Raw genomic sequence first — 144179 nt, 5'->3', positions numbered from 1 at the left:
GCTTTATTCATGTGTTGTCTAGTAGATGGTATACACCGGGGTGGGCAGTGTCGGTCCTGGAGAGCCGCAGTGGCTACAGGCTTTCATTCCAACCCAATTGCTTAATTAGAAACCAGTCCTTGCCAATCTCAGACCTGATTTAATTTCATGGCTTTTTAGTCTGCAATGTAAGGTTCTTATATCATAGATTTTTTCCCTTTCCAAGGATATCATCCGAATGATTTGAAGCCTAAAACAAATCATTTTCAGTCTGTCACATTTTTCTCTTAAGTGTTTTATTTAATCAAACAGTGCATGATGAACACATACAAATGGAAATAGAAACAAGTTAGATGGAGAACAGCTGTCTGGTTTGTCATTTCCAACTTATTGCTAATAAAGGGCCATGCAATGAATGCAGCTGTTTAAGACTGAAATAAGCAATTAAGGGTAGGGAACCTTAACAAGCGAGACCACTAAAATGAAGCCTCAAAATGTCTCCTGAGCAATTAGTGCTTCATTAGTAATAATTGACTTCTCAGTAAGAAATTGAGCTGGAACAAAAACCTGCAACCACTGCGGCTTTCCAGGACCGATATTCGTTCACCTTGATCAGGTTCTCTGTATCACATTTAGTCCCCAAGTAGCATTCAAAAGTTACAGTTTGTCCTGAAGTTATGTGATCGATCTATTACATGGGTCACCAACTCCAGTTTTGGAGGGGCCCAGTGGCTACTGGTTTTCACTCCAACCCTTCTTAATTGGTGTACAGCTTTTGCTGCTAATTAATTCCTTTTCCTTTCATTTTAATTTACCTGTTTTTTAGGATTTGTTACCCTGAATTTCTTCATTGTTCCTCTGAATTGCTTCATTTCTTTCCTTAAATGCCACCCAAACAGAAATGAAATGTGAAGTGAGTGAACCAGCTAAGTCAGGGCCTGAAATTAGGCCCTGCTTAATTAGGTGCAGAGTCTTGTCGTTAATTAAACTCGTGCTTTAATTCCTTGGCTTGATGCTGCTTTCATTGTGCAATAGCATACATTTCCAAAACTGATGATTTTCTCTGGGCGGCACGGTGGCACGGTGGGTAGCGCTGCTGCCTCGCAGTTGGGAGATCTGGGGACCTGGGTTCGATTCCCGGGTCCTCCCTGCGTGGAGTTTGCATGTTCTCCCCGTGTCCGCGTGGGTTTCCTCCGGGCGCTCCGGTTTCCTCCCACAGTCCAAAGACATGCAGGTTAGGTGGATTGGCGATTCTAAATTGGCCCTAGTGTGTGCTTGGTGTGTGGGTGTGTTTGTGTGTGTCCTGCGGTGGGTTGGCACCCTGCCCAGGATTGTTTCCTGCCTTGTGCCCTGTGTTGGCTGGGATTGGCTCCAGCAGACCCCCGTGACCCTGTGTTCGGATTCAGCGGGTTGGAAAATGGATGGATGGATGGATGCATGGATGATTTTCTCTTTTCTAAGAGCACCGTTATAATGCTTTGGGGACCTGAGAAGTTCAGCATTCCTGAGACCTTCGCCTTTCTTTATTTTCACATATTGTAGGATGGGCACAGTTTGCTGGTCATGTATTGGTTCATTTTGTGTCTCATTACTGTTTGGCTACTAATTAAGGAAAAATAAACATTTAAGGAGTCTGGGTCTTCGACAGCAAGTCAAATAAATGAATTCAAAAGGAGTTAACTAGGAGTAAAAACAGGTCACTAATTAAGACAAGGGTTAGAATGAAAACTTGCAGCAACTGGGGCCCTCCAGGACCTGACTTGGGGACCCCTGATCTACTATATACCTCAAGAAACAAACACTGAAGAGCAGGAAAGCTTCTTTTCCATTTGATCCTAAAAAATGTTTAACCTTTTATCTACAATGAAATCCAATTGTAAATGCAAAATGATTGGACTAGCATGGAAGACCCTGATTTTTGTAACTGTAAAAACCTGCTGTGTGTGTAGATATTTGTAAGTATGTAGTTAAACCTCTAACTGTGAGCATACGTATATTGAGATACTGTGCTATCAAGGACTAGCAATTGGACTCAAAACAAGTTGTCTCAGGTGATTTAAAGAGTGAGACATACTGGTTAGCATGTCTGCTTTGCACGTCCAAAGGCCTGTGCTTACTACCCACCTGATCTCTGTGCATGCATACTTTGTGCTTTCATCATGTTTATCTGCATTTTTGATGGTTTTCTCCCTTACTTAACAGTCCCCCAATACTTAAAGGTGTGTGCATGAGGGGGCCTTAAAATGAATTGGTGTCCTGCACAGAGCCGGCTCCTGCCTTGTGCCTAGTGCTTCTTGAATAGGGCTGGCTAAATGTCTCACAGTAATGAACAAGTGGGTCCAGATAGACTGGGGAATTGTCTATGCTGATAAACCAGACTGGAAAAAATACCTTTCTTTAGTCATTTATGCAGTTTGTTAAATAAACAAATAATTAAGTGTGTTGTTTCTATTCATTCTGGTTATCCTGTAGTGAATGAACTATTCAGCTGTAAATAGTAAAAGCAGAGTTAATAACAGCGCCACATGTTTTGGGTATGTAAATGAGGTAAACAATATCTGTAAATAACAAAGACAGCTGCTCTTTCTGAAAGCTTATCTGTAATGAGAAGTCAAGCAAAATGACACCTTTTATTGGCTAACTAAAAAGATTCGAATATGCAAGCCTTCATGGCAACTCAGGCCCCTTCTTCAGGAAAGCTTGCATATTCAAATCTTTTTAATCTGTCCATAATGGCTAACACGGTACAACACCTTAGTACTGTAAGCATGTCTGACATTTTCAACAGTATGCCTGTTGGAGATGCATTACATGTTGTTAGTATTCAGGTTATCTTCAAAAGCTTCTCCATTTTTGTAACTTGCTCTACATTCAACCTCTTCTCAAAAACAAAAAGAGAAAATATGTTAATAGTAATCCATATGATCATCACTTTATTTTTAGTAGAGTATTTTCCTCTTTTTCTCTATCCATACTTAGAACATTTCCTGACTTGCGTTCAGTGCTGCCTGGTACTCCAAGACTCTGCACTGGAATAATTGAGTTTCTAAAATTAATAAATGAATAAATGGGCAAGCTGTGTTTAATCAAATTTTAGGATTACATGCTGTAAGCTATTTAAAACAGTAGTTACAGCCATCACAACACTGTCCTCTGCCACATTAGAACGTGCTATGTATCATTTTTAGAAAGTCATGAGAAAGTCATTTTTCATAACCCATATTGCTTGAGGCACCTAAAATGACTTTATTCTTTCAGTAATCAAAAGAGAAAGAAAGACTGCCACTGTATATTGTAATTAACCTAACCCTACAGCCGGGGTTAGAACTTGATTTTCTTATGATTTAGATACTAAAAGGATTACAGATTTAAAGGAGGACATGGATTGACTGGCATCCCAGCTGAGGTGCATAAAGCTTCTCAAACCAGTCTGGAGGCACTAATAATGGATGGACAATACAAATAGGTGGGCATCTTGGGATGGTTACTGTTCCCATTCCCGGTTGGGATTCCAGCATAAAGGAAGGACACAGGGACAATGCCTCCTGGGTCCATGGCATGACTCCCACAGGACTACAGGGGAGTTATGGTTTTGGAGGGCAGTACTGTAGGGGTCCACAGAGTCTGAAAGGGGTTCTACTGGAAAAGGGTGTTCCTGTCAGCTGAAGGTACCATCGGACCTAAAAGTGCTCCTGGGTCTGGCTTGAAAAGGAGTCCGACTCACAGAGGTGAGTCAGAGTCAGAGGTGAAGAAAGACAAAGTTGGGTAGGAGTAGAGATATAAGCAGTGTATAAGTATTGATGTATATACAGTATGTACAGTATATATGGTAAACATTTGTACTACAGCTCTCTACTTAATTTTCTAACACATACAGTCAGGTCTATAGATATTTGGACAGTGACACAATTTTCATTATTTTGACTCTGTATACCATCACAGTGGGTTTGAAATATAGCAATCAAGATGTGATTGAAGTACAGACTTTAATTCTAGGGGTTTAAAAAATATTGTACATGGCCCATCTTTTTCAGGGGCTCAAAAGTATTTGGACAAACAAAATACAATAATCGTTTTCAATATTTGGTTGAAAATCATTTACAATCAATGACTGCCTGAAGTCTGGAAGCCATGGCCTTCTCCAAGTGCTGGGTTTCCCCCCTAATGATACTGCCAGGCCTTTACTGAAGCTGTCTTCATCTGCTGCTTATTCGTTGGACTTTCTACCATCAGATCTGACTTCAGTAAGTGAAATGCATGTCCAACTGGGTTGAGGTCAGTTGATTGACTTGGCCTTTGAAGAATAGTCCATCTATCCATCCATTATTCAACCTTCTATATCCTAACTATAGGATCCAATCCCAGCCAACACAGGGCGCAAGGCAGGAAACAAACCCCGGGTAGGGCACACCCACACAGCACACACTAGGGCCAATTTAGGATCACCAATGCACCTAACCTGCATGTCTTTTGACTGTTGGAGGAAACCGGTGCACCCGGAGGAAACCCACGCAGACACGGGGAGAACATGCAAACTCCATGCAGGGAGGACCCGGGAAGCGAACCCAGGTCTCCTAACTGCAAGGCAGCTGCGCTACCCACTGCGCCACTGTGCCGCCCAAAGAATAGTCCACTACTTTAAATTAAAAAGCATTTGGTTTGCTTTCGCAGAATGTTTTGGCTCATTGTCTTCTGCGCTGTGAAGCGTCATCCTATCAGTTTTGCAGCATTTGGTTGAATCTTAGCTGATAGGATAGCCCTATACACTTCAGAATTCATCCTACTACTTCTGTCAACAGTCATACCACTAATAACCACTAGTGACTGACTTCCATTATAGCCATGCATGATCATGCCATAAAACTGCCTCCACCATGTTTCACAGATGATGTAGTATTCATTGGATCATGAGCCATTTCTTCTCTTCTCCATACTCTTCTGTTTCCATCATTCTGGTACATACAGTATTGATCTTAGTTTCCTTTGTCCAAACAAAATTGTTCCAGTCCTGGACAGGCTTTTAAAAAATGTTTTGTGACAAAGTCAAATCTGTCCATCCAGTGTTTGAAGTTTACCAGTGGTTGCAGTTTGCTCCTTGTAGTCTTCTCTTGATTGTGGACTTGGGCAATGATGGGTCCAACTCCTGGAGAGCATTATTGGTTTGGCTAAATTGTGAAGGGGTTCATCTTCACCTATAGGACATAATTCTTCAATCATCCAGAACAGTTGTCTTCTGAGGTTTTCCAGACCTTCTGGTGTTGCTGAGTTCACCACTCCTGGTGTTTCTGCTATCTCTCTGAAGTGTTTATTTTGTTTTCTCAGCCCAATGATGGGCTGTTTTTACTTACATGGACAGCTCTTTGGACCTCTTATTGAGAATTCACAGTGACAGCTTCCAAATGCAAATTCCACACTTGAAATCAATTCCAGACCTTTTACCTGCTTAATAGTTAATGAAATAATGAGGGAACTGCTCCCATCTGGCTATGGAACAGCTTGTCAGTCATATGTCCAAATACTTTTGAGGCCCTGGAAAAATGCTATGCAGAAAAATGTCATTCCTAAACAGGTCATACAAAATTTTTGGTAAACCCTTTAAATAAAAGCTTCAAGACGTCAATCACATAATAATTGCTTAATTTCAAATCCATTATAGTGGTGTACAAAGCCAAAACTATGAAAATTTTTTCACTGTCCAAATACTTATGAACCTTACTTTAGTGCCTTCTATCTATCTATCTATCTATCTATCTATCTATCTATCTATCTATCTATCTATCTATCTATCTATCGTAGTGCCTTTCATCAGATTATCTGTCAATCACCTGAAATCCTAAATATGATTAAGAAGGTCAGAAAATGAACTTATACATGGCTATTTGTTTCTTCAACTGTCTCAGCATAAGAATGTGTGGGTGTGTTTGTATGTGGGGATCCTGCAATGGACTCACACTGGCACTCCATCCAGGGCTGATGCCTACCTTGTACCCAGTGCCTTCAGAGTTAACATTTGCTGCCTACAATTTTGAATTGCAATAAACAGGTATGGAAAATGGAGGGGTAGATGAATGAATGTTTGAGTCTCTCTTCACTGCAATCTCTTTCAATAATATTGAGTGTTTCCTGTTATGTTTATGGGTACAGTGCACATTACAAGGACAAGGTTTATAAAAACAAAATAATGAAATTTTCCAATTCACAGGTGAGTGCTTGGTTTGTTAAAGAGCTAGTGTAATATACTGTATCATTACTAATGCAGTGAAAGAGATGAATTTGTCTATTCATAATAATCAGCAGGTCTCAAAAAAGAAACAATAGTCCAATCCCAACTCTTCTAAATTACATTCTGAAACTGAGTTTCTCACAACTGTAGCAGTTAAATTGCTAATAATATATTTTATTATTGATTTACAGTTCTGAACCACCTCTTTTCTGTACACTTTATAAATTTCTTGATATAACACATCTTTTAATGGTATTTATTCTTTGAGCAGGTTCTCTGTGAAAACTTCTCCATACCCACATGGCATTTCTTGAGTCAGAAAGTATTGAATGGTTTGTTTTCTGTTCATTCTTTATGAATTTTATGTTTCTTTAAGAATTATATATCATGTCAAGTTAGGTTTTGCAGTATAACGAAATTCATGGCAAACAAATACTTCCTCAGTACTGTACTTTCAAAAATCCTGAATATTGCCATGTCTAAATGGTTAAACTAAGAGACTCATAGTTTGGCTAATTACTTGCTGTGTAATCTTAATACTCTAGCAGTCTGTAAAAAAGTGCAGGTTTAATCAAGGTCCAATCATTGGACCATCATGACATCCTCATCAGATTACATATATCCCATTACACTGTATCCATTCATTCCTAAATATTCTCCCTGAAGCCATGTTCCTTCTTCATCTCTCTGTCCATATTTTTTTTGCATGATGTCAAAAGATAAGTCATTTTCTTTTCATATCATTAAACATTTATCCTTATTAATATTAATATTTATCCTTTTTAAAAGTGATTTCATAAAGTATCTGTCAGGTAATTTGAAATATCATCATCAAGCACATCACAAAATTAATGTTGGTGAGAGACTATTCACATTGCAGAAAGTTATTCCGTTTATTTGCTTTCAATGCTCTTCTGGAATTTGTCTGCATTATCCAAAGACTTTGCTTACGCCACTAGCCAATACTTTTGGATTCCTGCAGCACTCAGAAATATAACAGAAATAAGATATTGTGTCAACTAAACAGCAAAAAGAAGGAAAATGAGTGGTGCGTTGAACAGGAAGCAGCCATTTTACAAAAAGCGCAAGGAGTAACCTTCTGTTTCGCTTCCTCTAACTTCCATAGAAATGTGACTTAATGACATTCAGCTGTGAAAGTGACAGAAAGGCCTATTTACACAGCGACCTAAAGATGACGGCTGGGTGAGAGTTAATTAGAATAAGTGGTCATGTAAACATTTCATAGAATGAAAACAGTGGTTCAATTTGTAAACAAATGAACTGCCAATGATGTGAAAGACACCTTTAAAAACAATTAAGTGAGCTTCCTGCAGTAATGATCCTTGGGCCTGAGCTGACTACTCAAACGTCAGTATGTATTAAAAATTAATTTTCAGAGTTAATAAAATGTTGTAAATAAAAATTAGTTAAATGCAGTGTTGCCAGGGATGTCTCAGTGGAATTTTTCTTGTAGCCTTATAAGCTCCATGAAAACTTGAACGGTGACTGGGTGAATTCGGTTTATTAAATTAGTTATATGAATGCAGCATCACCAAGAAGGAAAGTAGGCAGTTGCTTTACCATGGTCACTCTGAGACATGGCATTTGCATCCTGTTTATGTAAATACTGTATAATCAAACTTTCCTTTAAATGTATTTTTATTATTTAATCTATATACAGTATATATAAAAGCCAAATACCACTGACTCATTCATCACGAAATCTCCCGAACCATGAGGACTTGGGACTTGAAATTTGGAATGTAGGTTACCCTTGGTCCATGGGTGCTCGCTAAGAAACGATTTTAAAAATTTCATGGTCCAAGCGTGTTCTGTCTGTATGTCTGTCTGCTTTACATGAGAGAATTACTTAATGCTTTTAGATCTGGTTGTTTTCTATAATTTGCTTCAAATTTCTGGTTGATTTTGCGACTTCTCTCATTGCTCTAAGTACCATAGTTTGCTTGCAGTACCGATGTATTTATGCAAATCCAAGAGAGTGACTGTGGGCAGAGAGCAGGGGGGTGGGGCCTTCCTCATTCACTCACCAGCCTCCGTTCGAATTGGTCTGCGTCTCACCATGTGTTGGAGTGCACCTTGCCTCCGATTAGCTAGCAATACCTGTTTGTTCAACAGACATTATCATCTACAGATTGTTAAGGATGTTTTTGAGAGAGAGATCAGAGCTCCATGTGTTTTAGAGGGTAGCTGCTGATTTCCAGAGATATAGCGGCCACGTGCTTTTCTCCCCACGCGGGGAACACTCTCCTGTCAGAGCTGAACATGATCAGATATAGTGCCAACGTCTATTGATTTTTAAAGTTTGTCCTGTTTCATTACTATGTGGGCGCAGCCACAGTGTACAGCTAGTATTTTATAAAACTTAATTACAGTTTAATAGAAGTTAAATTTATCTACTCTTTGCTTTTTTCTGGACTTCTCCTTATTTTCTCTAGAATTGTACAATTTCAAGTACCCAAAATTAATTTCATAGTATATTTTACCGCTTTTTTCAGTTATCTTTGATGATTTGATATCTGATATCTGCCTTATGGTAGCTCCACACATTTGCACTGTGTTTCTCCACCTCTGACAAAGCAAAATGTAATTGAGTTCTCTTTGTCACCAGGACTTGAACTTTATATTGTGTCTGTAATTTTGTATAAAATATGAAGAACAGAAGGCCATGTGCCAAAAACAGATTATCTTTTTCAGAAAAGGAAACCACATATTAGGCAAGATTTTCAGCCTCAGACAGTAAGCAATGAGGTATTTCATCATATAATTATACTTTAAAATAACAGACTACAACTTCATTAACATGGCTGTTTATGCTCTGAAATCCTAACTTAAATAGCTTGGGAAACTGTTCTGAATTAAAATAAATTACAGGTGCAGAGTGTGAAGTTTGTGATGTTATTTCAACAGGACAATAATAAAAGCTGTGTTTGTCATTTTTGGGTTGGTTAACAAATTATAATACAGGCTGTGCAAGCAAAAATGTAACCAATTCCCACATAAATTATACTATAAATGCAAACTGAGATGTCAATATAAAAATGTTAAGGTTGCTTGAGGAGTATATGAACTGCTTTCAGTCGCACGTTATGTGCTGTTGAATTGAAGGAAACCATTCCGTTCAGAAATCAGGAAGCAGCTGGTGGCAAGTAATGGAACTTTAGCCTGGAAATAACAGCCTTACTGCTAACTTCTGTGAAAAGATACAAAATCAATGAAAAAAAACAGCTTTATTTTATTTAACATATTTCACGATAGACATCAAAGCACCTGGGGCCTCATGTATAAACGGTGCGTACGCACAGAAATGTTGTGTACTCCCGTTTCCACGCTCAAATCGCGATGTACAAAACATAAACTTGGCAAAAAGCCATGCACATTTCCACGGTACCTCATACCCTGGCGTACGCAATTTCTCTGCTCGGTTTTGCAGACTGGCGGCACCCAGCGTCAAAGCAGTGCTACTGTTCCTGTGTGGTCACCCTTTCTTTCTTAGATCCACATTCCTGACGTGGCTTTATAAATACACTGAAACTAACTGCATATTGTTTATTAGTGTAATGCATCTGATTGTAATTAACCTGCAGCAATATAATGGTCCAGGGAATAGCCATAGTATTCCAAATACCATAACTGCTTTAGTGTTGTTACTCTCACTGCATCTTCTTCTTCTTTTAGCTGCTCCCGTTAAGGGTTGCCACAGCAGATCATCTTTTTATATCACTGTATCTGAGTGGGGAATCACAGCAGCAGCTGGTTGTAAAGAGAATTATCAGTACACAGCATGAAGCAGACGCTGCCTGAACCACGGCAAAACGTTTCAGAGACTTTCCTGTACAGACTTCGCGGTTTAGAAAAAGTTTCATCCCAAGAACTATAAACACACTCAATCAGTCCATCAAGTGCTCCTTGTAGAACTGTTTGTACTTATAAGTACAATCACCTCACTGTAAACTTGCACTACAGTTATAATATTGCAGAACCTGTGCCACTTTATAAAGCACGTATTTACATATGATGATGATATCATTTTTAAGATGAAATGCAGCAAAATATGTTGATTATATTATACAGATAAAACTTTAACTTCATTTAAATAATCTGTATTGTTAATAATTAAACATGTGAGGACACGGTGCCGCAGCGCTAGCTAGTTCAGGGATTGTTCCTGGCTTGCGTTGAATTCTTGCTGGTGCTGACGCGACACTAGAAGAATAGACGGATAGAATAATTAAACATGTACTATGAAGATATTTCAATGTTCCTTAAAAGTTTTGAAGAATCTGCGTTCTAAGCTTACAGATGGCTTAACGTCTATTACAGAGCTGATTGTGTGGCGATTGGGTATTTGGAGAAAGAAAAGTAAGGACAGGAATTGGAGGTTAGTACGTTTGAAAGAGACAGTACTTCTGTAATAAATTATTTCATCGAAGGTCGCACATGGCGCAGCAAGCCTCTTGCGTGAGATATGAACAATCACTGCACCACCGTGTTCCCATGTTTAATAACATGCTTTCATTCCTATCATCATGAAAAAGATATCACGTATACATCTCAGTATTTTAATTATTCAGAGAGCTGTAATATCACAAATGTAATGGATTATGCGTCCTGTCGGAGAAAGAGAAAGCCCGTTTAAGAAGCAGGTAGTGATTCACACACAGAGCACATAGAAGATCAAATACAGAGCAAAGCATTTAACATGCTACTTTAGTTACAATGGGATTTGAGAAACTAGTAAATTAAACGATTTTAAGATGAAGTTTATGATGTTCTACTTTAATGGCAAAATAAACTACATGATTAAAGTGGAAATTTCGAGATTAAAGTTGACATTTCGTGCTTTTTTCCCACTGTGTGCCTATTTTTTTTTTGCCTGTATCCTAATAAGCTTTCATATGACACTCAGACGGTGGGCTACGACTTGCCTTTTCACGGCGACTTTGATATGTGATTTCTTTTTTATTTCGGGCACTGTGTGACTTTGTGAACTTGAGCTTTCGAGTTTCTCCAACACTCTGTCACTCGATCAACTTCCTTTTGTTGATTATACCACTGTTTAAACCAACAAATAGTACGTTTTTCCTTTGCCTCCACTTGGTATTCACTGAAATTCTTATATTTTCTCCTGTGCTTTTCCCATTGTCTTTTCACAGAAGGCTATTTATATTGATTTGCATATTCAAAGAGGCGTAATTCTAGGAGGAGTTGGGGCGGGACAGAAGGCGCATGCACGTGTGTTACTTTTCACGCTGATCGGGATTTATGTAGCGGAAGAATGTGGAAGTTTGCGTAGGTACAGATTCCTGCATCTGGATTTTTCTGTGTGTACGCACATTCCCGCTTTTGTGCTTACGCCATGTTATAGTGTGAGTTCTATACACGGTGTTATACATGAGGCCCCAGGAGGTGTCCTTAAATATATATGACAGCGTATGCATTTGAAAATATTGCTTGGCCTTCAGTTTGTCACTTTAGTATGACTTATATGCATTTGCCTGAGCAATCAAACAAACAAATTAAAGACCTGGCAAATGTTACAGATACAAATTTATTGTTTCTGAAAGAATACAGTGTCTGCATGATGAATCTACAATTCCAATACATTTTTAAACATCCTATGTGTTACGGGCCCCACTAGTGGGCCACAGCAACAGAAATGACGAAAGTAGCAAATCCCGAAGTGTACGCGAACTTCGCCTCCACCAGAGGATGAGCTACGTCAACCAGGTCTGGAACTGAACTCCAGACTGAACTAGCCCTCAATGGTGATGTAATCCAGGTCTTTGGCCCTGTCAAATAGGTAAAGTAGAGCAGCAATGAGAGCACACCGCTTTCAGTTTTTTGTCCAAGTTGCATCTGAGGGGCAGGCCAAAGTTCGTCCCTTTACTGCAACCCTGACGGAACCACTTCAGTGTGAAACACGTTCCTACCAATTACTTCTCATGCCACAGTCCGTTTTCATGGTTCAATCGACAACAGAGACCCTTTGTTTACCAAATAGTATTCACTTTTGGCGATTTGTTACATTAATAAGAAAAACTATTGTGGCCACTGTTTTTTTGTTTTTTTTTGAGTGTGCCACATGGAATGGAAAACTCAAATGAAGTCACCAAAATAACTTCTAGAGACTTCAATATCTGTGCCCCTAATAAAATGGAGTTCACTTTTTTCAGCAGCCTTAGGATGGAATTTAAAAGTAGAAAGGGTACATCAAAGAAAACAGCTTTATAACAAGTTTAGGCTATTAAGATGATGCAACTGAATTGTGTAAATATTACAAAGCCAAGCAAATTCTTCTTATTAAAGTTCTGTTTTGAATATTATCACTTGAGTTTTATTGTACCCTCTTTCCAGTGAACACACAGCAAGTTAGCACATATGTATCTGAACTTCTAGTACAACTTGGCCTTTCAAAAAATACAAATCAAATATAAGGATTCTTCTATGCTTATACCTGTATTTAAATCTTAAATTAAAATCTAACTATGTTACCTTATTTATAATTTTTTTTCTATTCCTTTCACATTTTTTGCTGGTTAATTTTAACTGGTAAAGTTCTAACAGTTCTATTATTTCAGCTCTAATTATTTCCTAAACTGCTCAACAACTGTACTTATCAATATCTATTACCTCCAAGGTAAGGACTAATTTGGAGAAATCAGTCAAATAACATTAATCTTTTGTTTCCCATCGCAAAGCTTTGACAAATTCATACATATCTGACAACTTATTAATGTTTTCCCATGGTCCAAAATTACCAAAACATAACTGTTTTTAAGCACTGAATGATGGAATGACTTAGTAAGGTGGAGAAAGAACTCTCACATGATGATGTAAACACTCAAATTACCGGTGCAGTCACTTTCATTTTGTGTAATGCTGGAAATGCCACTTTATACTTCTCTGGATGTTGACATGCCTTGGAGAGGTCAGTATTACTCTTGGTTTAGCAAGAAGGACCAGCAATTGCACATGGAAAAGGGTGTCATACAGAAATACATCACATCACTGCAAGAGGCAAGATGTTCTCTATTTTTTTTCCTGGAAAACGTATTTTCCATTTAGGCAATGGCTGTTTTCAGAATGTTCAGCATTGACCTCTTTAGTCATTTCTTTAGTCTTTAGACTAGAAGAAATGGTGGAATTATCAGAATCTATATGTCTTGCAGCGGACAGCAACATTATTACCCAAATGACTGTTTACCATCTTCTTTCTTTTGCTGGGAGTTAACCCCTTAATGAGTCTGGAGTAAATCTGCCCAGAAATCCATCCATCCATCCATCCATCCTCTTCTGCTTATCCGAGGTCGGGTCGCGGGGGCAGCAGCTTGAGCAGAGATGCCCAGACTTCCCTCTCCCCGGCCACTTCTTCTAGCTCTTCCGGGAGAATCCCAAGGCGTTCCCAGGCCAGCCGGGAGACATAGTCCCTCCAGCGTGTCCTGGGTCTTCCCCGGGGCCTCCTCCCGGTTGGACATGCCCGGAACACCTCACCAGGGAGGCGTCCAGGAGGCATCCTGATCAGATGCCCGAGCCACCTCATCTGACTCCTCTCGATGCGGAGGAGCAGCGGCTCATCCCGGATGACTGAGCTTCTCACCCTATGTCTAAGGGAAAGCCCAGACACCCTGCGGAGGAAACTCATTTCAGCCGCTTGTATTCGCGATCTCGTTCTTTCAGTCACTACCCATAGCTCATGACCATAGGTGAGGGTAGGAACGTAGATCGACTAGTAAATTGAGACATTACTGCGGATGCCGCACCGATCCGCCTGTCGATCTCACGCTCCATTCTTCCCTCACTCGTGAACAAGACCCCGAGATACTTGAACTCCTCCACTTGGGGCAGGATCTCGATACCAACCCTGAGAGGGCACTCCACCCTTTTCCGGCTGAGGACCATGGTCTCGGATTTGGAGGTGCTGATTCCCATCCCAGCCGCTTCACACTCGGCTGCGAACCGATCCAGAGAGAGCTGAATTTCACAGTCTGATGAAGCAAACAGGACAACATCATCTGCAAAAAGCAGTGACCCAATCCTGAGTCCACCAAACCGGACCCCCTCAATGCCCTGGCTGCGCCTAGAAATTCTGTCCATAAAAAGTATGAACAGAATCGGTGACAAAGGGCAGCCCTGGCGGAGTCCAACTCTCACTGGGAACGGGTTCGACTTACTGCCGGCAATGCGGACCAAGCTCTGGCACCGATCGTACAGGGACCGAACAGCCCTTATCAGGGGGTCCGGTACCCCATACTCTCGGAGTAACCCCCACAGGATTCCCCAAGGGACACGGTCGAATGCCTTTTCCAAGTCCACAAAACAGATGTAGACTGGTTGGGAAAACTCCCATGCTCCCTCCAGGACCCTGCTAAGGGTGTAGAGCTGGTCAACTGTTCCGCGACCAGGACGAAAACCACACTGTTCCTCCTGAATCCGAGGCTCGACTATCTGATGAACCCTCCTCTCCAGGACCCCCGGATAGACTTTTCCAGGGAGGCTGAGGAGTGTGATCCCTTTATAGTTGGAACACACCCTCCGGTCCCCTTTCTTAAAAAGGGGGACGACCACCCTGGTCTGCCAATCCAGAGGCACTGTCCCTGATGTCCATGCGATGTTGCAGAGGCGTGTCAACCACGACAGTCCTACAACATCCAGAGCCTTGAGGAACTCCGGGCGTATCTCATCCACCCCCGGGGCCCTGCCACCAAGGAGTTTTTTGACCACCTCGGTGACCTCAGTCCCAGAGATGGGGGAGCCCACCTCTGAGTCCCCAGACTCTGCTTCCTCATTGGAAGGCATGTTAGTGGGATTGAGGAGGTCTTCGAAGTACTCCCCCCACCGACCCACAATGTCCCGAGTTGAGGTCAGCAGCGTACCATCACCACCATATACAGTGTTGACAATGCACTGCTTCCCATTCCTGAGATGCCGGATGGTGGACCAGAATCTCCTCGAAGCCGTCCGAAAGTCGTTCTCCATGGCCTCCCCAAACTCCTCCCACGCCCGAGTTTTTGCCTCAGCAACCACCAAAGCCGCATTCCACTTGGCCTGCCAGTACCTATCAGCTGCCTCCAGAGTCCCACAGGACAAAAGGGTCCTGTAGGACTCCTTCTTCAGCTTGACGGCATCCCTCACCGCCGGTGTCCACCAACGGGTTCGGGGATTGCTGCCACGACAGGCACCGACCACCTTATGGCCACAGCTCCGGTCAGCTGCCTCAACAATAGAGGCACGGAACATGGCCCATTCGGACTCAATGTCCCCCACCTCCCACGGGATGTGGTCAAAGTTCTGCCGGAGGTGGGAGTTGAAGCTACTTCTGACAGGGGGCTCTGCCAGACGTTTCCAGCAGACCCTCACAACACATTTAGGCCTACCAGGCCTGACCGGCATCCTCCCCCACCATCGAAGCCAACTCACCACCAGGTGGTGATCAGTTGACAGCTCCGCCCCTCTCTTCTCCCGAGTGTCCAAGACATGTGGCCGCAAGTCCGATGACACGACCACAAAGTCGATCATCAAACTGAGGCCTAGGGTGTCCTGGTGCCAAGTGCACATATGAACACCCCTATGCTTGAACATGGTGTTCGTTATGGACAATCCGTGACGAGCACAGAAGTCCAATAACAAGACACCGCACGGGTTCAGATCGGGGGGGGCCATTCCTCCCAATCACGCCCTTCCAGGTCTCACTGTCATTGCCCACGTGAGCATTGAAGTCTCCCAGCAGAACGAGGGAGTCCCCAGAAGGTATGCCCTCTAACACCCCCTCCAGGGACTCCAAAAAGGGTGGGTACTCCGAACTGCTGTTCGGTGCATACGCACAAACAACAGTTAGGACCCGTCTCCCCACCCGGAGGTGGAGGGAGGCTACCCTCTCGTCCACCGGGGTAAACCCCAATGTACAGGCTCCAAGTCGGGGGGAAACAAATATACCCAAACCCGCTCGGCGCCTCTCACCGGGGGCAACTCCAGAGTGGTACAGAGTCCAGCCCCTCTCAAGGAGATTGGTTCCAGAGTCCAAGCTGTGCGTCGAGGTGAGGCCGACTATATCTAGCCGGAACCTCTCAACCTCACGCACTAGCTCAGGCTCCTTCCCCTTCAGAGAAGTAACATTCTACGTCCCAAGAGCCAGCTTTTGTAGCCGAGGATTGGATCGCCAAGGTCCCCACCTTCGGCCACCACCCAACTCACACTGCACCCGACCTCCTTGGCCCCTCCCATAGGTGGTGAGCCCACGGGAAGGGGGACCCACGTTGCCTCTTTGGGCTGTGCCCGGCCGAGCCCCATGAATACAGGCCCGGCCACCAGGAGCTCGCCATCGAGCTCACCTCCAGGCCTGGCTCCAGAGGGGGGCCCCGGTGACCCATGTACGGGCAAGGGAAAATGCCGTCCAAAGTTTTCATTCATCATAGGAGGTTTGTTTAACCGCTCTTTGTCTCATCCCTCACCTAGGACCAGTTTGCCTTGGGTGGCCCTACCAGGGGCATAAAGCCCTGGACAACAGAGCTCCTAGGATCATTGGGACACGCAAACCCCTCCACCACGATAAGGTGGCGGTTAAAAGAGGGGCCAGAAATCCTCTTTTTGGATTTATTTTAACACCCGTGGTGAGGCTCTGATAACCTCATAAACCGGACACAAGTTCACAGTCTGAGACTGGCCTCAAGGAGCCAAGAACACATGCAAGGAATTACTCCATCTTAAAGAATCCATGATTGTTTATTTGGGCTAAAAGCCCAGAGCCCTTTGTACAGATATTCATTGGTGCATTCTCATTTACCACAATTTCTAAGAGAATTTTTAAAATCATCTTTACTGTTAACAATACATCATATCACAAAGAAATGACTAGTCCAGTGAGTCTCCAACAGTTTTTTCAGTATGAAAGTGTCATGCTCTCATGTAACGTAGTGCTTATGGAAGAAAGCACTCAATGAACTAGACAGCGCAAGCATCTAAACTTGCACATGTTTCATTCTGGATATCATTTATTAGATACACTATTGTCAAGTGTATCTAATGGCTATAGCAGTGCATAAATGAAGTCTCCATACAAGGTCCTTTTACAACAGGGCCTACACTCCACCAGACCATCATCACACTGGCTGATAATATTTCAGTACTGTGCCTACAGTGACTTAGAGGTTTCAAGGAGTTGTGATACTAGGAATTCTGGTATTCCAACGATGCAAGACTAGCAAACCAATCAAATACTCTTCATGTATTGAAGTGCTAACAATTATAATGTTAATAAACAGATTTTAGACTTTGCAAACATCGCTTGTTCCATCACACCTAGTGCAGAAAACCAATTCACATTTTCATACCTGACGTTGATTTCTTTTAGTATGAGTTTGTGTTTCAATAATTTTATTCTGTATGTCTTTAGAAGTATATGTTGAATTTTGTTGAATGCTTTTAACGACGTCTGTATGGTGATCTACTTGGACAGTAAGGTGATTCACTGACAAAAACTGTCAAACTGGCTTTCACATAGTATTGATTTATTTCCTCCTGATTTTCCCAAGTAAACATGCAGTTTTCTCACCTGTTTCTTTTTGTTGCCTAAATTCGGCCTAGGAGATGGAGGCATGCAGATGATGCTGACTGCTAGCACATATCTGAAACCCTTTCACTACAGCCACATTTTCCAGTGACTAAAAACCACAATTTGTGAATGCATCATTAATACCAAGAAAACCAGAAACAGGCATCTTACTTTATTGAACACTCCTGCTCATCAAGGTACTTGTACCAATTTGCTCTAAAAGTCCTACCAGTTTTATTAAATATTTAGTTTAAGCACTGGTTGGCACTTTGCATTGTTGCTATAGCGCTTTGAGTACTGAGAAAAGCGCTATATAAATGTAATGAATTATTATTATTATTAAAACTATAGTGTGTCCCAAAAAATGTATACACACTTTGAATAATTATAAATACAATATTGCAACTGGTGTTGTTTATTTGATTTGATTCAGGTATCAGTCATGCCATGCACTCGAGAGGAGTTTGGTGATGAGGACCATTTTTATTTCCAGCAAGATGGAGCACCGCCCCACTACCATCATGACATGAGGGCATACCCTGACAAAAATCTGCCAAACAAATGGACTGGGAGAAGAGGTAGCCCTTTCTTTTTCAAAGGGATCATGTCATAGATAAGGTTTATCTCACAAAACCACAACAATCGATACATTGAAAACAGTCGATGAAAGAGAATGTGCCCAAATACAAAATTAAAAGATTTGTGATGTTTGTTATTCCATTGCTCCATGTTATCAGCAGTGCCTGGTCCAGAGCAGCCAGTAGTTTGAACACTTGTGATAACTGATTCTACATTTGTAGAATGTACATCCTCGGGGAATTGTGCCACAGGGCCATAGTGTCGTAACTGATGCCTCCTCACAATGCAGGTAATGTTATTCATTCGGGACTCCATGAGCAATCGCTCATTCAACTCAAAGTCAAACCAACGGTAGCCAAGGATTCTCCAAAGAGACACAGTACCAAAGAAGTCCAGTCTTCATCTCAGGTCACTGGATAGTGTTCATGACTCACAACCATATAGCAAGACAGGAAGCACCAGGACTCTAAAGACTCGGACCTTCGTCCTTTTGCATAGATATTGGGAGCGCCACACACCCCTTTCCAGTGACCTCATGATCCCCATGCTCTCCCAATCCATCCACTAACTTCATAGGAAGAGTCATCAGAGACATGAATGTCACTGCCGAGGTAAGTAAACCTCTTGACATGATCGACACTCTCTCTGCAAACAGACACACTGCTGATGGCTATGCCCAAGAGGTCATTAAAGGCCTGGATCTTGGTTTTAATCCAGGACTCTCGCAAGCCCAGACACTCAGACTCCTCGCTCAGTCTCTCGAGAGCCCCGACCAGAGCCTCCATTGTTCACCATGTCTGCAATGAAATAAAAGTCAAAGTAAATTTAAGAATCACTATGTTTTTTTCTTTTTTTAGTTTGAATTTTCCATACCATCCCATTTTTTTCTAATTTGGGGTTGTACCTTTTCCAAAAAACCAATCCTGTCCATTGATGGTTGATATTACCTTCCAATACAATACTGAGCTGAATTTAAAGACACTATCATCTTTGATTTAAATACTGAATGGAAGAGAATACTAAAATGATTTTACCCATAGTGCAATACAGTTTTGCATAGATGCACATGTATTTAGAGTTTGATCATAGATAGGTAAAGTACAAACAAGATCTGGATTTGTAAATTCCATGCAACCTTTTACAGAAAAGACAAGCTTAAAAAGCCTTACTGCCTCCCAGAACAAATTTATTTGGTTCAGTATGTAAATAGTTTTTCCCCATTCCGCATCCCCTATCCTTTAGTTAAAACAGGCCTGTCAGAGTGTCATAAACAATTCTTAAACAGCAATAACTAAAAAAAAAAAACAAACGTATAATTTCTTAAAATAAACACCTTTCTTAAATGTAGTCTTCTGTCAAACCGTTTTCAAATTCAAATGTATTGCTAGTAGTTGTCACACACGCGCGCTTAGGGGACAACTAAAGGGCTTGAATAAAAGTAATTCCACACCTGACCAGGGGGCGGTGAAGTGCACTGATTCTCTCTCTCAATTCCTTGCAGACCATTCTCGGGAAGTCCCGCCCGGTTCCAGGACAACCAATGACATCACTGCTGGTTCTGGCCCTGATGACATCACTTCCTCTACTTGCATTTTAAGGAAGCAAGTCAGTTCTCTTTTGGACACAGTCGTGTGAACATGCCTGTTCTTTTTGATCGATTTTGCAGCCGGGAAATATTATACGGGTGGCTGCCCCAAATCTTTCCAATGTCTCTTTGTCGTTCTTGTGACATAGTACATTTTCATGACAAAACTCAAGACATATCATTTTAGAAATTTTTTAGTTATTTTTTTTTTACTGTACATAACTGAAATTTCACAAATTTTGAAATTTAGTGTCATACTAATATCACAATTAAAGCCTATGAGTATAAGAGAAAACAATATTTTCGTAATCAGATCATTTTAATTATTAAGATTTACGTGCATGATACAGTGTCATATTGGTAGCCTTGCATTTTCACACACTCCTGAATTTGGCTCCACTGCCTGGTTGTGGTCTACGTTTAGATTAAATTTCTTCAAGCATCTGTGAGTTTTTTTTTTTTTTTTCTCAGACACTAAAATGTGTTGATTAGGTTAATGCTGGGGTGGGCAGTGTTTGTCCTGGTGGGTCGCAGTGACTGCAGGTTTTCATTCCAACCCAATTGCTTAATTAGAAACCAATCCTTGCCAATGTCAGACATTATTTAATTTTATGGCTTGTTAGTCTGCAATGTTAGGATCTTATATCATAGATTTTTTTCCCTTTCCAAGGATATTAGCCAAATGATTTGAAGCCTAAAGTGTATAATTTTCAATCTGTCACATTTTTCTATTAAGTTTTTTATTAAATCAAACAGTGCATGTAAATGGAAACAAGTCAGATGGAGAACTGCTGGCTGCTTTGTTATTTACATCTTATTGCTAATAAGGAGTTATTAAAACACTGAATGCAGCTGTTTAAGATTGAAATGAGCAATTAAGGGTGGGGAACCTTAACAAGCAAGACCACTAAAATGAAGCAGAAAAATGTCACTTCAGCAAAAAGTGCTTCATCAGCAATAATTGACTTCTCATTAAGAAACTGGGAGGGAACAAAAACCTGCAGCCACTGTGGCTCTCCAGGAATGACTTTGCCCACCCCTGGGTTAATGGATGATTTTAAATGGACTCACTGCCTGAGTGTCAATGTAGGTGTGTGCGTGAAAGACCCCTGTGATGGATTATTGCCCTGCCCAAAGCTGTTTTCTGGCATGTGCCCAATACACCAGAAATAGGCTTTGGCCATTTACAACCATGAACTGGATTAATTAGGTTTAAAAATGTTGTGATATATTTTAACAATGGGCAACTTATTTTTGACTGGCTATTGAGCTTGTATTAGATAATCCATATTTATCTGTCACATGAAATGTCATATTTGTACAGTATAAGGAGATAAAATGTAGGAGACATAACAAAAAATAATAACACTTAGGGGCTGCTGATTGTGTGGTAGTGTCTTGACAAGAAGTAAATGAGTGCATCTTTTCAGAATGAAGACATTGTTATATTAAGAAATGGAAATTGTTCCAGCACATTGCATTGAAATATACATCTGCCTTAAGTTTGCAAACCAATATTAGTGTAAAATATACATTAATTGTTCTTCCTGTAGTTTTTGTTTAACCCAGACTTTATCAATTTAAGGTAATTTTAGAGTGCAATCACTAATTGCGATAAAATACTTCCTGTACAAAGAGAAGAACCAAATTTGTTCACTGCTTTTTTCAGTGTCTTACAAGCTATTATGATTTCTTTGTAGAGAGTTCAACTCTGAACCCCTGTCTGATAAGCTGAAACACACATGCTCCCAAGAGCTCAGGCTGCCACTATGCAGACTGCAGGGAAAGCACTTAACGTGACAAACAGCAGGAAAATGACAAGGTAGACATGTCGCTTCCAATCAAGAGTGAGCCTGCCAAGCACTGAACTGCTGTAACCTGACCACCTAACCACAAAGCAAACACAGAAATCTTAAATCCCTACTGGCTGCAATGTGCTTCTGCAATTAGAGGAACAGTATTCAATTATTTCTTAATTTGCAGGACATGATTTGGAATAGAAAAATAAGGAATTCTGCAGGTTGCCCCAAAGCACTCCTCCTTTTACCTCATTGTGATTTTAGAATTATGGTTGCAATATGCAGGTGGTAGTGTTTCAATGAAAGAAAAAAGCATAGTGGAGCACTACACTAGTTACAGATAGCAAATAAGTTGCTCTTCATGATTACCAAAAACAATGTATGAAAGGTGTGTGTGATTCTGCACATATTTTCAAAGTTTGCATATTTCAGTTTAGCAAATAGTTTATGTAGCCAAGCACCTGGCCTTGCAATTCCGTTCTGTACATTATATTAAATATTTTGCAATGCAAACTCTTATTCAAGGCTTAAAATAGTTTTTGGCATACAACAAAATATACAGTATATTCCAAATGAGCTCTTAATGAGGTTATGCAAATCAAATAATGATGTGGTGGTATTTCTGCATTAAAGGCCAGTGTGGCACAGCCCCACCAGATATTGTGCACAGCATTTCCTGCAACTTACGTACTAGACTACATTACCTGTCAGCTCACTGGAAATTTGTGAAAGAAGACCCTCAGGCCATATGGAGGAGAATAAAATACAGTGGATCACAGATAAAGGGAAAAGAATATCTTTAGTCTTGAGCAGAGATGGCTTCATAGGGCCAAGTACAAGTGTTTAAAGCCCTCAAAAGTGGAGATAAAAATTCAAATTTGTTGGGTTATAAATTGATCTGTTTGTATGGAATGATTACAATGAAAATTAATAAAATAAAAAAATTAAATAAATTGTAGAAAAAAAAAAAAGTGGAGATAAAATGATTTATCAGATTTATAATTCAATAAGGATTCTGTCACTTGATGAAGTGGAAATTAATTGAAAATATATTCAAACAGAACAGGAGGCAAACATGGGTGCTGAAGGTGCTGTGCTATACTCTATAATAGCAGAATGCTATCACATGGGCAGGTGAAGGATGAGGAAGGCACAGAAGAATGAACCACAGTTATCACTCCTCAATCTTTTTTATTTGAATTTTATTTCAGTAAGGCTTGCTGAAAGTCTTGACAGAAAACTGAAGGAGCCTTTACACCTTCTCATAAAAGAAGTGCTGTTGTGAATTTTGAAGTGCAGCTCTTAGAGCTGTTGTTCCTAACTCTGGTCCTGGAGGGCTGCAGTGGCTGCAGGTTTTCATTCTAACCCTTTTCTTAATTGGTGACCAGTTTTTGCTGCTAATTAACTCCTTTTCCTTTCATTTTAATTGACTTGTTTTTTTAAGATTTGTTCCCTTGAATTTCTTCATCGTTCCTCTGAATTGCTTCATTTCTTTCCTTAAATGGCACCCAAACAAAAATGAAATGTGAAGTGAGTGAGCTAACAGCAGACCAACTAAGTCAGGGCCTCAAACTCCAAACAATTTCACTCCAACCAGTTAATTAATTAGGCACCAATTCTTGTTGTTAATTAAAGCCATTCTTTAATTCTATGGCTTGTTGCTACTCTCATTATGCAATCGCATGCATTTCCAAAATTGTTGATCTTCTCTTTCTAAGGGCCCCGTTAAAATGTTTGGAGGACCTGAGCAGATCAGCATTCCTGATACCTTCATCTTTCTTTATTTTCAGATATTGTATGAAGGACACTGTCTGCTGGTCATGTTTTAGCTCATTTTGTATCTCATTATTGGCTACCAATTAAGGAAAAAGAAACAATTAAGAGGTTTGAGTCTTGAGGAGCAAGTTAATTAAAATTATTTCAAAAGAAGTTAATCAGCAGCAAAAACAGGTGACTAATTAAGAAAAGGGTTAGCATGAAAACCTGCAGTCACTGTAACTTGGGACCCCTGACACACAGAACAGCGATACCACCAGAGGTACAGGAAGTGGGATGTACCCTTAAATTGAATGAACAGGCTCCTTTAGCATATGCCATCAAGACGTGCTTTAAAACTACACTCTTGCTTTGCAATAAAACTTGTAAACCTGGACCAGAACACCTCTACTCCACTCTCTGGTGGTCTATCTGCAGAAAGAAATGACATTCCCACTTTCCCCTCATCAAAAGACATCCAGACGTCTCCCACCTTTACAGCAGCCTCTGCTGAAATCAGTTTCTCAGAGTACTGTATAAAAAATGTAAAAAACATGGTGATGAACTATTGAGGCAACCCAGCTTTCAGGAAATTGCTTGAGCTTCACAGGTCAAATAATCTAGCCTTAATTGTAAAACATGTACATTTTTAATATTTTCTCAATTACATTTTTATGATTAAATCTTGTGAGGAATTATTTCCTGCTTTACTAGTAATACTAGTATCTGAAAAAACAACATGCATGGCTTAACTGTCACGTAAGAACTAAATTAACAGAAGAATTCTACGTAATAACTTTCATATTATATAAAATACAGACCATGAAAGTCTATATACAATCACCAAGATTTTACTATTATATAAAATTTGAAAACAAATTGAAAAATAAGATTAAACATAGGTTAAAGTAATAATTACCTTACAAGAATAATAAAGGCTACTGAAAAATATTCCAGTTTCAATTGTACAACCTTTTTTCTAAGATTCCATCCATCCATCCATTTTCCATCCCGCTGAATCCGAACACAGGGTCACGGGGGTCTGCTGGAGCCAATCCCAGCCAACACAGGGCACAAGGCAGGAAACAATCCTGGGCAGGGTGCCAACCTACCGCAGGACACACACAAACACACCCACACACCAAGCACACACTAGGGCCAATTTAGAATCGCCAATCCACCTAACCTGCATGTCTTTGGATTGTGGGAGGAAACCGGAGCGCCCGGAGGAAACCCACGCAGACACGGGGAGAACATGCAAACTCCACGCAGGGAGGACCCGGGAAGCGAACCCAGGTCCCCAGATCTCCCAACTGCGAGGCAGCAGCGCTACCCACTGCGCCACCGTGCCGCCCACTTTCTAAGATTCGTCAATGCACAATGTAATTTAAACAAATAATGCAAGTTGCTCCCTCAGCTTCCACTCCATATTTTGCCTGTTTGAATGAATATAAAACGTTTCATGCTACACAATGATAAAGTGCATCAATGCCCCAATTTCTAGCACACAACTTCTCACTTTAAAGCAAGCAACAACAAGCACAAAGTATACAATATTAATAAATGCCTTCATTATTTGTCCTTGCTACTTTATAGAATTCTGTGAGATTAACAGTAATAAATGAATTACAGTGCATTTGTTCTAAATTCATAACCAAAATAATGGCTTATGTATGATTTGGTCAATACTTGCTCTGCTTAACAACTGTAACACATAAAAGGAGACATTTTCTAAGCGGAAGTACTGTGCAAACCACATAAAAAGAATCCTGTAAAGACACTCGGCTGTGGTTTACCTTTATGTGGTAGAGAGTAACTTATACTGAGAAAAAAATGAAATTGCTCTGAAGCTTAGAAGATTTTGATTTTTAAAAACTTGGAAAGGTGACAGCAAAGAACAAAAAGATCAATCAGCAAATAAAAAAGATGTTGAACAACCTAATAGTTCTTTGTTTTATGTTATTAGGGGAAGAAAATTTAATTTAATGAAAAGCATGAGCTGTTGTGAAAGAGAACGTATATCCATGGATTTAAGTAAATGGAGCGTCAAAATAAAATGAAAGAAGACTGAACTGCATATACAGTATGAGAAGAAAAAAAAAAAACCATGACCACAAAAGAAAAAAGAAACTCTTGGACAGAGTGAAAGACTAGAACAGCCTTTAAGAAATGACTTATGAACATAGACAATGAATGCTTCTCCATCTGTGTCAAGTCATGATCACACCTGATACTGATTCCATTGAAGGATTCATGGGAATATTTCCTCAACTATTATTATACTCAAATGACATCATACATATTGATTTCAGGAACCCGCCATTTAACAGAACACTGAGTTGGGGGATAAAGTATTTCTTGCAGCAAAATACAAAGTAACTGTAACTCATATTTACAGATCACTTCATAATGGAAAGATGCAGAATACTCACTTCCTTTGCCTTAAGTGATATAAGCCCACCAACACTATCCTAAGAATATTTTGGGGAGATACAGTTGGAGTTCATTTATAGCAAAGCACTAGAAATAAATGACAAAAAGGATTTAATAAAAGGGTATGATGTTCCTCAAGGGTACTTGACTGCACAAATATAAAGTATTTGTGCAAGCATGTGAATATGATTTGTTTTTGACATTTGACAAAGAGGAAAGACCCTTAACTAACAAGGGTTGTTCTCTGAACTATGGGCTTAAAATCATAGTATTTCACATTTTAATGATTCTCCTGACTTGCTATGTCAATAAAAGAAAGTTAATATAGTATATCTACTTGTGGTTAAAATATAACTTAATGTGAAATGCACTGAAAAGTTGTTCTCCATGAAAATCTCTATATATAAGCAAAAAAGTCAGCAACATACAAAAGCAAATACGACACTCAGTCAACAAAACTTTCTTTGGATTGTGGGGCTGATAACAATGACCACTGATAAACACACCGTACTCACAAATAAAACAAATCCATCCATTTCTTTTTCTCAAAGCCACATTTTCCTGGTCAAAGTTACAAGGACCTATAGTTACTATATACTATTATAAATAAAGTAAAACCATATCTTTCTGTAAACTACTATTGAATGCTACAAAATCAAATATCTATTAGCTAATGATGCAAAGGATTTTCAGTTTGTTGCAAATGATTTGTTCTTACGAATATCAATCAAAACTCCCTTAGATTTTCATGGCTAACAAATTGATAAATATTCTTTTAGCATAATCAGGAGCCTGATGAGTCATCATTAGTTAAATGGAAATTGAAAAAGAAAATTATTTTATTTCATTTTTACAATTTTCCTTCTCAATGCTCTTTATTTCATTGTTTTTCAAAAAAAAGCAAATGTGTGCTTCATTCACTAAATTAATTTTAATAACTGGAGTTGACTTTTGGGGTGCTTGGCTTTGCAGTTATTAGCACTGCTGTTCCACAGTTCTAGTAGACAGTATTAAAACTTACTGACCACTGGTCACACGTTATCTGTGTTTTTTTTTTCTCTTGGTACTGCTATTTTCCTTGCTCATTCCAAAATGTTCCATGTTAGATCAAATGGTCACTTTAAACTGTTAATGCATTAGTAATCGTACATGTCTGTGCATGAGCATGATCTAATAAACTTGAACCTGGATGATTGCCTTGGACTTGATGTAACTACAATATGATCTATCTGCTAATGATTTCAAAATTGATTCTTGAGATGTAAAATGAATGATGGATGCAAGGACTGATAGAAGGGTGGATTTACATTCTTCAGAAAAGTCTGACTTCTGGAACCTTACTTTTGGAATAGGGAACATTTCAGATTGGTTGCATAATACCTACAAGCCTGAATTTGCATCCAAGAAGGGAAAAAACAACAAAATGGAGCAAACCTTTTCAGCTGGTGTAATGTATTTATTCAAACTTTTTCTTGTAATAATGTATCATCACAATGAAAACAAAACCCATACTTGTTGGCTCTATTCATGAAAACATCCCAAAGCACTACAAACACCAGTAAATGGTAAAAAATAAAGTATTATTTTATTATGAACATTATATAAAGTACTCTTTGTAAATGAATGCAAAAACAAACCATCATACAGAAAGGTGAAATATTATTGTCACCTACTACTCAGTCAGAGGAAGAAAATGACCTTGCAGCTTTTTGGTCAAGCTTCTAATCCATCCATCCATTTTCAAACTTAATTAACTAATATTTCCAAAAGGGAAAGATACAAACAAACAAAAATTAAACCCAAGCTCTGTTAAGTGATATAATTCAGGTTCACACAACCAACCCATGAATTATGAAACCACACAAACTTGTAGCTTTAATACCAACAGCAGTTTCATTAAGAAAGCTAACCTTATAAGAAGGGTATTGAACTAAAGTGATAGTAAACTAAGTAACATTTTATAAAGACTGGCCACAGAATGAAGTACTGCAGATATCTACTTGTGCACAATGGTCTGACTGGGACACTAAAGACACTCAGAAATGAAAATGATGGGATCAGAATTTTGATGTTAGATCGGGGATGTCAATCCCATTTAATGGAGAGCTGCAGTGGGAGCAGGGTTTTTCTTCTAGAACATTTCTTAAAAAGAAGGCAGCTATTTTATTAGTAGAACTTAATTGCTTATTAAGATTCAGAACCGGTACTGGCAAATTTTAAAAAGGTGTTTACAGTTTTCTATTTTTTTCCTATTATTATCCCACTGCTAACAAACAATAAGATGTAATTATCACTGAACTGACAGCTACACCTAAATTGTTTCAATTTGCATTGTCACAGGAGGGTGGGGGCCAGACCCAGCCTGGGATGCCTGGAAGGACGGGGAGGCAGTCAGTACGTCCCCCAGGCCGTGAGGGGGCAACCGCCCTGGATAAGCAGGGGACCACGGGGATGGATCAAGGAGGCACAAACCCGTGGCTGCCCCCAGGGGGTGCCCCAAGTCTCCCAAAGCCCGGGAGCTCTGCACTTCCACCACACCAGGAAGTGCTGCCGGAAGAGCCTCATCAGGCACCTGGAGCACATCCAGGTGGAAATAAAAGGGGCCGCCTCACTCCAATTAGAGAGCTAGAGTCAGGAGCTGGAGCAGGACGAAGCTCCAGTGACAGGAGAGTGAAAGGTGGCCCGAAGAGGACCCTGAGAGGGGCCCGTGTTAAGGGTGATTGGTGCTGGGAGCACTGTGTGCTGTGTAGGACTGTGCCTATAAATAAACATGTGTTTTGTGTAGTGCTGGTGTTAGTCTGATGGTGTTCGGACCCATGCTCACAGCATATTAAAAATCTATATAAATTACACACTGGGATAGAAACAAAAGAATAAAAACTGAAGGGCTAACAAGTACAAATCTCAGAGATTTGGTTGATGTCCTTATAAAATGAAAATCTATTTGATTATAAAAAGATGCCTAAAATGCCACAGAATTAAATTCCAAGGTTGATAAGCAGCAAGAATATATTTTTACCCAGGTAGACTGTGTGTTGCAGTGGATAAGGCATTAAAGTGTAAAGCCAAAGGCTGAAGTCATGTATTTGCAAGATTTATAGATACACTGTATAAGAAGTATATAAAAAAATCAAAGCACTTCAACTTTATAATGTGTTCCAATGTGAAATGTTCCACTTAAAAATTAAATGTGATATTCTAAACACGAACATACCTGGAATTTATAACTAAAACACATTGTACTCATTATGTTTCACCTCAATCCTGGAATGGGCAACTTAATAACACGAAGTTAGATAATAAAGAGTGATAATTTTTTTTTATATTGTTCATTTTTTGCCATGTTACTGATTCTGAACCCTTCACATTAGAAAAACTATTAAAAGTTATTTCAAGCAGAAAAGGGAAACCAGATTCAAGCTGTCCAAAAATGGATATAAAAATTGTGTTATTAAATGTCCTTGTTTAATACCTTGAATTAATGTTTCTGTGATTTACTTACATTTACCTTATTAAAATTTCTGTATTCTACTAAACCTTTTTCAACATAAACGCCATGTAACACCAACACATTGCAGATTTCTGAATGTGCATTTATGAAGCAAAAGTGGTTTATAGTTTTGACTTAATGATAAATATAGTGTACTAGAGATTAAACTACTCCCCTGTACTCCCCTATACCTGTTCAGTTCTGTAAAAGTCATCCATTTTCAAATCCTGATTTAGTATTTGGTTATAAGCAGCTGGTGTCACATACAGTACCACAAACTGATATCATGAACCTGCACCAAAGTTTCACTTACCTGAATGTGCAGTTCTTTTTGTTTGGTTAAACCGTGATAATCAAGAGTATGTTAGCAAAGTTATTAGATAGATAGATAGATAGATAGATAGATAGATAGATAGATAGATAGATAGATAGATAGATAGATAGATAGATAGATAGATAGATAGAAGGCACTAAAGTCAGGTTCATAAGTATTTGGACAGTGAAAAAATAGATAGATACTTTATTAATCCCAAGGGGAAATTCACATTTCACATTAGTAGCCTTAATTTTAAGAGACATAGATGGTTACAGTTAGCTGGCCGGAAGACACATAAACATGGTAGGATGGAAAGGGGTTAGTGTGTCACTTGGTCAAAAAACATGAACCGAACAAAATGTGTATTAAGAAAGCTAAGCAAAAACAAAACTGAGAGAAAAGATCCTAAACATCATAAACAGATCACGAAGTAAGTAAAACCAACAAAAGTTAAGAGTCAGGCTAAGAATTTGACTAACGATGTGATACTGAGCCAGGACCAAAAGCCTTTATAAATCATGAAGCCAAAGTCCTAGTCATGCCACATTCCTTTTCCAGGGATTTTAGGTCATAAACTTCATTTACAAAATCTTAGTGAGTTGAGGACGATTAACCTCCTAATTTACTCCAGGAAAAATGAGCCAAAAATGTTATTACATGTAACAGAAACATGTAAATACCAAAACATCAACATAAATACAGTAGAAAAGATATTTATAGTGTCCACTGCTGTACTAATGGAAATTTAGTACATGTTCTTCATATGACATGTTTAGAAAGAGTTTAGAAAGAGTCACAAATGCACAGCCCGATGTTGAAATCTGTAAAATAGAAGTGTGTTTCTTTGCACAATTAAGTTTTTTCTGTTTTTCTGCTTGCACATGAAAGTGTAGAATGTCAGCACCCGACCTGCACAATCAATGCACCTTGTATTATTGCAGGCTACCAATACACATTATCATCACAATTGCTTGATTTGAGCAGTGGTTCAGTATCAGTTTGTTATAAAACTGCTTTTTTGGTTTTTTGTTTACAATTCTATTTTTTTGTAGGAGGCTACGCACCATTCACGAATAGTGATGAGTTACTATGGAGTTACCATAAAGTGCCAGAAAGAATAGAAATATTAATGATTTTATGCAGCATGATGTTATTTCATTCACTAGATGACAGCAGGGCGGCATGGTGGTGCAGTGGTAGCGCTGCTGCCTCGCAGTAAGGAGACCTGGGTTTGCTTACCAGGTCCCCTCTGCGGGGAGTTTGCATGTTCTCCCCGTGTCTGCGTGGGTTTCCTCTGGGTTCCTCCCACAGTCCAAAGACATGCATTTTAGGTGAACTGAGGATTCGAAATTATCCCTAGAGTGTACTTGGTGCGTGTGTGTATGTGCCCTGCGGTAGGCTGGCGCCCTGCCAGGGGTTTGTTTCCTGCCTTGCGCCCTGTGTTGGCTGGGATTGGCTCCAGCAGAACCCCGTGACCCTGTAGTTAGGATATAGCGGGTTGGATAACGGATGGATGGATGGATGGATAGATGGCAGCAAAATAGCGTCCCAAGAGTTATTCAGGCTTAACACTATAAAGCGTTATCATTACATGTCACCCCAAGTCTGACATAGATTTAACCGTATCTGCTTAGAATTCTGAGTCTAAGTCACACCAAGGAGATTAAAGCATGCAACCTGGAAGTGCAATGCATACAATGCATTTGGAAAGAAAAAAGAAAAACAGGTGTTTTGGACATTGGTCCAATGTCCTGTTCAAAGTCTCATTTTTGTCTTACCATAATATATTGGAAAAAGGAAAAAAGAAAAGGAATACATACTTGGAAAGCATTCATAAATTCTCCAGAACTGTCAAAGCAGCATGTTAACTGGCTGTCAGAATGCAGCAAGCTGATGCTACATAAATTTTAAATTGTGATGAAAAATCATGAAGCAGCTGAGTGATCACTGTTGCTCCCTACAGTTCCTTATTGTACAATGCAACATTCTTGGGGTGACAAAATCCACGAATTGCAGTTATTAAGTTTGATATGTTCTCTGACCAGAAGTTGTGTAGTGTGCTACCAGCTTAATGGAGCACAACCTTGCCAGGAATGAAGACCATGTAGTTGGCTTTGCCAGGTAGGGGAAGTGAGAGGTGTAGTTGATGACTACAGGCAGTCGTGATGGGCATAATAGATGATACTCATCTAATAATAATAATTTACCATCAACAATTTCTTGCATACAGCATTTATTTTTGCATACCCCAACTTACTCAGAGTTTTAGGAATACATCGCAGGGTCAGCTATATGTACAGCACCCCTGGAGCAATTGCAGGTTAAGGGCCTGGCTCAATCTCCCAACAGAGTAGCATTCCTTCTGTCACTGCTGGGATTCGAACCGGCCACCTTCCAGTTACCAACCCAAATCCTTTTAACCACAGAGCCACCACTCTGCCCATAATAATAGCTCACTACTAAAAGTGCTCCATGCAGGGATGACCCAGGATGGGTATTATCTCCTTACTGTGAGAAAGCAATATTATCACTGTGCTACCTTCCACCACTGGGAGGAAAGCAACAAGCAACCCTAGACAGGACTCCACATCATTACAGAATATAATCACACATACACCTACTGTACACTTACATAAGGCCAATTTAGAGGAACCTGTCATTTTTTAATGTCTTTATAGAATGAAAAATGGTGAGCTTGGAGTTAGTTATAGAAAACACATTCAGACATTCCACTTCACCACATCTAGGATTCATACTGGAATCCAAGTGCTGCTGGTGGTAATGCCACATCCTGCACCAAAATGCTACATTTTCAAAATATATTTTAAATGTACAAAATCTGTGTGCCCTGAATATCTATCCATTTTATAGCATTCTGGACATTGAAGTCTTTGCCAGAATCATTTAAGTTCAACACCACTGACAAATAAAGGAGAAATATGTTTGTGTGTGCACTTCTTTATAATTTTTAACTTGACCTGAACAATCTGCCAGCTTGCTTCTGACATTTTATATCTTTTCCTTTTCTTCACAAGTACCAGCTTTCCACTCCATTGGGTTCTTTAAAAGAAATAACATATTTACCAATAACGTCTCTATTATTAATATGAAAGCATAGAACTCCAAGATTTACCATTTATTTTCATTAGTAAAACAAAGACCACGCCTGAAAAGATAATATATATATATATATATATATATATATATATATATATATATATATATATATATATAGATTCACTTTGCTTAGTACATGAGACTACAGTGCAAAACAACAGAAGATAACAAGCATGGCTATACAAATGTGTGCCTTCAAAAAGTAAAAAAAAAGACTGAAAGCTAATCCCATGCTGAAATTTGGAAAGAAAATTATAAACATACTGTTGGAGTTTGTTCAACTGTATCAGGTTTGTTGTGTCTTTCACTTTTCTTTTATTCAGTTATTCCTATCATTTTTTCCATATTAAATGTAATAAAGCAAATGTGCAAGACATTCCAGAGACAAGCTAAATTACAAAGTAGAGCATGCAAATACCCTGATATCAAGAAATGAATTGCCTGTGGAATCAAGGGACAAAGCACTTTGTGCTGCTACCTTATAGCTGAAGATTTCTGCTTCCATATCTTGGTTTGGGCATGGTCTGTGTGGAGTTGGCATGCAGCCTATTTTGTCTGCACATATTTTCTTCCAAGTACTTCGATTTTCATCCTAAAACGGCAAATGTCATCTTATCTGGCGACTCTTAAGTGACCTCATGCAAGTTAACGTGCCTTATTCTGGAATGGATTCTGTCTTGTGCCTAAATCTGCTTCTGTAGGCCACAGCCCCTGCAAGCTTGTAAATAAAAGGGTGGATACGATATTATTTAATATTAATAGCTTGTAGCATTGCAAAGTCAATAATACTTTTGTACTTGTTTTAGTTATACTATAATTATATATTGGAAGGGCAAATATATACACCGTGTAATTATATACATGTTTGAGCGTGTGTCTTGTGTGTCCCTGCATCTAGTGTTGGTTATGAAATATTAGAATGATCGCATTGCATTCCGATAGCCGTCTAATGGAGTTCTAGGTCGTGTAGGGCTTGAGCCTGGTCTGGAGAACTAGGCGAAAGGCAGAAAGCGAACCCTGCAAGAGACTCGGCTGCAGAACAGTCACACACTCAACTGTATTCGTTATTAAATCGTGCAAAATCAAACATTGAGGTTAAACGATAAAGATCCCTTACACGTTACGCAAGTGGCATGCCTTGTAACAAAACCTTAAACGCAAATACATATTGTACCGCTAACCTAAAAAGAGCTTAACAATCGTATAAAACGTGCTGCTTTCCTTTGCAGCCAATCATATAACAAACAGGCAGTTCTGGGCCAAAAACGCATATGATCATTTTTTAAACGAACTTTGCCTAATGTCTCTAATTGGCTGAACACAACGTCATTAAAGTCACTCGCTCGCCGCCCTGGATTCAGAAGCGCTCCTTCAGCAGACACGAGCTGTGGTCTCCCAGCTCCACGCGCTGGTCGCAACTTCTTTTCAACTTAAATGGGCGTGGCTTCGTCGCGGCTGATTGGTGGAAGCACGCAGGGCGACTCTTCTTTACCAAACTCGGTGGACCCGCTGAGCGCAGAAGTCTTGTGTCCGAGTACGGTGTGGAGCTGAGGATGTTAGCGAGCGAGTGTTTACAGGAGTCGGACTGGAAGTACGCGTAGATATCCGGCAGAAATGAGGACTGTAAATGTTCATCTTTATCTGAAGACACGCGACCCAGCATTAGTATAAGAGGACTCGTAAAACTTGGAGAACGTGCACGGCAGACGCGAGGATCTTTGCTAGTGGTTATTTTGTAGTGGTGGATACTTTGCCAGCTGGTTATCTGACATTGTGGGTTAAGAGAAAAAAATAGTGTGATCCAGAACATTTGGAGGAATAACGTAAGAGGATAAGCATGCGCTGGATCTGTGTCGTGGATTTATTGGCGTTTCTGCTCATGGGCTTCCTACCTCAGGTTCGTGGGTTCGGTGACGAGGATGAGATGCGCTGCGATCCAATTCGGATTTCCATGTGTCAAAACTTGGGATACAATGTTACAAAAATGCCCAATCTAGTAGGGCACGAACTTCAGTCTGATGCTGAGTTGCAGCTGACCACATTCACCCCGTTAATTCAGTACGGGTGCTCCAGCCAGTTGCAGGTGAGTACACGCCACGGGGCACGTGCTGCTCAGCGTGATACGTCGTAATATCTCCTTGGGAATCGGAAGGGTGGCAGACATCGGACTTAAGCAACATTTTGACTGACACCTGTTCAGGTGAAAGCTGCGCACCATCAACTCCTCTTACTCAATTTAATTTTGCGTGTAGGCATTAAGTTTTATACTTGAAGTCTGTCCTCACCAGTTTAACTCCTACCTCAAGCAAATCCCAAACATATTTAGCCGACCGCTGTATAGTTAGCTTCAAACTTGTGAGAAATCTTCACGAAGGTTAAACCGATTGATGTTCAGATCCACGTAAATCACGTTTACCGCGTTAGAGGAGTTAACGCTCAAACATGTTTTGAGACTTAAAACATAAATCCGCATACAGCAGTGCTGGGCTGACGAATTAATCAGATCACCGGGAGCTGGATTTCGTCTTGCAAATGCACGCGTATGTTACGAAAGTAGAATCCCGCTGATACAAGATCGTTTACTGTCTCGTGGTGTGACGGTGAAGTTAATAAAAAAAGAAAAGTCTTTTTGCAGTGTAATTTAGCAAATTTTAATGTAAGTTTTTAGGATTGGTGCGGGTTAATACAGAATGAGTTTGGTGTTTTCGCTATATTGCATTTGGGGGTAGGATCAAGCGAAAGATTCTAGTGTCTTCTAGGGTCTTGATGTTTTCTATCTTATACATTTTTTTGATGCCCCCATTTGCATGACCAGCATATTGCAGTTTAAGGTCGGGGCCGTATATCCATCGCAGAGGTTCCTCATCTCCCAACAACGAGGCTGCCAATTGTTGTCGCACCGACCTGACACGCATATATTTGGAATTTGGCAGGAAAAGTTTGAGAAAAAGTTTGCTCGTTCACCCGTGTTTTTAAGTGTGCTAGTCATTAACGCAGTCAAATTCGTTACCCAATCCTAAAATCCACTTCATATCATTTAAATTAATTTCAGGTTTCCATACTTGTAAGGTGTAGCTGGGAAAAGCTTTAAAAGCGTTGTCTTTATTGGATTTTATGTTTTGAAGCTCGGAGCAGGCTTAATTAACATTACCGAACTTTAGACTTTATTAACATATAGCAGGTTGTAGATCACAGATTGATATGCATATGATACACCACAATATACACTTTTTTAAGGAAAACCTGCTTGAAACTTTTTTTTTTTTGTTTTTGGGATTGGGTGGGAGTTTATCAATTTAATTACTTGGTTCCAATATCAACTCTAAATAATCTAGGCTGCTGTACCAATAAGTGTGCAGGCAGAACAACTTTATTTTTTGGAATTTCTTTAAAGACAAATTCATAAATTCTGGTGGGTGCAAAGTATTGTCTTTATATAGATCTGTTAGTTGTATGTATAGGATGTACGGGCTAACAAAGATAGGGTTATGCGGATGTGTGTTCTGTTCATTTTAACCAGTTTGTGTTGTGATCAAAGTTATGGCCTTTTCACACTTGACAGGAACATCAACATTTACATTTTCACAGACTTTTTCATATCAAGGATAGGTTACTTGGTTATTTTTTTAAAAATAATTTTAAATATATCTGTCTTACAAACACACAAGAAGAGGCTTCTAACATATTCCTATACATGTCTGTCTTATTAGTTTCTCAAACTTTTTTTTTATTTTTAAATGAGGGGAGATTGGTGGTTTGGTGACATGTAAGTTTAAACATTTTTAGATGTGGTTGCATCTTTTTTTGTGTGTATGGATAATCAAGCAGACTCAGAAGTTCAGCCATTTTTGTGTTTTAAAGACAACAAATCCTGGAATTTGTATTTATTGTATTAAAATGTGGTCAAAAATTGTTAGCAACTCATGGATGCCATGTATTCTAGTTTAAGAAGGCCGCACTTAGCACTCTGAGCCTACAGTCATTGAAAATTTATATACAAAAATAAATTTAATTAATTATTTCTAAAGCACTGCGGTGGGTTGGCACCCTGCCCGGGATTGGTTCCTGCCTTGTGCCCTGTGTTGGTTGGGATTGGCTCCAGCAGACCCCCGCGACCCTGTGTTCGGATTCAGCGGGTTGGAAAATGGATGGATGAATGGATTTCTAAAGCAATTGACATTTCACAGGATTCATCACATCCTGGTCATTGCTTCTTCCAGCTTTTGCCATCGGGCAAGAGATACAGAGCTATGAAAACTAGGACAAACAGCCTTAAAAACAGCTTTTATCCGAAAGCAATCATGGCCCTGAACTCAGAATAAAACTGCTCCATATTATTCTACCAATGTGCAATATAGACCTTAAGTCAACAAGTGCAATTTGTATATTTATTACTATTCGGTTTATTATTTTTCTCTCTTCTTGTCTTTTTGCACCTTCAATTTCCTTGTTCCTTTGTAAAAGTGACAATGACAATAAAGATCTATCTAAAATGAAATTTTGTGGTTTTTTTTTTTTTTTCTTAAACATGAATGCACATTTCAAACCTAAGGAAAAATGTCCATAACTTAAGGAGGTGATTGCATACCGGTATTTAAAGTGATAAAAAGTTTCTTATCCAGCCACTTTTGTGCTGCTTTCTGTTATTTGTTTTAACAGTTATAAGCAGCAGAATATTTGGTGTTAGTGTGAGGAAACTGGCTGCAAATGTTCTCATTATGTGATGGTAAAAGTACGTTTTTCTAGGTTTAGAGTGAGCAAAAAGTTTAAAAGAATAATTGCACTCATTTTGCTGCAGACCCGTGCTTTTGCCTGTTCTTGCATCAAATTGTGTCTCATTCCGTTCTCAATTAAGCTTGAATAATTTTGGAAACAAGGTGTGCCTTGCAGTTGGCAAGTTAGAGATATCAGACTAAAAATATTTTGAAGCTGAATTTTAAAGGTATGGAGATACAAATACATGGAGTATAATTTTTTTTTTTTTCTATTCTCTTCTAGTTCTTCCTCTGCTCAGTCTATGTTCCCATGTGTACAGAGAAGATCAATATCCCAATTGGCCCATGTGGTAGCATGTGCCTCTCAGTGAAAAGAAAGTGTGAGCCTGTCCTGAAGGAATTTGGATTTGTGTGGCCGGATGCTTTAAACTGCAGCTTGTTTCCTCCTCAGAATGACCACAACCATATGTGCATGGAAGGACCAGGTGATGAAGAGATCCCTTATCACACAAGTAAAACATCTCTGCAGCCTCTGGAAGAGGAATGCCAGACTATGGGAGTCAGTTCAGACCAGTACATCTTGGTCAAAAGGAGCCAGAAGTGTGTCTTAAAGTGTGGGTATGACGCGGGCCTATACAGCAGATCTGCCAAAGAATTCACAGATATTTGGATGGCTGTATGGGCTGTTCTTTGTTTTGTGTCAACCTCCTTTACTGTTTTGACCTTCCTTATTGATTCATCCAGATTCTCATACCCGGAAAGGCCCATAATTTTTCTTAGCATGTGTTATAATATTTATAGCATCGCTTATATTGTGAGATTGACCGTGGGCAGAGAGAGGATATCTTGTGACTTTGAAGAGGCGTCTGAGCCAGTGCTTATCCAGGAGGGGCTTAAGAACACCAGCTGTGCCATTGTCTTCCTTCTCATGTATTTCTTTGGGATGGCTAGCTCCATCTGGTGGGTAATCCTGACATTGACCTGGTTTCTAGCTGCAGGTCTTAAATGGGGACATGAAGCTATAGAGATGCACAGCTCTTATTTCCACATTGCTGCTTGGGCAATCCCAGCAGTGAAAACTATTGTGATTTTAATAATGCGGCTTGTGGACACTGATGAGCTAACGGGACTGTGCTATGTCGGGAGTCAACACATTGATGCACTTACTGGTTTTGTGGTGGCCCCTTTGTTTACTTATTTGGTGATTGGGACTTTGTTCATAGCTGCTGGTTTGGTAGCATTGTTTAAAATCCGATCCAACCTTCAAAAGGATGGTGCTAAGACTGACAAACTGGAAAGGCTAATGGTAAAAATTGGTGTATTTTCAGTTTTATACACTGTTCCAGCAACATGTGTCATTGCGTGTTACTTTTATGAAATCTCTAATTGGACTGTCTTTCGCTACTCTGCTGAGGACTCGAACATGGCTGTGGAAATGTTAAAGATTTTCATGTCTCTTTTGGTTGGCATTACATCAGGAATGTGGATTTGGTCGGCCAAGACTTTACACACCTGGCAAAAGTGTTCAAACCGGTTGGTAAGTTCTGGAAGGACCAAACGAGAAAAAAGGACAGAAAATTGGACAAAGCAAGGCAAGGGCAATGAAACTGTGGTATGAACCCAAACTATATTTCTGTTAACTTTTGGTTTTGCTCTTTTTCCAGCGCTAAGCCAACCTATCATAAGCCAGTTACAGGTTGGCACAAATGGCCAAATGCTTACCACAAGGCGATGCGTTGTAGGTGGGGAAAACCATTTGAAAACAATTGCTTTTAAAAAGACACTGTTGGTCCTTGTTGCACATTGCCTTACCAGCCACAATTGGCAATACTAAGGTTAGAGATGTTTTATACTCTTTTTGTATTTTAACAGTAACTGGTGTGGCTTGCTACAGCATCAAACACTGTGTAATCCGTGAACTGGCAGTTGCATAATCTGGGTTTCAAGCTATGGGTAACGTTGACTGCAAAGGAGTATTTCATAGCAGGTTTTTGCTTTTCTTTTCAAGTTTTTATTTTAAAATACACTGGACAGTGAGACTGTGTAAACTGAGCATATATATCACAGTATGAAACACTGAAAGAGGATTTATTAATGAACTTTGTGAGCCTCATAATATTATTCGATTTAAATGTTCGTCTTATTCTGTAGATAAACCAAAAACATTTAAAATGAATGCATTCAAAAGTGTTCAGCACAACTTTGTAGCCTGGTCAACATATGGCACACTGGGTATATTTACAGTAGCAAAGTATTCAGACAATCCAAAGGTAAGGTTTTGTGCAGGAGATGCCTCTGAAATATTCATTCCATTCCATTGCAGGTTTGTAGGCTGTTAGATTAACCTTTTAAAACCCACACTTCATATTTGCTGGGGATAGATTTTTCATCATCTTAGATAGAGCCTTCCCCTCAAAAAGGGATCCTTGAACCATGTGTTCCTTCTATATGAGAAGCTATAATTATATAATTTCTATTCGTCATTTTTGTTGTGTTTATAAATTATATTGCAAACCCACAATTGCAGGCTTTTATCATTTCTATGATTTGATTATCATGAGTGTTTCTACTGGCATGACTTTTGGCTTTGACTTTGTTACTACTTTTGTTTTCCCAAAAGTGACTTATTCAGCTATAAATACGTTTCTTGGTAAGATCTCCCAAAGTGTGTGTGTGTGTATATATAAAATACAAAACACATTTTCTTTCCTTAAATATTGTACAGGGAGATAGTTTTATTACTACATGTGTAATTTTTGGGATGTATTTATATATAAAAGAAGAAATACTATATTTTCAAAGTTCTCAAATAGATCTCAAAAATTTTTAATGAAGTACTTCCATTACATAGCCCTCACCTAGGTGCTTCAGACAGCTCTGTTACAGTTATAAGCATTGACACAGGTATATGTAAAAGGAATAATTTTCATTATGGCATATCCCATGTATGTTCCACTGATGAACCATATATTTTATTTTAGTTATGTGGGTGTTTTTGTGAAATATATACATATCCCATACATTAAGTGTATGAAATTGTTTTAAAGCTTCACCCTTGCCACTTGAACTACCCACATCTGTCTCCATGTCACTTCAGCCCACTTGTTTCTATGATTTTGTTTTTTTAACAGATTTTTTAAATAATAAACATGTTTTTTATCAGATTCAAAAAGTTATTTTTATAAACCCAGTCACCAGCAATACTTATTATTATTATTTATTTTTTTTAAAATTTGCTACTTAAAAAAATACTGTTATCCAAATTAAAATTTAGCTTTTATGCAGGTTTTGGTAAGAGAATAGTATACACTCTCACATGAAAAGGTGTGTGTGTGATATACACATATATTACATATATATGCATGTATGTGTGTATATGCAGTTTGCATATGTGTATATACAATACATGTATATATGTGATTTATGTAAGATTGTAACATGCATACATATAATGCTATGGGCAATGTTTGTGGTAGATTTTATACATAATCGGCAGCTTAAGCCAATCAATTATAATAATTAAAAGACACAGTTTCAGGCACTGTTGCAAAAACACGTATTGAATAATTCCATTGCTTTCATTTTACTCAAACTAATGCTGTGTTTTCTCGGAGTGGTCTATAGCCCAGCTTTATTATTATTTTATTTTTTTTGTTATTTTCATTCATCATGAGCAACTTAATATCTAGGGATGGCCCTACATATTTACCTTTCTGAAAAGGATGTGTATGTTAGCATAACATATATATAATTTTTTTTTGTTCTTTATTTCGCCTTATACAATTTCTTGTATTAGGAATTTGTTAGTTTTCGCATAACCCTTGGGGTCAGAGCACAGGGTCAGCCATTGTACAGCACCCCTGGAGCAATTACAGGTTAAGGGTCTTGCTTAAGGGCCCAGCAAAGTAGGATCTCTTTTGGCAGTGACGGGGATTAGAACTGGCAACCTTCTGGATACCAGCACAGATCCTTAGCCTCAGAGCCACCACTCCTATTTTTGTGGTAGAACAGTTGTGTGAGATGTTGGAAATATTTCTCCCATTCTGAATGTAACTGTATTACAGTACTGCACCCCAGATCATTTTGTAAAAATAATTTTTGCCCCCCTCCCACAGTATCCTCATTTTAATGTTAGTGTGAATGACAGTTAAACACTTAAAAGGGACAATATATATTTTTTTTTGGTTGTTGTTTTTTAAAATATAAAAGTCTTTATACACACATTTTGACTTCTCCAAATGCCAGTGGGCACTTCCATTAAACTCTTACCACCATTTACCAGATTGCTTAGGCTATTAAAACCACTCCCATTTCAATTGGGTGAGGTGATCTCAGACTCCCTGCTGCTGCTTTATTCAGTGAGCCAAGCTCTATGGTTTTGACATGTTTTGCACTTTATAAAACCCCTAACATATTGTACTCGTATTGGGTACTATGACCCATAAACTTTTTCTTTTTGCAAATGGTGCTCATGCAAAATTTGATTGGGTTGGGTGCAGAGGTTTCCAAGTATACCAAGAACACACAGATCTTAGATATGTAAGGTAAAATTTTTCAAATGCAAAAAAAAATTGGTACTACACAGGTAAAAGCTATAAACCTGACAATTATGAAGTACTTGGTTATATTTTTCAAAGATTGTACAGAAAAAAGTGTTATGTATTATAAAATGTCTAATTTATCTTTGTAAAAAGTTTTGTTATTTAAAGAGAACTTTTGTATGGAAAAAATTAAACTTTTTGTTTCTTATATGGTGTCATTGTTTGTTTATCCTCTTACCACACAGCCTTTAGATATTTGCAGCCTTTATGTGATTTCCTGTGTTAACATCATCTTCTAAACGTTTTATTACTTACAGTGGGACAGTATTCAATTTAATTAAAAAAAAAAAAAAGTTTAAAGTCTAAGACTGTAAATTTCAATAGTTTAAGAATTTTTCTTCTCGAGTCTTAAGAGTTTTTCATGAAATAGAGGAAATAAATTCTAAAAAAGCTAAATACAAATTTAATATGGAGCCTTTACAAAGATTTATAAACCAAACAAGTTTACAGCACAAAATCATAAAGGGTTACAAAGAAGTGTTTTTTTTTTTTTTTTTTATTTAAATGTAAAATGTTGTTTTGAAGAAGAAAAAACTGCTTTGAGCTCTGAAAGACTAAAAACCTCTTAAATTATGTGGCTGGTATGCTGTGTAAGAAAATGCACTGCAGCATGCAGACAGTCATGGAATGTGCATAATTCAATTTTGGCAAGTCTGTCTAAATGTTTAACAGTCGGCAAGCAACTGGAGGAGTCAAATATATGAACTGTTGATTGGAAAAAAAAAATGATTCAATGGACCGGTTTCTACTTTTAACAGTTACACGTAAAGAATTCCCTGACTAAGTTGCCACAAAGTGCACCACAATGAAGTGTTGCATGGCATTTGCTTAGCGACTACATGGGCCTTATTTACTTGCAACAGTAATACATCTGCTTAGATTGAGTTTTTAATATTCCTCCTGTGCCTTTTTTAAGCTGAGCACCATCTCAATGGATTTTTTTTGGAAGGGTTTTAATATTTAATAAAGCTTTAATATATAAAATTATTTAATGTGATAAGCCTTTCTTGAAGTGAAAACGTGCACTCAATTATGTAATTTTTTTAACAGCTTAAGTGAAATGTATTTGCTGTAACACATTATGAATTAATAGCCGTTCAAATTCTACTTTATAACCATCCTCTGAGTTGGTAGTCAGTACCTAAATTATCTAGTTAAACATACAGGAAGATTTTATTTTTTACTGTGAGCATAATATCTTTTATCAGTTTCTTCACAGATACCACTCACCAAATCCCAACAAGAAGGATGCACCTTTTAGCTTGTAGCCTGTGAAACGGGTCCAAATTCAAAAATGAGTAAGTGTTTTTACTGTGTGAGAATTGTTTAATAACTGGAGTGGCAATAGTTTTAAGAAAATATGTATTTGAAAAGTAACATGTTCATGTATTATACTGGAGGTGTTAGGCAAAGCTCAGTGTCCTGGTTGGACTGTTTTGTGTTTTAGGCAGGACACAAGTCTGTGACACTGTACGTAGAGTTGGCAAACAACTAAATACACCCATCTTTAATGTGTGGTAATCTAGATGCATTAAAGAAAACACCCTGAAAATGGTGGTGACTGGGACTGAGTAGAATTCAAACCACATTGCATCATGGTGCCACTCTATAGACAACCATAGTTTCTGAATTTTCTGCCTGGCATTTTTGTTTAGTTTTCAATTATAAAGGCAAGAAAATTCCACTGTAATAAAAACCTATTAGTGATGGTTTTTTTTTTTTTTACTTACCGCCTTTTATTTTTTTCATTAGTCAGATTTCATTGTTTATGTGAAGTGATGGGGGAGGAGTTCACCATGAAAGACACTATATAATAAGTTAGTTTGTTTTTGAAAGTACTGCTTTTAAACACCAATCCATCCACTTTCTAAACCTAGTTACTTTAGTTTGAGTTCTGGGAGCTGGAGCTTATCTTGGCAGCATTGGGAGCAAAACAAGCCATCCTACAGAATGCTCACAGATACCAATTTCAATACTTTGGCATGTGGGAAAACATAGGCGTGTTCAGAGAGAGCTCATTTTGTCCCATTTGTAAATTCTACACATGCAACAACCAGGCTGGGAATTATAGTAAATCTAAGACTCTGAATCTGTGATGCAGCCCATAATTCATTTACATTATCAACAATAATGACCAGTATCCAGTGCCTGTCTACATCAGACTGTCACTGAGCAGCAGTGAAACTATAAAGACATCACTACCTGCAAACTTACTAATAACCTACCCAGAGGGTTCATTTCGATTTCTGCATCCGGTATGTAATCTGCTTTTTGTGACATTTAATTAAATACACCTGTTTAATGAACCCACTTTTTCCATTACATAAATACAGTAAGTCAAAGCCTACCATTGCTGCATTGGATACAAGGCACCACTGTGCGGTGGCGGCCCTGATGAATACATGCCAAACTGTAGACTGTCACACTGTATTCGCCTCTAAGGCATCCAGCTGTGTTTGAGTGACTGTTACAGCTTTGCGAAAAGAGGCCCATTGCAGAGCTGACACGGCTATTACTATGTTAAATGATTCAGCTTTCTTCTCCCATCATTATAATGCTGAACTCACAATCTGTTCTCCTAACTTCCTCTACAAGTTCAAAGACAGGGCAGAGCTTGCAGATAACTCCACCTAGTGGCCATCAAGTGTCATTCCTTTTGCAATGGATACAGTTTAAAATACTTCTATTGGGTTCTTTTTGAAAACATAGTTCATAATTAGTGTGCCTAGTCTGAAACATCTGAAATAAACCTATCTTTAGAAACGTTTGAAAATTTTTGAAAAGAACAGGCCATTCAGCTCCACAAATTTCACTAGTCCTGGCCACTTAACTCCAAAAAAAAATGTCTCCAACTGTGTCCTTGTGTTCCTGTAGAACTCAGTCTCAATCCACTGTACTAATCCCCTTCATTATTTTAAACACTTCATTCATTTTTCCTCCTAAACTCCTTTTGCTGAAACTGAAAAGGCTCAGCTGTTTTAACTTTTTCTTCATGATTCATCCCTTGTAGCCCTGGAATCAGCTTAATCGCTCTTCTCTGGACTTTTTCTAGTGTGTTTTTTTTTTTGTAGCCTGGAGTCCAAAATTGGACACAGTACTCTAGATGGGGCCTCACCAGTTCTTATAGTGCTTGATCATAACCCCCTTGGACTTGTGCTCTACACACCATGCTATATAACCTAACATTCTGTTAGCCTTCTTAATGGCTTCTATATAAGAAACATCACCTGGATGCATTATTAGTCCTGAGGTCATCGGGCGTTTCGGTTCTTGCAACATCATACACCCTTGCTCAGGTGACCCACCTGGGGTCAATCCCCAACTTGCGATCCATGGATCAGCCCTCTTTACCCAAAGTCACCTTGAGGCTTTCTCTGCGGCTTCACTTGCAGATTTAATGGTCCACTTTTTGGCTGCTTCTGTAATGCCTAGCCATGTGAGGACTCTGCAGAGTGAGAGGACTGAACACTGTCTGGATGTTGACAGTGACAACTTTTAAATCCTTCTTATAAGGTGTACTTTCAATTTTATGAACTACCATTTGATGTTCAAATGTAGCATTTTTATTTCCTACCTGTAATACTTTACATTTATTTACATTAAACTTCATCTGCCAAAAATATCCACAGTCCCGTATACTGCCCAAGTCCCTCAGTAATCATTCAATGAATGCTCAGTTATCTGCCAGTCCACCTAGTTTGGTATCATCTGCAAACTTAACTAAACTAAGTTATATTCCCATCCAAATCATTCATATATAGTACAAAAAGCAGGGGCCCCAATATCATATTAGGTCGTGCTAGAATGGAACTTTACTAGATGCGCTACACCATGAAATTGTAATTTCTCAATAGCTGGGTGTGGTGTAGTGCCGCAGAACTTCTGAATTTGATTTATGGCATGTCTGTTGCTTTTCTGGATAGTTTGAGGTCGCTCTGTGTACTCCAGTTTCTTCTTGCATCCTAAAGATGTGCTCACTAATTTAACTGATGATAACTCAGTATGTTGAAGACTCAGACAGCATTTCTGTAATATATAAAACCACTTGAAAGTCCCTGCCTTTATAATATCCCAGAGTACAGTGGGAAAAGGATCTATATTCAATGTTTCGGAAAAGGAGTGGAAGGCAGGCAGGCATACACAGAATTCACTCTAGCTCCATATGTGCAAAGCATTCAATTATTCAAGTTAAAATCTTTTATCGAGCACATCTGTCTTGCTTAAAATTGTTCAAAATGTTTCCAGGGCAAGATCCAACCTGTAAACATTGCAATTAAGTTCCAGCCTCACTGGGTCACATGTTTTGGCCGTATAGCAAATTAACATCATTCTGGACAAAAATTGTAAATGCCTTTCAGACAGCCTTGGTGTGTCAATCTCTCCTAACCCATTAAGCTGTGTTTGGGGTACGTCCAGATGGGCTTAAAGTGGAGAAGGACAAACAAACTGTCTTTGCCTTTACTTCACTATTGGCACGCAGACTTGTCTTGCCTCAACTGGAAGAATCCTAACCCACGTCTGATGTTATATACTATTTGAAATTGGAATAAATCAAATTCTCGCTTAGTGGATCTGTTCAAAACTTTTTTAAAACCTGGATGGACCTAATCAATAATATTTTAGAATAAGCATTTATATTGGGGAGAAAAGACTCCTTTCTCTCTTTACTACTCTCAACAGTTTTACTCTGGCTGTTGGCCTTCCTGTCTTTCTCATGAGTGGAGGTTGAATTGAATTTAATTTTGTTAAGTTTGTCTTGATTGTATGGAATGTTACATGCTTTAAATAAATTCAAGAAAAGTTAAAAAAAAAAAAAAAAAAAAAAAAAAAGTATGTTGTGAGTGCAGGTCTGTGAGGTATGCAAGAGCAACACCATTTTTAAACAACATTTTCAGCAAGAAGTATCTGATCAAAAATTAAAGCATTACAATAGAGATAATAAATAGGGAGATACAGTAAATGTAAATGGAGTAGCTAGCAGAATTAAGCATAAAAACCACTGACTAGTATCTAATAGTCACAGTGGCAAAAGCCAGAGTCCAGTTTGATAACATATGCTATGTTTGGATGGCCAGAGTGGAGAGGGTGTCGAATCCCATCCATTGTTGGTTTTTCCCAGTGCTGTGAGGTTAGGCTGCAGATCCTCTGTGCTCAGAATGACGGGAAGGCCTCCCAAAATAAACTAAGTAATCAATTTCTAAACCAGATCTTACCTGTCTTACTGTATTTTTACAAAACTTTATTCATCAAAGTGTGTCTCTCAGATCCTCCATTCACTTTATTAATTTCACTCCTGTTCCACATGAGTGATACTAAAATGGGTAATTTTTATGCTATTTTATCCAAAGGAAGTTTAGTTGAGATTACTTTAAGTCCTAATCTACACTACTACAGTTACATCTGAAACCACATCTATTTTTATATGTTTTGGACACTGAAATGGCATTTTTGACCACCGAAAATGAATTGGGCTATTTGTAGCAATATGGACAGAAAAAAATGAACTTTTTGGAAATGCTGACGTACAGTATAATTGTCATGTGATCCTGCACTGACTTCAGTTTGGACCCCTGTAGAGAGAACTTCTCTATATTAGCTGATGGGTACTAGACCTTGAAACATTTAAATATTTTGCTGCATTTATTTTGGCAGGACTACCCATCAATATTTTCTAAGGCTCGGACAACCTTATACTCATTTGTAGGCTTTTAAAAGCAGTTGTACACTATTGTCTGTCCACACCAGTCTATTTTGGTTTTGCCTCATTCTTTTGACACTTTGATTTTCTTCAGGTTGCTCCATAAACAAACCATGTTAAAAACTGAAGTACTGGTTTTGAAGATCTATCCATCCATTTTCTTAGCCTGGTTATTCCAGTGAGAGTGCCAGAAGCTGAAGCTTATCTCGGCAGCATTGGGAGCAAGACAAGGGAACAGCTCTACAGAACATTCCCAGTTTCCAATATTAAATTCCAGATGAAGCAAATCTTTGGGATGTGGGAGAACTCCGGAGTGTTCAGAACCTTCAAACGCTCAAGGTAAACGCCTCTCGCAACTATTTAAATAAAAGGAAAAGGCTATAAATGGTTACAGTAAATCAAGTATTACAGTCACTATAGCACGACTTAAAACAGGAAGGAACATTAGGAATTAATTAGGCCCTTTCACGCATGCTGCCTACCCAGGAATTTAAAGGCAATTTTAGCCTTTATGTATTGTGATATGTGGCCGGCCTTTCATCCCGGCCAATACCCCCAGGCCGCCAGGTGGAGCCCTCCCTGCAGCATGGAGGTGCCCCGAATGCCAGCAGGGAATCCTGGACAATGTAGTTTTTATCCCCAGCCCTGTTGGATACCTTGGGGCCTGCTAGAAGGCGCTGCAGGGAGGAATAAAGACTATTTGCCTTACGCCCCGGAAGTACGTCCGAGTCACATGGACAAGGGGAACAATGTGCTTCCGGGGTGAAGAAAGAAGGATTTTTATCTGACCCGGAAGTGTTCCAGGTCACATGCACAGAGAGGGCGAAACACTTCCGGGTCAAGGACTATAAAAGGATTGTGGGAAATCCCAGATGATGAGCAGAGTTGGGAGGCAGGGTGGCTAAGCGTCTGGGAGTGGAGGATTGGTTATTGATTAGGGATTTGTTTATTGTTTGAGTATTGTGGAGAGTAGGGTGCTTTGTGCACTTATAATAATAAATACTCATTTTGTACTTTTATCTGGCGTCTGACGTCTGGTCTGAGGGTTCAAGGGGTCGACAGTGCCTCTATTTGACACAGTATGAAAGGAGTTACCATATATATTCACGTATAATTCGGCTCTTAAAACCCGAAAAATCAATCATAAAATCATATGCCCGTTCAAAAATATGACAATTTTTTTTTTTTTCTTTTTGCATCTTCGTGCTTCCTCCAATCTCAACACCATTTTCTCAGATGCATCGAATTTTGTTGCAGCAGCGTAGTTACCAATTTCTTTCGCTGCTTCCATTGTAGATAAGAGATGCTCTAACGATAAAGGTGTATGAGGGTGTGAGATACACAAAACAGTGCAAACGTCACTTCTGAATCGTTCGGGTATTAACGTGTGGTCATGTAGGCACAATACATAGAAAAACAAGGCAATGTGCTCCGTGGTTACTCTCTTATGTGGGTGTTAGCATATCATAATCTCTTGAATCAATAACGTGAGTTTTCCGCAATCGACTTATACGACTGACATTATAAAATACCAGAAATTATATGGCAAAATCAAGTCGCGACTTATCCGTGGGTGAACTTATCCGCGAGTATATACGGTAATAATTCAAGGGACTGACGAACACAGTGAGAACTTCCAGCCAGTTGAGCCATTGTCCCATCTCTTTTTCCATATCTAGGTGTACTGACATTGTGAATTGAAAGACAGTATTCAAAGGATATAGGGAAAGTCCTAATTCTAACCGAGTTTGTACTGAAAAGTCTTTCCTATCTTTTGTTAAAACCCAAAACCTGGAGTCAAGAAACTGAGAGCTCAAAGTTTTTTTTGCCAGAAAACGCTAACCAGAACCAAATGTGCTAAAGATGGGAAGGTTTTATCCTTAAACTTGAGGATGACCTTTTATATTGTCATGTTGATGAAGTCACGTGCCATGTACTACTGGTTATCCCTGGGTAGAAACACCATAGCAACCAATAAATAAAACAAAAGAAAATGTTGGTGCCCCTAATAACAATTGATGTCAAATTTATCTAAAGAAAAATATTCTGAAACTGAAATTAAACAGATTCTTCAATGTAAAAAACATAAACAAAAGCCCACATCTGTGATGCACTAAGCAGTGGTATACTAAAACAATATCAAAAAGACCCCAAATCATAACACAAGGCTTAGCGTCACTTTGACACTTTGACTGTGCGGCAGTTTAATCTCACTTCACAAGACATATCCCCTCTAACCCTCAGTGTCCTGTTGCCTTCAGAGGTGATGGCTCCCTTAGATGGCCTCCATACTGCTTAATGTGTTCAAAGGAGAGCATGCTTCCATAATTTCCAACTTGTGTGCCTGCCTCATGCAATCCCTTTCTAGCCTTAGTCCCTCTTACTAAACTTAATCCAATTTAGGAAAAAGCCTGTCTGGAGGCATCAGGTGGAAAGCAGCAACCAACCCAAGATGGGGTGCCAAGCACACCCTTGCAAATGGAACCAATGTATAATCACCAATAAACTTTTCACATCTTTGTGGATGTGGGAGGAAGAAAATTAGTGCTTCCTCCTTCTGAACACGCGTATGACACTGAGGTAAGTAGCACTAACTACTGTGAATTTATAACTGGTCCACAATATAAATTTTACAAGGAAATGTATGCATAAATATAAGAACAGTCAGTCATGTAAATAAAAAGATTCATCATTTCCACAAAAATAAAAATGTGTAACATGACACACAAGCACCACCTGGTATTTTTCCACTTGAGAGGTCTAGACATAAGAGGATGTCACAACTCTTTCCACTTCCTGTCTCTTTGCATAAAAGAAAAAGAGCGTAGAGAAAGAGTTTAGCTGTTTCACCTACACACCTTTTTTTCCGTGGTGAGTGTGCTCAAGCCATATGGGGACAATTATTAGGAGTATCGAGCCATCCATTAGTCCTGCTTAATCCAGAGCAGTGTTGAAGTCTATCCTGCAACACTGGGCACAAGGCAGGAAGCAACCCTGGAAAGCATGCCTGTCCAATAAAGAGTGTGCCATTTAACTACTGGCTACTCTTTGGGATGTGGAAGGAAAACCAGAGATCTAAGGACACGTACAGGCAAACATGAGGAGAATGTGCAAACTGCATGTAGATACGGCCCAGAGCCAGGATTAGAACCAGTTTGGTGGCTGCAGTACTAACCACTGCAACACTGACTTTGTGTGTATTCCTTATGTAATTAGTCATTTTAACGTTCCTATTTGTATCTAAGTGTGCTGTGCTTCTGTACTCGGTAAAGAACACAACACAAAAATAAACTGATTTGAACTGAAGTCAACCATCCTTATCCTTAGGTGGAGGTGCGATTACATCAGGGATCGGCTCTGAGCCCTTTCTTATTTGCAATAGTGATGGACAGGTTGACAGACGAGATTAGACAGGAGTCCCCATGGACTATGATGTTTGCTGATGACATTGTGATCTGTAACAAGAGTAGGGAGCAGGTTGAGGGGACCCTGGAGCGGTGGAGATATGCTCTAGAGTCGAAAGGAATGACGGTCAGTAGGAACAAGACAGAATACATGTGTGTAAATGAGAGGGAGATCAGTGGAATGGTGAGGATGCAGGGAGTAGAGTTGGTGAAGGTGGATGAGTTTAAATACTTGGGATCAACAATTCACAGTAACAGGGATTGTGGAAGAGAGGTGAAAAAGAGAGTGCTGGTAGGGTGAAGTGGGTAGAGAAGAGTGTCAGGAGTGATTTGTGACAGACTGGTATCAGCAAGAGTGAAAGGGAAGGTCTACAGAACGCTAGTGAGACCAGCTATGTTATATGGGTTGGAGATGGTGGCACTGACCAGAAAGCTAGAGGTAGCAGAGTTAAAGATGCTAAGATTTGCACTGGGTGTGACGAGGATGGATAGAATTAGAAATGAGTACATTAGAGGGTCAGCTCAAGTTGTACGGTTGGGAGACAAAGTCAGAGAGGCGAGATTGTGTGTGGTTTGGACATGTGCAGAGGAGAGATGCTGAGTATATTGGGAGAAGGATGCTAAGGATAGAGCTGCCAGGGAAGAGGAAAAGAGGAAGGTCTAAGAGAAGGTTTATGGATGTGATGAGAGAGGACATGCAAGTGATGGGTGTAACAGAATAAGATGCAGAGGACAGGAAGATATGGAAGAAGATGATCCGCTGTGGTGAACCCTAATGGGAGCAGCCAAAAGAAGAAGAAGATCCTTCCGGGAACTTTCCTAGAACCTGTGACTTTAAGGGAGCAAACTTTACCCACCAAGCTGCTGGTTCATTCCCCACCGCCCCATCAGCATGAGTTAGCCAGTTAAACTGCCAGTGCTTTACTTGTGCAAAATATATTTTTGAATTTGTAAAACTGTCTGGGAATGTGGTGCAATATGAACAACTTTATAGCCTTCAAATCCCTATTTTGTAAAATTGCATTTTATTTTAAGAAAATAATACATTCTATTTATAACACACCTTTTCCTTGCATTTTTATTTTAAAGTGAAATGTTACCCGTAAGCATTGATCTTTTCTGCTATTTTATCTTGACTGGAGCATCGGTTTATGTATATTATTGATCTGTAAGTGTGAAGGAATGCCCATGAAACCCTGTGTGTCTATGTGCACACATTATTCCAAATAAGTCTAAATCAAACTGTGAGTCTGAACAGGAAGGACCTTCTCATTATGGAGTTAGGAATCAGGCAGCACAGTGGAGTGAAGCAATGGTAATTGGTTGGTCTCCAAAATATACAAGATAAAGGGACACAACCTATTATGGTGTTACTAAAAGAACTGAAAAAAAATATCTTTGGCAATATTAGTAAAGCACACTAGTCTAATGGATTTTTTTCTTTGTCTTTGGAGTTTATAAAACCAGATGTCAATTCATTTAATTTTTAGTCACATTAATGTAAGGAAAAGGTGTCTGTATGTTTTAAATATCTGCTGAATTCAAGTTTAGGTACATAGGATCCAACTATGGATAACTGTCAGCCCATTGCAGGGCATGCCGCCTCGCACCACACTAATTCAGAGTCATTTATAAACCTAAAGTAAATGTTTTTAGGATCAACACTGGAGTTCCTGGAAGAAAGCCTACATGCACACAGGGAAAGTATACAGATTTTACATCAGAGATAGTCCGTGCTAGGATTCAAACAACTCTGTCTACTGCACCATCATGTCACCCCAAAGAAGGGGATGTAGTGGTAGTGGTGGTGATGTTAGGTGTACAGCGAACTGCAAAAATTTTTCCTTGTAATTTTCACTTGATCAACATACAACACATCGGCACTCTGCTGCCATAATACACAAGAACTAATGCAACTCGCAGACCAACAGTCCTATAAGATAATGCAAATAAAAGGGTTAAAGATATGAACTATCAACCGCTCTTTATGTTTTCTAAATTGTGACTTCTTTCAGTTCCTTTAGATCTCATAATGTATTTTATTACTTTTGTGGCTCATCAAGATCAAGCAGAACTGTTATATTTTGACAACATTCTTTTGAGTTCAAACATTAAACAAAAAATACAATTTGATATTGATCACATCACTTATGTAACTTTGCTAAGTAGTGGGCCTGAAAGAAACACGAGTGTAAAGATGTTAAAGCAATGCTTTCAAATGGAAGTTTCATGTCATTAACGGTCTTCTTAATTGTCACCATGCATCTCTTGACTGTTCATGTCTATCTTGTATTCTGTATCCTGGAAATTTGTCTTGCATGCCTATGAGTCATTGCGTTTATCTGCGGCTAGGCTGGCCTGTATTCAGGATTACTTCTTGTTTGTCGGTGTGGTTGTCTTCTTATGGGAGTGGGTTGTGCGACCCAACAAAAGGCTAGATACAAACAACGGTACATTCTGCATGCAACAGTTGGCATATATTTCTCCGTTTTTGTCGTTCTTGCATTTTGTATCCTGCACTTCATACTCAGCGTATGGTGCTGTGCTTATTTTTCTTCTTTATATCATGATGTTCATTGTCAAGTAATTGGCCTCTGTGATTTAGAACATTAGAACACTCTAGACGAGAACAGGCCATTCAGCCCAACAAAGCTCGCCAGTCCTATCCACTTATTTCTTCCAAAAAAACATCAAGTTGAGTTTTGAAAGTCCCCAACGTCTTACTGTCTACTTCACTACTTGGTAGCTTGTTCCAAGTGTCTATTGTTCTTTGTGTAAAGAAAAACTTCCTAATGTTTGTACGAAATTTACCCTTTACAAATGTTCAACTGTGTCCTCGTGTTCTTGATGAACTCATTTTAAAATAACAGTCTCGATCCACTGTACTGATTCCCTTCATTGTTTTAAACACTTTAGTCATGTCTTCTCTTAATCGTCTTTTGCTTAAACTGTTTAGGCTCAGCTCTTTTAATCTTTCCTCATAATTCAACCCCTGTAGCCCTGGAATCAGCCTAGTCACTCTTCTCTGGACCTTTTCTAATGCTGCTATGTCCTTTTTGTAGCCTGGAGACCAAAACTGTACACAGTACTCAAGATAAGGCCTTACCAGTGCATTATAAAGATTAAGCAGAACCTCCTTGGACTTGTACTCCACACATCGTGCTATATGACCTAACATTCTGTTAGCCTTCTTAATGGCTTCTGAACACTGTCGGGAAGTCGATAGCTTAGAGTCCACTATGACTCCTAAGTCCTTCTCATAAGGTGTACTCTCGATTTTCCGACCGCCCATTGTGTATTCAAACCTAACATTTTTACTTCCTATGTGTAATACTTTACATTTACTTGTTGCTTGGTAGATGTTGCTGCAATTCTTTTTCTTTCCACCACATCACATGGTTTTGTGATCATTTTTGTGTTATAAACCCACAACCACAGGTCACTTTGTGGAGGATGCCACTACCTGTTTTTATCGAATTTCTTAAATGTATCAGATTTATTGATTAAGACCAAAATCAAGGTTCTTGCCCTGTGGTTTGCAAGTAAACAGGTGACAGAAAAACAGACCTTATTTCATATACTGTATATATAGATGAGATTAAAAGACATAACTTTATTAATTTAATAATAATAATAATAATTAATAAAACACATAAATCACCTTACCTGATAAGCCCTTTACCACTCTATGCCTTCCACCTTGACTTCCACTTCTTTTAATCTGATCACAAGCCTCTTATGTGGAGCCTCATTTTCAAAAACTCTTTGAAAATAAAGATCAATGATATAATAAGTGCTCCTCTGATCAAATACTTTGGTTGATTTCCAGCCCATTAGAGAAGTTCTCTGTCCCTGCTGCAGCCTATCGATGATTAGCTGCAAAAGACAAAAGAAGGCAGAAAAAGAACTGGGGAATCCACCCCATATATTAAACACACTGCCAGGCAAACAAAACAATAGCACCAGGGAACTGTCTGGTTCAGCGTCCAAATAGGGACAAAAACAAAAGGAAGGGAATGTGCTAGGCTTTTATAGTCAAGGGGGAGGAAGAGGCGGGTCCGTGAGTGCTCAAGGCGGAAGTGAGGTCAATAGGAGGCGTGGTTAGGAGGGAGAACAGGAAGTTGGAGGAGTTTCAGGCAGGTGATCTGCAGAAGAGAAAGAAGACAGGTTAGTGCACTTGTCAATCCCTTTCCTGGTTTTCTGCTTTCGATTAAGCCCTTAGCCTGTCTCCCAAGTACTCATGTGTGACATAGCCAACCTTTGATACTCATTTATCCATTTAGCTGAAGGTCTGGTCCAAAGCAACATTCAAATCCCAATAGTACAAGCGTTTACCATTGTTACTATTTCAGCACTTGCAGATTGCTCAGCTGCCTCAAGATCACACAGTCAATCAGATTTTTCAGTAGAATAACAGCACATTAATGGTGACAAAACATAGCTAGTTATAAGAAGACCTTTTAACAAGAAGGCTCAACTTATAAAAAGAATGCATTATTCAGCTTTAGGCTTATTGCAGGATCTTCTTACAGGCTGAGTTATTACTTCCAGCTTAATCCTGATTCTTTGCTGCACATGTCCGTGTCCCGTATCTGCTGTGGTGTTTGTATTACTCCTACTGTATGTATATGTATTGATCGTGCTCTAATCTGGTGTTTGGTGTGTGATTAATATAGTCTGTTTCCTATTGGAATAATTAATTGTTGATAGCAGTTATTTTGCTAACTTTGTTTGCCCAAGTTTGAGTTTTACTGTACATACAATGCGATGCACTGGCATCCCCTCCAGGTCTGATTCCTACGCATTATTCAAAGTTATTGTCTGTTTTTACCTGCATTTTTATCACTCTTTATTGTTTTTTATCAGTATGCTGCTGCTGCTGGAGTATGTGAATTTCCCCTTGGGATTAATAAAGTATCTGTCTGTCTGTCTGTCTGTCACCCAACCTAGTCTTACTGTGATAAGCTGTCTGCAACTATATGTAGCAGTTATCTGAAGTGTCACCAAACCCTGATTACATTCATTATGTTTTATTTTTTTCTGCTGTGTTCCTCTTATATTTTCCTACTCTGTTTATTGAGTTAATGTTACGTCATCAGTGTGCGCCTCTCTCAGTGTTCATTGTGTTACTGTGAGGGGACGTAAGCACGCTGTTATTCTCTGTATAGTAGAAGTAATTAAATTATTTTAAACTGTTTTGAGTTAAATGTTTTTTTGTATGTGACCATAATGTTAATATGCACAACTATTGTTTTAAAATGTTTTGAATTATTTTCTGTTAATTTTGATTATGTGTTATGTGAGTGTTCAACGGCTTTTCCACATGTTTTAATAGGACGAATTGTATCAGTACAGCTTGAACAGCCATTTTTTATTTTCTGTTTTAACATTTCAGGTATGTTATTTTTGTGTTTGTGTTTGGTACATGAACATATGCATGTTGTTGTAATTTAGTGTCGTATCCCAGTGTTCGTTGTGTTACTGTGAGAGGAGGAGGAATCATATCAGTACAGCTTGAACAGTCATTTTTGTATTTTCTCTATTTTAACATTTTAGTTCAACCTGTTAATAAAAAAAGGCAAACAATAAAGCAGTCCATTGCAGTAGCATTATTCCTTCATGGTGGTTTGTATGGCATGGTACAAATCAGAACACAGAAGCTCCAAGGGTTAACCAGATCCAAGGCCAGGGCGCAGCAGTACGGCGTGTGTAGTGGAGACCACTTACATATATACTGCAGCAAACAAGGAAGGCGGATAAACAGATAGAATATGTGGCATTCTCCGTTAAAATGTTTATCCAAGAAAAGGCATAAATAACAAGAATATTAAAAAGACAAAAATTTTAGAAAGCAAGAAAATGAAAAATAATTCTCCCCAAGGTAACATGTGGAAATGCTTGCTACATTCCAACAAAAATGAAGTAATTTATGCATTGACACAGAGAAGGTCAGAAACTTGGAACTAACAGCTTTTTTAATTAAAGCAGGAGTCCAGTTCAATTTATATGCTGGCTGGGATGACCACCTGCAGTTATGGTGGTCCACAGGGCTGAACCTGGGAACCACTGATTTAAGTCTTCTAAATAGTTAACAAATGAACACAACACTGAAGCAGCTGTCTCCCTTTAGCGTTCAGTGTCATTTATACCTCTTTCTGGACTGCTTCTCACTAATTGCCAGTGTTTGGAAACAATTAAATGAGCAAACTCCACAGAAAAACTGAAAAGAAAATAATAAAAGAAAGTTAAGCATTCAAAGCTGCAAAAATCTGAAATTTCTGAATTTCTTCTAAATGTAATTATTGTAGAACACTTTTTATGTGCAAAATACACCAGTGTTTAAAAGTATGGAGTCACTCTTTCAACCTTGAATAGAAATTACTATCCAAATATATCCTCATTTTATCATCATGGTACCATTAAACTGGTTTTAAAACGTAGCCAAAACGTGACTAATGTTGCTATTGGCTTACGGATTGAAATCACTGATTTATAATTCATTATTCACATATGACTGCAAAGCCCCATTTTCAGTAGCCATTACTTCAGTGTACTAATGGCAAACTCTCATAAGCTCATCCTTAACACTTTGAGGGCTGATGGCGGTGCGTCAATTTCGTTTTCCATCTCTAGATCACTTGTATCAAAACTGGAGTCTGACAAGTCAGAGTCTCATTCAGCGATAACCCGCAGAACGCCATCCAAGGAGTATTTGGTTTTATGAGATCGCTTTGGTCTCTGGCCAGGTGTCGATACCATTTTAGAGATTCTTTGCTCTTCTCTACTCACACACGCAGGACGTCGAGGTCAACTTTCCTTCTACTAAAGAGAGTCAAACTAAAATGTAACAGTGAGTTTTGTCACCATTTACAGCCAAGTAGCATTAGAGGACCGTTAGATGTGACAGATCATTCATTCTTGTCGTTTAGAGGACCCCTGAATTTCAACAAAAGTTCGCCCTGAAAGAGTTAATTAATCATGTTTAAATGCTAATTGGTTATTAGAGAAACCTTCACAATTGTGCTGTCACATCCAAAACCTGTAATTCTGTTCAAGTAAATTGTCTTTCATTGGAACAAACACCAGTATCGTCTACAAAAGTGAAAAGATTAAAATGGACAAAAGAACACTGAACAGTGGATTTCTGGGTGATTTAAAATGTTGCCCATTTTAACTTTCTGCTTTAATTGTGAGTTTCAGAAATGGCATTTTCTTTGACACTCTGCCTCTAAGGCCAGCATTCTGGAGTCGTCTTTTCATTGTTGCAGAAGACACTGTAAGGCGATTGTCAAACTACAGACTGATATGCGTAAGACATGCTTACCCTCTTACGCAGTTGCCCATCACAGACTTTCTCTTCTTTTTCTGGTTAGATCAAGTTTTCCCTCTTCTCTTAATACACTAGTAGACACCTTTGTATTAAATCTTCCGTTTCAAGCAGTCTGTTGCACGGAATAACCTTCATTTCGTAAAACAACAGACTGACATATTTCTTTCATTTTGGGTAATTTTCAGGCTAGTCGTGTAAATACAATTATAAAGGTTTCTCTAATAACCAATTCACATTTAACTACACATGACTACTTTACTTAAGGCTGGGCTAAGGGAGTTTACCATTAGGACACTGGAGTAATGGGAGCTGAAAATGGAACTTTACAGTCATACCTGAATAATAAATTATATGTAGCCCTCTCACTGTTAACCTGCCTCATTTTTCAGTGTACATAGGGTACGTTTACTAGTGGGATCTAAGAAAGTTATCCACAGGGTTCAGTGAATCGATTATAGTTACATAGATTGTTTATACTTAACAAAACAATTTAATGCCACCCTAGCAAAGAATGATTAAAATGATCAATAAAACACAGACATTGACAATTTCTATTAGATAATTTGCATCAAAACCATTAAAATTTGTAGATGAATCTAAACTTTTGAAGACTCATGTTACGGAAGGATACAGTGTAACAATTTGATCAATTAAACTCAAGACTAAACCATTGATTTGTAAGACTGGCTATAGTGGTACCCCAGAACTGAACCTGAGAGCCCCTGGCATAGACACTTCAAAGTGCTGATACCCTGGCTGTGATCGGGGTGTTGTACAGTATGTGTGAACTTTCATGTTGCACCTGTGTCTGTGTAAGCCTCCTCTGGGCACTGTACTTTTCTCTCACAGTCAGTATAGGGTGCTTGGGGAGAATACATTGATGTGACATATGTGAGAGTGCAAGCAGGGTTAGTTTCTGTCTTCCACCTTTTCTCTTCCTATCTGGTTACCGACCGTCTTCATTTTGACCATCCTGACAAAATGGGAAAATAGGCTCATGCTGCAAAAAACTAGGAAAAATGCAAAGCAAAGATACTAAGAAACCCGAGGCATCAGGGAAAACCTTGAAGATAAAAATGAAATGACAAGAAAGCAGACGGCAAACCCAGAAAATAACAAGAAGGCTGTGAGGTATTGTTTATTAGTCATTGTAAGTAATGTTATACAAAGAGACAGCTTAATATCTATGATATTTATGAAATTATTACAATACATTTACAAGGAAAAGGTATAAAACAATTTTTATTTGCACAATAATACTGCAAATGAATTGCTTTTTAAAGAACAGACGACAATTATTACAACATTTCCAATAGGAAAACACATATACCAAAATAAGGTTGCAAGAAAGCAACCAAGTGCCATCTGAAAATGTTATTTTATTATAAAAAATGTCAGTCATACAACCAACTATCCTCTACTTTAAAAGTAAATGATTGCAAAGAAACCGCAAAGGTGTCAAATATCTTTTTGTAATGCAAACTGTCCATGATACCATAGTCACATTTCAAGACCAGTTTCCTTCTATAAACATAAGGCGTACAATGAGGTGTAGACTGATGACGAAAGCGGCCACTTCTGTATATCACTGGGATGGTGACACAGTCAGTACATGGACAGCATGCAGGAGCGTTGCACAGCAGCCCTAAATTTACTAGGGGTGTCATGTAATTATGGGGGTCTAAACCCTAAACAATAGACAGATATTTGTAAAGATTATTTAAAACCCTAATTTCTTTGTAGAACAGTTAGTTTTTACAAGCTAAAATGCAATGTACATTCAGAAATATGAGAAACTCTTCCTTTCATTGTCTATTCTTAGAACAAATAAGAATAAAAACAGTTTGTGCAATAAAATGCACAAAATAAAAACCAAAAATTACTATGTACATCAATACATGCAAACAGCTTTGTGTTTTACACATTTTCGACCAGCACACGTCCAAGGAACCCAAAAAAATGTATTGCAAGGAATATATATAAATATTTACATGTTACTTTTGTTTCTGTATATTTTCTTATTGTTGAACTTTATGATAGTGACATCAGCACACCTTCATTATCCAGTATGTGAGGTTTCTAGCTTTGGCACCACCATTTTGTACCACAAAATCATGGACATTGTCATTTTGTTTGTTCTGTTGTCTGTTGCGTGCTTAGTGACCTTCGATCTCACTGTCCTGCCCCTATAAAAGATGGCGGCACACAGTACCACACATCTGAGCTTGGGAACTGCTAAAATTAAGGAAGACTTAATGATTGTATTAGATTAATAAGAGTTAAAATGTGCATATTATTTTTAAAATTTTGATCTGCTTTTTTTTATTATGTTTCTTTGTTTTAGCATATTTGGATTTGACAGTCAAATTAAAGACATCCTCACAACATTCTGATTTTTATCTAGGCTTTAAATCATGTCTTTTTCTTAACTTCTTTTTGACTCAATCATCTCTTGGTCTTCTCCTACCATTAAGTATGCTGTGCTAAACAATCCTCTTATTACAAAAATTGCTGTATACTGAATGTTGTTTTAAAAAGCAATTGGAAAATATTAATATAATGAGAACACATTCCATCAAAATAAAAAAAAAATGATAATAAATTCTTACTACCCAACTGAGCCCTCTACTGGAATTTCCTACCCCTTCTTTACCTCTAGTACAGCTTGTTTAGTTTGCCATCTTAAAATAGACCCTATGCTTACCTAACAGTTTTTTTGTTTGATGACTGGTCTCTCTATCATCATTCCAGAGATGTAAGGACAAGTACATCCTTGTTCAGCCCTCACCTCAGTTCTCAACTTGAAACCTGACTCAGTAAGATAACAGCAAGAAGCAGCCTTTTCAAGTACATCTTGGTGTTAAATTCTGAGCCACTTTACAAAAACCATGACTGCGAGATGAGAGTGCCATCTGGTGGTCCCAGTAACCACGGCACCAGTGATACCAAATATTAACTTAAAGGGTCAGGAACCCATAGCAGCTTCTGGTCTCTGGACTTCAGGACCTCACTCATTCCCTGTGGGGCTTACTCGCTCCCATCTAGTGTACTGGGGGAATAATGAAGGATCCCTCCCAATTCCCCATGACTTCTGTTTTGCTCCACATACTGCTGGAGCGTCACCCATCAGGGCACCTTTTTACATGTACTGGACTTACCACTCCATGGGATCCCTGTAACATATTAGCATATATAAGCATATATTAGCGTCACTGTTGATTTCTCTATTTGAAGGGCACCTGATTGGTCTAACATTCTCCTCTGCCCCAACATGACTCCTTATGCATATTGTATCTCTTTGTTAGCAGGGAAGCCACATGTATACAGTACATTAGAAAATATGAGAACTTAAAATTCTGAAAATGTTTGCTCTTTGTAGGATAGAGTTATCTGAACTAAATAAAACGGCACTGTTGTAAAACCTACATTTTGTGTTCACACATTCCAAAGAGATGCACAAAGGATTCCAAACTGTGCTTGTATGTATGTGAATGAGCTCTGTGATGAAATGATGGCCTGTCCGTGGCTGTTTCTAGTCCTTTACCCAATGCTACTAGAGAAAAGCCAAGCAAAATGACACCTTTTATTGGCTAACTAAAAAGATTACAATATGCAAGCTTGCAAGTTAGCCAATAAAAGGTGTCATTTTGCTTGGCTTTTCTCTACATTCATAATGGCTAACACGGTACAACACCCTAGTACTACCAATGCTACTAGGATAGGCTTCAGCCTCAAGCCACCCTAAGTTGAAAGTTTTATGACATGTTGTAAATGTACATGTGACAGATAACCTGGAGTTGAACATCATAATTAGCAATTCATAGAACGCCTGTTTACTTTCATTTGTTTGATTTTACAATCAATATTTCACACTAAGAGTGCAGTTCATGTTTGAGTTCTTTAAGTACCTTTCAAATTGTATTAAATAAGGTCAGATATGGAAGGTAAGCAAACCAAAATTAAAAGGAAGCCATTATTCTAACAGTGATTTAAAAACTATATCTAGAGTGTGGTTAAGCCTTAGAGAAACTCTAATCTAGCACTTATAAGAATAATCAGCACTTTTGGTGAAGCCTTCAGATCAAAATGATGTTGTGCCTTTAAAGAGACAAGGCACAAAGATTTATTTAACTAGGAACTGGGAGATATCCAGAAACTGAGCAAAAACAAAGAATCATTCTTTCAAATCGAAAAAATCAAAGTGAGAATTCTTTACACCAAAGGTTTAAAAATAAAGCAAAGTATATCCCAGACTAATGTAAATTCAATTCAATCTCAGATGACCTGGGAGTTCACAGGTCATTTTACCGTTACAGAAAAATCTGCAAAAAGCAGATTCTTCTTGGTCAAAATTTGAACACTGTTCTGAGCAAGGAGATTTCTATTTATTGTAGAAAATGCAAGAAACGAGTGATTAGATAAGCTAAAAGTCAATGAAACTACCTGTGCTGAAGTTCTTCCCTAAATACAGGTCACATTTACAAAGGGTAAGTCACATGGCAGTCAGCCACGGACAAGCAATACACTCAGAAATGAAGGTATGACAATTCTGATGGAAAGGGTTAGACATTATGAAGTTAGCTAGCACTTTATTTTTGTGTTCTAAACTTATTTCTAATTATGTTGATACACTGTCTTAAATTTTATGCAGTTGGGGATGTGAAAATGGATGTGTGGGCCTAGTCCAACAATCAGAACGCTGCCCGCTCAGGCATATGAGTGAACTTGTCTCCAGTTTGTTACACATTGCAACTTTCCGCTTGGCTTATACAGTATGTAACAAACATACCATGAATGACAATTAATGTTTTGCAACAGTGAGCAAAATAATTGCTTAAAATGTTTTCTTTCAAGAAAAGAATTTAAGTACCATTGAAATAAAAACAATAATACTAATAATGAAGAGCCTGACATTTTCTGAGAACATATTTTTGACATGCTTGTTTTGTTAAATAGTTATTATCACACTGAAATGTCTCTGACACAATTTCCATGAGAAGTGTTATTAATTTTTAACTGTCTTAAACAGTAAAAAATCAGAATGTTTTAGAGGAAAATTCACATTACACTTGTGGTCAAAAACATCTTTCCTTCTTCGTTTTGATGCTGAAAATCAGTGCAGTAACTGGATTTTGAAGTTTTCTGATGGGCAGACATCATTCCAAGGGAGGAGTGCTGGTGTTCAGGGTTTTCAATGTCGATGCTAGCATCTTGCCTACAATTAACAAATTAAAATATGAATTTATTGTTATTATTATAATTATTGTTACATTTATTTTTGTTAGTAAACATATGAAAGCAATTTTTGGATTTATCAGTTAAAAGTTTGTAATTTGATATTTGCTCTCCTACCTTGTGAACACAGTGTCCTGGTTTTTGAATCCCACACCCAGTCGTCAAATGTGAGAATTCTTCGTAATCTTTTCATGTCTGTGCTCTATGGGATTTTCTTAGTACTCTGGTTTTCTGCCTTCATTCCCAAAGATATTAATCTTTGGGAGATTGATGTTATGACAACTTTTCAATGTGCGGCTGTGTGAGTAGGTGTCTATGATGGACCGATGATCTGTTAAGGATCTACTTACACCCAGTTCTGCCAGAATAAGCCCTGTGCTTTGTGATCCTGAATCGAATTAAGTGAGTTTGAGAGAATTTTGTTCTATCCTACCTTGGGATTATGATCTCCTTTAGGAGAAGGCACTTACTCTATGTAAGTTGGAGATCTTGATGTCTGACAATGGTCACTATGACGTCAACAATCTTTTGAAATGCCATCCATTCTCTGTAAACTGTTTAAGTTCTGTTGACCAGTACAAGCTGACTGCATCTTGGATTCACTTTTAAAACTAATCTTGGAGAAAGGCAAAGGTGTAGTTACAAGGAAAAGTAAAAGGATGTTTTCTTTGAATGATTGCAACTATCAACACTATAGAAAAATTATCACTGAAAAGCGACAAGATTTAAAGGCAAAAGAGGCATTAGGAAAGCAAAGGGACATAAATAGGGCTGTAACATAAAGGAATGTTCCATTAAAAATGATATTTTTTTATGTTACCCCATGTACATTGTAGTGATGGCATAATAGGAGACAATAGTGACCAGTGTTGTACGATGGCGAACAATGTGAAAAACATACACGGAAAAATGAAAAAAACACATCTCACATTAATTGTGTCACATAATTCATATTATCCAGTTGTTATGTTCAAAACATGCAAAAAGCATGCCTCTGTAGAGTAGTGGGTCTGCAGCTCTGCAGTTAGTGACCAATTTTAAATAAATAATCGCATCCCGAGAAGGTGCAGGCTCCAGTCGGGTGCAGGTGTGCGTGAGTTCATTTCGCTCTGCAGTTAAATGGGGAACTGGCTGACTGCGCCACATACATGTGCGGAGTCGAGTGGCTACCTCAATGATGTTGCGGAGGGAGCAGCTCCTCACACCTGTATCCAATTAGGCTGCATTGAATAAAGGAGCCTGCATGGGACAGAAGGGGAATATAGCAGGAGAAGGCCAATGAGAAGGGGTGCATTAGCCAGTACGGAGGCAGGCAGTCAGCCAGTACGGAGGAACAAGTGGTCGTCATTCCAAGGGCAGTTTGGTTCCATCACTGATTAGTTGAGGAGTAACAGGGAGCTTGGATGTTCTTCCCTAGGAATCCAGAAGGCACCAGCTGTTGTGCATAAGGAAGAGGAGAGAGCCAGCTTAAAGTGAAATGGCAGATGCGCCAAAGGAGGCAGTCATGTCATGAGCTGGATGGGGAAGAGACTGTTGCTGCTGATGTCTCTGCCAACTGTGAAACTGATGAGGGGAGAGTCGAGGAGGGAAAGTTGGAACACGTGGGGTGCTGACGGAGAGGAGAGTAAAAGGAAAGGCAAGAGAGAAAATGGAGGTTTGAAGATGAGAAGGAGCCATAGGAAAGAAACAGTGAAGGGGATAGAGACTGCTTGTGTTTTGAAGGAGAGAGCCTCAGGGCTGCAGGAGACAGAGGCTGTAGAATGGGTGCAGCCTGAAACTTGGTGTCTCATGCAGACGCCGATGGACTGGCGACGTCGGAGGATTGGATTTAGAGCCTTGCTGGGAGCCATGACCCGCAGGGACCTGAACATGTCACTGCACCTGTCAGCGGGTGTCTCCTCCCTCTGTGAGGTCCGAATAGGATAAGGGGAAGGGACGCCTAGTAAGAAGAAAATCACTGGGGCTCGTGAGTGGGTTTTTTTAACCTCCAATGAATTTTTTTTTTTCTTTGATTATTTATGGACTTTTGAGCACTGCACTTTGTTGTGAACATTTGTTTTGTTTGGTGCTTTTATCAAAACAAACCAAGGCACTTTCACACCTACCCCTTACTGCTGCATGTGTGTCCTCACTTGCCTGGCTTATCTCTCAGTTACGTTATCGGCAGTAGCGGTTTCAAGAGACTCCTGGAATGAAGTGGTAGCATGGAGCCAACCCACACCGTCACAGCCTCATGGAGTCATTTTTTTGAATTGAAGACAGGTCTTTTGACAAAAGAATGAGGGTGAGAGACTGTTATTTTTAATATCATTTGCCATTCTGCAACACTGGTCACTGTTTTTATTTTTTCTCAGCCATCAGTACATGGAGTATGTAACGTTAAATATTTTTGGGTGGAGCATTCCTTTAAGACTGGAGGAACACCAAGAATCTACCCTGCTGATCCAACAATTATTTCCTTAAACAGTAGTATTAGCTAATGGAAGCAGTGCAGGTGCTATGTGATTTTTTTTTTCTTTTACAGTGGGTTGCACAGTATTGGCGGATGGGGGAAAAAGGAGTATTCTGAAAATCACATTGGTAGAGAGACTTGGTGTTTAGTGAACGGTCAGGACTTTGAAACCATTTGGGAAAATCCTGTCTGAAATGTACATTGTTTTAAAGAATTTGTTTGGTGTCACAAATCAAATTAGTTAAGGTGAAAAATAGATAAAGAAGACATTGTTCCATCTGGAAAATAGCACCTTCACTTATAAGTGTTGTGCAAGTATACTAACAAGTTCCTTTTAGTTAAAATAACACGTCCACACTTCACAATCTGCAAGATAATCGCTCAGTCTTGTCCAAGGGCATTGCCTTCATGCAGAAGTGGCAGTAAGTATATCCTGCATCACAGGAATTAAAATGACATGGGCACACTGAAAGTAGAAATAAGAAACACCCAAATTCGTCGGTCTGAGTCATGTCTCTGGTTATTGTCTGTGCATACTATGGATGATTTCTTTCTTTTGTAGCTACTAATATTGCTAGAATTCCATCTCCCGGTCCTTGATGCAGGCATCATGCATATCATAGGTGGTTTTCTGCTCAGTATCTCGGGGCTCCCACACTCTTGTGCATGTCTGGTAAGTCCAGCTACATACAGTACAATTCATCCATAGCAACTGAAATCAAATGAGAAATCATAGGAGCTGCGGCATTTCATACTCTTAACGGTATTACTGAAGATTTGGTATCATCAGCCTCTAGCTGACTGATCCTCAATAAGTAAAATAAATTACAATTTGTCATCCATTGTTGTCTTTCTAATGGTGGATTGTAAAACTGGAATTTCACCAGTGTGTGACGATGCAGGTTCGCTCCATGCTCCCGTGTTGCTTTTGGGAGCTCTTGAACCCGACACTGTCGGCAATGTCACCGATGACCTGGACAGTGAGGCATAACAATGAAGCAAGGGGATGGTGTAAACGTGCTAAGTGCTTTTATTAAAAACAGCAAACAAAACAAAGTGTCCAAATAAGTAGTGCTTCAAGATAAGTCATTAAATAAATAATCTATAAAAACAGAGGTGAAGTCATGGAGGTTAAAAAAACCAATATATAAATCCTTTAAAAACGAGGTTAAAACAACGGCTTGAAGCTGTCCTTTAAAACAAAGCCCGGTGCCTTTCTTTTACTGGTGACTCCCCTGCTCCTCCCTTCCAGGCTATGCACCAGGGGAGCCACCCTACCTGCAGCTGTCCTTCTCTCTACCTTCTGATCTGGAGGCTTTTTGATCCCTGGCTTCGGTTCAGCTCCCTCCAGACTGAGACTTGGCTTTCCCCCAACGGCCAGGACGCTCACTCTAGGGAATCCACCTCTCAAGCCTCTCAACTCTGGCTGTCTTCCATGGCGAGCCATCCTTCTTCCGGTCACTCCCGCTCCTCACTGAATGCTCAGCGGGAGTGACCACAATCAACTGCCCTAGGTATCGGCCAAACACCCCGCTAGGGCTCACTGTCCAGCTGCCTGCGAGCCTGCGCTCGCTCATTCACTCACTCACTTACTCACTCACTCGCACCGGCTATCCTGTCCCCGCTGCTTCCTGCTGCCTTCCTCACTATAACCTCCGTCCGTTTTCTTTTTTTTCTCCCTCTTTTTCCCCTAGCCGCCTCGTGCTTCTATATATCACTGGGACGTGGATCAGATGTGGCAATTAGCAGCTCTCAGGAACAATTACGGATGAGGACGACTCTTCACCTGTGCACTTAAGTGAAGACCGCCCACATCACAAATTCCCCCGTGAACCGCTTGGCCACACATACCACGCCCCCTCGCTAAGCCGCGAGTGAGGCGATTATTTATTTAAAAAGTGGCCCTGTTAACTTGAGCTGTGGACACGCTACACCACACTGTGATCCAGAAAAAAAGCACTAGAAGTTAAATGCAGTAGACTAATGAACTATTGTCAGAGTGCATCACTTACCTTGTAATCATTTCCTGAGTAGTATCAGTCTGATAAGAGGTTGAAGCTGAAAAATATAAAGTAGAAGCTCAATGTCATTATACACTAGGTGGTATGATTGAGCCACAAACCCCAGACACAACTACACTGGCAACTGTCCCAGGTTCGAATCAACTATTTTATTAAACTGCATACAACGACTTCTTTACGAGATTTGCCAAAGCACAATCCAATTCTTTTAATTTCCTCTTTCTTCTCTATTCCTCCCAGTCAAGCTTTGTCCTTCCTCCATACCTGATTACAAATGCCTGAATGAGATGAGGTAGTGGTTTTTATGCAGGACCCAGGAGTGCATAGAGGGAACATCTATGGGTAAGAGAGCAGCTCCAGAAACCCAAAGAACCCATTAGAGCTTCCCCAAGGTACTACATTTCCCAGCATACATCATAGATATGTGTATGGGTATGCCAATCCTGGAATGTTGCCACCTAGGTTATATCAATTATATTTCTTTATATGATACTTACCTCAAGTACGTTTGTGGTGGCTGAGAAGTTTTTTTTAAATTTTTACTCCTACTTTCATACAGAATGCAGAGAAAAAAGTTTATGACAGAATACAAGCCAATGCTGTACAGCGACAAAAATATCCATGGAAAAAAGAACACATGTAGTATAATCCACATTCTGCATGAAAATATAAGATTAACATTTCTTCTCAGCCTTCACTGCAAACTACATGGGGTATGCAATATATTAAAAAATATAATTTTTGGGGTGAGTGTTCCTTTAAGGATTAGCTTTAATTACTTTTAGGAATATAGTAAGCAAACTAAATGGGTTACACATATGTCCAACAAAACACAGTATAGTGTGATCAAAGCATTTAATTTTTGGCTGAACTGATTATTATTTTTATTTTATATATAAAACTGAAGAAGGTCACAACTTGGCTAATTAGGGTAGCATTATATTTCCTCTGAATTGTCCCACCAACTACCATATTTAGCTACCAGATTAGCAGCAGTTTTGCATTTCACTCAAATTGGAAATTCAAATGGATGCAACAAAGTGGGAATGTGAGATATCACAAATTATAACTCCAAAAATACTCATAGCATGTAAAAGCAGCTAAAGATCTCCATCCAATGTAAACAGCCTGCCTTATACAAATACAGAGTTTGCCTTTATGGACAGGCCAGCCATGCTGTCAGGTCAATTGCCCTATTTAACTGCTGTAGAGTGGCAGTATGTGGACATACCTGCAGGTTTCTTGTGACAGGCTGGCACCTAGCAAGTTGTTGTCTCACACCTTTTGTTGCCTAGTTTGAAGTTTGCACTCCCCTCAGCAGTTTATTGATTAATACAATACATGGATGAACATGAGTTATTTTACAAGGCGGAGTGAAGGCTCTGAGGCTAGGGATCTGCACTGGCAATCGGAAGGTTGCCGGTTCGAATCCCGTAAATGCCAATAGGGACTCTGCTCTGTTGGGCCCTTCAGCAAGGCCCTTAATCTGCAATTGCTGAGCGCTTTGAGTAGTGAGAAAAGCGCTATATAAATGCAAAGAATTATTATTATTATTATTATTACTCTACATTGAAAGACTTTAATTATTTTCGTTGTATTTGGGGCACCTGAAGCCACAATGAAAAAAGTATAAACTTACCTCCAGTTGTTCTTAAAAATAATTGTCCTTCTCAGGCTCAAAAATGCAAGGTGACACAAAACCCAGAAAATAACACACCTCTATTATGCATAAAATTTATACATTGGCCCTCATATTCACTTCTGTCTCGAGTGCCTCTCAGTATCCTACTCTTTGCTCCTCACTCCCCAGCCCTGTAATAATCAGACCTTAGTCTTCAGCAAATTTTACAGGTCTTGGAGAGTCCCATGTGATTAGCTATAGGAGTCGCATCAGTTGTCTCAGGTGACCGCGCACACTATCACAACTTGCTAAACACTTTCTTCAGGAAACTTCATTTGAGGTAGAAGTTCCAGCTCAGTTTCTACTTGGTCTTAAATGAGTAAGGGTCTGTGACTGGCCACTACTCTATAAATCTCCAATCAAATCAGTGTCCCTAAAAACTCTATTCTAGACAACCCTAGTGAACCCAAGTATTCTTGAAGCAGCCGATGTCCATACTTGCTCCACTTATTCACGTTGTCTATCAAGTTCTACTTTGTCTCATTTTCTCTGTACATTACTTGCCCTCAATTTCTTGGTAGCACATAATCCACCAAGCTCTTTACCACAATATAATACACTATATAGTGTAGATATTTGCTAGAAAAACTTTGAGAATGCTTGCTGTTTCAGGCTACAACCAAACAAGAGAGAGAGATCAACGCCAGGCTTACAATCGAGTGCCAGAACAAATGATACAACTAAGTGGCTCTTTAAGAATAATGGTCACTAGATCCAAGTTATGGGACGCCCTTGACTCTCTGAGTCAGTATCACAACAAAGAGTAGACAAGATCCCAGCTCAAATATACATTCACACACAATGCCACCAGATTCTTTTCACATTACCACACACTTGAAGTTAGAAAGTAGGTGGGATTGTAGTCACCCTCAAAGTGCGCATAAGCTATAGCATTATTTAAGGTTATCTGACAACTTGCCTTTTTGGATGTGGGAAGAAAACTAGAGTCTGACATCACAGGTGTCACAGGAACTTTGAGGTGGTCCATCATGCAACTCTTTTATTACATTACATGTTCATTATTTAATATAGCACAATTAGAAATGGACACCCATCCCAAAGTTTATAAAATACTAGCCGTAAAATACTACTGATCAGTGGAATAAAAATGAAACTAAAAAATGCATAAAAACCCTGAACTGTATTCAGAAGGCCTGAGAAGGTCATGTCATATTATGGACAATAACAGGAATATTAGTCAGAAAATGCATACCTGAAGCCAACATGTTCTTCTTCTTCACAAATAAAATGAATAAGATAAGAATCACAAGAGCTACGATTATAGCTGAGGCGATTATCCACATGATATCTGCTCTCTCTGGTGAATGCTTCTGGCCTATAAAAAAAGGTAACACTTAAATATAATTATGCCATAGAAAACATTCTCTAAATCTCTTACAAATAACCATTTTTTTCAGGACTCGTCACCATGTTGTAGCACCATGGACCTTAATGAGACCTTCATCATCATACTTAGATTTCTTCATCAGCAATACAATCGTTTCACCCAACAACGTCTGTTTACATCCTCTAGAGTTTCCCTGCCTTTTTATTGTGTTGCAACCCACTTTTTCCCATGTAAGTGTCTTTATGACCCACCAGGCAGCAGAGTCCCACTTGGTGATTCAAGCGTGATTGTCATACAGGGGGAGGGTCCCCTGCAGTGAACCAAGTGCAATTGTCAAAGCTGGATGGGGATCGAACACAAAAGTCAGAGTGGTGACCTGCAGTAACTCACTTCTCAACCCACTGCTGCTCACTACCATTACAAACAATAGCAACTTACGACCCACCGGCAGCAGTCCATGACCCATAAGTGGGTCACGACCCAGTCGTTGAGAAACACTGCTCTAGAAACTCTTTAAGCTTTCCAAGTGGGAGGATAACTGTCAGATCCTAAAAGTCCTTAATATTGTTTTTAAAATATTCCAGTTTTTTCTATGGTTTGTTTAGGATTAGGTATCATTTCTCATTTTGTTTATATTTTGAACATTGCATAATTGACATCAGATGGCCCTAATTGTTGTACTGGTTGTCAAATCTATGGCATCAAGTATTACCATATGTTATTAATTCAGGGATACCAATTGTTAGTTACTGTATATGAACTTTAAATAAGGAAACATTTTTTAAAGAAATTAAATCTGCATAAAACGTCAAGTAAGAATTTAAGCAGCCCTACCTCGGCATGCATTTCACTTCTTTTGTCTCAATCTTGAAATCCAGATATCAGATTTGGATGTCTGCTGTGAACCTTAGTCCCCAACTATGATTTTGTCCTATGTTGTTCATCCACCTCAGAAAGAATATGCAATCATAGTCAAATACTCTTTGTTCTTTTGGACAGACATGTCCATGGCTCACAATCCTGTTCTTCAGTGAATGGTTGGTCGCCTCATCAATTATTTGTTACTATCTTATGAAGTGTGGGATGGTAAAAAGTCCTACTGTAGTTTTTTACTTCCTTAGATCCTTGTGTTTTGAGAGAAGCTTGTACCAATTATTAAACACTCGGGAATGCTGTTTGGTTCTTTAATGGTCTCATTTTGGAGAGCCTGGTGAAGACCTGTAAATTGCCTATAGTTTGCTTGATCTAGGAGATTTCTATTTATGAGCTGGCTAAATATCTTTATTTACCTGTATGTCACTAACCATTGGGTCTGCTGATGCACTGATACTGATATGCTCAAAAGCATTTTTCTTTATTTGAATCTATTCATTGGGTTATTGTGAACAACAATGATGGCTTTAGATTAGACCTTGGTTCTTATTCTCTGCTAGACAGCTGTTTTGATGAAAATGTTCAGTTATGCTTAGAGGTTCAGAAGACTCACCTTATAGTTACAATAGGCCACCGCAAGCTTCTTGAATATCTTGTCAGGTCTGATTTTAATTTGGTGTATTATAAGTAATTTTCTCAATCACTGTGGTCTAATGTCTTTTATTAGTGACAGTTTAAGGCATTGTTCTCTCCATCTCGTCAGCTATAATGGCAGAAGTTGCATACATTAGGCCATTGACTTCCATGAGGTTCTGATAATTATTTTGTGCTATTCTTGCAGGGGCTTCTGTTTACCACCGTGATCTGTTCTCTTGTGTTTCTCATTATTTTGATCTTTTTTAATCATCTATTCTGTCCAGGTTTAATTCAGATCTCCATCTGTCTTACTTCGACATCAATGTCATTGCCTGCTGACAACAATTTATGGGCTTTTTGTTGCTGAAAAGCATCTCACACTAGTGAGGCTGGGTTGTTAAGATGGCTGCTTTTCTGTTTTCTGTATGATCCTGATTTCAAAAAATATTCTTTTGAGCGTAGAAAAAGGACCAAGGCACATGTGATAGCTAATCTGTTATTTTTTTGTCATTTAATTTTTTGATGTTTTCTCTATACTGTAGGTGTTACTTATAACTATTCTATGTTTTATTACGGATTGTTTAGAAGAATTTTGGTAGTGGTGATTGATTAGGGTTTTGCTGGATAACAACAAGGCACATCAAGTTGAGTTCTCTAATGAACTCAACAACTCTCTTTGGAAGATCATGATTATCTAATCAGAAGGATCTAGAATTATCACTCATAGTGGACTCAATACTCCGTTTTTAGTGAACAGGAGTGATCAAGAAGGCTAATAGGATGACGTTATATAGCATGATGTTTGGAGTACAAGTCAAATAAGGCTAAGCTTAAGTTTTATAATGCACTGGCTATACCTCACCTAGAGTGTTGTGTACAGTTTTGGTCTCCATGTTACATAAAAGGAGTAAAAGTGCTAGGGAAAATCTAGAGGAGAGTGACTAGGCTGATTCAGGTACTGAGAGATATGAGCTATGAGGAGAGACTGAGAAACCATTTTAATTTAAACATGATCAAAGTGTTTAAAATTATTTAAGTTATGAAAGTAATTAGTACAGTGGTTACCAGCTGTTACTTTAAAATAAATTCTTTAACAAGAACACAGGGACACATATTTTGCACAACTACTAGAAAGGTTTTCTTCAAACAAAGATCCATAGACACATGGAATTAATTACGAAGTAGTGTGGTGGCGGGCATGACTTTAGGGGCCTTCAAATCTTAACTTGACTCAATTTTTAGACAGTCTATGTGAATAGGATGAACAAGCTTGTTGGACTGGATGGCCTCTTCTCATCACAATTGTTCTGATGTTCTTATGTTTGGCTTATTTATCTTGCTTCATGTGTTCATATTTGTTTTATGAGGCTTGAGAAATGTCTTCCCATAAATAGTTGTAAATCTCTCTTTCAAAAAATGTTTTCCTAAGCTTTTAATGAGAATTATAGAAACAGAGCGATATTTATTGTCTGATCTGTACTATTCGAAGACAGAGATGGGTCTTGAGCAGATTTACAGGATATTATTATTATTATTATTATTAATAAACATTTTATTTTAAAATGTGTTTCAAAGTACCTGAAGACTATGTAACTGAACTGCTACCAAGATACAGTACCAGACGTAAATGATATAAATTTAACTGATTTCAGAATTAAACCAAATTAAATGTAAGACTGTTTAGCTTTGAATTCACAAACTAAATCCTGAAAAACATTCCAAAGGCAGAAAAGAATTGGTATCCAAATGAGAAACTGTCATTTGTGAAAGGATGTTAAGGATAGAGCTGCCAGGTAAGAGGAAAAGAGGAAGGCCTAAGCGAAGGTTTATGGATGTGGTGAGAGAGGATGTGCAGGTGATGGGTGTAACAGAGACAAGATTCAGAGGACAGAAAGATATGGGAGAAGATGATCCACTGTGGCAGTCCCTAACAGGAGCAGCTGAAAGAAGAAGAAAAAGAAGAAGAAGAAGATGATTTGTGAAAGTCAGCAACTTTGAGCCTGGGCTGCATTTTATTCCCTAATGGACTTTTGATATAATGGGTATCAAACGTTTACACTACTTTGGGACTCTGAACATTATTGTCGATTAAAAGCAACGCCTAATAAAGTGAGTTCTGTTCCTACATTGTTTTTCCATTTAATAGTCAGACAGGTAGATGCAGCATAATGGCTAATATGAATTGCCACTAGCATTTAAAACCATTGTAAATGTAACATATTACAGCAGATTATTAAACAGATAAGCTTAGGTGATATAAATCAAAAATTATGGGAAACCACTAAATAGTTTCCATTCATCATCACATATAGCTTAAACACTTGATTACCTTGACCAGTGCGAGACATGACACTTTTTATTTGATAACAGATACGTACAGACTTCAGTTTCAAGGGAGACGTCATCATGAATGGAGCAGCTGATATTTATATCTCTTTTGCTCAGTATTGCGATCATGCTGGATACATTATAAAGACCACTTTGAGGGTCAATGGAAGAGTTGTTATCAATAACCATCCATTCAGTAGAGGAGATGTTTGGGGTGAAGTGCCACCTTATTTCTGGCTTAGGGTATATGCCACTGGCAGAGCAGGTATATGTTGCATTGCATGAGAATGGATTATCTTTGTTCACTGAGATCTCTGGTCGAGTGAGATTAGCTGCAAAGAAAATTTCAAAAGATTAGTAATAATTCATTTTAGGCACATATCTCAATATTCTCTTTAGGAATAAAAAAAAATTGATAAAAACACTAAAATGAATACTTTTCAGTAGAGGTACAATGATGACAACCATAAAGACATTTACTTCAGATTACTAAAGACTGATTTCTTACAACTTAGATAAGGAATTTCTTTTCTTCCTCCACTATACTCACAAGGAATCAATGAAATTATGTATGGAAGAAGCTAGGAATATTTACCATATATAGGAATACTGTATATATAAACACTACACATAGAAATAATTAAGAATTCTAATATGATGCTGTGTTTACAAAGTTTTAAGAATAAAAGAAAATTAAGTGGATACATGACTGAAGTGTTTAAAATTATGAAAGGAACCGATACAGTGGATGCCAGCTAGTTACTTTACAATGAATCCTTCAACAAGAATACAGAGAAATACTTGGGCAAGGGCAAATATCACATAACGTTTAGAAAGTTTTACTTCACACAAGAACCATAGATAATTTGTATAAATTACCAAGTAGTGTGGTAGAGAAAAGGACTTCAGGGATCTTCACATCTCAACTCAATCCTACTTTGAAGAAATTAAGTGAATAGGCTTGTTAGGCAGAATGGCCTGTTCTTGACAAAATTGTTCTAATGGGGTTTTAGAAGTTTTTATGTATTGTAATAATAATAATACTCCTCATAACCAGCAGATGGCAGAAGTGCACAATTTGTGAGTGGTCTTTACATCTAAGAGTCATCAATCCAGTCACATTAAACTTCAAGATCAGCAAAATGTCTTTAACAAAGAGTGCAGGAGATACTTACCAATAATGGACAGATGAAATTGTATTTTGTCTTCATTTGAGGAATTTATTAAAATACATTCGTAATCTCCAGTGTCTTCAATTGTGACGTTCTTAAGAGTTATGACATTGTTCTGAATATCCATGTAAGTACGGTTCTTGTATTTCTCGAAGATGAAACGTTGCACATCTACTGTGTTATTTTCCTTTTTTATGTATCCGTTCAAAAACTTTGGAGTCTCACCAATGAGTTTTTGAAAGTAAACACGGTTGATCTTTTCTATAGAGGACTTGAAGGAGTGGCAGGGAAAATCAATATTTTTTCCATAAATTCCCACCAGATTCACTGACATAAACAAAAGTAAACAAAAGAGTAAAGATTTTAAAACTGAGAGACAGAATAATCCTTAAAATAATGCAACCTTACACATGTATGACAGAACAAACCTTCATTCTTTAGTTGGCTTTTGTATTTCTTAAAAAGTCTTTATCATTCATAATTAGGTCCCAAACAAATTAAAGGATAAGGCAAGAAGCTGAGAGTCATTTTTTGCTTGTGGATGTACCCAACACCAACACTTGAATACACTGATCTTTTAGTTTTTCTCTGACTCCTCTAGTCTAACCTCCCAGGTTTAATTGAAATGTTCCAGCCTAAAGATTTGCTAAGTTAATAAACCAAATACAGCACACCCTTTTTAGCATCCAGGCCAAAACCCACAGATTATACATGAGGTGTAACCTTTGATTATAACATCTGAAAATAAATCAAGATAAAAAACTGAACATAAAATATATTGTGACACATAGACACACTCAATATATATAAAAAACACTTTTTCTTTTAATACTGGTAGAGTTGTACATTCAAGTAACATGATCACTACAAAATGGCAATACTCAACTTCAGCTCCCAATACCCAGACTCATACACCAGGCAGCATCGGTTAGTAGTGGTAGGCAAACTCCAACCTCCCCTTTAAACTTTAATAAAACACTCCCATTACCAAAAGCTATAACCCAATATTAAACACAAGAACTATTTTAAAATACAGCATAAATTAAATCATGATTAACTGTTTAATTTTAGCTGCAGAGCCTCCTGGGAAGTCAGTGCCATCCGTCGCTACAATATATAAAATATATAGTGGCTGAGCACACCCCTATATAGCAGAGTAAATGCTAAAAGACTCATCTAAATGAAAGGAAAAGAAAACAATGGTTAAGTTGAGGCAGGTGTGGACATTTGTAAACTTAGTCAGCCAAAGGTCTAAGTAGGTGACATTTCACATTCAGAGGTGTTCGGGAGTGTCTCTTAAAACAAGTATACAGAAAGATCATTGCAGATGTGATCATTTAAATATTAAATGCTGCACAAGTTCAGAAATTCAGAGACAATTCCTAGATGCTCCTGGCAGTTAACCAGCAAGTTCGATATTTTTCAAGTCAAAGATGTCTCTTCAGAATAATGGTTTATACAGGTATTAGAGTGCCACATGAAATGGTGTTTAATCTTCTTCTTCTTCTTTCAGCTGATCCCGTTAGGGGTTGCCACAGCGGATCATCCTCTTCCATATATGAAACTGTGTTTAATGAGAAGTGTTTTTATAAATTTTAAAAAGTACCTATTTTATTTTTGCATTTTAAAACGCAGCTCAACTGGCACAAGTCTGAACATGAAAACAAAAGCTTACTGAATATGACCACTTTAACACAGCAAATGTTTCTTCCACATTTGTAAGGTATGCTTGTGACAACAAAAGTAAAAAAAAATATCCCAGATTCTTGGTACTGTTTCTCTTGAGGTTCATTTTTCTTTTCTTGTTGGAATTGCCCGCTAGGTGGGGTTCTGCATTTTCCACAGGCACACCCCCATTGGTGAAATGTTTGGTGCCTCGCCGCAGACTTAGGTTGCATATTTTTCTCATTTTGTCTCTCCAATTCTATTTTATAGTTATATTCCACCATGGCATGTAACAATTGTGCTGAGTATAATCATAATGGCAGAGCTGTCAGTAGGACATAAAATCATGTGATTTGAGTATGCGTCTGCCATTAAACTACTGTGACTGTACAGATTCAAAATGTGCAACAAAGCTGGTGGCACATGTATATTCTATTAATTTTTTTCCTATGAGATGTGTTGTCAATATGTTATGTGTCCGACACATTTTATTGATTTGATTTGACATACTTTATTAACCCCTGAGGGGAAATTGTCTTTTTGCAAAACCTTTGGGGGTCAGATAATCGCACCCCTGCTGCAGAGCACTGATCATTTTTCACATTTGTTTATGATCTTCTTTGGCCCAATTAGTGAAAGACTGAGTGATCATATGTGTGATTTTTTTTTAATATTTTTGTTTGTTATCTGTAGAACAGGGAGAGCATTTCAAATCTTAGCATCAATTCAACAATTTCAAAACCGGGCTTGGAGAGAATTTTTCAAGGGGAACACGCAAAAGGCTATAACAATTTTTTCTCAACAAGTATGCTGTGGCACAGTGGTGCACTGTGTAAGCTACCCAGGTGTGCCCTGGAAATAACAGAGTAACACACTTGGGTCTGAATCTGAGAGAGATAAGCTCCGTATGTGGCCGAGACCTGTATGAGGAGGACAGGTCTATCAGGAGAAGCTAGCATAGAAGCAGCGCTGTGATCACTATGGTGTAGACACAACACTTAGAGCACTTCAGACGTGTCTCCCGGCTGCTAGAGTCCTTCTGGATTTGTGGTCACCAGCGAGTCTCACAGGGCTGGTGGACTGTGGGCATACGAGTTACCTATGAAGCAGAAAGGGGCAGGCAAAGGGATGAAGCAGCTGGGAATTGGCACCAAAGGGCTTACTGAGTGCTGTGTTTCTGAACGCTGATCACGGAGCTGCTTTTTTATCGACTTCTCCAACAGCCCTGCCCCATTGGACAATTGAACATGTGTGTGAGATACAATATGTTTGTGGTGTGGGGGATACAATATGTTTGTGGTGTGTGGGATACAATATGTTTGTGGTGTGTGGGATACAATATGTTTGTGGTGTGTGGGATACAATATGTTTGTGGTTAGTAGAACTGTGCTGTGTCTTGGGATGTTTTTAGTTAAAAACAGTGTGCCACCTCAGAAAAAAGGTTAGGAACCTTACAGGATAGCACACCATGGGGCCGAAAGGTTACCATAGAGAAATGAACATAGAGGTAAAGTGCATAGTCTCCTTTAAAAAGGTCAGAATCTGATAAAAATGTTTTGCATTTTGTTTTTCTTCCTTAAAACAACTGTGGCACGCGGCTGGGGGTGGTGCCCAGCCGGGACGCCCAGGAGGACAGGAGGAGGGCTCATTCCTCCTTCGGACCACGAGGGGGAGGCCGCCCTGGTTCCTTTGAGGGCCACGGGTGCAGGGCTTGGAAGCCCAACCCTGTAGGGGCCCGTGGTCTCCGCCAGGGGGCGCCCCCATGCCTGAAGGACCCGGAACCCCAACACTTCCGCCACACCAGGAAGTGCTGGGGGAAAGAAGACAGGGAACACCCGGAGGGCTTCCGGGAGTATAGCCGGCACTTCCGCCACACAGGGGAGTGTCTTAGGAGTGTCGGGAATCACCTGGAGCCCATCCGGGTAATTATAAAAGGGGCCGCCTCCCTGCAAAGAAGGACTGGAGTTGGGTGAGGAGTGGACAAGGTTTTGGAGGCAGGAGAGAGGAGGCGGCCTGACGAGCAGGCAGAGAGGGTGAGAGCCTGGACTTTGGGGGAGATTGGTGCTGGAGGCACTGGGGTTGTGCACTTTATTGGACTTGAATATGGTGTCCGTCTGTCTGTGTCCGGGCAGCTTATTACACAACATATATACACTATTTTACAATATGGAGTGTAAGCTCAAGATGCAGATCAATACCCAATAACACTCTTTGCTTGAAAATAGATGTATTTATTAAGCTTCAAGACTTTTGTGTTCACATTTGTACTGGTGATCCATTGAAAGCCATTTTAAACCTCAAGAACAGGAATGATATTTTTTAAATTTAGAAAAAGATGCTTCACTGCATTAACCACTGAAGGATCCTCACATAGCCTTAGCAATAAAAAACAGTGACATTTATAGCACAGTCGATACATGCCATTCATGAAATTGAAATTTACAGTTTCAAGTACCCACAGATAAATACTTGAATTAATTTTCCCTCATTTTCTAGCCCATGTAGTCCTCAGCAGGGTCATGGGAAATGCTGGAGCCTATCTCAGCTAGCATAGGGCTCAAGGCAGGAACAAACCCTCGACAGGGCGCCAGTCGATTGCAATACTTCATGTATAATACAAGAAATAATTTAATTAAATTACATGTGAACTTAATGAATAGTGCTACTGTCTTTTAGACCCAAAATCCCAGGTTTAAATTCCAGCATAAGCACTGCCAGTGTGGCGTTTTACATGTTCTTGCCATGTGTGGGCTTTTCCTTCCACATTCTAAACTGCAGGTTTTCATTCAAACCCTTTTTTTTTATGCTTGTGCTGCTAATTAACTTCTTGTAAATTCATTTTAATTGAATTGCTTTCTTAAGATTTGCTCTCCTGAATTTCTTCATCGTTCCTCTGAATTGCTTCATTTCTTTCCTTAAATGGCACCCAAACAGAAATGAAATGTGAAGTGAGTGAGCTAACAGAAGACCAACTAAGTCAGGGTACCAAACGCCAACCAGTTTCACTCCAATCAGCTGCTTAATGAGGTGCCAATTCTTGTTAATTAAACTCATTCTTTAATTTCATGGCTTGTTGCTGCTCTCCTGGTGCAATAGCAGACATTTCCAAAATTGTTGATTTTCTCTTACTAAGAGCACTGTTAAAATGATTGATCATTCCTGAGACCTTCATCTTTCTTTATTTTCAGATATTGTACTTTGGACACCAGTTGTTTTCGCTCATTTTTGTTTGGCTGATAATTAAGGAAAAAGAAACAATTAAGGGGTCTGAGTCTTCAAGAACAAGTCAATTAAAATTAGTTCAACAGAAGTTAATTAGCAGCAGAAACAGATCACTCATTAAGAAAAGGGTTAGAATGAAAACCTGCAGCCATGGTGGTCCTCCAGGACCGGAGTTGGCGACCCATGTTCTAAACACATTTGTGTTAGGCCTGTCAGTGACTAAGCCTCATCCGTGGTTTGTCCCTGGTCCCTGATTCCTGCTCTTGCAATGAGAAACTGTGCACAAGAGAATTTAAATATGGGTGGACAGTAGGAGGACTTAATAAATTATTAAAAATTGAAAAAATAAGCAACTACCAGTAGACTACAATGGAAGGCAACCATTAAGTCGTCACCCGGGGGAGTTATACAGTGTGAAGTATTTTTGTTTTCGCAAGCACTCCACTATGCTTGTCCTTCTTTCCCCTTTGATGGTGCACCACTGACCTTCTTTCCATTAAAATGCTCTTTGTTTTTAAAATTATACACTTAAATTGACTGGCAAAAAAAAACATGGTTGTTGCAGCTTGTGTTTCTTATCAGTTGTGGTTTCAGAAAGATGTTGTAATAGTTATGTACAGGATGACCTGATTTTCCAGGAGCCAATACAGGACAGGAAAAGGAGGTGGGTTTCTATGATTGGTTGGTTGACTTACAATGATTCATCTGTGAAATTGAACTTTCTTTTTACATTTTCAAGTTCCCTGCTGTGATGCAGGCATTAGGCTTCACACCCATATCCTTCACCCACAGTAAAACTGATCAGGCATAGAGCAGCTCTGCAGAAGTGTGACGAGGCCATACACAGCTACTCAACTCAGATATGCTATGATAATAGGGCATGGGTGAGAACACACTATTGAGAAAAACCCCTGACCAAAAACGTAAAATAAAAAATGAATGTCATTGACAGTTGTATATAATTTACAAAAAAAAAGAATAAACTATTTTTAACTGAAGAAGATGGCTGCTTTGTGTGTCGGAAGGACACATTTTACGCTAGAGCTAGGGCTGTATTTTCTGAGGTCTGAAATTTTAATGTGCCCACAACACTAAAGTAAGCTGTCCTGCCAGCACTTGTGTTGACATGGGCTTTAGATTTACAATAAGTGAGCATCTGATTGGTCATCTTGTGTTTGTTTAAAATAGAACTCCTGTGATTAATGATAAATGTAAAGTCCCAATTTACAGCTGTCAATACTCTGTATTCCAGCAATGTGCACAGTGTAACTTCAGAATTAGTTAATTAAATAAGAAATTTCTAAGGGCTGAAATATTGTACAAATGAAGATTCTCAAGAAACTTGGAGAATCTATTTTGGGGTTGAAATATATCCCCTTCATAGAAAAATGAAAAATAAGCTTACCAAACATAAATTTAGTCACCACTAGTTAAATCTTGCCAAATAGTGCATAACTCCTCTGTGAGACAGAAGAACAGCTGCAATTCTATCTGGCATGGATGCCACCAGTTTACAGATGTAGGTGACATCCATTTTCATCCACTCTTCCAGCACCAAATACCGTAGTTTGACCAGATTCGTTGGATTGGCTCTGGTGGTGTTTCACTTGTTACTTCGAGTAGTCCCATAGATTTTCTATGGGATTGAAATCTAGGGAATTTGCAAGGCACTCGAAATGCAAGAATGGTTTAGAATGTTCTTTATTCCAACCATGCACAGTTTCAGACCTGTGCATGCAACAGAAAAGGTAACACATGGTTGTCCATAAGCCCAATGTAGCCTTCTGCTTCAAGTGCACAATCACCTCAACCATAGGACCCATTTGCTTATAACTGAAACACCCCTAGAGCATCAGAGAGCTGAGCCCTGCGTGAATAGAACTTTGCACACAATCCTCATGGAAGGATTCATGCGGTTTACGATGTACCCGTTGCCTCGCATCATTCAAGCACAAGCAGAAATGCAACCAATCAAACCAAATAATAAATTTCCAGGCTTCAGAAGTCCAGTGTTTGTGGCTCCGTGCCCATTGTAACCGTGCAGCTTTGTGAATGTCTGTTAGCAAGGGCCTGTTCCACAGTACTCTATTTCAGATATTCACTGCATGAGGTTCTCTTCTGAGTTTTCTGTTATGAATGTTGTTGTGATGTAAGATTTTGCATATAACTTGATGAATATTTTGTATGTCTTTATTTGTAATTTAGGCAAAGCAATGTAATTTAGTGTTACTTTGGTGAGAGGCATTTGTGTTTGTCCCCCTGCCCCCCCCCCCTTAGGACAGAGTCTCTTTAAATTTTACGACAGAGTTGAGGCAAGGGGGTGCTTGACACAGGTGTTTCTCTGCTAGAGTCTTTCAACACCCCCCCCACCCCACCCCACCCCCCCCGCAAGGAAGCCAGGTTGCCTAACTGGCAAACTTTAGCTCAACAAATGGTTTTGGGGGATGGCAGGTATTAAGATGTTCTATTTCCCCATTGGTCTGAGGTATGCTTGTTTGGAATTGGCTTGTCTCAGAGGCCTTTAAGTACTACGACGCCCTATTGGCTGTAGGGGTTGGACAGAACATCTATAAATGTATGTGTTTAACCACACAATCTCTCTCTTACTAACCAACATATGATGAAGAAGTATCTCTCTTACCAAACTGATGAAGACCATCACACCATGAACTGAAGAAGACAACACAATGGAGAGCACAACCTGGCAGCCATGTTGAGGCAGGCAATGCAGCCTGTTCTGAAGAAAGATGAATGATGCCTTAACTAGAAACATTTTTAAGTAACTAACAAGTCTGTGTGCTGCCTGAACTACACATCACCATTTAATCAGGTTGTATGGTTGCCAATATTCAAATGTATTTTGCATATTGTTATTATTTATGACTATTATCGATATACATTATTTTATGTGTAACTTAACTCCTGCTTGTCTTTTTACTACACCTAATTGCCTATAGATATAGAAGGGAAGGTGGGGATAAGTTATATACAATAATACCTTATAAACAGTGGTAAGTCTGTGAGATTAGGCATTCTGACAAAGGCTACTTATTAATAATACAATAGGGAAAAGTAGAGCAATATATTACTCTACCAAGACAAAACAAATTTCTTCTTGTGGTCCTGCATTAACTGCAACAACTTTTGCTGTCACAATGTGTGTGACACACGGTGATGGTCCATATCTGTAAGCTCGGTCTTCAGTGATGGTCCCTGTCTGTAAGCACGGTCTTTTGACCACAGTTTTGGCAATGATTAGCGATTGGCCGAATGTATCCCACTACTGGTAGACCAGTTGTACATTCCTATGCAATATACCCTTTGGCACCGCCAAATGTAATCAGTCATTCAAGTCTGTCATGCAACCCATTTTCGTGGAAAGAACCAAACATATATGGCCCACCACTACTACTCATCACTCTATGAACCCTATAGCACATGACACAGCTACTGTATTTGTAGGACAGTATTCATATTGGGTTGCCCTCTGTTGGTGTACGAAGTTTGCATCACCACTTACATATGGGCTTAAAGGTACAATGCTTTGTATGTTAAGTATTAATCAGGGATGTTCAGGTTGACATTGCTCTTCTCTAGTTATCTATAGGTTTTCCAAACTTTAAAAAAAACAAAACATTAGCCTGGTATTTAATTGGAAGTTACCCAGCAATACACAGCAAATTAATATGTGATAACAATTCACATCCATTACTAGATTGTTAGGAGTCAGGGCCCATCCTGGTCATCATGTAGTGACCATGGAGTATATATTTTACATGTAGATTACATAAATATCAAATAATAAAATATAACAATCTCAAAGCTGACAAATCCAATTCAGGGCTAGATTGTATTTTTCAGGCAATGATGCTTGCAATTTCATTTATTAATTAAGGTAGATTTTACTAACACTTTGGAATATTAACGAGGAAGCACTTCTGGCCATAAACCTCTAACAACAACAATAGAAACATCTCAGTCATAAATCAAAAACTCAAAACAGTGTGCCAATGCGCCAAAAAACACATCACCTATACAAGCACAGTGAACCCAACTTGCTTACTCTGTTCCCTATATGAATCACAGGTAGGTAAACAATGCAACAAGAAAGAACATCAAGGAGGGGAGTAAGGGAAAGATGCAGAAGACAAGGACGAATTTCAATTTCAATTTCAGCCGTTACTCCGTACCTAGAATCATGATAGGCAGGATAATGCTCATAGTTTCTGTTTGCCTCTCTCCTGTTTTTCAACGATCATTCTGTACTGTATTGTATGCTACACAACACAGGCATGATGCAGGTTTTTGTGTTTATTTTCTTGGTATGCCATACCACCTGCACTTCAAAACAGGCCATCCACCTGAAGCGAAGCATGGGTGGGCCGTGGGCCCACCCAGTACTTGAATGGGAGCTGATCTAGGAAAAGCAAGGGGGGCTGCTGGAAGAGGTGTTGGTGAGTCAAGCAGGTGTCACTTAACCCGTGGTCTGTGTGTGAATCCCAATGCCCCAGTGCAGTGACAGGGACACTGTGCTCTAAATATGGTGTTGTCCTTCAGACGAAGCATGAAACCGAGGTCCTGAATCTCTGTTGTCATTAAAGATCCCTGGGCATTTTTTGAAAAAAGTGTAATTTTTATCTTGATGTCCTGGTTACATTGCCCATCACGGAACAAATCCACTCTGGCCCCCTAATCATCTCAGTCTCTAATTGGCTAACTATCCTGCTGGTCTTCCTTTACCACCTAATAGCTAATGTCTGGTGAGTGTACTGACTCAATAATGGCTGCTGTCGCAACATTCAGACAGGTGTAACAAAGTGGTTGCACTCTGTCTGTGTAAAGCACTTTAAGTAGTGCAAAATGTGCTATAGAAATGTAACGAATTATTATTACTATTATGTGTATGGTATTATGAACAGTATTTACTATAACAATTTTATTTTTCATCTCACATTACTGCACAAACATAATTATATGTGGAGTTTTGCAAAAAATAGAGATTATCCTGTTGTGGCACTATCTGTAGTATCCTTTATTTCCAAAGAATATTTCATTTTGAAGCATTACTTTCTTTTTGCAACACAATGTCCAATTAGTGCTTACTGTGAACTAGGTTGTGTGTGTGTTTGTGATTTTGGATAAATCATTTGGTTATGTGCATTTTTTTTTTTTTAGTTTTTCCTTTTTTGTTTAAGATTTTGGGAAAACGGCATTTCATATTGTGTATATGTGCTTTCTGTATATAGTTCTGGGAAAAGGGAGTAGTATTCTAAATATTGTGTGTATGTGATTAGATAAAACTGTAATGAAGGAGCAACAAAGTATAACACAAGAAAGACAAGAAAGTGAGATTATGAAATTACTTGAGGTAAATGACATCTGATGCTTCCAGGCACTACAAAGGTCTCTATCACTGTTTGTCTAAGCAGGAGTGACATACTGTGTGTATCCTATTCAACCAACCAATCACCTTTTACATTTTGTAGCTTTAAATAATCAGGTTAAAACCAGGATATTTGCCAGTTTCATCTTTATATGTTTCAGGGTGACAAATAAATATTACTAAAGTTGATACTTATCAAAGTAATTTGATGTTCTGTTAAAAATGCTTTATAACATGTTTTTATGTATATACAAATGAATTATATATAAACATATTGTGATGCGTAAGTCCCTGTCTTGCACCCCAAAACACGAGGCTTAGTCTCAGTACTTTAGCAAAACCAGCTTTATTCAGCTTGAAACAGGAACAGCACGGTTATTTATTGTAGCGGGATCTACCACTCTCCTATACACGGACATATCTGTCAGGCAGGATAGTGGCCAAGTAATACTGTTCCTTGCATTTATAATGTACCTTGCATCACCCACTGACAACAGGTGCTTATAGCGCAACCGCGGGTGGCTCGGATTTGCTTCTGCGGCGCTCCACTGCAGCACTATCAACCTGCAGTTGCCCCAACAACAGTCAAGAAATCTTCCACAGACGCGGCATTCAAACTTCGGGATGCACTTTGGCGTGTCGTCCCGTTGGGGGGATCCCAAAAGAGTTCAGAAACCTCACAATATATATTGCTGCAGGAACTGGCCTAACGCACCCACTGAACCCAGTCCATGTACATATATATGTTGAAATATTATGAAAATTCAAGTTTGAATTCCATATTTCAGTTATAATAATGCACTTTCCCATGCTCAAGTATGTATTTTAAAAGCATTCTTGTAAAATCATGATGCTAGAAGGTGGCGGCGTGTTGCTTGCATATTTGTCAGATGTACACGTCTGTCTATAAAGAAATTCCTCATTTTGAGTGCTTCATTATAGAAGTCAACCTCATCACTAAGGATGTGGCAGAGTCTAAGAAAACAAGAAAAATGTAGAGCGTTTATAGCATGCCCAGGATGGAAGTAGATGTAGAGAAGTTGATTGTTTGACGTCAGTTGGCTTGTGATAGACAGATGTTTTAAGTCCTGGAAAGCTTATAGAAAGACTAATATCTGAAAATAGTAGAGTTGTGGTGGAAACATTGACTGTAAACCAGAGAGAAAGTTGGAAACTAGTGAAATAATGAATGAATTCCTGTATCTGGCTTCTGGAGCAAGAGGCAACTCCAACACAATTGTTGAAATATCTATTGTACAGGTCTGGTACAAAGCCTAGGTAGGAAGAAACACTCTCCCACCTAGTCAACAAAGTTGTTGGCATAGCCAGGTATCTTTCTAGTATCCACTGAAATTCTATTGTCCCAAAGTTGTTATCAAAGTAGAATGTATTGAAGTGAAGAACCAGTTCTGCCAGTCTCATGAGTGTGCTAGTTGGAGGATTCTGGACTGGAAGTCTATTGAGTGCCTGTCTGAGGGTAATAAGACCTTCGTTGTGAGTAATGACTATGTACAAAAAGATGATGTCCATGATAAGGATAAAGCAGTCAAGACCATGAAACTTAAAGCTATCAAACAAATGGAGTGCACGGTTTAGTATCTTTTAAGTCTGAAGGGATACCTTCAATCAGTGGTCTCATAAGACTTTCAAGGAAAGCTGAAATATAAGTAGTTGGACAGTTGCATGCAGAAACAATAGAGTGTCCAGGACTATCCAGCTTGTGGATTTTGGGGAGAGGGTAAAACTGAGATATCTATGGGTTTTCAACAATCAGGCAGTCAGCACTGGGAGGCAATTGTTTTCTGCTGATGAGAAGACAAATGATAGAACTTACCTGCTGCTGGTAATCAACTGTCAGATCCTGTGTGAGGGGAAGATAGGCGGCTGTACTAATGAGATGTTTAAATATTAAATGTAACAGATAGAGCATTATGATGAGACATGAAAATAAATATGATACTACCTTTATTGTTCAGCTTAATTGAGCAATAAATAGAGCTCAGACACTTGAAATCCATTTTGTCATTAAGTTGAATATTAATATAGGGAAACAGTTTCTCCTACCAGACAGAATTGTACTCGCTAGTAGTTACTCAAGCTTCTAAAGACTTAGTCGTGTTCTAACCTTACCATACCTTAAATGGCCAAGACCGTGCATACTTATTATTGTAATGAGATTATCAAACCAGAGAGATCTCAAGATGCTGGCCTAATTAAGATTACAATAATTAATAAAATAACAGTGAGAGGGCAAGCTTTTCATTACGGGGCCTTGAAATTGTGCAATAATCTGCCTGCTGCTATAAGAGATGCCCCTTCAGTCTCAGCTTTTAAATCCAGGCTGGAGGCTCACTTCTTTAGTCAAGCATACCTTGACTAGAGCTGCTGATTAGTTGTGCGTACTGCATTTCTGTTTGTTAGTCATGTATACAGAAATATAAGAATCACCATATTTTTAAACCATTACTAACCCTCCTCTATTCTGTTTCTTCTTGCAGTATCTGGATGTAGCAGTTGGTGCCAGTGTTCTACTTGCGGGCTGCTGTCCTGCAGTCATTTCTTATAAAGGGGCATTGGAATCAATAGAGGGAAGGATTCTCTCATTAGATTGGAAGGCCAGCGCAGACTCCACAATAGAAAACTCAGGAATAGGTTGGCAGCCAGCTGGCCAACGTCTCCAGGTCTGCGACTTTATTTTTGACTTTCTTTTTTACAATTTTAATCTCCACCATTGTGAACTGGCTATAGTTCAACAATTAATGCACAGATATTGTTGGCTTCCATTTATGTTTAATTAGTTTCTACCTTGTTCTCTGTGTGTTTTAACAAATCTGTATTTGTGTGTACCAGGTCTGCATTTCGTAATTAGTATAATCTACACTTGTATTTTAATTGTTCACAGTGCTCTTCACCTACACTCAGTGAAGTGTGTTATACAAAAAATAAATTGCATTGTATTGTATTGTATACCTAACAGTGTCTCTGCTTCATCTGGCTGCCTTCCTCCCTAAAATGGTTCTAATTTACAAACAATATGACAGTTTACCTCATGGACATTCTCATTTAATGATCAATATGCTGTGCTGTGTGGAACTCAATTAGAGGTACTGTAGGTCATTAGAGTCACTAGCAGAAGAACTGAACTTAAAGAAAACCAGCTGTGACTTTGTCTTGAGGAACGAAACATAAACTCTGGTGTCTGTATTTATTATATGTCTGCATATTACTAAATAGATGAACGTGTCCTTTATTTACAAGATGAGGCCTGCATCATGTTGTAGTAGTAGTAGTAGTAGTAGTAGTAGTAGTAGTAGTAGTAGTAGTAGTAGTAGTAGTAGTATTGTCACATGTACAGAGTAGAGTGAAATTCTTACTTGAATGTCCAACCAACATAGAACACATCATAGAATATCATAGTGATCATAGTGGAAAAACAAAGTTCTTCTTAAGTCACATGCTGTAGTTATCAGTACATGTACTGCAGATACAATATATCGTATGAAATAATGATGTCATTGTTTATTAAGCATTGGCATCAAGAAGTTGCTAGTCACACAATATTAGAAACTAACAGAGTTACAAAGGGGAATTTTTATGTGACAAGAACTGAGTCATTGCTATAAACAGAGAACAGAGTAAAGAATGTACAGTCATATCACTATAAATTTCGTCTCCCATGCCACATTTCAAAAGAGTACATCAGGCAATATAAAGAGGTGCTCATCTCCTATCAAAGGAATGTTTAAAGAGTTTCCCAGCATGCTACTCACATTAAAGGAAGTGGTGTGCTGATCGTAAACTCTATTTACAGTATGTGCCCAAGCTATGATGTTTGCCTAGCAGGTCCCAGTGAATGAACCAAAAGTAAAAACAATCATCCATCCATCCATCCATTATCCAACCCGCTATATCCTAACTACAGGGTCACGGGGGTCTGCTGGAGCCAATCCTAGCCAACACAGGGCGCAAGGCAGGAAACAAACCCCAGGCAGGGCGCCAGCCCACCGCAGGGCACACACACACACCAAGCACACACTAGGGACAATTTAGAATTGTCAATGCACCTAACCTGCATGTCTTTGGACTGTGAGAGGAAACCGGAGTACCCGGAGGAAACCCACGCAGACACAGGGAGAACATGCAAACTCCATGCAAGGAGGACCCGAGAAGTGAACCTGGGTCTCCTAACGGCGAGACAGCAGCGCAACCACTGCACCACCGTGCTGTAAAAACAATCAGTTTGGATTTTTTAACATATGGATTATTTCCTGGCAAGAAAGTGACAGAAATAAGTGTTTTAGTGACATTTGTTATTGGAAGTTTTGATTCACATGTTGAAGTTTGGTATAGCAAGGCCTAATTTAAGTAGCTAACATGTCATTTTATTTTTGCTATAGTTTGGATCTCAGAAAAGAGGACTTGTGGAAGTTCTTGGGTATGCATGCTGAATGACAGTCCAAGCATCCATCTGGATTTTTTTTTTTTATCTTTATTTGAGAGAATTACAGTCCATCACCCTGCTACAGAAAGCGGTATACTTTTCCTTTAGCGACCAGGAACCAAATAAAAACAAGACTTGTTCCAGTTTTGGTGATACACTTCCATACTGTCCATGTGCACTTTTCAGCTTTTTAATCCTGTTTACTGTTTTCTTTCCATCATGTTTTGTTCTGAAAATTCCTGTAATCATCTGTATAATATCATGACATGATTGGCTCCATCATTACATGCAGTGCATGGGACCTGTGCCCACCTGGCAATGCCCCAGGAAGTCTGCAGTGTTGGGGTGAATCCTCATTAGTTACTGCATGTGTCATTGTGCACACGCCTAGCCTTTACCCAAAGGTTTATTTCTCTGTGTGTCTTTTGTGGCAGTGCTTGCTTTAATTTGCTATGCTTTCTGCACTACATATCTATGGAAAATACAGTAAGGGTTAATTATTAAAAGTGATTAACTTGACTTTGTAATTTCCATGTGTAATGAAGTACTTAATATAGGCAAATATCTGAGAAATGAGTGCCCAGTGCAGAGAAAAAAAAACTGAAGAGTTCAAAAAAGTAATTCTGTATCTACTGTGTGGGTATACATGCAAATATGTTACTTAACATTTGATGTAATCATTGAACAAGAGTTTTCTGCTTGAGAGTTCTTGCTCATAATGGGAAAAATCTGGCAACCAGTTCATCAGCTTGAAGGCAGTTCCTAGTGCCCATGGCAAAGCAGCAATACCATTTGTGACAGATAGGGGGCGCTCTTGCTTCCCTGAACCCTCGGACACCACGCCAGACACCAGGTAAAAGTCCAATAATAATATTTATTATAATAATACAGTGCACAAAGCACCTCCACTATACTTCAATAAACAATAAACCAATACTAAACAATACACAATCACAATAATCAATAATCCTCCACTCTCCCAGATGCGTTGCCACCCTTCCACCCAGCTCAGCTCATCGTCTGGTATCTCCCACAGTCTTTTATAGTCAGTGACCCGGAAGTGCTTCTGAACCCGCAGTCGATGTGACTTCCTTGCACTTCCGGGTCAGATCAAAAAGTCTTCTTTTCATCCCGGAAGTATGTAATTCCTTCTGTTGCTGTGACTAAGACGTACTTCCGGGTTATAGTGCACGTATGAGTCTCTGGGCCTCCCTGCAGCATCCTCTGTTGGCCCCCAAGGTATCCAGCAGGGCTGTAAAGGGAAACTCCACTGTCCGTGATTCCCTGCTGGTATTTGAGGCACCTCCATGCTGCAGGGAGAGCTCCACTTGGTGGCCTGGGGGTATTGGCTGGGATGAACGGCCGGCCATATATCACACATTCTAATCACCTCAGGTATTCTTAGGGTGTTGCTGACATGACCAAGAAGCCAAATTTGGTCTGAGATACTTTAAAGAAGTTGTTAGAATTCTGAGTTCAACTTGCCTAAAATTCAGTTATCTTCAATTAATTTTTTTATGATGTAATTTGTGTCATAATCTTGCTTTGGGGGGTCTCTGTTTCACAATTTTGGCCTTTTTGTACTTGTTTTATACTTAGAATTTTCTTTACTTTTTGGCCACCATGTTGTATTGCATTGTCTAGGTAACTTTTCCTATAACTAAGAGGTGTGTCCCCCAGGGTCGTGATCTGCGGGTAAATGCAGTGATTTAAAAGGTCACCCATTGTGCCCTAATTTGAGCTGTGGATGACAAATCTTTCATCATACCTTTATAAAGAATATTTCAAGCCTCCAAGAACTGCTATTCAAATAGGTCAGGATCATCACTGGTCTGTCCAGTAGAGCCCCACTTTAACCCAGCCAGGCCCCTGAGGCAACCTGCAGGTTTCAACAAGATTAGGGCCAAAAACAGAAAGCTGGCAAAACAACTAAAAATATATAAAAATATGCCAAAAGCCCCACAAGAAGAGTGATGACTGTACAGCCTCAGTTTGTTATAAAAAGGGCAAACAAAGAATCTTTATATATGAAAGCTTTATTAACGAAAATGTCAAACTACACACAAAAGCTCAACAGAACAAAAAGAGGTACAATGGAGCAGCCTAAAAGGCAATCCAAAGAAAACAAGTCCTAATATGATAACCAAAAATCTGAATTTTTAAAACAAAGCTAGATATAATAAAAAAAACAGAAACTCCAACAAGAAATAACAGCACTTTCAGAAAACTCAAATGAATGATTCCCAACTCCTGAGCCCTCACAACTAATTTAAATAGCCGGCTAAGGGAGCTCAGGAGTTGTCATGTCAGGGTGATCCTGCCTCCTGGAGCTTCACCCACAAAGAGCAAGGAATATAAATACAATTAAAGCTATAGTGCACAATTATAAAAAACACATATTAAATCAACAAAAATAGCATATACACATGAAAAGTAATAATATAAAATTAGCAAGCTTGGTCTGCAATAGAAACAAAATCCTGCAGTACTTCTTTATATTCTTTGCTTTGTACCCCAGTAAATACGAGGTATCGTCAATATACAGTACTAACAACCCAGTTGTCCTTCATTTAGTGAGAATATGGAACCAATGTAGGAAGCACTTCAAGACAGAGACGCTTTTATCTGTGGCACCTCTGCACGATAACCACCTTTTTCCACCCTCTCAAATGTATGAAGTTTTTAATGTTTGGAAAACATATAGGATTAAATCAATTAGGGGGTTGTACATAGATAACATCTTTGCATCCTACAAACAATTATAGTCCAAAATTAACTTTCCATCAACACAATTCTTCCACTACTACCAAATTAGAAACTTTGCTAAACAATATCTGCCCAATTTTCCTCACCTCCCACCTACCTCTATTCCGGAAGAAATATTGATCAGAAAGGAGTGGAAGGTAGCCACACACGGAATTCACTCGAGCTCCATATGCACAAAGCATTCAACTATTCAACTTAAAATCATCTATCGAGCACATTTATCTTGTTTAAATGCATAACGCCGCCACCGTGTTCCCATGTTTAATAACATGCTTTAACTCATATCATCATGAAAATGATATCAAGTATACATCTTAGTATTTTAATTATTCAGAGAGCTGTAATATCATGAATGTAATGGATTCTGTGTCCAGTCGGAGGAAGAGAAAGCCCGTTTAAGAAGCATGTAGTGATTCACACACATAGAGTACATAGAAGATCAAATACAAAACAAAGCATTTAACGTGCTACATTAGTTATGATGGGATTTGATAAACTAGTAAATTAAACGATTTTAAGATGAAGTTTATGATGTTCTACGTTAATGACAAAATAAACTATGAGATTAAAGTGGAAATGTCGAGATTAAAGTTGACATTTTGTGCTTTTTTCACACTATATGCCTTTTTCTTTCCACCTTACCCTAATAAGCTTTCATATGACACTCAGACGGTGGGCTACGAGTCGCCTTTTCACGCCGACTTTGATATGTGACAACTTCTTTTTTATTTCGGGCACTGTGCAACTTTGTGAACTTGAGCTTTCGAGTTTCTCCGACACGCTATGTCACTCAATCAACTTCCTTTTGTTGCTTATATAACTGTTTAAACAAACAAATAGTATGTTTTTCTTTGCCTCCACTTGGTATTCGCTGAAATTCTTCTATCTTTCCTCGTACTTTTGCCATTGCCTTTTCACAGAACGCTGGGCTTAAGGGCTATTTATAGTGATTTGCATATTCAAACAGGCATAATTCTGGGAGGAGTTAGGGCGGGACAGCAGGCACGTGCATGTGTGTTAATTTCCACACTGACTGGGATTTATGTAGCGGCAGAACGTGGAAGTTGGCGAAAGCACAGATTTATGCATCTGGATTTTTTGTGCATAAGTACATTTCCGCTTTTGTGCTTACGTCATGTTATAGTGTGAGTTCTACGCACGGCGTTATGCATGAGGCCCCAGGAGTTGTGTCCCGAGTCCCCCCTGCTTGGAGTTTTGCTGGTTCTCTCTATGTCTGTATGGGTTTCCTCTGGTTTCTCCAGTTTCCTTCCACAGTCCAAAGACGTGCAGGTTAGGTGAATTGGCGATCCAAAATTTGGCCATAGTGTGTGATTGGTGTGGGTGTGTGTGTGTTTGCCCTGCAATGGACTGGTGCCCTGTCCAGGGTTTGTTCCTGCCTTGCGCCCTGTGCTAGCTGTGATAGGCTCCAGCAGACCCCTCTGTTCAGGACTAAGCAGGTTAGAAAATGGTTAGAAAATGACTGACTGACATATCCAAACCTTTAGTGGACGTGTACAAAATGAAAAGAGTCAATGTCAGTGAGTAGAGAGAGTGTGACTGCGACCACATGCTGTTAAGACCAGATATTAATTTGAAAGTGAAAGATGATAAAAAATATGGTGAAAGTCTGCTTAGGTTTGGTGTGACAGCTTTAATGTTTATGCTTTGTGCATATTTGTATATTTTAAGGCACAAACTTCAATGAAAATGAAAGACATTTTGGTTCTAGTTTTTTAGTGTTATAAAAATGTGGACAAATGCTTATATGATTTGTAGGATGATTTGTGGCTTACACACAAGAACAGAAAGCTGTAAAGTTTCCATTTTTGTATAATTGTGTACAGTGCTGTTCGCTTCAGTCACATATGTAAATTTATTATGAAAGCAGGAGAGATTTAATATCAACACAACAACTAAGTGCAGAACTATACACAGTGTTCTACACAATAGGATGAGCCACAACTTGCACTCTTATTATCTGCACCAGCCACACAAAGAGTTCCTCAAGGCTCTGTCCTCAGCCCTCTGTTGTTCTGTATCTATGTGCTTCCCCTTGACCATTTCATTCATTCTTTTTTCTTGCGGACAATACTCAGATCTTTTCAGTGTTAAAAATTAAAGTTCATCAGCTTTTTCTCAGCTCACAACTTGCTTCAGTGAAATTAAAACCTGGATGAAACTCCTTAAAATTAAACTACAACAAAACCGAAAGTCATGGTAATTGGCACTAAAGCTCAGCTGTGGTGATGCACGTTAGGGGTCTGTGGCAGTGTGGATTTTTTTTTTAAGTGCACTCTGGTTCCAAGCTGGCATAGGTGCATGCTGTAGTGTGGATAAGCAACCCTGGGGTGTTGATGTTCAGACGACTTGCGCAATTTGCCTGATTTTCTTGTTAGTGGTCTGGAGTTTGCAATTAGGGTTAGGATTAGGGTTAAGGCACCTGCACTCACTTATGTATAAAGGAGTCTGAGGTGAGAAAGAACAGGGGAAATCAAAAGAGAGACACACAGAAGGATAAAAGAAGAAATGATATGAAAGAAAAGAGAAACAGGATCATGGCTGAGCTGCTGCTGTAGTAATGAGGTGTGGTATAGCGGGTCAGTGGCTCAAAAAGAGTGACTGTTTTAATTAATAAATAAATAATAAACGTGTCCGAGCTGGGGAGTGGGAGCAGGTACGAGCGTTCTGCCAAAGATGCCCCATTTCCAGGTTGATGCAAGGCGGTCAGCCATCTGTGCATTGCCTTGCTGGCACTAACGGGCAGTCTGATTGCCTTATTATCAGCCTGGGGCGGCAATCAGGCGTTTACACCTGCAACAGCTACCATGCCAATAAAGGGGAGCATAAGAAAAAAAGAGAAGGAAAGAGAAACAGAAAAAAATAAAAGAGTGGAAGTTAAAGGATGGAGAGAAAGGCAGGAGTGTTAGTGAGCCGGTGCTTGGTGAGAAGCAGGAGTGATGGTTATGCTCAGGAGGATCCTGTCACCTGGTGTGGAGGCAGGATTGGCAGTGGTGGCTATGGGAGGAGGGTCTGCTGGCTACCCATGGAATGCCATGGATTGGGCAGTGGGGACACGGGCCAGTTTTGAAGGAAGTCCGCCTGTTGGTGGATGTTTCTCTGTGCTGCAAGGTCTAAGTGAGGTAAGCAGTAGAGGCGTCAGTTTTAAAAGGGAAGCACCAGGGATGACAATTTTGAAGATTCCTGTTTGAATTTTAACCTTGTTTTAATGGATATATTTATTCAGATTTTAACCTCCACCAGCACTTTGTTGTTTTTATGGATTATTTATTTATTAACTATTTTCTGAGCACTGTATTATTTGAACACTTGTTTTTGTTTTTTTTTATGTAATAAAAGCACTTCCACTTTTCACAATCCCCTTGCTGGGTGTGTTTTGTCCTCATCAGCTCGGCTCATCCGGTTACGTTATCGACGGTGTCAGGTTCAAGAGGCTCCCTGTTATAGAAGAGCGAGCAAGGAGCCGACCCACAGCATCATATGAGGAAAGTTGGTGGTTGGGAATGATGCTCTAGATGGCACGAACGTTGCTCCTGCTGAACATCCAGAGGAGCAGGAGGGTCCAGCTGCTTCCTACTGAAAGCCAAAGGATTGTGGGAAGAGAAAGGAGCAGAGCCCATTGGGTTTCCTGAAGAAGGTCATGGGATGATGGCAGAAACACAAGCTGTAGAAAAGAGCTGACTGCGCCTGTCTGAGTGTTACTGAGGGGACCAAAAATGGTAAACAGAGGAGATGACAGTTTTAAAAGAGATGCACCAAGGCTCAGGACAGTTTTTATGGATAGATCCTCACTGTTTTAACCTGAATGCTTAATTATTTTTTAATTATTTATTTATGTTGTTTTAACCTCCCAAAGTAATACTGTTTTTGTTATAGGTTATTTATCGAATTGTTTAATATGGATATTGCATTGCACTTATTTTGATTGGAACACTTTGTTTGGAATAAAAGCACTGAGCACTTTTTCCACCATCACCCACTGTGTGTGTGTGTGCTCTCATTGCCCAGTCCATTCTTGGTCATGACTATTGATGTCCCAGGTTCGAGATTGAGTATGCCAGTTGCCGGCAACCTGGGCAATCGCATCAGCTTAAGAACCTGAGCTCTTTCTCAATCACTCATGGTGACAATATCATCAGACCTTCTTCTACTGCAAGGTATCTTGGTGTCATTTTTCATTTCTGCCTTTTTTTATTCTGCAATTCCTCCACCCTGGGTATGATGTTAATCTGCATCCAGTCCTGCAGGTAGGCCCTCCAAATTCCTCTTCCTTATTCTAATCGCATAAACCACATTAAGGCACTTTCCTATTTCTATCTCTGTTACATTCCCCATATTCGCTCATTCCTCTCCTTTTCTTATGCTGTTATTACATCGACTGTAACTCCCTTCTGGTGCTTCTTCAAATCTTATATCATAGTTCCACTTGATTCAAAACTCTGCTGCAAGAGTCCTTACTAAAACCAACAACAGCGAGCATATAACACCCATCCTGCTTCTCCTCCACTGGCTCCCTGTGTCTTACAGAATTGAATATAAAATTCTATTACTACCCTATAAAGCTTTAAATGGCATTGCACTGGACTACATCGGCAACCTCCTCCATCATTATGCTTCTGTCCACCAACTAACGTCCATTGATTCTGCCAGTCTTTTTGTGCCCCAGACTAACCTGTGCACTATGGGTGACAGAAATAAAATAAAACTTAAAACCTGTTGTTTACGACGGCATTTAACTTACTGTGATTTTCTGACCCATACTAATAATAATAATAATAATACTACAGTCAACCCTCTTTTTCCAGATGCCCAGGAAGATTTATGTTTGTACCACAAATAATGTTATTTGTTCAGGGTTTTCTTGTAGTATTTTGCATATTTAGTATTTTATTCTGGTTTATTGTGTCTTACTTCATTTCAAAACATTGTGTTTCCTACATTTATCTTATCTGCAATTATTTGTTTCCACTGCTTTGTTGTTCATTCTGAATTTCTGTGAAGCACTTTGAGCATGGAAAAGCTTCTATATAAATAAAATGCATTATTATTATTATTTTTATTATTATCTGGAGTTTGTCAGCTACATGGTATGAAGTGTATCAGCCCTACAATGGACTGACTGGTGCCTTCCTTTTTCCCCAGTACTGCCAGGATAAGCACCAGCTGCCAGCAAAATTGAACAAGATCAGTATTTCAAAAAAATGATGGACTGAAGAGAGATACCAGCAATAATACAGTCAAGCCTTTGAGAGACATTATATTTACCCCAACCCCAAATTAGCCCATTATGATAACTTACCTGCAGCCATACCATGCCAGGAAACTAACAGCCATATAATTCCATACCTAAAAAATCAAAGATACGATTAGGTTAATTGGTGGCTACACACTGGCCTGTGAGTGTGTAACTGAGTGTGTCCTGTAATGCTGTCCAAGGTTGGTTCCTGCTTTGCACCTAATGATGCCAGAATTGAATGGATTAAATTGATAAATTAAAGTTTAACAAAAATACATCTCAAGATATAATTTAGACTTCCAGTCTGTCTCCCAGCAGTTTAAAAAAAAAACGGATGAGGGGTTTGGGAGAAGTGCTCTCCCTTATTGAAAGCGGTGGTCAAGAAGATAATTCTAGTTCTCATGATGCTGACTAAGGTGTTACGATTTTGCTCTCCAGCAGCTGTAATGGCTTCCTAACTGACTTTGCATCAGTCAAACAGCAGATCCTACAACAAAAGCCACTGGCAAATTGTAAAATTAAAGCTTACAAGTGGTCATGAAAAAGGATTATATCCTGTAGTATTATTCTGAAGGAAGCAAGACTACAAACCAATGCCTTAATAAACCACAAGGACATAAACAAGGGAGGCAATTGTCTACAAAAGCACCACATCCTTTTTTCAGATGGTTCTTCTGCCTCACACAGCCGGCCAGTAATTTATTCTCTTACCCGTGTGCAACGTCAATTTAGCAGTTGTGACTTGTGACTAATAGACTGTCCAAGCCACCCTAAAGTGGCATGTCTCTTGCACGCCTCGAGCTTGTCATGCGTCACCGCAGACCCAGATGTTTTCAATTCTGTCTATTGCACTGTCCCACTCACGGCCCAAACTGTGGGCTAAGAACAGTGGGCCTCAAACAGGAAATTACAGCTCCCATAATCCAACGAGAAAATGGCATAGGTCAACACATTTCACAATTTTGGAGTGTGTTGGCTAGTAAACTCTGCAGGCTGTACATAAAAACTTGGCAGTCTGTCCGTTGCTATTAAAAAAAACTTGGCTTTTAATGTTTACTGCATTGTAATTGCAAAATCATCTTACAACCAAGTGTTTAACCACAAATGGTTTTAAAGAGATGGAACAGGAACATTGGGACAGCTTTAATTTAATTTAATCTGTGCTGCTGTCTTTATGGATCGTTAAAGATATGTACCTTTCATTAGTACAATATTAAATCTGCTTTACAGACTTTCCAAAGGACATGCTTTCTCTTTGCCCAAAACTGAAAATATTTCAAAACTTTTAACATTTCTGAACAATTTTGTTTTGCAAAACATATAAGAAATTAAATTTTCATCATCCAGAGGAGATGAACGATCATATTTTGTTAATACTGTAGTTCAAACAGACAGTATGCGATAGTTTCAAAAGTCATAAAGGGAAAAGCAGCATTTGAAAGTTGTGCTTTACTGGCAACAGTTTTAATGTCAGAAGATGTTGGTTAAATAGATGGCGTGCTTCAGTGGATAAACTAATGCATCCTGATGTACGGCTGCAATCTAGCCCTCAATATGAAGACAAATAAGAACAAAACTAAATACCACTCAATATTATTATAATCATCATTATTTACGATTTACAGTCACATTTCTAGGTGACTGGGTTCATGTTCCTGTGATATCCCGTGTAGTGGGAAGTGGCCCGAGCCTACACTCTGGACATCTGATAGTTTATGAACCCAACAGGATCAGAGGAGAGATGAGACACAGACAAAACTTGAAGGGTGAATGGTGCAAGTTTATTTACAAAAGTGCTGTACAACCAAAAATGCAGTAGTGTCAGGTGGGCTTCAGCACTGACACTTCTTCAGAAATAAATAAAAACAAAAAAAAAGGAAAAATATAGTGTATTTACAAAAACAGTGAACTCCTACAAAAACTACACACACACTCCAATAATGAAGGTTGTCTTCTTTTATCTCTGGCTCAAGAAGCTCCTCCAACAGGAAATAAAAAAAAATGCACATGAACAAAAACAAGTGTGTGTGTATATACAAAAACAACTGCACCAAACCCAAAATCATCGCAGCACCAAATAAGTATATATACCTCCACCAAAATGATCACTAGGAGATATACAGTATAACACTCATCAACTCATTCACTCACTCACTCTCTATACTGTATCTCTATATCTATCTATCTATCTCTCTCTCTCTCACTCTATATATATATATATATATATATATATATATATATATATATATATATATATATATATAAACAATGACGCCAAAATCACAACTTCTTCTCCAATAGCTCAGTAGTGCTTACTCCTACCTCGCCTTTAGGTCCACTTACCCCTTGTGGCCGGTAACTCCTTAAATATAACCGGCAAGATTGTCCAGCCAATCTGCCACCCCGTCTACCACACGCACCTATCCAGGTAGACGCTAGCGTGTTCACGCCACGCCTCGAACAACTGTGTATTTAAAATGGAACTCGTGCGGGTCGCGCACATTTAAACCCCAAACCCCCAGGGACGGCCAACGGCTATGCTGAGCTGAAGCACACTCGTTGCCGACTCACCAGTAGGTAAAATCATTTCTTTACAAAATGAGATCCCCATCTCTGACTCAACCTTGTTTACGTAGGCTAATGCCAGCTTTTCTTTTAAGGCACGCCGCACCTTAAACCGCCTGCGCTGGCAGGCTGCGAGGACACCTGCGTGTAAAAATGATCACGTGCGGTGGAGCTCGTACAGGCTCCACGTGTGTCCAGACACACCGCGCCTCAGAGCGCTCACCCGCTACTAGACGATCCCGCGGTAGCGCCCTCAATACACAAACGGTAACCGGACTTCTTTACAACCCAATAAATGTCAATGCAACAAGTTTAATGCTTCTTCAACATGAATTTGCGCGCATTACCACAGTTCCTTCCCTGTCAATGTCAGTGTTTAGGGTTCACCCCACGTTCACACGTGTCCTGGCTTCCTTCCTTCCACAAAATCATGAGGTCCGGTTGGCTGACATTTCAGAATTGTCCGTCTGATAGATAGATAGATAGATAGATACTTTGTGTCAGTGAATGCAGTTTTGTGTATGAGTACTTATGCAGTGAGCTGCCACCCTGTGCAGAGTTGGTTTCTGACCGCTTTCTAGACCACTGAGATGGTCCTCCGCTGCTCTGGAGTAAGCACAGTGGGATCTTAGATGAATGAATAAATAAATAAATAAATGAATATTAAAAAAAAAAAACAGGGAATGCACAATAGGCAAGCAGTGGTTAAGTTTTTAGGCTTCAAACCCTGAAGGTGTGGGTTGAATCCCACTACTGACACTGTGAGAACGTGAACAAGTCACTTCAACTGCCTGTACTCTAATTGGAAAACCAAAAGAAATGTAACCAATTGTACCTCAGATGTTGTAGATAGATAGATGGATAGATACTTTATTAATCCCAAAGGGAAATTCACAATATATATAATATCATATATCATCATATCATATCATATGTATATCACCTTGGATAAAGGTGTTAGCCAAATATGTACAGTGAATGTAAAACGAGATTTTGAGTCGGTAATATGATTTGCTACAAACATAACTGCATTCTTCTGTATTACAGTCCTTATGTCAGAACTCTTCAGTCATAAAGGCTTATTTTCAGCACCTCAATGTTCCAGTATTAAATATACACCAGGATACATTGGACATGATGTGAAGAGCAAATATCGTTATTATACCAGAGTAACTCAAAGTATCTGTAGTATTTTTAAACTTTTTTTTATACAGTTGGCTGCAGTGGTAGTTGCACATGCATTTGTGCGCTTTATGTAAGTTGCTCCAACTCAAGTCCAGACTGGTCTGGTTAAATGTTGTTGCGTTATAACAATGTTAACATGGCCACTACCTTTTAATGTGAACCAAAAAAGCGTTGCAGGCTATTATCCATTTCTTGAAGGTGTATCAGAAGCAGAAGTCCATCACTAAAGTTCTGCCTAAGCAAATTGTCTACAAATGGACTGAAAACTTCAACAACTGCTGCATGAGTAGATGAGATGAGATGAGAGGAAGAATGATCAGGTCACTTGTCTATGTTTGCTATACCTGTACTGCTAAAAATATTGAATGTACTTCTCGCAAACAGGCTTGTGACCACTGGGCTACTGTACCTAATAGGCCTTCAAAAAACTCTGTTCAAGTATTCTTTCCGTCTTTCGTTTTTGTAAGTATATTCCAGATACTTTTTGACTTACCATTGCAGCCTGTAAATATGTGAAATGGAATAGAACTGAATGGATTTGAAAAACAAGCTCTCCAAAGTTTTACAATATTTTCTACAGAGGAAAAAGATACATTTTAAAGTCACAGATTCAGCTTATGTCCAACCCACCAGAAAGTTGTTAGAAGGTACAACCACAACTTGGAAAAATTTGGATAATGCAAATTGTAAGAGCTAACCCTTTTACGTTAATGTTAAAGGTAAATTCACATAGGTTTTTACTTAATTTGAACGGAATGCAGCTTTCACCTAGATAAACAGAAGATTCTGTTTCACCTCTATAAGCCAGCAAGTTAATGGAATGCTCCTCCTTAATGTTCAGTTATATCTCTGTGAGACATCAGGATGATCTTAGATTGGAGGTGGACAGATAGAAAGAAACATGAACTGTTAGATAAAAAGTTGTGAAGACACAGACATTTCTGTTATATTAGCATGACGTGTGTAAGGTCTTAGTGTATGTGATAACATGTAGAATCTTTAAGAAATGTAATCTAGACACTTAAGCCTTAAATGGAAAATCAAAGACAAGACGGTTTTCTATTTTTGTGTGCGCATTATCAACTTTCTTCTTTTTTTGTGTGAACGGTTTGTTTTGAATTTCATTTAAACTTTTAAAACTGTTTCAAACCTTTTTAAACTGTGGAGATTTTTTTTTATTTTGTAGTCGATTCATACTAACTACTGAAGCATTTCTGGTAGCTGCTTTTTGATCTACTTCGAAATATTTGGAAAGCTTTGACAAATGCTGCTACACAAATAAAAACAGAAAGCAGTGATTAGTAAATAATAATACATGATCTTTGACCTGATATCAATATAAAAGCCTATTATTTCATGTTACAACTAATAAATTGTATTGTTTTTTTTTTTCCAATTTCAATTTTGATACTTGAAACTTATTCCAAAAAGTTTGGACATTAAAGAATTTATCATTTTTTAATATTGCCTTTCCTTCTTACAAAACGTAATAAACATTTAGGTACTGAAGACACCAATTTGTTGAGAGCTTCAGGTGTAATTTTGTCTTACACTTTTTGCAAACAAGTCTTAAGGTGTGCAACAGTACGGGGTCTTTGATGCTGAATTTTACATTTCAAAATGCGTCACGCATTCTCGGTTGGGGACAGGTCAGGACAGCAGGCAGACCAGTCAAGCACCCGCACCCTCTTCGTTTGCAGCCATGACTTTGTAATGTGTGCAGAGTGTGGTTTTGCATTGTCTTGCTAAATATGTATGGGCATCCTTGAAAGAGATGTCGTCTTAAAGGCAGCATATGTTGCTCCAAAATCAATATGTACTTTTCGGCATTACTGGTGCCTTCAAAGAAGTGAAAGTTACCTTTGCACAGGGCACTGACACAACCCCATACCATCACAGAGGCTGGCTTCTAGTCTTGTAGCTGGCAACAGTCTGGATGGTCTTATTCTTCTTTGGTCCATAAGACACATTGTGAATTCCTTTCAAAAAAGACCTGACATATTGATTCATCTTACTGCAACACAACTTGCCATTGTGTGATGGTCTATCCCAGTTACCTCTGAACCCAGAGAAGTCAACGGCACTTCTGGACATTGTTAACATACAGCTTCCTTTTTTGCACAGAACAATAGAGTAACTGGCATTTGTGCCTGTGACTACATATTGTATTACTTGATAAAGGTCTGCAAATGTTTTCCTGAGCCCATATGGTAACATCAATTATCAATTAAGGATGGTTCTTGACGCAGTGCCGTCAGAAGGAATTGGAGATCACAAATTTTTTAATTATATTATGCACTGCTGAGGGTGAAATACCCAAACTCCTCCTGATCTCTTTTTGACAAACATTGTTTTGAAACTTCTGAATGATTTTCTCATGCATTTGTGGGAAACATGGAGCTCCTCAGCCTATCTTTGCTCCTAAAGGACTAGGCCTTTCTTGGATGAAGCTTTTATACCAAAGCCTGATAGCTATCACCTGTTGAACATCATCTGCTTCTAAGCATATTGTTATTTTCCTTTATTTTGCACATTATTGGACCTAAATGGCACTATTCCAACTTTTTTTGAAATTTTTTGCAGGCTCTCAATTGCAAGAATGGATGTAAATTTCTGAAAAAATGAAGTTGCCCAGTATCTTGTCTTTATACTGTTTGTGATACTCACGAGTCAAAGTGAATTGTGAAATCACTTCTTTCTGTTTTTATTTGCATTTTCCATACCATCCTAACTTTTTCTGAGTTGGGGATGTATAAAAGGTAAACCCTTACTCTGAAATGGTTTACAAATCACCTCTTAGAAAAAGTTATTAATTTTATTTTATTTTATTGTAGAATCAACTCTCGGCAGCAGCCAGCAGGGCGGTTGTGCGGCACGTGTACGGGTGCCATTCTTATCCCTACCACCTTTGCCGTCACTTCCTCTACCTCTCCATATCTTAAATCATTCTTGATGCAGATTTAAGTGCCAGCTTAAGTGAAAAATTAAAGAAAACGACATAAGTAATTGCAACACAAACACTGAATCAGTTTTAACACAAAAGGACACTGACTAAAGAAGAGAAGAAGCGGGCTGATAGGGTGGAGAAAAGAAGAGCTGCTCAGGAAGCAGCAAGCACATCAACCTCCGAGCAAACGAATGCTAAACGTACAGCGAGAGTATGAAAACTATGAATGCTCAAGTCAAGTGTATTGACTGCACATTATCGTGCAGTGCGCTGTTACTGGTATATATAATATTAATATATATATGTGTATAAAATCTAACGTTTGTCTATCTGTCCACTTTTCATGCGAGGACTACTTCACAGATTTAGATCAGGTTTTTTTTCATTTTTTTTGTGACTTCTGTCATCGTGCTAAGTATCATAGTTTGCTTGCAGTACCAATTTTTTTTGAGTGAATGCGAGAGAGCGGCTGTGGGCTGAGGGGAGGGGGGGGGGGGGGCTTACTTAAATTCGCATGTACAGTCCTGAACAGAAGGCAGAAACTTTGAGAAAGTGTCAGACATATAGGTCTAAAGGCAAGGCCATTTATAACATACACCCCAGTGTACTTTTATTGTTGTTTTTTTATTTGTATTACTTTAAAAATCTTTGCCACATCATTGAAACCTGATCCTAGCAGGTTTCTCTTAATGCATAAGTTAGAGACATGAAGGTTTCTTTTCACTTTTCCCATGTAAATGAACTCAAAACAAACTAACAAACAGCTCAATGTATAGAAATGCCTCACACCACAAAGCCACCTGAGACTCGATATCCTGCGGAGGTGAGTCATGTAGATGTGTGATGCACCTCAGCAATTTGAAATGGCTTTTCATTTGAGGACAGCAGTTTGCATTTGGAAAGTTAGAATTAGTCATTAAATATAAAATAACACTTACCAGGAGGGCTTATATGAGGAGGAAATCATCTGAAATATAAGAGTTAACAAATGTTAGTTAAAAATCGAAGGCAGTCATAATTGCAATATATGAGTAAAAATGAAGTCAGGCACCAACCCAGCAGAGAGCATTGGGGAAATCCCCGACTCAGCCTTATGCACAATAATACTCTGCTTGTATAAATTTCATAACATTACCTCTTTACTTTGTATTTCATAAAACATCACCATTTTGCACTAAACAAAAGATTGAAGTTAATCACATTTGGCTTACTGAAGAAAACCAGCAAAATTACATAAGCTATGACTTTGCTAAACAGGAATTGTTGAGCATGGAGTGAAGAACCTTTTTTTGGAAGAAGTACTGAAACTGATGCCAGGGATTTTTCCACTTCTTTTTATTTGTTATGATGGCACAAAAACTACGAAATAAACACGTCACTTAAATTGTACTGGGAGAGCCTGTATGGTGACTTTGGTTTAACCCGGCATGCTACTTTCACGTTCTTCTTCTTCAACTTCTTCTTTTTTCTCAGGGCTTGAAAAAAGAACCAAATCTCTACAACAGCTTGATTTCACACTAACGGGAAGTAACGTTCATATATTAATTATTTTCAAGCACTTTATAGCTTATGCACCAATTTCAGTTCCCTGCTGTGTTTCCATCTTCACGTTCAGAGATCATATGCCAAAGTAAACATTGACAACTTTGGTTATCTTTGTTAACAAAATTAACAAAATGTTTAAATCATGCTAAATGAGTGGGCACATTCCGGTAATGAGACCAATTCCATACTTAAAAAGGGCACATGGGCAGCCTGGCCGAAAGGTTTCCAGTTTATTGTGAGGTACTCAGCACCACTCAAGTCACTTACTCATGTAAGAAAATAACTTCAGGAGTTGCTCAGCTGAAAATGTGCAACCTGGATGGTGTGGGACAGGCGGTATTCTCAACAGAGAGCATTTCTGAGCAAATCAGTTCAGTAGGAAAGGGGACCTAATGGAGCTCTAAGGTGTCATGGATGTTATTTATGGAGAGAAGGCATAGCAGATGGAAATCATCCAGGCTGGCAGGTGACTGTCAAATGGGAGCCTTTTGATCAGCTTAGTCACAGGAAGACAAAAGCAGCAAGTTTACTCAAGTTTACTATCAGATTTTAATGCTTGTTTTTGTTATTGTAATGTTCAATGGGACATGCTCAAGCCTTAAGAAAAAGAGTGTGATACGCAGCCCGGACACAGACAGACGGACACCATACTATCGTCCACCACACGTTTATTAAACATAATAATAATTCAATAAAGTGCCCAACCCAGTGCACAAAGCACCAATCACCCCTTAACAGTCCTGGCCACAACACAATGCCCTTTCTCTTCTCGGTCCGCCTCCACTCCTCTCCAACACGCTACGTCTTCTTCCTCCCGACTCTCGCCCTGACTGGAGGGAGGCGGCCCCTTTTATGTGCCCCGGATGGGCTCCAGGTGCATCCTCAGGACCTCCGTAGCCACACCCCTGTGTGGCGGAAGCTCCCAAGGAGAAGCCGGAAGTCCACCAGGTGCCCTCAAGTCTCTTCCCCCCAGCACTTCCCGGTGTGGCGGAAGTATTGAGGGACAATGTTCCCAAGGCATCGGGGCGCCCCCTGGCGGTGACCACGGGCCCCTACAGGGTTGAGCTTCTAAGCTCCGTACCCGTGGTCCCCAAAGCCACCAGGGAGGACGCCCCCTCGTGTCCTGGAGGAGGCACAAGCCCTCCTCCACTCCTCCTAGGCGTCCCGGCCAGGCATGGACACCCGCTGGGCACCACAAGAGGTTTGCATTTGTGAGTAGTGATGTGAGTGAACCCTGTGACGTTCGCTTTGCCACGAGTTTGGGAAAATCACAGAAATATTCTCAAGTTGAACTAATATTAAGTGTCTTAAAATGGTACAATGGTGTTTTAAGTGTCTCTCAGGGTTGGGAAGTGCATGCCCACTATGTTGGACTCATTATTGTGGCCAAAAAAATCACCTTTTTAGTGAGCTCTGAAAAAACAGTCCTTAAGTAAAAAGAATGTTTAGCCTGCATTCTCTATCTCTTTCTCTCTATCCAATAATAAAAATAAAAAGCTTGGAGGGAAAGTTGGATTGCCCTGGCAAATCAGAATAACGGTCTCTACTCCTGCCTGTAGCCAAAACCAAGTGGAGGATAAGCACTGAGGCAAGTGTGAAATATCAGAAATTAAATTTGATCAATTGGACTTGCCTAGATACTGACTTTGCCTCTTTTTTGGTCTTTCTCCTGTTTCTCATGTTAAAAAACACTTTCCATTTTCTCTCTCCTCCTGATCCTCCATGACTGACTGCACTAACTTCCAAGCATTTTCCTCAGACTTGTTTTATGATTCAAGGTTCAAACAGCCACTCACAGAGAGGGGGCATTGACATCCACTGTATTTGCCTATGAACCATCATTGAAATCAGTAAAAATCATCCTACAATGACTTAGGGCTGTCAGGCCACTGCGCCCTTTAAAGGAATGATTGATCCTATGTTACAAATAATAAGTTACTGTATATATTTGAACTTTTTCTAATCTCATCCAGCACATGATCATTATAGAGTTCAACACATACAAAACAAACACTGTTTCATAGTACTTTTAAAATGCAGTAGATGGTAACAGTAATTCAGTATTGGACGTGTAGTTAGGAAGTGTCATGTACATGGATCATGTGCCAGACACTGCTCACTTCTGGAAACCAATGGGCTGACATGGGACAGGCTGGAGGAATTATAAATTGCTGAGTGAGCATTAGGGAGTTCATTGAAGAGAAGCTGAGGCTAGGGTGGTGTAACCTACCCAGCTCTGTATGTTACACTCCCCAGTTAAAAGATGTTTGAAAATGAAATATAACAAAGCATGTAAAGACATCTCAGTTACCTGAAATTGAACAGCAGGCTAAAACATTTATGAGAGGTGTGTTCTCTAGTTCAATCATTTGCAATCCACCTGGGTCATCTCAGTCCTTCACGGCTTCTTGATAAAGCAGGTGTCCTTTCTATGGTAAGGCGGAATGGTGACTCTGAGGCTAGGGATTTGCACTGGCAATCTGAATGTTGCCAGTTCAAATCCTGTAAATGGCAAAAGTGACTCTACTTCGTTGGGCCTTTGAGCAAGGCCCTTAAACTGCAATTGCTCCGTCCTGGGTATGACGTTAATCTGCATCCAGCCCTGCAAGTAGGCCCTCCGACCTGCAGGGGAAAACCTGGTGGTTGGTGGCAGAATTGGCACTCCAGCCACCGTAAAAAACCTCACACTGGTTCCACTCCATCTGAACTAGTGTGGTGCTGAGTGTGTCACCCATTGCATGGGTCCTAATCTGGGATCCTGAATTGGTTTGTCATGTGGTGGGTACGGCAATGTGCTGTATCACTGCATGCTCCTAACCTCTCTGTCTCTCTTTCTTTCTATGGTACCCTCTGAGTTTTTATTAGCCTCTAGTGACCTCCATGCGAACACACTGTTTGTTAATCTTGACATTCACCAATAGGGATTTCCGTAGACATGATCTCTATCTGGCACATCCCCCTGCTCCTAAGCCTTGTTGTTATCACTCAGGCCATGGCATCCAGTTCCAGTTTTTATGTTTATTCACTGCTGTTTTGGAATAGTGTTGGAAAGATTTCAAGTGGAGTTTATTGCCTTTTGATAGTACCTGCTCAATATCAGCACATGTACTTAGAGTTCCCGTACATCAGTCTAAATAATCCGTTTGCTGGGTGCGTTTTCACTGTTAGATGTGACATGATATAACATACAATAAATAAGGTCTCTCTTGTACTGCATTTTATTTTATTGATGTTATCTGAAAAAATTGAGAAAAACTCACATTTAGCCAATGACTATTCCCCTGACGGAGCGAAACTCAATATGCGGTCAGCAGATAAGACTAATATTCTCAGGTAGTTAAGAATGATTTTCTCAGGTTTTGTTATTACTTTGGAAATGCGACACAGTATTTTAGATTAAGCTAAAATCAAAAACCAGGGAAATGCTGATTGAGCAAAGCTTAATGCAAGAGACAGAAATCAATGCCAGAGAGAGAAACAAGCACTAAGGTCCTAACATGGACCACATTCCTATAGTCTCGTTAAACATTCTCTAATTTACTGTTTCCTTCAGCTCTGCATTAGAATTCTGTCTCATAAAGCTGATTGTAGTGCACATGGGAGAGGTGAGGCTAAAAGTACCTAGAATAAAATGTTTCGTCATCTTCTTGGGTTTAATTTGCATTAGTTGTGATCTACTGCACATCCCTGTCTTCAGTTAAGATCATGAAGTCTGGGTAATAACCGAAAGAATGAGATCACGAGTACAAGAGGCAGAAATGAGGTTTCCTTCCAGGGCTGCTGGGCTGACACTCTGTGATATGATGAGGAGCTCAGGGATTTGGTAGAGACTTAAAGTTGAGTTGCTGCTCCTCTGGATTGAGAGGAGTTAAAATACCACTGGGTGAAGACCCTGCAGCAGGCCCAGGACATGCTGGTGGGATCATACTGTGTCTCTCAGATGACTTAGCATGCCTGGAAAATCACCAGGAATAGCTGGAATCTGTAGTCAGGGACAGGGAAGTCTGAGCTGACCTACTTGGCAAATGTGACCCACACCAGGAAAAGAGATTGAGAGGATGAGATGAGATGGTAGTGATGAGATTTTTCAGTTATGGCAAATGGAAATTTTTAAGTTTTTATGCTCACCAATCATGGCGGAAGAGAGTTGTGACGTATTGTATATTCATTTAGCACATGCAGGCTAATAGTTTCACTTTACTCTGTACCATGTTACTATAATGATAGTAATTCACTTTAATTCTATTGGAGGTCATGAGGGTTGGAGCCTAAACTGGCACAAGGCAGGTACCAACCCAAGACAGGGCACCAGTCCATGGAAGAGCACACCCGCACACTCTCACTTACACTGGGAAAATGTATAGACATTTTAAAAACATAATTTAATCTGATCTGCACATCTTTGGGTATCAATAAGAAAACCCATCCTGACAGCAATTAGGTGGGAGACAAACACAGGATCCCATACTTTCACTGATTATGTCTATAGTTTGCTACTAAAGAAGTGTATAAGCCTGGAAAATTATTTCAGATACAGAGAGATGATTTTTTTAAATGATTAAAGAGTTTACTGTACACTTAAGGAATGATTGATCCTATGTTGCAAATAATAAGTTATATATTCGAACCTTTTCTACTCTCCTCCAGCACATGATCATTATAGAGTTCAGCGCATACAAAACACTGTCTCAGAGTGCTTGGAAAATGCAGTAGATATTAAAAGTAATACAGTATTTCTAACTATAGTGTTTTTATTCATTAAGTAGTGTGGATTAAAATGATCAGAATACATTTAACAAATAAAGCAAGGGAAGCAAGTCCAAATTAGTGTGTTGCTAGTCATTCAGTTAGGTGGCTGGCATTGGAGCTAAGAAAAGCTTTTGGTTTGTTATGCATATTCAAAGACCAGTGAACTAAATTTCCTGTTTCGTGGCGATCTTTCTTTTTTTTTTTTTTTTTTTTTTTTTTTGCTTTACTGATTTGTAAAAATAAAAAGGGAAGCTTTGACCTGAAAGAGCAGATTTGTGTCACTGAACTTTTTCCAGTGTAAAAAAGCTGACTCTTATGTTCACACTTGTTAGGCACATTTTCTCATTTCCTATATTAAAACATCTCTTTGATGCATACAAAATGAAGAAGGGAAAGCAAAAAACTTTGTTGGTCTGAAAAGGTTGATAAGAAAATTATACCTAAAAAAAGAAATTAATTAACCTAATTTTTTTGTAACCATGAACATTGTGCATGGTGTTAGATATGAATAGCTTATTAGACATATTAGAAAACCTGCATGTATAAGGTGAACTATGATATTCAACATATTGAAATTCGATCTAAAAAACAATTGGTGGAAGAGGGGGATAGCACTACATATATGAAGGAGGAGTAACATTTGTGTGACATCTTTTACCGTGGCTGCTAAAAGCCAGCACAAATAGGAGGGATCATAGCCATTGAATGGTCACCATTTTATATGCTCATAAGGTAATTAGAGGAAAAGAAGACAAAATGATCTTGGATGGCTATGAAAGCTAACAGAATGTTATGTTACATAGCATAATGTGTCAAGTACAAGTCAATGGATGTTATAATCAAGCTTTATCTTGTACTGGTGAGGCCTCATCTCAAGTACTGTGTACAGTTTTAGTCTCTAGGCCACAAAAAGGACATAACAGCGCTAGAACAATTTCAGAGAAGAGCAACTGGGCTGATTCCAGAACTACAGGGGATGAATTATGAGGATAGATTAAAACAGCTGAGCTTTTTCAGTTTAAACAAAAGATGATTAAGAGGTGACATGATTGAAGTGTTTAAATATATGAAGGAAATTAGTACAGTGGATCGAGACTGTTACTTTAAAACGAGTTCATATAGAACACTGGGACATAGCTAGAAACATCTGAATGGTAAATGTCACACAAATATTAGGAATTTTTTCTTCACACAGAGAAACATATACACATGGAATAAGCTACCAAGTAGTGCAATAGAAAGTAGGAATTTAGGATACCACAAAACTAGATTTGGATTTATTTTGGAAGAATGAAATAGATAGGACTGTCAAGCTTTGTTCGGCTGAGTGGCCTGTTGTCATCCATATTGTTGTAATGTTTAAATGAATATCAAACTCACAACCTTCTATCCATATTGTTGTAATGTTTAAATGAATGAATTTCAAACTCACAACCTTCTGACTTATCTGCCATACTGCATCCCTTCACCTAGTACACTTATTTACCCAAAGTGGAAGGGAATGGCTCAGTATTATCTGAGATGTGTTGACCTCAATCAAGTGGCGACCAAGATTCAAACTTTTAATTTTTGGACAAAACAAATATAAAAGACAATAACTAAAATGCTCAGATTCATTAAATCTGTGTTCCAAACAGATTTTCAAAGGGTCAATAGATCTTGAATTTTTTTTATATAATACAGCAGAACTCTCTCTTTGTTGAAAAGAACTGTCTCGCTTACACTCCTGGTTGTAGGAAACCCCTTGTGTGTGTTCCAGACGGGGCAGAAAGAGGGACTGAAGAAAATTCACATGAATATGCAGGTAGTGTTGATATTATTTTTGGGTTTTCCCTCCTTCTGAATCTTCTTCTTAAGTATACCGTCAGTACTGGACATCTCTAAGTTGACTTGTTAAAAATGAAACTGAAAAAGGTCTTTTTAAAAATGAAGGCATTTTATTTTTGTGTATTTTTCCAATCAAAATATTAATATATCTAAAATATCTTTTGTAAACAACTTTTCTTTTTTTCATGAGCAATTTGTTTCTGATAAAGCCATTGGATTAGTTTCACTTCTTGCTTCAACTGAAACATAAACTGGCCGAAGCAAAATGGGAAAGGTAAGCGATGAATATGATGTGTTCCCACTGCAGAAAACTTCATGTTCAGGGCCAATGTCTGTCTTTCTTATTAGCTTATAGTTAGCACCAGTTTTAATGTACATCTGAAAAACACAGCTCATCTTGTGGAGTCATGGCCCATGATGATGCACCATCACTCAGCATCTGTGTTTCAAGACTAACTCCTGTGAAATGTCTTTGATAGTCTATATCTGCAAAATTTGAACTTGTAATGGTCATTTCTTAAGGAGTCAGCAGGCAACTGAGGCACCTTTATCTACATGAAGCTCTACTAGAGAAGGATCCTGTGAAAGTTTGTAATGTGGGCTGCTGGGGGGTTGCTCCCTCCAAATATTTTAACAACTCTACTTAAATTAATTAGGTAATGTGAAATAATTATGAAATAAATTTGTTCATTTGTACAACATGCCTGGTGTCAGCGCATGTCAACATCCATTAAAAATTGATTACGATTTGTACTGTATTTGTTTAGTTTTTGTGTGAATACCTATATTCGTGAAGTGAAGGGCGTTGGCCAAATGAGAGTCTATGCAAGTCCTGGATCTATTTGGCAAGCAGATGACCTGAGGCTGCCCTTTGGTTGCTTTCAGATTTTTCCGGTGATGCAGTTCTCTGCACCAGACACTACCACATTTATTGGCAGCGAATTAGTATTGTTTTAGGTTTTTTTTAATCTAATGTGATTAGACAATTGTCGATGCACTATGTCATGTTCACGTCCAAGGTTCACAATTCACACCCACCATTAATGTAACTACAGAAGAGCGTACATGACTTTGATGGCAACTTCAAGCAGAACTTCTGAAATTAAAGAAAATTTGGTTATTTCTATAAAGAAACACCCTGTCATAAATTGTTCAGTTGGAGAAAAAATGAAGATAAAGGAGCTTGGTCTAGACCAGCCTGACTTAAGAATTTGAGGATGAGCTTACACACAGACTTTTTCCAGCTCCTGTTATGACAAATAGAGTTGGCTACCTGAGTGTGGTGTAAGTAATGCCTTTCTTGCTTTCCCTGTTTGCTGTTTATAAGTGTTGGTACCAAAGCGTTGTAGACAACTATGGGGTTATGAGATCTCAAACATCTTTCTGAAAAATGCATGAAAGCAGCCACAGTCATCTGGACAGTAGCATGAGGCTAAATTTTTTTGGCAGGCTTAGTGTTGCTGAACAGCTAGATGAAGGCTACAGGATTGACATTAGAAGGAACAACAAAGAAGTGACCAAAAATGGACAAAAATCTGTCCAGAATAATAGATGAAATATATATTTGTTTGTGGTTAACAGAATAGTGGTGTGGCTTGTGATGACTTTGGTTACAAAAAGTGGGCCACTACAGAAAAAAAGGTTGGGAAACACTGCTTTAGACAATAGTATGTGGCTAATGTTTTTGGCAGGCTTAGTGAAATAACTCAGTTTAATCAGAACATAATTGGGAAATGTTCAGGCCTGAAGGAAAGGAGGGCAAAATTTATCTTCAAGGAAATATAGGTATCCTAATCATAAAGGCAGAATAAGATTTAGGTTGGACTTGTCCTGTGTGTGTAGTACAAGACAGATGGGGGGGGACGAGTTATGTTTTAAGATGTTGGGATCTATAGATGGTACAATGTGAATTTGTGCCCAGGTGAGATAAGCCTGGCAAACTTGCATAGGACTGGGCAGACTGGCAGCAAGTGTTGAATAAAATTAGGGTGGGAATGAGTCTTTGGCTGAGGTAAATGATAAACTGAGATGCAAGACATGAGAAAAATCAGCCAACTAGTGATTGTATGATGTGGATTTATGGAATACAGTGAAAATGGTCAAGTACATGGCACTCTGTTAGCGGAGGCAGAATAAGATTTGGATTGGACTTATGCCATAGATGTGTTATAGGACAAACAGAAGTCCACATTATTGGAAGATTATGGAGGTGGGAGTGCGGACATTATAGTGTGGGTTTTGTCAGAATGGGGAATTGAACAAGCTGGCAGAGAATTTGGCAATTTAGAGACAGGTATAAAATTTGGGTTGTTAGGTGCATCTGTTCCTTCCCACATCTATAAGGCAATTTATGGGAAGAATAAGGGGACTATGGATGTCGTAGACGGACATTTTGGAGTTCAGTAGAAATGGGAGAGCTGGCTTCAGATTGGGTAGCATGGTGAAAAGGGTATAATACATTTTATTATGGATTTGTCCTATGGGTCTGATACTGGACAGGCCATGATGTGCATTGGCACTATATTGAGGCACTATATAATAAATATATGTGAAAGGCACTATAAGATAGATAGATAAAGGGCACTATATAATCAATGAGTTCTGCTTCAATTTGTGCCGCCAAAGGCTGCACTCCTGTAGCCGCCAATAGAGGCAAAATCAGACAAAATTGACAGATGTTTATTTAGCAAGTTCTATATTTCCTATACTGTGGTGGGTTGGCACCCTGCCTGGGATTGGTTCCTGCCTTGTGCCCTGTGTTGGCTGGGATTGGCTCCAGCAGACCCCCGTGACCCTGTGTTCGGATTCAGCGGGTTGGATAATGGATGGATGGATATTTCCTATATTTTATCTAGTATTTCTATCACCTCAACATAAGAAAATTGCATATAAATCCAAGCAGCATATCAGCAGTGTTGTTTCTGCTTTAAGGGCCAGTGGGGTACAGCCCCAGCAGATGTTGTGCAAAATAAGTAACATGCTTCTCACAGCAATTTATTAATACATTTTTATAATAGCCTTCAGCTTTTTCTTGTTAAGCATTTTTAAAAAATGTTCTATAATATGTTTAATGTAATTTCTTATCTAGAAAGATATTGTTCTTTGTAATATGTGAAATTGTCTCTGTGCCATGTACAAGCCTGTTTTGAGATGAGGGACTGGTTCAATTGGTCCTGCAGTGTTCATTATACCCTTAGTGCACATACACACCATGACTTGCCCAGTTTAGAGATGGGGCATAGAGCTGTTAAAATGTTATTTTATAACATATAAAATGTTTTTTATATGTGTTTCCCCTTCCAATCTGTGGTACAAAAACTGCAGTAGTATTTGCTCCCTTAAGAGTAGCAAGAGTAATAAAAAAGAGATATTAGTTCAATAGCAGTAATGCATTCATCAGAAGACATTATGCTGATTAGAATGGGTTTACAGTTCAATCGTGATTTTCTGTCCCGCTGAGGAGGACCACATAATGGAAACACATCTGACAAAGCCATACAGAAAGTCTTAGATCTACTCAGTCCAATTTGTGGAAAAGAAGCCAGCAGTGTGATACTCTTATTTCAAAGAAGCACAGAGTCCTGGTGTGGAAAGGTGTATAAAACACAGTTTTTTCAATTGTTAGCCACACTTGCACTACCTAGCAAACACCTGGCTGCATTGTGGTCAGTGCTGCTACTGGACTGCCCCAGAGGTTTGTGTTCCAGTGGTGTAATGTGTGACGTCTGACTGTTCTTCCTGTATTATGGTGGCTTACCTCAAAGCCATTCAGCTCTAAAGCTGAGGTGTTGTTGTTTCAGTATAGGTGGTTCAGGGACAAAATGTTCTTCTGGCAGCAGGTGATTGTCATTTGGCCTAATATTTAAATCTATATGGCTGCATTTAGTCAGATGATGTCAGAGGGTATCACAATATCAAATGTCAATGAAGATAGACTGGGCAACAGCATCCCATTGTCTGATTGTTTTTTTGTGGGCTGTGAACTTGCATGTCTCATTAGTCAATAGTCAAAGAGGGACTGACATTATTAGTTAGGTAAGTTAATGATTATGTTACAGATGTCTGCACACATATAGCGAAATTTTCATGCCAGAAATGCCACTGGGGATAAGTAATGTACATTGCTTATCATTTCTGTATCAATAAAAAAAATATATAAAACTAACTGAAATCCAATTTCTTTAAAGACCTGAGCTAAAGAAGCCAAAATACTGAACTAAACAATTTATTATTATTATTATTATTATTATATTTTTTGTCAATTAGTTAGCATTGCTGCTTCACAATTTCAGGAGGTTAGCTTCAAATCAGAGCTTGCTTTCTTTTTTTCTGCATGAACGTTTCATGTTCTTAATGACAACATGGCCTTTCTCAGAGGCCTCAGGCTTCCTTCTGCCTTGCCATGCAGTTTAGGCTGATGGTCAACTCTAAATTGCCCTGTGTGACTGAATGTGGATATGGCAGTGAGTGTGACTGGCAATGTACTGGTGTCCCATTCAGGTTTGGATGCTGCCTTGCACTGGCAGTGTATCCTGATGTTTCGATTTATTGAACATCTTGTCTGGTCTTTGGTTGTTTCTTTTGCTTTGATATATTCAGTGATTCATGGTTTTGTAAAAAGAAAGCACCACACTCCTTGGCCCTGAAGAAGGAACAGTTGGTCCCAAAATGTGTAGGGAGGATGTTCAACCATAGCTCACAAGTCCCCCTAAATCTGAGACCTCTGAGGTGTCCCTTGGCTGACTGACGAGTGGCTAGCACCTCAGGAACAGCTGATGTCCTGAGGTGGGCTACTCCAGTTCACTTTGATTCTTTCCCTAGAGTTTGACACAAGGACTTGGGACTGTTGTCTGTAATTGAAAGACTTTCAAAATTTCAAATATGACTAATGATTATCTTCTTGTTTATATAACTGTAATTGTTAAAGTTTTTAGTATTTTATTTTTATTTTGTGACAATATTTATTATTAAGCAGATCAAATACCTTTTGTATGATATTTCTCTGACTGGTGCCAGCCAACATATTTTGGAATGATTGACTTATCTACTATTAATTTACATATTTTAGGGTAAAACTGTGTTATTTTTCTGTGACTATAATAAAATGGTGCGTGTCATTTATTGGTATGTTTTTCTTTTAAATGGAAAATGTCTGGCCAAGCCTAAACAGTAGGAATCAAATAACACATTGAATTCTATGAAAAGTAAAAGTAACAGTATGCTTTTGATCCATTTTCTTGACTCACTTAGTCAAATCCATGGCAGGAACCAAGACTGGATGGGATACCACTCCATCACAGGACACACTAAGGCATCTACTCACATCAGGACAATTTAGCCTGCATGCTTGTGGGATATAGAAGGAATTCCGGAGTACCTGTAGAAAAATCCACATGGACATGGGGAGAATGTGCAAACTGAGCACAGGCCAGGATTTAAACCCAAGACTCTGAAGCTGTGAGGTAGTGGCAGCACAAAACCACCATCAAGAAAAAATGGTGTAATTTCTATTCAATATAAACTGGAGCACCCAATGACTATGAATTGGATTACGCAGATGATTAATTGCCCCTCCTTTAACCGCCACCTTATCGTGGTGGAGGGGTTTGCGTGTCCCAATGATCCTAGGAGCTCTGTTGTCCGGGGCTTTATGCCCCTGGTAGGGCCACCCAAGGCAAACTGGTCCTAGGTGAGGGATGAGACAAAGAGCGGTTAAACAAATCTCCTATGAAGAAAAACAATTTTGGACGGCGTTTTCCCTTGCCCGGACGCGGGTCACCGGGGCCCCACTCTGGAACCAGGCCTGGAGGTGGGGCTCGATGGCGAGCGCCTGGTGGCCGGGCCTGCACCCATGGGGCTCGGCCGGGCACAGCCCGAAGAGGCAACGTGGGTCCCCCTTCCCATGGGCTCACCACCTATGGGAGGGGCCAAGGAGGTCGGGTGCAGTGTGAGTTGGGTGGTGGTCGAAGGCGGGGACCTTGGCGGTCCGATCCTCGGCTACAGAAGCTGGCTCTTGGGACGTGGAATGTCACCTCTCTGAAGGGGAAGGAGCCTGAGCTAGTGCGCGAAGTTGAGAGGTTCCGGCTAGATATAGTCAGACTCACCTCGACGCACAGCTTGGACTCTGGAACCAATCTCCTTGAGAGAGGCTGGACGCTGTACCACTCTGGAGTTGCCCCCAGTGAGAGGCGCCGAGCAGGTGTGGGTATACTTATTGCCCCCCAACTTGGAGCCTGTACATTGGGGTTTACCCCGGTGGACGAGAGGGTAGCCTCCCTTCGCCTTCGGGTGGGGGGACGGGTCCTAACTGTTGTTTGTGCGTATGCACCGAACAGCAGTTCGGAGTACCCACCCTTTTTGGAGTCCCTGGAGGGTGTGCTAGAGGGCATACCTTCTGGGGACTCCCTCGTTCTGCTGGGAGACTTCAATGCTCACGTGGGCAATGACAGTGAGACCTGGAAGGGCGTGATTGGGAGGAATGGCCCCCCCGATCTGAACCCGAGCGGTGTTTTGTTATTGGACTTCTGTGCTCGTCACGGATTGTCCATAACGAACACCATGTTCAAGCATAGGGGTGTTCATATGTGCACTTGGCACCAGGACACCCTAGGCCTCAGTTCGATGATCGACTTTGTGGTCGTGTCGTCAGACTTGCGGCCACATGTCTTGGACACTCGGGTGAAGAGAGGGGTGGAGCTGTCAACTGATCACCACCTGGTGGTGAGTTGGCTTCGATGGTGGGGGAGGATGCCGGTCAGGCGTGGTAGGCCCAAACGTGTTGTGAGGGTCTGCTGGGAACGTCTGGCAGAGCCCCCTGTCAGAAGTAGCTTCAACTCCCACCTCCGGCAGAACTTCAACTACATCCCGAGGGAGGAGGGGGACATTGAGTCCGAATGGGCCATGTTCCGTGCCTCTATTGTTGAGGCAGCTGACCGGAGCTGTGGCCGTAAGGTGGTCGGTGCCTGTCGTGGCAGCAATCCCCGAACCCGTTGGTGGACACCGGCGGTGAAGGATGCCGTCAAGCTGAAGAAGGAGTCCTACAGGACCCTTTTGTCCTGTGGGACCCTGGAGGCAGCTGATAGGTACCGGCAGGCCAAGCGGAATGCAGCTTTGGTGGTTGCTGAGGCAAAAACTCGGGCGTGGGAGGAGTTTGGGGAGGCCATGGAGAACGACTTTCGGACGGCTTCGAGGAGATTCTGGTCCACTATCCGGCGTCTCAGGAAGGGGAAGCAGTGCAGTGTCAACACTGTATATGGTGGGGATGGTGCGCTGCTGACCTCGACTCGGGACGTTGTGGGTCGGTGGGGGGAGTATTTCGAAGACCTCCTCAATCCCATTAACATGCCTTCCAATGAGGAAGCAGAGCCTGGGGACTCAGAGGTGGGCTCCCCCATCTCTGGGACTGAGGTCACCGAGGTGGTCAAAAAACTCCTTGGTGGCAGGGCCCCGGGGGTGGATGAGATACGCCCGGAGTTCCTCAAGGCTCTGGATGTTGTAGGACTGTCTTGGCTGACATGCCTCTGCAACATCGCATGGACATCAGGGACAGTGCCCCTGGATTGGCAGACCGGGGTGGTGGTCCCCCTCTTTAAGAAGGGGGACCGGAGGGTGTGTTCCAACTACAGAGGGATCACACTCCTCAGCCTCCCTGGAAAAGTCTATTCGGGGGTTCTGGAGAGGAGGGTCCGTTGGATAGTCGAGCCTCGGATTCAGGAGGAACAGTGTGGTTTTCGTCCTGGTCGCGGAACAGTGGACCAGCTCTATACCCTTAGCAGGGTCCTGGAGGGTGCATGGGAGTTTGCCCAACCAGTCTACATGTGTTTTGTGGACTTGGAAAAGGCATTCGACCGTGTCCCTCGGGGAATCCTGTGGGGGGTACTCCGAGAGTATGGGGTACCGGCCCCCCTGATAAGGGCTGTTTGGTCCCTGTACGATCGTTGCCAGAGCCTGGTCCGCATTGCCGGCAGTAAGTCGAACCCGTTCCCAGTGAGAGTTGGACTCCGCCAGGGCTGCCCTTTGTCACCGATTCTGTTCATAACTTTTATGGACAGAATTTCTAGGCGCAGCCAGGGCGTTGAGGGGGTCCGGTTTGGTGGGCTCAGGATTGGGTCACTGCTTTTTGCAGATGATGTTGTCCTGTTTGCTTCATCAGGCCGTGATCTTCAGCTCTCTCTGGATCGGTTCGCAGCCGAGTGTGAAGCGGCTGGGATGAGAATCAGCACCTCCAAATCCGAGACCATGGTCCTCAGCCAGAAAAGGGTGGAGTGCCCTCTCAGGGTTGGTAGCGAGATCCTGCCCCAAGTGGAGGAGTTCAAGTATCTCGGGGTCTTGTTCACGAGTGAGGGAAGAATGGAGCGCGAGATCGACAGGCGGATCGGTGCGGCATCCGCAGTAATGCGGCCTCTGCATCGGTCTGTCGTGGTGAAAAAGGAGCTGAGCCGCAAGGCGAAGCTCTCAATTTACCAGTCGATCTATGTTCCTACCCTCACCTATGGTCATGAGCTATGGGTAGTGACCGAAAGAACGAGATCGCGAATACAAGCGGCTGAAATGAGTTTCCTCCGCAGGGTGTCTGGGCTTTCCCTTAAAGATAGGGTGAGAAGCTCAGTCATCCGGGAGGGGCTCAGAGTAGAGCCGCTGCTCCTCCGCATCGAGAGGAGTCAGATGAGGTGGCTCGGGCATCTGATCAGGATGCCTCCTGGACGCCTCCCTGGTGAGGTGTTCCGGGCACGTCCAACCGGGAGGAGGCCCCAAGGAAGACCCAGGACACGCTGGAGGGACTATGTCTCTCGACTGGCCTGGGAACGCCTTGGGATTCTCCCGGAAGAGCTAGAAGAAGTGGCCAGGGAGAGCGAAGTCTGGGCATCTCTGCTCAAGCTGCTGCCCCCGCGACCCGACCTCGGATAAGTGGGAGACAATGGATGGATGGATGGATGGATGGAGATAATTAATTGGATGTTATTATGTAAATTTGAACAATTATCATTGTCTGACAAAGAAACATTAACAGACAACCAAAACGAAAAACATAATTTATACAGGCTTATGTGCATTTTATGCTCAATTGTGTCAGAAGGAAACTAAATGAAATTATTGGACTCAATAAAAGCTGTGGCTTAGAGATACAGCTTTGTATTTCTGTGTAACACAGAGGTAAATAAAGTATGAAAAGAAATCTCAAACAAATCTGTCTTCCCATTGGGTTTAACTAAAGCAAATTATTAGGTTTATAGAGTTATTTATCATATGTACAGAGTATAGTAAAGTTCTTACTTGCATGTGCTAATCAACATACAACATGTTGCCACTCTCTGGTGCCAAGATTAGTGAGTATAACTAATTTCCCTGAAACATCTGCTCTACTTAACCTTACATAACTACCCAAACTTCTGTCTCTAGTACCTCTGTCTCCTCTTTCATATCCGTGTCTGACTGGTAGGCTCCCTACAGTACTTGGCCATCTTTAGAAACATAATGCTTTTCTAGTTTTCATTTTCCTTCACCTTGCTTCCTTCATTTGAATCTCTGTCCATCATGCACCCTACTTTGAGTTCAGGGGTAAAGGAGCTTTTAAACTTTTGCTCAGAACTACTAAGTGACCGTCCCAGTCTTAACTTCTGGTTTCATCATTGGGACTGATTTCCTAACACTGCTTTGCAGGTCCAGACCAGAGATCCTCTTGGCAGGCTTAATGGGTAAGAGGGTGCAGCATGTAGTATAATCAGCCGGTCCGCTGCCTCCTTTTGGGTGGGTTGACTTCTATTCTACTAATTACGGTCCATCCATTAGTTCCTCCTAGTGGTGACAGTTGTTTGACTACACTAGTATGATCACTTTTAGTGCAGTCTCTAAGTAGGAACTTTAAAGCAGTTCTCCTGTCCTGAATGTCATAAAATGTTTTTAACATCTGTCTTGACCAATACACATATGGTATATATCCTCCACCTATTTTCTAAATCTATTTATTAATTTACAGTCCATCAAAACCTATCAAAGAAAAAAGAAGTAACAGGCACTAGCCACGGAAAGAACTCCAGTCTAAGACAGGGTGCACCACTGCATTCACACTGAGCTAACACACAGTCGACATTTAAAACAACCTCACATCATCCAGGGAAAAATCCACATGAACAGATGAATAACATGCAAGCTAGGAATGAACTAGAGGTCCTAGGCCACCATATTTATACTTTATTAATATATGATGGGCAATTAGCTATTTTAAAATATAAAATAGGAACTGTTTATACTTTTTTGAAGATGAAATTGATACCAAGCAAATAAAAGAAGCTCTCTTTTGGGTGACCCCAAAAATCCCAGCTACAATGTTTTCAGACATTCCCAGGTTTTTCACAAAAATGCCATGGTGAAGTCATATAAACTCTGCTCCGAAGTATGCATGATACAGTAACACTTGCATTTCAAAAATAATATAACTAGCAACACTTATCATGGGTTTAAAGTCCCCTGGGCCTCACTATAGATTAGTAAAAGACATGATGATACTCACATGAGTCAGGTGTAGAGACATCCTTCATCTGTTCGTTTTGCTAGCTGTGCTATAAAAATATTTTCACATTGCTTCTGAATTCATTCTGAAGAGAGCGATGCTCCTGTGGCCATTGTTTCTGTATATTCAGAAAAGTAAGAGGGGATTTCTTAAATTTCACAGCTAAAGAGGAAATGGAACGGTAGAGCCAGCCAATGAAGAAGCACATGTTCAGAGGGCTGGGCTCAGAGGTTTAGCTGTTTTTCCAGATCTTCTACTGTATGGGTGTTGGCCTACCCAACAACAATCATTACAGCATTAACTATTTACTTAGGCATGGGTGTGCCTATGGCACACTTCAAATCTGATTTTATTTTTTCAAAGCATAACATTGAATGAAAGGTAATAAACATTGCGAAAAGCAACAAATAACTTTGAGAAGAAACAGCAGATTGGAACAAATGGAGGGGAACACATTGATTACAGCCTGAGAGATAAACATGCCTGCAGTCTCATAATTATAAAAACAAACAGGCTTGTTATGTTTGTCTTACTACAAAATAATTTGATTCACTAAAAATGTAAAACAATCTCTTAATACATTTAACAATGAATGGAATGACTCTAACAAAGACTGTTGCTGTTCTGAGCCAAATCTCGGCTGGAGAAAGCTTGCTCCGACTTTAGGCACATGATGGCGTTCTTCATGCATGGCTTTATCAATTTACTGTGCAGACAAAATGTCACAATTAGTTACAGCTTGAGTGAACATATCAATTTAAAGCTGACAACTTTTTCTTTCTGGTATCTTTCAGGTCATTCTACAATTCTAGTCTTCTTAGCTAGACATATCTGTTTAGAGATCATGAAAATTTGCGAATTGTAAAGCACTATTATTATAAATGGTAATTCTTCTTTTTTCTATTGTGTGAGATGAGGAAGAGGCTATTCCTTTGGTGGTGCTAAAAGTGGTTCAGAGGTGTTGGACAAGTAAATTAAATGCAGTCAAAAAACACAGCAAATTAGTCACCAAAAAGATAAAGATACAGATATTGTACCTAAAACATGCTAGATGCTAGCAAAAGGGAGTTTCAATTTGCAAAGCTCGGATAGGAAATGCATTCTAAAGCTGACGTTTTAAGTGGTCGCACAAATGATGTCAGAAGTCATAACCTCTAAAGCCACACCCCTGGCAACTAGTAATTACATTCTAATGACAGGATGGCCACTTCCTACAGGAAACAACATGGCATCGATAATGGCACAAAATAACTTTCATTACTTTAAATGCTTCATAACTTCAGATTTCTCATGCTGAAAAAGGCATATAAGATCCATGCAAAACATGAAATAACCTTGGAAAAATTAATAACAACAACACTTTATGATAGGAAGAAAATTACAGGCAGATATAAAGTAAAGGAACCAGAAGAAGAGACACAGACATTAATCAAAACAAAAGTCATAACCAAGAAATCAAAAACAATGTCACCAAACACCACCTAAAGTTTTTTAACCAAGAAAATTATAACTAGAATTTTGCAAGCTCAGATTCAATTAATTTATGCACAGATAGTTATTAAATGGCAGCACTGACCTTTTATCCTGTCGAACTGGTGACATCATGTTTTGCTCACTTCCTATCCACTTCCCCAGCAGCTAAGCAAATGCTCCCAAAATGGCACTGTCCATGAAAACAAAATGATGGCAGAAACAATGCAAGAATATCTTAACAATGATAAATACATTTAAAACATAATTTTGAATTCTACATAGTTCAAAACCTAACATGAGTATAAAAAGACTAAGAAAAAGGTAATTGAAAGGTACAAAACAATGAAATACAAAACAATCCTGGACAGCGTGCCAGTGCATCACAGGGCACACTCACACACCACAGAACACACAGCTTCACAATATTGGAAGACTAAGATGGAGGATTCTGAGAAATTAATCCATGCCTTAACTTCATGTACAATTGACTAATGCAGTGTGTTATTTACAGGCTGTTCAAACCATTCCTTATACAGTTTTCAGTTAATTAAATATGCTACTGCTATTAGAAGTAGATAGTTAAACCAGATAGCTCTAATCCTTAAAGGAATATCCCACCCATATATAAATGTCCCCTGTCGTGGGCTGGTGCCATGCCCAGGGTTTGTTTCCTGCCTTGTGCCCTGTGTTGTCTGGGATTGGCTCCAGCAGACCCCCGTGACCCTGTAGTTAGGATATAGCGGGATGGATGGATGGATAAATGTCTACGCGTGGAAGTGTACGTGTCTGTCCGGCCTGGAAGTGAGAGGTGAAGTCAGGGTAAGGGCTCCACCTCCGAGGATACACAAGCGAGGTCAGCACATCGGCAAAACGAAACCTCAGAAGAAAGACAAAGTCGCTTAGCAACTAACATCAGCAAAACGATATCCCTTTTACTTTTCCTCCCGCCACTAATGCACAAAAGATGTGAGCACATCAGCAAAACGAATCCTCGTAGGAGAGAGATGCCCTGAGTAGTTCCTTTCAATTACCTGACATCTCTACATTTCAGATTTTCTCTGAAGATTTCAATAGTTTGTAGGACCCTGGGCTTTTTACAGCACGGGCTTACAGAGCTAGTGTATATATGTGTATATATATATATATATATATATATATATATATACAGTGGTGTGAAAAACTATTTGCCCCCTTCCTGATTTCTTATTCTTTTGCATGTTTGTCACACAAAATGTTTCTGATCATCAAACACATTTAACCATTAGTCAAATATAACACAAGTAAACACAAAATGCAGTTTGTAAATGGTGGTTTTTATTATTTAGGGAGAAAAAAAATCCAAACCTACATGGCCCTGTGTGAAAAAGTAATTGCCCCCTGAACCTAATAACTGGTTGGGCCACCCTTAGCAGCAATAACTGCAATCAAGCGTTTGCGATAACTTGCAATGAGTCTTTTACAGCGCTCTGGAGGAATTTTGGCCCACTCATCTTTGCAAAATTGTTGTAATTCAGCTTTATTTGAGGGTTTTCTAGCATGAACCGCCTTTTTTAAGGTCATGCCATAGCATCTCAATTGGATTCAGGTCAGGACTTTGACTAGGCCACTCCAAAGTCTTCATTTTGTTTTTCTTCAGCCATTCAGAGGTGGATTTGCTGGTGTGTTTTGGGTCATTGTCCTGTTGCAGCACCCAAGATCGCTTCAGCTTGAGTTGACGAACAGATGGCCGGACATTCTCCTTCAGGATTTTTTGGTAGACAGTAGAATTCATGGTTCCATCTATCACAGCAAGCCTTCCAGGTCCTGAAGCAGCAAAACAACCCCAGACCATCACACTACCACCACCATATTTTACTGTTGGTATGATGTTCTTTTTCTGAAATGCTGTGTTCCTTTTATGCCAGATGTAACGGGACATTTGCCTTCCAAAAAGTTCAACTTTTGTCTCATCAGTCCACAAGGTATTTTCCCAAAAGTCTTGGCAATCATTGAGATGTTTCTTAGCAAAATTGAGACGAGCCCTAATGTTCTTTTTGCTTAACAGTGGTTTGCGTCTTGGAAATCTGCCATGCAGGCCGTTTTTGCCCAGTCTCTTTCTTATGGTGGAGTCGTGAACACTGACCTTAATTGAGGCAAGTGAGGCCTGCAGTTCTTTAGACGTTGTCCTGGGGTCTTTTGTGACCTCTCGGATGAGTCGTCTCTGCGCTCTTGGGGTAATTTTGGTCGGCCGGCCACTCCTGGGAAGGTTCACCACTGTTCCATGTTTTTGCCATTTGTGGATAATGGCTCTCACTGTGGTTCGCTGGAGTCCCAAAGCTTTAGCAATGGCTTTATAACCTTTACCAGACTGATAGATCTCAATTACTTTTGTTCACATTTGTTCCTGAATTTCTTTGGATCTTGGCATGATGTCTAGCTTTTGAGGTGCTTTTGGTCTACTTCTCTGTGTCAGGCAGCTCCTATTTAAGTGATTTCTTGATTGAAACAGGTGTGGCAGTAATCAGGCCTGGGGGTGGCTACGGAAATTGAACTCAGGTGTGATACACCACAGTTAGGTTATTTTTTAACAAGGGGGCAATTACTTTTTCACACAGGGCCATGTAGGTTTGGATTTTTTTTCTCCCTAAATAATAAAAACCATCATTTAAAAACTGCATTTTGTGTTTACTTGTGTTATATTTGACTAATGGTTAAATGTGTTTGATGATCAGAAACATTTTGTGTGACAAACATGCAAAAGAATAAGAAATCAGGAAGGGGGCAAATAGTTTTTCACACCACTGTATATAGTAAGGTTCCTAAACTATTTTGTCTATGGAAGCTTATTTGTCGCCAGGGCAACCACAGGCTTCCAGCTCTGCAGCAGCTTGTCGCAAAAGCAAATCCAAGCCAACCACAATTGCGCTATAACTTTCGTTGTCGATGAACATTACAAATGCAGGGAACAGTATTACTGGCCACAACCCTGCCTGATTGCTGTGTCTGTGCATAGAAGAGTGTTAGATCCCACTACAAGAAATAACCGTGCTGTTCCTGTTTCAAGTTGAATAAAGCTGGCTTTGCTAAAGTACTGAGACTCAGCCTCATGTTTTAGGTTTTTAAATCCAGGCTGAAGACTCAACACTGCATTCTAGCATACCATGATCAGAGCTGCTGATAAGCTGTGTATATTGCATCTCTGTTTGTTAGTCATTTGTTTAAAACTATAAGTAATAAAATAAATGTGAACTGAAACTGACCCTCCTGTATTTCACATCTTGGTTTCTCATCTTGGTGCCCTTCTGTGACACTTGGTGCCATTGTTCTACTGCCAAGCTGCCTCTTTGCCCATGAGAAAGGCATCAGAGTTACTGAAGGCCTTGGGAAGCAATGACATTGTCCAGCACAAACCTCTACAATTCTGCAGAGTGCCCAGGAGGGGGTGGGCAACCAGGTGACCAAGGTCTCCAGGACTGCGACTATCTTTGACTTTCTCTTTGACTTTGCCTGTTGTAAATAACTGTGGACCCCTAGAAGTTAATTTTCTCCTGGCATGCTGCTGACTGGAAGTTTTCTTCCCCTCTTCCCTATTGACAACTGGCTATACCTCAAATATAATAGTAAATATATATTATTAGGATCCTTTCACGTCTTTCAGTTTGAAATTGTTTTGTTTTAAAGGAGTAGTTCCCCCTTGGTGAATTTTTTATGATCATCTCAAGGTGACGGGGGAAGGATATTGTACATCAAGCATGGTCATTGGAGCAGGGAGGTTTAATCGGGCGCCATCCTTAAATAGGGGTTTTGAGCGTGATCATTGGAGCAGCAATCAACCTTCAATCCACTGTGCGACCCACTCATAGCCCCCCACCATTACAAACAATAGCAGCTTGGAACCCACCAACGGCAGCCTACAACCAAGTAGTTGTCTTGGAATATGTCTTGGCATACATCTGGATTTCTCCAGGTATTCCGCTTTTCTTTCAAATTCCATAGACGTGTACACTAAGCTGCACTGATTCACCTAGTATGAGTGAGGACGACTGCACACATGTAAATGAACAGAGTTGGGCTTGCATCCCATCATGGACTGCCTTTTAGTCTCTATGTGATTCTGCTACATGCAATCCTGAAATGCGTTCAAAAAATGAGTGCATGCATGGATTTTGTTAGATTATATCCCCAAATTAGTCACACATCCACTCTGCATGGTATTCTGGACCAACAGTTTATACTCGCTGCCAGTATGCAGAAGTAAGAAATAAGAAAGAAACCGATGTTCAATCTCAGGTAAGATATACAATAGCCACTCGTAACTTCAGTTATTGCTGAGGAATTCACTCAGTCAGTTTACTACTCAGTCAGAAAGGCACAAAATGTGAGTACAGCAGCAAATGACCACAGTTATATAACAGTATAACACCTGCTTCCAGCTTTATTAAACAATTTCCTTCTATAAAGGATTTCCCTGGCTAAATTTAAGACAAAAGTGGTAGACAATAATATATGACTTATTAAGAGAAATATCAGTAAAACCCAACAAGTATAATTCTTCAGTATAATCCTTGTTAATAATTCAAATTGTTATAATGCTCACAAAGCTTTTCTATGCCACTTAATTAAATGCGTTGAGTTTCCTGTGCAAATTCATCGGGACAGCCTCCATTTCTCATTGGCAATAAAACAGAAAAAAATCGATTAGAAGAACAATGTACTTACTGTAGTTGTTAGTTCTACCAAAGCCAAAGCGGCAGGAACAGACATGCAGATTTAATAGATGTGCCCTGTTTTAATAAATCTGATTACTGTGTATGTCATTTTGAAACCATCAGGTTCAAATGCAGCCTTTGTAAAGACAGGCCGCTGTTTTGTTGTTAAGGAGAAAAGGTCTCGTCTGATTACTGATTCTCATGGACAATTTGCAATTTACAGTTCACTTCTCCCACGGTCAATGAACTCATCTGTGTTTAAATATTGAATTTCTGATGCTCACAATGAACACTCAGGCACTTTGACAGAAATTCAAATGCTAAATGCGATAGAGTTAATCTAATGATTTACCTTTATAAAGTAGTAAAACCGGCTTAATTGTTTGCTGTAGAACAGCTCCTGTGTGAACTCACTGAGTTATCTTTAAAAGAATTCGTCAGTACTCAGTCATCCTGGTGACAATGCACACCTTCCTACTTGTCAACAGCACCTGCTTATTTGTGGCTTTCCTCCATAGTGTTCAGGCTTCTTTAGCAGTTTGGCTTGAGAGCAGGCGAGATGTGCTAAGAGGCGCTTTGGTGCCTGTTTCATTTGCAGAAGACCCACTTACACAGTTGAAAAAACATGTTTGTTAGGTATTTATCTTCTCAGTGAAAATCTGTGGTGTTGTACACATGATTTTATTAATAACACTTTTTCTGTGTTTTCTATGAAGATAACAGATTTTGTGGGTTTACTTTCTTTACAGGTGAGTGCCATATAGGCACATCATGATATACATAAATCAGTCAAATGTTGTATTATACAATACTTTTTTTTGATATTTTTATTAATTTTATTGTAATCATTCATACAAGTTGATCAATTTTTACAAAAAAATAGGATTGAAAAACAAGTCGACCCCCACCCCTGAGAGAGAGAGAGCATGGCCAACGGGGTAAAACTTAATGCTTGTAAACATACCTAAACTGATGAGTTTAATAGGCCAGTAGAGATGAATGGAGAAGAAAAAGAAATGCGGAGAGAATTGCTTCCTCGGTGCTTTAAGAGCTTATTCTAAAATTTTATTGATTATATCCTGCCAGGTTTTAAAAAAATTCTGTACAGATCCTCTAACTGAATATTTGATTTTTTCCAATTTCAAATAGTATAAAACATCAGTTACCCACTGACTTAAAAGAGGAGAGTTAGGATTCTTCCAGTTTAGCAAAATAAGTCTGCGTGCCAATAGTGTAGTGAATGCAATCACAGTTTGTTTGTCCTTCTCCACTTCAAATCCATCTGGAAGAACACCAGACACTGCTGTTAATGGGTTAGGAGGGATTGTGACACCAAGGCTGTCTGAAAGGCACTTAAAAACTTGGGTCCAAAATTATGTTAATTTGGCGCAGGCTCAAAACATATGACCCAGTGAGGCTGGGACTTGATTGCAGCGTTCGCAGGTTGGATCTTGCCCTGCAAACATTTTGGACAGTTTTAGGCGAGACAGATGTGCTCGATATATAACTTTGAGTTGAATAATTGTATGCTTTGCACATATGGAGCTTGAGTGAAGTCTCTGCATTGCTATTTTCCACTCCTTTTCTGATATATTGATTAAGAGATCTTTTTCCCATTGTCCTCTTGGATCTTTGAAAGGGAGGGACTGTAAAATAATTTTATATATTGCAGAGATGGTGTCTAAGTCCTTGAAATTGAGCAATATTTTTTCCAGCATGGACAAGGGTGCAAGATGAGGAAAATCGGCAGGTTCTGTTTAACAAAGTTCCTAATTTGAAGATAGTGAAAGAAATGTGTAGCTGGAAAGTTAAATTTGGAATGTAATTGTTCGTAGGATGCAAAGATATTGTCTATATAAAGATCTCTGAGCATTTTAATCCCAAATTTTTTCCAGATATTAAAAACTGCATATGTTTGCGAGGGTTGAAAGAGGTGGTTCTCTTGCAGGGGTGCCACAGATAAAAGCTTCTCAATCTTAAAATGCTTTCTACATTGGTTCCATATTCTGAGTGAGTGAAGCACAATTGGGTTATTAGTATATTGCCAATAACTTGCATTTATTGGGGCACAAACCAGGGAATATAAATAAGTACTGCAGGATTTTACTTCTATTGCGGACCAGACCTGTGTATGTTCATCTATTTGTGTCCAGGTTTTTATAGCTTGTATGTTTGCTGCCCAGTAATAAAACTGAAAGTTAGGTAGAGCCATGCCACCTTCTGCCTTAGGTCTTTGTAGGGTCGCTCTTTGGATACTTCGGTGTTTTGAGTTCCAAATAAATTAGGTTATTGTTGAATCTAATTGCTTAAAAAATTATTTATTGATGTACATTGGAATGTTTTGAAATAAAAAAAGAAGCTTAGGAAGAATATTCATCTTAACAACGTTAATTCTTCCAGCTAGAGAGAGATGAAGGGGTTACCATCTATGCAAGTCTTGCTTAATTTTCTCCATACAGACGGCAAAATTTTGTTAATAAAGAGCTTTGTGTTTACTTTTGATGTTTACCCCTAGGTATTTAAACTGATCTGCAATAATAAAAAGTAGGGTGTCTAATCTAATATTATATGCTTGAGAATTCACTGGAAAGAGTACACTTTTATTTAGATTAATTCTGAGACCAGAGATCTTTTGAAATTCTGTAAGTGCTGTTAAGACTGCAGGCACAGAATTTTGTGGGTCTGATATATATAAAACCATATCATCTGCATATAGAGAAATTTTCTGTTCCAATCCTTCTCTGATAATCCCATTTATCTGATCAGCATTTCGACAGTGAACCGCCAGTGGTTCAATGGCGATTGCAAGTAGCAGTGGTGACAAGGGTTAAGACTTCCTTGGGGATGCCAACGCACGCAAAGACCCCTAGTAATTCCCGTGCGGTGGCTTTAGAAGTGGCTGAGCGCAACGGAACAACTTTGGAGTATTTGGTAGCACAATCCACGAGGACTAAAATGTACTTGTGTCCTCGGGCTGAGAGCTCTAGAGGTCTGACTAAATCGACCCCAATTCTGTGGAAGGGAATATCAATCAGGGGAATAGGAACGAGAGGAGCACAGTCCTTTCTAGGAATTTGTCACAATTGACGCTCCGGTCAGGAAGTGCAAAAGCGACGAACCTCCTCATTGATTCCCGACCAGCAGAAGCGGAACTTGATCCGCTCCAGGGTTTTCTCGGTGCCCAAATGGCCACCTAGGAGGTGGGCATGTACTAACTCACAGACCTGCCGCCGGAAGGTCCGTGGGATTAGCAGTAGCCTTCCCTCCTGCCCGTCATGCTCAACTACGAAATACAGAAGGTCATTTTCTAACACAAAGTGAGGACCCTGTGGCATCAAATAGTTAGTGCACTGGCCGTTGACTAGGACCACTGCATTCTTTGCAAACTTCAGGGAATTGTCACTCCACTGCTCCCTTTTAAAAGAAGCCGACATCTCTCTAAATTAGAACCGCAAAAAGGAGAGAGGGTCTGGGCCGATCTCAAGGGGCATGGTTTCCTCCCGTTCCATCTCGGTGCTGGTGGATGACGTATCGGCATGCGACGGCCCGGGAGTTGCCACGTCACTCAGGCGTTACACGGCGTGGAGGCAGCTTGAGACAGCTCATTCCCGTCTGTAACTAGGCCCAAGTTAACCCCAGGAGTGGTATGTGTCTCACCGCTTTTAATTTTAGACCAGTCCCGCCGGGTCTAAAATTACCGGGTGTGGAGGATCTGGGAGGACCGCCACGGTTAATTTCTGAACTGATCCTCTGTAACTGATGACATAACAGGCGGACCTGTACCAGCGGATTTCTCCGTGGACACAGGTTATACTGGTCTTAAATTTTAACCACTGTCGCGGTAGCACAAATCGGCGGGCAACAATGGAAAAGTTGCTGCCGGAATCGAACAAAGCAGTAGTTTTGTACCTGTTTATGATCACCACGCCTATGTGTGGGACTGCCAACGGGTTAGTCAGAGCACACCAACCCCTCCTCCCCCTCCACCTGCATTCCTCCTCGCTCCCAAGCGGTTTGCACACCCGCGACTCTGGGGACGTCGCTACAAGCTCTGGGTTGTACAGGGGGGGGGCTAGGTTTTGGAACATACCCCGGTTGAGTTTGACTAAGGGACGGTTCGGCTCCCCCAGATTGTGAAGCCGTCCTTTGTGTCTCTATGAGCTGTGCCATATTTTGGAATTGTTTACCCCAGACCGGCTGGGTGAAGCCACGGGGTAGTGTTTTCAGGAGCAGATAGCAGGCCACCTGCTCTATTACGTGGGAGGGCTTGTTTCCTGTGGCTGTAGCCACTGCCCTACCTTTGCCCATAAGGACCAGGCTTGTTGAGGGGTCGGCCGCTCTGGGTCGAACCTCCAGTTTCCAGTTTCTCAGTCTATTCACCTGCCAGTCTGGCGCACCCCTAGGTGGAAAGCGGGGCTCTGGCTTCACAGGGAGGCGGGCACTGTCCTCCGAGAGAGCATAATAAGCCCCTTTTGCCTCCCCCCTCCGGAGCAGCCCAATTCTGTGAGCCCCTCTCGCACACTCCCTGGCCTGCCTAGGTTGCCTAGTGAAGCATGCCGGGCGCAGAGCTCGTACCGGGTCGCTCCGAAACACGGGACACCCTCCACGCCTGAAAACTCGGCCCTGGTACGCTCCCACCTGGATGTATTGCAGGTCCTGTCCCCTTCTCTTCCGGGACTTCTCCATCCTGCCGACTATGCCAATGTCACAAACCTGACATAGAATCATAGAAAGGTTTGGGGCAGCCACCCATATAATTGGTTTCCTGGCTGCAAAAGTCGTTTAAATGAATATGGCACCGATGTGCTCACAACCGAGTCCAAAACAGAACTGAGGGAATAGGGAAAAGGTGCAGGCTTTTAAAGGGGAAGACAGGAAGTGAGATCATAGGGGTCGGGCTTATGAAGGTCTTCAGCCATTGGTTCGAACCCAGACGTGACATCACAGGGGCCGGAGCCAGCAAGGTCTCCTTCCGTTGGCTTGGTCCCGGAAGCGACGTCAAGAGAGCCAGGTGGAATGTCCCGTGAATGGTCTACAAGAAAGGGAGAAAAAGAGTCAGTGCACTCTGCCACATCCCGGTATGCCTCGGAACTGCCCTTACTCAAGTCCTTTAGCTGCCTCCCATGCGCACGTGTGTGACAAGGCATTTAGAGCTTCCCAGAGTACTCCTGCAGAAACCTCTGAGGATGTATTTGTCTCAAGAAGAAACTGATTTGTTTGGATATAAATTCTGTACAGTTCTCATCTGCTAATAGAAGTGGGTTAAGACGCCATGTATGAGGTGAGTGTGTGGGGCATAGTGACTTTAGCTCCAAGATCAGAGGTGTATGGTCGGAAATAACAATAGCATCGTACTTGCAAGATTTAATCGTAGGCAAGAAATTATTATCTATAAAGAAATAATCTATTCTTGAGTAGCAATGATGCACTGGTGAGTAGAATGAATATGTTCTTGAGTTTTGGTTTAGAAACCTCCAGGGGTCTGATAAGTTGTGGTCAGTTACAAACTGTGTAATTATCTTTGCAGTGTTAGATGTCATCCCCCCTGTGACAGGAGTCCTATCTAAGAGTGGATTTAAAACACAATTAAAGTCCCCAGCCATTATAATTTTATGAGTGTTCACATTGGGGATGGATGCAAATACATTTTGTATGAATTCCTTATCATCGACATTAGGTGCATAAACATTTATCAAAATCATTTTACAGTTAAATAAGTTGCCCATGACTATCACATATCTCCCTTCCGATCAGATACTACATCTGATGCTACAAATGAGACTGTTCTATGTATAAGAATTCCCACTCCTCTAGTTTTCTTTGTAAAGCTAGAATGGAACATTTGGCCACCCCAGTCCTTTTGCTTAGTAAGTGGGTCTCCTGTAAAAATACTATTTTAGCGTTTAAACCTGTTAGGTGAGAGAGTACTTTCTTTCTCTTTAATTCATTATTCAGGCCTTTAACATTCCAGCTGACAAAGTTAACTGTCCCATCATGGAGATATTGATTCTGAGTTTTTGATGTCATTTTATAGTCTGGAAGTGAGACAGCTTTAACCTTAATTTCCTATTTCCCCAAGAGTTATTGCTATGCAGCCTATTGTTACATTGGTAGTTATAATTATAAGGATTAAAAGGATAGATTAGATATAGCCTGCTATCTTTATCTCCCACCCATATGCCCCCACCCCCCCATTTTGGCTCCCCACGTGAGGCTGGACCCCACTTCACAAAGTCTCAGTCCTCTGACATACCTAGAGACAGAGCATGTCCAAAGCAAAACAAGCCCCCACGCAGTGGCGTTTTAGGATTAAAAAGTAGAGATATCTATTGCCAATATAGTCTAAATACTATATGCCTAAAATATAATCATTAACAAACTATGATTATATAATATTATATATTTTAACTATAAGCATAAAATATATAATATAATCTTCAGCAATCTTAAAGTAATAAGATAATAAACCCAGGGGATAGTGTTAAAAAGTGGTTCAGGATAAGCATAGTAAGTCTTAATGCAATAATAACAATAAACCAAGGGTATGATGTTAAACAGTCTCCTTTAGGGTAGTAAGAAAAAAAAAGTTAATTTCTTCCACACACACGTCTATAACTGTAATTAAAACATAAACAGAAATCGTCCGAGTAATGAAAAGGATGTATAATTATAATTCCCGTATCATTACAAGTGGATCAGACAGCAGGTGATATCTCCTTGCCATGCCATGACAGAATGCGACTCACTATTGTGTTTCAGAATAGTGTCGGGATCAGCTTTCTTAATTCCTTTTCTGCTTCCTCCTTCCTGGGAAAGACGTAGTATTGGCCTTGCACATCCACTTTCAGTTTGGCAGGGTACAAGAGGCTGTATTTGATATTGGCTTGCCGTAACCACTGTTTAATGTTGTAGAAGGTTGCACGTTTAGCAGCTGTTGCGGGACAGAAATCAGGGAAAATACGAATGTGGTTATTTTCAAATATAATCTCTTGCTTGCGTCTGAGGAGTGCCATCACATCTAGCTTACATAATAATCTCTCAAAGCGGATAATAAAAGACCTAGGTCTAAAGGTATTTGATCCGCGTATGCGATAAGCTGCTGCTATCTCGGTATCTGATTTAAAGTCCTCTCCAATTAGTATTATACAATTCTTCGTGCAGAGCTCATCCTTACCTGTCATTTTATAAAGCACAGCCCTGGAATGATTAAGTTCAGAAGTTGGTGGATGGATAGACAGATGGATGGATGTGGAAATATCTGAAAGAAATCCAAGCCGATACAGGTGAACACGTAAACTCCAGACAGGCAGTGAGCAGGCCAGGGACTGAACGTGAGACCTAGAAGCTGTACAGCAGATGCACAAAGCACCATGCCAGGCCAGATCATATTGCAATGTCCTGCACCACACTGAAGAAGATACTTAAAAAACAGTTGTACATGATGTCACATTATATATACACACCTATAAACCTATACGTAATATGTGTTTGTAAGAATATTTACAGTTAGGTCCATAAGTATTTGGAGAGTTAACATAATTTTCATAAATTTGGCTGAATGTGCTATCGCAATGGATTTGAAATGAAGCAATGAAAATGTGACTTGCAGTTTTAACTTAAGGCGTTTAACAAAAACATTGTATGAGACATTTAGAAAGGGCATTCATTTTTATACATGGTTCACCCGCTGTGCTAATATAAACAAAACAGAAGTAGATAACCTCTTAGGACTTAAGTGTAAGGTATTCTCAAAGGTGGATCATGAGGATGGAGCTCTGTCCAGTGTGATACTCTGATCACTGAATGACCCCTCCTTCTGGTAGCATTGAAACTTATAGGTGGCAGATGGGAAGGGATGGATTCAGCTGCACTCACTGGGCATCTTCTTGACGTGTTTAGCGGCGGCACCTCCTCTCACCCTAGGGTGGTATTACGTACCTTAGATGAGCCCAGGGGGTGACACCTTAATGTGCAGGTGTGACACAAACTACCTTGTGAAATGCCTGTGTTGAGGACAGTGTTTTTTTAGCATTAAGATATTTGTTTTAGTTTTTATTAAGCTTTGGTTTTTTGCTATTTTCTAATTGTAGCTTTTATTTCATTTTTCATTTGTTTTAGTTTTTACTTAATTTTAATTTTTCAGCAGTTCACTTTTAGTTTTTGTCACATTTTATTCATTTTGATTTACTCACCAAAAATGTCCACGCAGATATAGCTTTGCAAAAGTTTTCTTTATAGTTGACAAATGATACAGCATATTCATGTCATACCTGTCAATGAACACATACAATGTTACAACTGTGACATTTTCTTCTAACAATTTGACAGTTCAAGGCTTCCAGTATAATCAAAAAAATGCAAAAATCAAATACCAAATGTGCTCTGATGTAATTTGTTACAACACGTTTAGGTAAATGGTTATTTAATTTTAAAAGTGCTTTTTTACTTTTGACATTCCCTTTGCGAAGCAGTAAGACCACAGCACATATATAGTTTTATTTTGGGTTTATTTTTTGATATTTCCTGATACTGACTATATATCATCTACCCATTTTGAAACTGTGAAAATATGTTTTTTTAGAGAATTCTATTTTTTGAAATACTGTTGAAATCACTGCTTTAATTGCATTAATAACAGTAATAGCAGAAACAGAGATTAAAGTTTTTCCATGTATGTGCTGCATTACTACAAGCATACCATTTTACATTAAATACTAAACATCTGTTATAGCAACATCTCAGATCATTCACTTAATAAGTAACATGGAAATCCTGGAAACTCCCTGTGGGCCTAAACTGTAATTTAATAACACATAAACAGATAAACATAGACACACTTCTAATATGCAGCTATTAAACAATATTTGCAATAATGCACACTATGTCCACATACACTTAAGAAGAACATGTAGACTCCATATAGACACTGACCAGTCAATCAAAACTGAGCTCATGGTGCTGTGTAATAAAAATAACACTTCATTTTATTTATATAGCATCTTTCCCATACTGGAAGTGCTTCAGAAATATTTAAAGGAATACAACAAGGATAAAAGCAAAGATGTCATTCATAACACAGGATACAATAAACACCAAACAATAAATAAATATTTGTAAATGAAATTTCTGAATTAGATTAGGAAACAATCAGGGAAAAAAGAAGAAAGCTATGAATAAAATAACACAATTTGTGTATGATTACATGTATTAATACAAATGTAGAAGTTACAATCACCCACAATGATAAAGACTAATGAATATGATCAGAGCAGATCATTTTGTTATCATTTTTACAAACAAATGCTGGGAGGCCATCGGCTATACAATGGCAATTCATTTGCTGTTCAGATCTAAAAATCCCAGCCTGACCTGCAGCACGCTGCAAAGTAAACAAACCAGGCAGAGTCGCTTCACTTACAGATGCAAAGTCCTGTTTTATTTATTTATTTATTTTTTGATGATGTATCAAGATTGTATTCTGCAAAGAATCAGATACTTCCAGTACTTTACCACTGATTAGCCATATTTTAAGCACTTCATTTCAATATAGAGCAGATTTGGTACATTACTCTCATTAAAGGAAACTCTGTGCAGTGTTACATCATGATCTCTTGTTACAAACTTTGCAATGCTGTGGCATTCTAAATATATTAAGAGTATTGCAGTCCAACAATTTTCTATTGTTGGAGCATTTAACATAGAAATGTTCATCAAAATAGTGTTAACAGGAACTCACTCTGTGATACTGCACCGTCCCCGGCCATTACTAATAACCTGATTTAAAGTAAATATATATATATATATATATATATATATATATATATATATATATATATGTTATGGCAGATGACCATTCCCCTTGTCTGGCCGGGATGTCTTAATGATGGAAGGACTGGGAGAGAAAAAAGGCACAGGACATTACCTCTCCTGGAAAGCTAAATGGCAGCCGTGAGGCAGTACCTCAGATTTCCAGAGGGCTATATGGGAGTTGGAGTTTGGAACAGCTGTGTTTGTTTCTGTGGGAGTCACCAGGGGGTGCTGCAGGGACTACAGAACCCTACTTGGTTGGGCTTCTGCCTCACCTAGAAGTGCTTCCAAACCACGCTAATGGGCCACCAGAAGTATTCACAGGTACTGCATAATAGAAGCCTGCTGCCACTGCTCCAGGAGCCAGGGTGAGGCACATTCACTTGTTTCAAAAGTTACAGAATACAGTTTTCAGATGTAAAGCTCAGAGGGATGTCCAATTTGAAGATAATGAAATAAAGTTGTAAAATTCCAGATTTATTGTGATGTAGTCCAGAATCTTGAATTAAGCTTTAGTTACCGTTCTCCTGTACGAAGTTAGCAGGCATCTGTGCACTGGTGGAACTTAGGTAGGCCAAGCTCTTGGCTGTGGTTTACTTGCAGAACCGACATTCACTTGGAGGTGAGTATCAGCAGACAAGCAAAATAAATATTCCATTGGCAACGTGTGAGATGAAATTTGAAGTACAACATAGAAAAGAGGCAGCAGAGACCTAGACTGGCTAACTGACACAACTAACCAGTATGATCTAGTGATAAAGAGATTACTTGAGGAGCTGTCTAGAGAAATGCAACTAAAAACTGAACATCTCCAAACTAGAGGATGTGTCTTGTTCTTAGACAGGCTAAAAAAACTAAACCTCTTCAGTTATAAGCAGGCCTAACCCAGTTCTGCACAATTTTCTGCTCCAAGCAGAAATCTTTCAAAGAAATAGTGAATTATGTAATTAGGTCTTCTAGAATAACTATGGATATATAGGGGAAGTACATTGCAGACAGAATCCAGGACATGCTTCTTCACACATAGCATTGTGCATAAGTCGACCAGGTCATATAGTTAAAACAGAAACCTTGACAGCACTTCAAAAGTATGTGGATGAGATTTTGGGGAAGCTGTTATCTTGTGACAAGTCATGCTAGCTAGGTGTGTGTCAGCTATGTAGAGGCGAGGGGTATGTACATAGTTACTGTACGTATACCTATGTGTACCTGGAGATGGGAGTGATATTTGTACCAAAGCTGGAGTGTGAGCATGCGTTGGCTTTCTAATACTAACAGTCTCAGTGTGGAGGGGGCACCATGTGATGTTGAGGGGTCTGAACTGAGAAGTGAAATGGCATCCGCTAGAGAGCGCAATGAGGGGGTCTTGTGTGCATGTGTGTACAAGCGAAATGAGGAGGCTGATTAGATAGATAGATAGATAGATAGATAGATAGATAGATAGATAGATAGATAGATAGATAGATAGATAGATAGATAGATAGATAGATAGATAGATAGATAGATAGATAGATAGATAGATAGATAGATAGATAGATAGATACTTTGTTAATCCCAAGGGGAAAAGTATTACTTACTGGTGGGAGTATGCTGTGTTGCTAACGGGTGACAATCTAATTGGGTGAAGACCATCAAGAGCCAGTTGAGGATGACTGTAGCTTCTTCAGTTGGGTTTGTAAAAACACGTAACACACAGAAAAGGGAGAAAATTTGGTGAATAATCTCTCAGTACCGTGTCTATGCTGTTCTTATATATTCCACAGATTGTGCTCTAAACTGCTTAACACCATGAAGAGAGAACAGGGAAGTGAAGAAGTTGCAAATAGTTACGTTAAAGTGAGGGACAGATGACTGAACATTAGAACACTCTAGACGAGAACAGGCCATTCAGCCCAACAAAGCTCGCCAGTACTATCCACTTATTTCTTCCAAGAAAACATCAAGTCGAATTTTGAAAGACCCTAACATCTTACTGTCTACCACACTACTTGGTAGCTTATTCCAAGTTTCTATCGTTCTTTGTGTAAAGAAAAACTTCCTAATGTTTGTGTGAAATTTACCCTTAACAAGTTTCCAACTATGTCCCCGTGTTCTTGATGAACTCATTTTAAAATAACAGTCTCGATCCACTGCACTAATTCCCTTCATAATTTTAAACACTTCAATCATTTCACCTCTTAATCTTCTTTTGCTTAAACTGTAAAGGCTCAGCTCTTTTAATCTTTCCTCATAATTCAACCCCTGTAGCCCTGGAATCAGCCTAGTCGCTCTTCTCTGGACCTTTTCCAGCGCTGCTATGTCCTTTTTGTAGCCTGGAGACCAAAACTGCACACAGTACTCAAGATGAGGCCTCACCAGTGCATTATAAAGGTTGAGCATAACCTCCTTGGACTTGTACTCCACACATCGTGCTATATGTCTTAACATTCTGTTAGCCTTCTTAATGGCTTCTGAACACTGTCGGGAAGTCAATAGCTTAGAGTCCACTATGACTCCTAAATCCTTCTCATAAGGTGTACTCTCGATTTTCCGACCGCCCATTGTGTATTCAAACCTAACATTTTTACTTCCAATGTGTAATACTTTACATTTACTGACATTAAATTTCATCTGCCACAAATCTGCCCAAGCCTGTATGCTATCCAAGTCCTTCTGTAATGATATAACGGATTCCAAATTATCTGCTAATCCACCTATCTTGGTATCATCTGCAAACTTAACCAGCTTGTTACTTATACTCCTATCTAAATCATTTATATATATTAAAAATAGCAGTGGCCCTAGCACTGACCTGTGTGGAACACCACTCTTAACATCGGCCAGTTCTGATGAGGTTCCTCGCACCATCACCCTCTGCTTCCTTTGTCTGAGCCAATTCTGCACCCATCTACAAACATCGCCCTGAACTCCCACCTCTTTTAATTTGATGCCCAACCTCTCATGTGGCACCTTATCAAATGCTTTCTGAAAGTCCAGATAAATAATATCATATGCTCCACTTTGATCCTTTTGTTGCCTCCTCATAGAATTCCAGCATGTTAGTAAAACACAACCTCCCTCTTCTGAACCCATGCTGACTGTTCAGAATAACTCCTGTCCTTGCCAGGTGTTGCTCAATCTTATCCTTAATAATTCCTTCCATTAATTTTCCTGTGATGCATGTTAAGCTTACTGGCCTATAGTTGCTTGGATCTGCCCTGTCACCCTTTTTATATAATGGGATGATATTTGCCATTTTCCAGTCCATCAGAATCTCTCCAGTGCGCAGTGACTTCCTAAAAATATGCGTCAAGGGTTTATATATGTACTCAGTAGCCTCCTTAAGAACACGAGGATAAATATTATCTAGTCCTGGTGATTTGTTCGATTTCAGCTTATTTAATCTGAGCAGCACTTCTCCCTCTACAATTTCCAAATCCCTCAGTACCTCCTTAGTAGTCCCTGTTACCTCTGGGAGGTTATCCACTTGCTCACTTGTAAACACCTCAGAAAAATGTAAGTTTAAGGCATCCGCTATTTCACTGTCTGTATCTTTTAATTCCCCTTTACTATTTCTGATGCACTTGACCTCCTCCTTGACTGTTCTTTTACTACTAAAATACTGAAAGAATCTCTTAGGGTCTTCTTTCACCTTATCTGCTATATTCCTCTCCAACTGTCTTTTAGCCTTCCTGATATCCTTCTTAATGGTTGCCCTCATGTTCTCATACACTCTACAATTCACTTTGCAGTCATTAGTCTTATATACCTTATAAAGCAGTTTTTTTCCTTTGCAACTTCTTTTTGAAATCTTTATTAATCCACCGTGGAGTT

At 39.6% G+C, this 144179-nt stretch overlaps 2 protein-coding genes across 2 annotated transcripts; one reads left to right on the top strand and one right to left on the bottom strand.

Annotated features, from left to right (window-relative positions):
* Window positions 1-34332: 34332 nt before the first annotated feature.
* fzd4 (frizzled class receptor 4) lies at window positions 34333-42309 on the top strand. Its single transcript, XM_028800408.2, has 2 exons — window positions 34333-34928; window positions 37844-42309. Exons 1-2 carry the CDS (start codon window positions 34683-34685, stop codon window positions 39176-39178), a joined length of 1581 nt encoding a protein of 526 aa, XP_028656241.1. The 5' UTR covers window positions 34333-34682; the 3' UTR covers window positions 39179-42309.
* A 17397-nt stretch (window positions 42310-59706) lies between these two features.
* LOC114650636 (T-lymphocyte activation antigen CD80) lies at window positions 59707-130724 on the bottom strand. The gene is made up of 10 exons (XM_028800405.2): window positions 130570-130724; window positions 125975-126061; window positions 124399-124516; window positions 106706-106734; window positions 99134-99180; window positions 76343-76666; window positions 75218-75499; window positions 71196-71318; window positions 68293-68338; window positions 59707-63808 (listed from the first exon to the last, which is right to left on the bottom strand). Exons 3-10 carry the CDS (start codon window positions 124417-124419, stop codon window positions 63652-63654), a joined length of 1029 nt encoding a protein of 342 aa, XP_028656238.1. The 5' UTR covers window positions 124420-124516; window positions 125975-126061; window positions 130570-130724; the 3' UTR covers window positions 59707-63651.
* Window positions 130725-144179: the final 13455 nt, after the last annotated feature.

This window comes from Erpetoichthys calabaricus, chromosome 4 (assembly GCF_900747795.2).
Source record: "Erpetoichthys calabaricus chromosome 4, fErpCal1.3, whole genome shotgun sequence".
Lineage (NCBI taxonomy): Eukaryota > Metazoa > Chordata > Cladistia > Polypteriformes > Polypteridae > Erpetoichthys > Erpetoichthys calabaricus.
The sequence above is the reverse complement of the archived record's forward strand: the minus strand, read 5'-3'. Positions and strand labels throughout refer to the sequence as shown.

Coding starts and splice junctions, on each gene's coding strand:
- fzd4 (XM_028800408.2), top strand. CDS start 34,683: ATGCGCTGGATCTGTGTCGTGGATTTATTGGCGTTTCTGCTCATGGGC. Junction 34,929..37,843: donor GGTGCTCCAGCCAGTTGCAG/GTGAGTACACGC, acceptor ATTCTCTTCTAG/TTCTTCCTCTGCTCAGTCTA.
- LOC114650636 (XM_028800405.2), bottom strand. CDS start 124,419: ATGTCTCTACACCTGACTCAT. Junction 106,735..124,398: donor TGTCTCTACACCTGACTCAT/GTGAGTATCATC, acceptor CTTATATTTCAG/ATGATTTCCTCCTCATATAA. Junction 68,339..71,195: donor GAAGAACATGTTGGCTTCAG/GTATGCATTTTC, acceptor TATATTTTTCAG/CTTCAACCTCTTATCAGACT.